Consider the following 126,951-nt stretch of genomic DNA (forward strand, 5'->3'; position numbering starts at 1 on the left):
GAAGTCTGCACTTTAACTGCTTAAAAAACATTTTTGACAGGGTCATAGTAGCAAGGTCACCTGCTGCTTTCACATTCAAATAATTGTGTCAAAGAGGACACATGCTATCATGCTTTCATGATACACTGCAAAATAAATCATTTTTTTCATTTTTTTGGTAATGATTGTTTTGCCTGAGAGCAATCTAAGACATCAGTGGAGGAAACTCAAACTGAAACTTGCTGGGAGTGCAGTCTCAGTACAATATCTTCACATTGTTGTCCAAGGTTGAGGGGTAAGTCAGTAAATACTACAACAGCTGGAGGATCAGCAGTTGTGGTGGATGATGAATAAATGGCTGCAGGGTAGCTTGAAATATGGCTGAGACGCAGTTCTTTTAAACAAAAAAGCAGCATTGGATCCTGTCAACACAAAAACTGGTCTGATGGGGAGAAGCCAGGTCCCGCAGAACACACAGAAACTGAAACTACAACTGCAGTGAAGACCAGCAAACCTCAGGACATGACCAAATATCAGGACCCTGACACAACCTATGACAGAAGAAGTAGGTTGGGTCTGGAAAGTCTCAGGAAGAAGAGAAAACATTGCCTGAAGGTTCCACGTAAGGAACGCTCATACTATCGAGGCATGTAATGCTGTCAGGCTAACTGCTGGATACTTGGCCCCATCCACTAATCTGAGCTATCACCGGGCTAGCAACTGACACTGCTTGAGGTAAACCTACATCACTGGACAAACTGCATTAATCATGGTCACATTACATCAACTTTTCCCCAAATTTTTGACATCTAGAATCCTGAAATATGTACCTAAGTAAACTGGCCACTTGCTGTATAAATCATATCCTTTAACTGTCAACAACAACTAAAACCCAGTGACCACAGTAAATTCTTAAAACCAGTCATTGTTATAGCCCACATCTTTTAAACCCTTTTGCATGGGATTTCCTGAAACGACCCTTCATGATCTCTGCATTCCAGTGTGGCAAACACTGATATACCTGGGTCCTTGAAAGAGTGAGTGAAATGTTTGTTTGCCAGAGGAAACATCTACCTTACCATGACCTCATCCTAATGACAGCAGAAATGTTAAAGATGATGTTAATTATGTTCATTTTGATGATGAAAATGTATTTGACATTTACGGTCCAATTGCTATAACTGAAAAATAAGAGACTACAGATCTGATTGGTGTGTTGCACTGTGGTAAATGTCACCTCTCAGGCCCAGAGCTACATAAAGTCAGATACTGTGTGTGTAACTCTTAGTTATAAAAGCTTATTGTTTACTTGGACAATGTCTCCCCCTTGAGGCTGAAAATGATTTACACTGTGAAAGATTTTCAGCCACACATGTACACAGTAACTGCATCTAGGCCTATATTTAATATGTCCAGTTGTAATGATTTCATTTCACACCAGTTTATTTTGTGTCATGTCTTATGTGGAAGTTTAGTGCCATTTACAGTTTTTCATGGGGGCTTGAACAAGTTGCTTTTGATACATCCACACTCTCATCCATTGATTCTGAATGTTGACAGCCATGTACTGTCTGTACTTACACAGCGTGTACGTCTTTCTGTTTTTGTAGCACAATGGACATTACAATCTCGTAATTTTTATGCTCATCTATATTTCGAAATAGTCTAATTAATCTTTTTCTTTGTCAATTTTCCTGTTCTTTTTTTAAAAAAACTTTGAAGTAGTTTTATGGATGACGATTCCAAAAAAGTGCAAACTAAGAATTTATTTTTTTAATTCTCTTTTTATTGAGATAGATATTCACATATCCACCAAACATTATATTGTCTCATATACAGTTTTTTTAAACATGAAAAATATCCAAAAAAATGAAAGATACTAAAAGGACTGATTTCAAGATACTGTATATACAATGATGCATATATCTATATATACCTATATATAGATCTATCTGTCAATCTATCAATCTATCAATCTATCTATATGTTTATAATACATACACATGCACACACACACATATATGTATGTATACATATATATATGTATATACACACACACACGACAATTAGTTGTTTAAATCAAATAAAGAAAAGAAAAAGAAAAAGCACAGTGAATAATATTCTCAACTCTCTCTCCATGTACCTACATCTACCCTGTACCTTACCCCATACATTACAGTTTTACCTCTGTCAGAGTAGAGAGTCTAAATATGTTATCAGTGTAGCCAGTAAAAGAACCTTTCAAAATCTGTAGCGATGAACCAAGGGGATTTGTGCACTCTCTCCCAAATTCTATTAAATCTGTCCAGTTCCAACCTGGAACTGGAAGAGCATATATATATATATATATATATATATATATATATATGTGTGTGTGTGTGTGTGTGTGTGTGTATGTGTGTATATATATACACACACACACACACACACACACACACACACACACATATACATACATATATATATACACACATATATATATGAACATATGTTTGTCTCCAAATCTTGTAAGTCCTGTGTTTCTTTTCCCCAAGTACAATACCTCAAATGTAAGTGGAAATTCTACCCTCTGTGTTTTCTCCGTACATTTCTTTAGTTCCTGCCAGTAAAGGCGAGGGGAAATCCCAGAAGACATGGAAGTGATCGGCTTTATTTGCTCTGCATAATCTCGAACACCTCGTATCTTGATATTTTTCTGTACCGGTGTTAAATAAAAAACTTTGTAATATTTTTCCATCCGTAATCTCTCCAAGATAAGGAGCAAGTTGTTTTCCACTGTTGCTCATTAATCTCTTCCCATTCATCCACTGATAACACAATATTAGCTTCTTTCCCTCACTTCTCTTAGTGTATCATTTCCTTTTAAATATTCCACTCTTTTATATAATTTTGAGATTAACTTTCAACTCAAATCTGATTCATATGCAGAGGTAAACATTTAAATAATTTCTAACTCCAACCACGTAGATTCTCCCTTCTCATTGTTCGTTCTAAATAATGTCTCAGTTGCAAGTATCTATGAAAGTCATGTTTGGTTAAGCAATATTTATCCTTTAATTCTTGAAAGCTTTTGATTTCCTCCTTTAAGAGCTCCCAATATATCGTAGGTCCCCTTTCCCAAGTTTTAAACACCTCTTGTCTGTTCTATTTGGTATAAACTCTGAGCCATGTGCAATCCATTGTAACACCCTACTCTGTGCTTTCAGGCTATTCTTTGTGATTATTTCAAACCAGATCTTAAGAGATATGCCCAACCATGCATACATTATCACCCCATATAGCCTACATAGGAACGCCATCTGTTGTACTACTTTTGATTTTTTTCCATCCTGCTGAGTTGGAGGGATTGCACAGATTCAACAGAGTTTTTATTAGTACGGCTTGATAATAGCTCTTTAAACAAGGGAGAGCTAACCCTCCCTTAATTTTGGGTAACTGCAAAATTCTGTACCTGTCCTCAGTCTATTTCCTTGCCAAATATATCTCGAAATCATTTTATCACCTTCCATGAAATCTTTGTTACCTCTACTGGCAGAGAGAAAGTACAGTAACCTTGGAAGTATGTTCATTTTAACCACCTCAACTCTCAAGATGATGCTCATAAAAGGAATTAGACTCCATCTTCCAGTATCAGATTTTATTCTGTAGAGAGTAATTTCCAATCAATTCCATATCTCTCTCTGGTGGTTTGGTCTGGCCTATAATTAAAAGTAATAAGCTGTGTTTATTGTACATTTAATAGTAGACCATAGTCTGTAAGAGCTGACATAAGTGCAGGGAGGGAAGTAGTGGGTCTTGATAAGTATACCAGGACATCATCAGCAAATAGCACTATCTCCTGCTATCTTCCCCCCCATGTCTACACCTTTTATAATTTAATTTTGTTTTATCCTTTGGTTCAGAGGTTCCAAAAAAATGGCAAAGAGAGACCCTGTCAACAACTCGTTCTAGTGTGATAGAATTCGAGAGACTCCCATTAATCTTGATCCTCGCCATTGGTTAAATTAATTTAAATTAAGAATTTCATTATACAAAGTGAATCATTTCTCATATGACAGCAAAGCTTTTTGACTTTGACTTGACCCTTTGTTAATTCACTGTGCCTCGGTTTGTGGGTTTGCTTCTACAATCTGTACACTGACTGTAATAAGTATGGGGATGTTCTCATCAGTCTCATTTTATATCTTCTCACAATGAAAAAAGAAAGTTTTCAAATCCTTCACATATTAAGAGCTAGGGTGAATAATTGCTTGATTTTAAGGAAACGTCCTGAGTTCCTAATGCAACATATATAGAGAAGTATTAGCAGGGCTGGATTAACTGCTTGGGTCAAAAATAAACTGCTGGGCCCCATTTAACCCCCTTTACCTCCTACTCCCTGTGCAGGTGTGGTAATTCATTTCATAATGCGCAACATATAAAGACAGAACTGAAATTATGAAGGTCTTAAAAAAAGGTGTTTTACACCAGGAAACTATGTCAGAACTGACTCAAACCTGTCAGGTTAAAGTGCCAATCAATGTTTTATTTGAAATAGACAAACATAATACAAAAGCATAAGATGTGGAACTTTAGTTGCATCAGTAGTGTAGGAAATGTATGAATGAGTGAGGAACATACTGTATATGTGTGTTGAAAGCAGCACTGGCTTGACACACTGTGGTGTGCTGGTGCCATGGGACCCCTGGTGTTCTAATGCTAGGGGCTATTGTCTCATTTTGCCAAATTGGTAATCCAGCCTTCATTATACTCTTTTCACAGCAGACATATCTCTTACATATTATAGCAGGAAAGCACATCTGATAACATAAAAATGGGTTCCTTTGCATTGTGTGTCAGAAAGGCATGTCAGTGAGCCAGTATGCACAATGCCATGGGGCTGGAATACCTGAGTGAAGTGCGGCCATCATTAATCTTATTAATTACCGTGCTTTTAATTTGTCAGCCATGAAAAAGGTCCGTTAATAATGACCACAGACTGTATATAATACTTTACTTTGTAATACTTGAATACTTTATATGCAGTCGATAGTAATGACTGTATATAAATATACAGTCTATGGTAATGATACGTTCAGATGGTGTGGTAACTCATTTATATAGGCTACACAACAACCTCCAGGAAAATGTAGTGGAATAAAAAGAACCATATTTCTGTGAATATGTGAATAAAAGTATAAAGTCATACAAATACAAGTCATACAAATATTCAAGTAAAGTGTCACTACAGTTGAATCTGTTCTCAGCTGCTCTGCGCAGGCTGCGCAACTTCACGCTTGTGAAGTTTGTTGTCGTGCTGGAGTCGGTCCAACTCATCAGAAGAGATACATACATACAGCTAGCTCACCTTGCCCTGTACTGGCCGTGTAGTCGTACAATGAGAGATATTCTGCAAGAGTCGAATAGCAAATAAGTGGCCGGCATATTACTGTGAACACGTAAGTGATACAAAATGGTTACACGACTTTACCACGTAGCTAACGGTTTGCTATATCAGGTAGCTTAATGTCAGTGCTAGCTAACGTTAGCTAAACAAAACCAGCATGATACACTCACCAGGCTCTGAAATAGCCTGCGCCAAACCTGTACTCCTTGGACGTGCTAGGGTGTGGAGGATGCTATCTTTCCAGTTTAGCGTAATGTCTCTGTTTGGTGTAAATTATGTGTTACCTTACAAGCTTGATAATATGTTTTACTAGCTAACCAGACTTGCTAGCTAACGTTAGCTGTAGCGTCTACAACATTGACCTGGTATGTTACCAACTCAGGACAAATATTCTGTCTCTCTCAAGTGTAGCAAATTTATACTTGTCATTCCTTGTTTTGGCAGCCTAGCACGTTGTAGTGAAAGCATATCCGTTTTATTTGTCTCCTTACAGATAAAGTCGTCCAAATGGTGATCATGTCAGGCACAGCCACTGTGCTGCAACAGTTTGTCAGTGGCCTGAAGAGTCGAAATGAAGACACCAGAGCAAAATCTGCCAAAGATCTGCAGCACTATGTGACTACAGAGCTCAGAGAGGTATGAGCAAAAACATACGTGGACATAACATAAATCTGTCGTGAAGTATCATTTCAGTAGGACTGCACTTCCCCACTGGAGCTGGAGAATGATCAGCTGTTTACACTGTGTTTCAGGAGTGGATGTGACTCCAGCTTTCCTTTTGTTGTAAATATTACATAAAGTGCAGGGATAATAAGAAATGTTTTTCTTTTCCCAGATATTCTAGACTTTTTAGATATCCTTTTGTTGCAATCACCAATTTTGGTTTCCTCTCTACTGGTTTTTGTATTACTGGTTTGTTTGTGCCATCCACAGTTAAGCCAAGATGAAGCCACTACATTCTATGATGAGTTAAACCACCACATATTTGAGCTGGTATCCAGCTCTGATGTGAATGAGAAGAAAGGAGGGATTCTCGCCATAGGTAAGCTTAGAATAAGTAAATAAGTTTACTTTTATCTTTTATTTAAGAACTAGTGGTATGAGCTTGAGATAAATTACTGCACTTGGGGAACTGTTTAGCTTTTAAGCATTAAATGGTATATAACAATATACACACAATGAACCTATTACAGTACATACAGTATATACAGTAACTGTGAATTGATTATTTCTTCCAGTGAGTCTGATAGGAGTTGAGGGAGGCAATGCCACCAGGATCAGCCGCTTTGCCAACTACCTGCGCAACCTGCTCCCCTCCAGTGACCCTGTGGTGATGGAGATGGCCTCTAAAGCCATGGGCCACCTGTCTATGGCAGGGGACACCTTCACTGCTGAGTATGTGGAGTTTGAGGTGAAGAGGGCTCTTGAATGGCTGGGAGCAGACAGGAATGAAGGCAGACGCCACGCTGCAGTAAGTGACTAGCAGAAAGCGAGGACTGTGTTGTTTGTTGTTGAAATACCACCACTTCTCAGTGGTGTTTATGTGTGGTGGAGATGAGGGTAGAGGACAGCCTTACTCAGGACTGTCCCTTTGCATTGTTGCTTTTTTTTTTCTTTTTTTCACTTTATAAAGCTGCACTAGGCACGTGACTCATGGCTGGTTTAATTTTCCCTGGATGGAGAACTCATTGCCATTCATGAGACAGTGTTGGATTTTCCTTGTAATACCAGTGTCGTTTGGAGTTGAGGCACTATTACTACTCCCTGTTATTCACTTTTCTCAAGTATTTGTAAAGGCATGATTTTTGTAGAAAGATTTTGTCATACAAACCTTAAAGTTTATAAAAACTTGCTTGAAATGAGCTACTATTCCAGCTAACAAACTCACACTTTTTTCTTTGTTGTAAAAATACTCTCTATTACTTAAAGGTGAAGCAGTGAACACCTGATGTACAGTTGTACACTTTATAAATTCCAAAGGGTTGAACTTTAGAGCACTGTTATGATATGATTACTACACAGAGAGGTCTGAAAAGCATAATGTTAACATTTATTTACACTCTAAGAGAGTAAACATAAGAAATGCAATTAATGACCAGTTACAAAACGATATTCTGTCTGTTCCAGGTGTTGGTGTTGAGGGAGCTGGCTGTGAGTGCGCCCACCTTCTTCTTTCAGCAAGTGCAACCCTTCTTCGACAACATCTTCTATGCAGTATGGGACCCCAAGCAGGCTATCCGAGAGGGGGCTGTGTCTGCCCTTCGAGCCTGTCTCATCCTCACTACACAGAGGGAGACCAAGGAAATGCAGAAACCACAGTGGTACAAAGTATGGCATTTCACTGTATCCTGTCAAATCACATTTTTTGTCCTCAATGAAGTATTTTTCATCAGTATATGTTGTATTTGCCAGGGAGAAACCAATGTCCTTGTAATAGGTGACATGGGTGTTTATTTTTCTGTGACAGCAAACCTTTGAGGAGGCAGAAAAGGGATTTGATGAGACTTTGGCCAAAGAGAAAGGGATGAACCGCGATGACAGGGTCCACGGTGCTCTTCTTATCCTGAACGAGTTGGTTCGCATCAGCAGCATGGAAGGAGAGGTGAGGGTTGACCTCACTGTAGAAACACTCTCACATCCAAAAGCAAAACATCGCACTCACTGTCTTGTCTCTCACTAGCGCATGCGTGAGGAGATGGAGGAGATCACACAGCAGCAGCTCGTCCACGATAAGTACTGCAAGGAGCTGATGGGATTTGGAACCAAGCCCCGCCACATCACACCGTTCACCAGCTTCCAGTCAGTGCAGCCACCGCAGTCCAATGCTCTTCTGGGCCTGCTGGGCTACAGCACACCTCAGGGCTTCCTCAGCTTCGGGGCCACACCAGTGCCTGCCAAGAGCTCGCTGGTGGAGAGCAGATACTGCCGAGAGCTGATGGAGGAGCGATTTGACCAGGTAGATTATACAGCATGGGTCTGGCTGTAATAACTGGTCAATCTGACGGTTATTGTGTTCAGAATTTGATTATTTCGCTCAAGAAAAATGCATATCTTGTGATAGAAACTGAAAGTCTTGTTATTGTTGTGTCACTTCAGTGATAAAGTTAACTCTATACTACTATACTGCAGTGTTCTTTGAATAATGCAGCAATAGTTTAGTTTATAGTGTTCAATTTTTTTGTACTGCAAAGGAGTAAATTGAATTGAACTTCTTACTTTGTAAGGTGGTGATTTGTCCACTTCTTGTTTGCGTGGGGGTTGATTACTGAATGTTTGCTTCAACAGGTGTGGAACAGGCTTTCAAAACTCTCCCTGGCTTTTATTTTTATCGGAAACAGTGCTCTATTTTTGAGTTGCCAATACAGGCTATAAAGTTGTTTATTACCCACTTAATGCAAAAATGATGTGCACTCTCCTGCACAAGATGTTTTTATATACAAGATACTTGCAATAATCCTCAAATTTTTTCATCCCAAATTGGTTCAAGACTTCAGTTCACCCAATAGCCGATGAAGATGGCCAAGAACAAACTAGGTCATGGGACAAACTATAAGTTATTGTACAATAGAGTAGCACGTTTTGAATATAAATATAATTTTCGACTGTCAAGAAATAGAAACTTATATTCAATATCATAAATTAGGCAGAATAGCTCTCATAGTATAACAGAGGGACCATGAAGAGATTTAAGACACAAGGTCAGAGCTGTTTTGAGCACCTAATAAATCATAGTTGACATAATCTTTCATGGTGTGATTTGTTTAGGTGTGTCGGTGGGTGCTGAAATACAAAACCAGTAAGAACCCTCTGATCCAGATGACCATCCTCAACCTGCTCCCTCGCCTTGCTGCCTTCCAGCCACATACCTTTACAGGTGGGACTAGTAAATGTTTGGACGTAATCCAAGATCCAGTTGAATCCATCTTTGATAGAGTAACTTGCAGTCATGCATTATTTCCAATCATTATATCAACTGGGCTATTTTGGTGGTAATGGACAAGAAATGTAAAGAGATCATGAACACTTTTTGGTCTTGTCTGTCCAAATGTCTGTCGGCTTTGCCATAATAAATTGCATATAATATCTCCTAGTCAGTTGATTTATGTGTTGCAGCATGTATGAACCCCTACATATGTGTCTAATCATTTGCACTGTGGTTCTTCCATCCACTGTGCAGACCAATACCTGTCAGACACTATGGGCTACCTGCTGGGCTGTCTGAAGAAGGAGAAGGAAAGGACCGCAGCTTTCCAGGCTCTGGGGCTGCTGGTAGTGGCTGTCAGGGCAGAAATCCAGCCGTACCTCTCCAAGATCCTTGAGATCATCAAGGCTGCCCTGCCACCCAAAGACTTTGCACACAAGTCAGTAATTACAAACATGAAATTGGCTCTAGCTATATGTTGTATCTATATATACTATAAATTGTATTTCTTCAGATTCAGACATACATAGATATGTTTTGATTTGCTTCATATATTTTAAGAATTATTTTAGTTTTGTAGGTTTTGGTTGTGTTACGTTTGAGACCATCCTCAATCTAATTTCAAATCTGTTTATAAAATCTTGAGTCCAATTTTGTATCCAGTTTGGGCCATATTTTGGGAAGTTCTGCTTTATGTATCTACCTGTTTAAAATAATTTTGGGATACAGTCTATGTTATGAAAGGAAACTTAAAATTGCCTAATGCCTGATTTTTCACTTTCCTGTCTTCCATGTGAACAGGAGGCAGAAGACCATGCAGGTAGACGCCACAGTGTTCACCTGTATCAGCATGCTTTCCAGAGCCATGGGTCCCAGCATCCAACCAGACATCAAGGAGCTGCTGGAGCCAATGCTCGCTGTGGGCCTCAGGTAGGACAAAATGCTTCCACCATAACTCAGTCTAATGTATTTTTTTAACTTCTGTCAATTTAAACAAGAAGCAGTATCTAAATATAGAGTTTGATCTACACTATATGCATACTTGTATGTCCTTATTTAAAGATGATGATATTGTGTCTATCCATTGTGTCGGGCCAACATTTTCTAAATGTGTCCCTTTCCGTTCAGTCCTGCATTGACAGCGGTGCTGTATGACCTGAGCCGTCAGATCCCCCAGCTGAAGAAGGACATCCAGGACGGTCTGCTGAAGATGCTTTCCCTGGTGTTGATGCACAAGCCACTGCGTCACCCCGGCATGCCCAAAGGCCTGGCTCACCAGCTGGCCTCGCCAAGCCTCACCAACATTCCAGAAGCCAGCGACGTAGGCAGCATCACACTGGCCCTACGCACGTTGGGAAGCTTTGAATTTGAGGGTAAGAATGTTGAAATACAGCTGAAGAAAATAAAAAATATTGCAGGACTTAATTTATTTCGTAGGAAACACAGGAAGAGAAAACCGACAGAATGAAAAACATGCACAGACCCCCAATTCTGTTCTAATGCACCAAACTCCACTCATTAATTTTACCTTAAAAAGGCCATATTATACCCCTTTTCCACAAGTTAACACAGTTCCCTGGCATTATAATAAAATGTATCTGACATGCTTTGGTCAAAATACGCAAAGGATCAATTATCACAGCAGCCTTCTCATCCTGTCTGACCAGCCCCCTTCAGAATGGCCAGTTTGAGTGTAAATAAACTTAGATTTTGCTGTGATTTCATTGCAATAAAAGGACGCCAAAGTAACTACATGATGATGTCAATTTGTAAAAAGCCTGAATTCATCCTTTGTCAGGTCTGTCCGCATGACAACAAGCAAACAACTCTTAAAATGCTTGTTCTCTGAATGGTGTTTGGATCGATCAGAGCTATGCTAACATTGTAGTTGCTTCATCCGCACTCAAAATAACGTAATCTAAAGGCATAAATACGGCAGCAACGTTATTGTTTATACATATAGATATCTACATACTGTGTAACTTTAAATTATATAAACTCACTGGCATAAAGATGTTTATTACTGATGACAGCAGTTGAAAATTATAATTTTCAAGGATGGATAGTGGCACAACAGCCCTAGAAAATCATAAAACATGAAAAGACATAACTGATATAGGTAATGTGTTGGTGTCTGAATGAAATGTTGTGGTTTTAAATTAAAGGCATAAACCATCAGGCATAAGATTGGAGCCATAGAAGGTGAAGAGAACACGTCCATAATACATGATTAAGTAACTAACAAGAACGGCAGAAGTGTTTGAAGAGGTTGTGGTCATCTGTTCTCTGGACTGGACCTATAGAGTTTTAAACAGCATGCCATTGAATCACAATAATAGATAGCTCAGATACTTGGAGTGAAATGTAGACTTTTGTGCACTCCATGTTACCTTTTCAAATGTTATCAATATTTTCCTTATAATTTAGGAAAGGAATGTTATTGAAGAAGTAATGGTCAAAGGAAATTAAATCATCAGTTCAGTTCAGTCGAACAGAATCTGGGCACAGTGGTTTTAGTATTTCTGTCCACTACAGCAGCTGTCCATATGTAATACGTTAGCAATAATAAGGACAGCAGTGCATCGGGAATTGGGCAGTCCACATTGGAAGAAAAATGTGGAAAAATTAACATCCACTTCTTTGATGTTTTCCAACTGTTGGCTGTAAACAGCAGACCATGGTAAAGTAATTACATCTCAAAGTCTGTTGTCTTCCTGTAGGTGATGGAACGGCTGGCTTTTGTTTTGGGTTATTGGTAATGGCTTATTTATAGTCTTCTTTTAAATATGACTCATTCCTAATTGACTTATAAGTCAAATTGTAGTACAACACTGGACTTATTCAGAATTTAGTTGTGAAATCCAAAAATTGTGTGAAATGAACCAGATGGTCCTCTCTGGATCAAGAGAAAAAAATACAGGAAGAGTCATGAGTCAAGTTCTGTTGGCAGCACAGAGTCCAAAAATGTCCAGACACCTATAAAAGATTATGTGTGCCCTCATTTACCATAAACCACACCTATCTAAACAATTATTTGCCAAATAGTTCAGGAATTATTCTTTTAACTCTCTGTTCTTTCATCAGGACACTCCCTCACCCAGTTTGTGCGCCATTGTGCTGACCACTTCTTGAACAGTGAGCACAAGGAGATCCGGATGGAGGCAGCTCGGACCTGCTCACGCCTCCTCACCCCCTCCATCCACCTGATCAGTGGCCATGTTGTCAGTCAGACAGCAGTGCAGGTTGTTGCGGATGTGCTAAGCAAGCTGCTGGTTGTTGGCATCACTGACCCAGGTAACGCATGAAAGAAGAGGAAAAGGAGGAGGAGAGGGAACACAACTGTTGACAGCTGTGATGACCATGATGATGAGGGTTATACGAGTGATAAGAGTTTTAATATCTGACTCCTCCTTGTCCCTGTTGTCCTGTAGATCCAGACATTCGATACTGTGTGCTGGCGTCTCTTGATGAACGCTTTGATGCTCACCTTGCCCAGGCTGAGAATTTGCAGGCGCTGTTTGTGGCACTGAATGATGAGGTGTTTGAGATCAGAGAGCTGGCCATCTGCACAATCGGACGCCTCAGCAGCATGAACCCTGCCTTTGTCATGCCCTTCCTACGCAAGATGCTCATTCAGGTAGGAGAGGCACACAGATCATCAACATCAGTAGTTTAATGAGTTCTTTAATGGTAGCTTTTTTCCCTTTTTAAAGGGGAGTTTGTTGAATTGTTGAATGAAAAAAATTAATGAATCTGAGCTTAATTCTTTTCAACATTCAATTTGGCGCACTGATATACCTGGAAAGGGCAACAACAAATGTTTACCAGCTGCAGAAAGAGTGACGTATTGTCAGTATTAAGGGTCATGTCGGGATTACAGTCCATCTAGTCAGGTTAGTTGCAGGCGTGATGATGTACCATCATGGGCATGAAGAATAAGGCTGTCTTGGCTAAAACCGGCCAAAATGTTACCAAATTATTATGTAGGATATTTTGAAAGATGCTGTACTAATAAAATATCTTCACACAAGGCCTTAAATGAAACTTTAAATATAGCACTTGTGTTTCTGATGATGCTACTTTTTAGCCTGCCTTGGAAATTAAGTTGAAGAACAAATTTCAAACACATTAGTTACATTTTTAAATTTATAAATTAACATGGTTTTAAGTGTGTATTTTAGATAATTATTGATTATATTCCCTGAGCGGATAACGTCATCATGCACATTTATCATTACATATATTAGATCACTTGTTGTCTGCTATTTCCATTGGATACCTTTAGAGGGCAGCAAAGGCCACAATATCCTGCACCGAGTAAATCTATAACACCTAGTAAATGTTTCTTTTTATGAGACCCTGCTCCCATAACACCACGATGTACATTATAAATTAATCTCATTAAGTTGTCTACTTTGTTATACTTAACTCTGTTTTGAATTTTGTTGCAGATCTTAACAGAGTTGGAGCACAGTGGTGTTGGCAGGAACAAGGAGCAGAGCGCCCGTATGCTTGGTCATCTGGTCTCCAATGCCCCCCGCCTCATACGGCCATATATGGAGCCCATCCTTAAGGTACAACTCTGCTAATTGTCCATTGCGAAGGTGTATAAGTTTATGAATGTAACCAGGGTTTTACCTGAGAGGAGCATGTGTACTCTCTGAAGAAGAAAAGTTAATGTCCATTACAACCTCATTTCCTGAAGCTCTTCAAATATTTTTTTTCCTGACTGTGAAACTAAAGCCAAGACTAATGGAAGCACTTTGATTCAATGGGTTAAGTAACCTCTTTAACTTTTACTTTTGCAGGCTCTCATTCTCAAGCTAAAAGACCCAGACCCCAACCCTGGAGTAGTCATCAGTGTCCTTGCGACCATCGGCGAGTTGGCTCAGGTAAGGGCAGACTTAATGTTTCACTTCCTTAATGTTTTGTGAGGACAGTGTTAGCCTGTGTTTTCCATGTTGATTCATTATTACATTATTTCAACATTTATCAACAATTTTAATGCAAGCATTCTGAGCTTGTCCTTTTCTAAGGTCAAATGTAGAGGGTAGAGCACCACCCATGGATGTGTGCCTTGCTCCAACCTGTTGTCCAGGTGGTTCGATGGTCCCCACTGAAGAGTCAGGGAAGCAGAGTTAGAAGCAGGCAGACCCTGCAGTGCAGACAGAGTGCAGGAGATGCGCAGGTAGATCAAGTGTTCTTGGTTGAATCAGTGCAGGAAGAGGCAGAAGCCCAGCTGTTCAGGAACCAACTCAGGAAGATGCAAGAAAACGTAGGGAATAAATTAAATACATTTAAAATGCTATTAAATGCCATGTCGACTTGCATGTTCTGTAAAAAAAAAAATAAGTATACAAGCCAAAAGCCCCTATGTGTAGTGAAGATTTCTAATTTTGGTCACTCACAGTATCAAAAAAAGACACTATAGTAAACATTGCAGGCAGCAAAGCATCCCCCCTATTTTTCCTCAAACAAACAAAAAAAAGACATCAGAAAAATATGGAAAATGCTTAAAAACAAATGTTCTTCACATAAGGGCTGTGGTTTGATCTTGTCAGTTTGAAACTGATGTGGGATCACCAGTCGTTTTAATGTCAAACTGTGTACCAAGTAATAATTCAGTCCTTTGTAGATTTCAGAACATCCTATTCACAGAAAGTTGGACAGATTATAAGGATTCTTCTGTTTTGATTGTTTCTCCTGTGCCTGTCCTGTCAGGTGAGTGGCCTGGAGATGAGGAAGTGGATGGATGAGCTTTTTCCAATCATTATGGACATGCTGCAGGACTCCTCCTCATTGGCCAAGCGACAGGTATGTGAAGAAAATTAGTGTCTACTTCATCTGGTTCTAATCTTCTTGTCACATCTCTTCCCAGCACTACTTCAAGCTCTGAAAAATATTTGTTTCTCGGGTACAGTAAATACACATCACTTTCAGTAAACATAACAGGACATCAGATCTGGAAACATTTAAAGCCACTCAGAAAGCATTTTGAGACGATTGTGTTTCTGGTATTTCCTGTTTAAACAGGATTTTGTGCCAGGAACTAACACAGGGAGGGTTTATTGAAAAGCATTAACCAATGATGCATCAATATGAAACTGAAAAGCTGTTTGAATCGATGGCAGGGGCAGGCAGGCAGGATTACTGGTTGGGATTTATATTTAAGACTTTTTAATACGGTAGATGAATAACACAATTTACTAACTTTTTAGCGTTGTTTGTTGAATAGGTATTACATGGATGGTTAGCTAACATTGTAAAGAAAAGTGCATCCTAAACATGCTTTATGCTCCAACGGCATTGTTCATGAGAATCTGCCTCTGACTTTCCACCAGGTGGCGTTGTGGACCTTGGGCCAACAGGTGGCTAGTACAGGCTATGTGGTGGAGCCCTACCGCAAGTATCCTTCCCTTCTGGAGGTGCTGCTCAACTTCCTGAAGACAGAGCAAAACCAGGGCATCAGGAGAGAGGTATGCATGGTTGCCTCCATCTCGGGTCCTTACCTTTTGTTTCCCCCACAGTTTTCTTGACAGCAACATGAACACAACTCTATGGCTCAGCGAGTCATAATGAAGCCAGAAACCCTGCCTGTCAACATATACTAAACAACCGAAGGTTTGTTTAGATGTATGGACTTTGACTAGTGAATTATAATCACATGAATACATACAGTACAACTCTATGCACATTTTCCACAATTATGTGGAATTTTTTCCTAAGTCATTTGCTGTGATGTAATTCATATTTTTTTCTTTCCTAGCCTATTACATTATGTGAGGCTCAGAGAGCACATTGTCGCTGTGTATGGTCTATGGCACAAATCCTGGCAGGCCAATTATCCAATGACAGTTGTGTACTTTGTGTGGTTTGACTATTTACTCTATTCTGTGGCATCTATGCTTCTTGAGGGAACTAACTACAAACCTTTTACAGCAACTATTCATATCTAGAAGGGCTGAGTGTTTAGTACTAAAAACATTTATTAGGGGTAGAGTGTATGTTGTAAATTTTTATTAAAGGCATACTTCACCAAAGTCAATTCACCAAATCTGTTTTTTTGAGTATCAAATACTCACCGTCTGTAGTCTTGAAAGGTGGCTCTGCATCCTTTTTACGGAGAGCAGCAGCTGCAGTCAGCTTGGATTTACAGCACTTTCATTGATTCCACCGGGGACCTAGACTCATGGAAAAAAGTATCAAAACATAGAAACTGCTCAAACTACTGATGCAGTGTACTCCACTTCTCTGTTGTTGATGCCCATACTTATGTTTCAAACAATCACTTTGCTCAATATTTTGAAAAAGTCGAAATTTTCTAACTATTCATAAATAGTGGAGTGACAAATTGTTTCCACTTCTTCCACTGAAAGATTGCTAACTGTCCTTGTTGTGTATCTCCAACAGGCCATTCGTGTATTGGGTCTTCTCGGAGCGCTTGACCCCTACAAGCACAAGGTGAACATTGGCATGATTGACCAGTCACGAGACGCCTCCGCCGTCAGCCTCTCTGAATCCAAGTCGAGTCAGGACTCAGGTACGCCTGTGATCACTATTACTAATCCCAGTTTTGGGAGCAATTTTAGTTGTACATTTTCACAAAGAGTCAGCGTACCGATTAGTTAAACTTTTTATTTGTGTTCCTCAAAGTAATAGCAGTATTGAATTCTCAGTACAACAGCTGGAAAGTCTCTAAATCAACACGGACCCCTCTTGAAATCTCACTGTGTGGTCTTCACACACTCTTACACTGGGTCTATCCACTGGGAACCTTGTTGTTGCTGTGATTTCAGTGTGTCTGTGTGAACCTGATGGATAGTATTGTAAGAGGTAGTATTCGTGATGTTTCTTAAATCAGATTGATTTTAAGGGGCAAGCAAACCACAAGGCAGAATTTGCAGTATATTATATTTTCACATTTTTAGCCATTGTAGTTTGTGTTTTGATAGTAATTAAAAATATATATATTTCCACTAGGGCATGGAGGATATACTGTATTAGCAGATCTGAAACCCTTTCAGCATATGGTCAGATGCATCTGGAAACATTTATAGGATGTCTCTATATAAATATAAACATTCAGATCCAACCAGGACGTACAGAAATCTGGCAGCGGGCAGCCTGGACAGTAGAACACTAAGTAAAGGTTGACTGAAGTAACTTATGGACAAAATAATGTTGGTTTTAAAGGTTGCAAAACTTATGAAGGTGCAGTTTGCATTTTAGGAGATGCATGTAAATGTCATTCCGAAAAGGCATCTGAGGTGTAAAATAAAGCATTTTCAGTTGATCAGGAATGGTTTCATCAGTTCGTCTGCAGTGTTTGGATTGATTAAATGTCAGCTTAAGATTGAGTCTCATGCATTTTTTTGTCACACTCATGAATGATTTAATGATGCAAAATAGCTGATGTGAATAGAAAAGGGGGTGATAGTTAATAAAGTTTCATGAGGTACCTGTTCACAGGGATTTGATACATTTTCTGCTTCCCTGAATTGAACAATATTTAATTGTGAAAATAATTGGGAAATTGAATTGAGATATTAAACCATTTGTGCAGGTGTGATCTTTACACATGGTTGCATGTTGAAACATGAATATGCTAACAGAATCTTCTCAGTTAATCAGTGCTATGGAAAGAGCTGTAAGTAAAACACACCTTTCCAGTTTTGCAGCACAGTTTTTCTGGGTCAGAATATAATCACTCTAGAGAGGAACTGATTTCATCTTCAATTATCTGAATTGCTGAATGTGTCTCACATAACTCATTGAAATCCTGTCTGGCCAAAAACACTTAGGATTATCCTTTACAGCTTGGCTGTCTTATATTTCATAAATCTACAGTTCATTAGAAGGAGAACACAGTGAAGTGATATGTCTACACAGTCAAGACAAAACACAATTTTTAGAGGTCTTGCCCCTGAATTTGAAAAGTCAACATCAAATGTGGCTTTGGTTTGCGATTTGCGTGAGCCTTCGATCTTCGGGATCTAATTCCTGGGTTCTGTCTGATCAGGGGGAAATTTGACCGGCACAGCTGCAGTGGGATCTTTTAGAGTGGACATATTTCATTTAAGGTGACCCACTTTGGGCAGATGTCTCTTCAAGCGTCTGTTTAAATGACTAAGAAGTGTAAATGATTTACATTACTATTTTTATGAGAGAGAATTGATTACTGATATGGTCCATAATGTTTAAATGTATTACTGTATCAGCTGAATCATTCATTGTCCTAACACACATTGAAGAGCATTTTTCTATTTCTGTCTTAGTGTATTTTTAGCCATGCTAGTGTATGGCCATAGAGATGGAATGTCGGTCTGTCGGTCTACCACTGTGGTCCAGACCGAAATATCTCAACAACTATTAGATGGATTGCCATGAAATCTTGCACAGACGTTCATGGTCCCCAGAGGATGAGATCTCCTGACTTTGGTGTTGCCTCTAGCAACATCAGGAGGTTGACATTTTGGGATTGAAATATCTCAACAACAGTTGGATGGATTGCCATTAAATGTGGTACACTCAATCATGGTACCCAGAGGATGAGCTTTTGGTGATTCCCTGACTTTTCATCTAGTGGCATCATCAGGTTCAAATAGTTATTGTCCAGTACTTTGGTTAATGACCATATATTTGCGAAACTAATGACATTCCCAACAGCCTTTGCTCTGTGTTAAGGGCTAATTACCAAATGTTAGCGTGCTAACATGCTAAACTAAGATGGTGAACATGGAAAACATTATACATGCTTAACATCAACATGTTAGTGTTGTCATTGTGAGCATGTCAGCATACTGTACTACTGTATAAAACATTAGCATTTAGCTCAAAGCACCGCTGCACCTAAGTACAACCTCTTTTAGCTACTTGCATGACTATAGACTCAGTTTTGTTTCAGTATGTTTGTCATCACAAACTTAGAGAAGCATTTTCATGCCTTGGCAATGTCTGTATATAAAGATAAATATGTGTCAAAATCATACCAGGTTTCACATCTGGGTCATATTATTTTCCACCAATCTCCTTCTCCTCCCGCTGCGCTGACTTTCACCCCCTTGAATTACTGTTAGACAGTAATGGATAAAAACACTGAGGTCAGGTAGTCTTGACTCTTAATGTATGCAAAGGTATCCATAAGAAGTAGTAACAGTCTTAAACTCATCTAAGAGAAATAACCTGATACTGATGACGTGTATGTCATGAGAATTACACTAGAGGAAAGAATACTGTGTCACCAAAACATTAGAATTCATTCTCTGTTGACCATGAAAATTCTCTTTGTAATCTGGTTTTTGACCAGATCTAGATGAGATCAAGCTGTCCCTAAAAAGACACCATCTCCTGGAGATTTTGAAAATTCACAACAATGACAATAAAACTGCACATCTGTATTGAGTCATGTACATTGCATATGGAGAATGTAGGTCTCCACTTGTCTGCTCCAGTCATATGTCTCAGAATATGACCTTGTACAATACTGTAATAGTTTTACCAGTTTGTTCCCCAGCTAAATGGACTGCAACGAGAATTGGAGGCTGTATATCTGTTGGCAGATTTGTCAGGGTCATTGTCTGGCATTGTCTAGCCTTTCTGATGACATTTATTTTGTAATGTGGGAGGTCACTGGTGAGGCCCATCTCCTCACCTGACTTCAAACTAGACCAATCACAGAACTTCAGGGTCATAAAACTGATGAAATAATGCATATTCCTTATTGGTTAGTTGCTTTATTTGCATCTGTTATTATGGCTAGGAAAGTTTTTTTTTCCTGCACAGCTGAAACCTGAATTACTACAGCACTGCTGCCTCACTTAGCTACACTGATGCCTGTTTGTGGGCTGTAAAGATACAGATGTGTAGCCATCTATCACCGTCATTAATCTGGACTTGGTGAAGGCCAGAATACTAAAAGATCCAACAGCAGAGCTACCCTCTTTAGCCTACAGGCTCTGTGCCAGTCTGTTATGTCTACAGTCCAGTCTGAAGGGAGACAACTGGAGCAGCTGAAACTGTACTCCTGCAGAAGGCCAGTGAAACGCTGAATACCAGACGTCTGTATTCTCAGCTCGCCTTTAAAACTCAATAGCTCTTCACAGATATATGCACAGACTGACCCCATATGCATTGCCTGTCACAAAAACATTAATAAAACTACTTGTTTAAAAATAAATATAGCCGCAAGCGGCAATAAACAGGGTCTAGGCTCAAATGGCAGTCTTTGACTTAATATGACCTTCAGAAGAATTTGAAAACATGCCACATGCATAAATTTCCACATGGTTGGCAAGTTTGAATTGGCCGCCTGGAGATTGAAACCCTGGACCTTTGTATACCCAGAAAAGGCGACTTACTGACTGCCACTTGGGAGACATGGTTTCCACACACCTTCTTACAACTTGAGCCAATGACATCACATGTGCCAGACGGGTATTTTTGTCTATTTTGGTAGCATATGAATGAAGACCTGTGGAGATATATATGTTAATTGACTTTTCATATTTTGGAAAATATAGAGTGCTGCACTTCTGAATTGACCATAGGTTGCAGTGAGACAAACTTTTGTCACAGTTCAGTGGATGTGCTGAAAAAAAATCAGATCTGTAGGGTGATTTATTTTAATTTTTTTAAGTTTGGAATGTGAAATGTCTCGAAATGTAGATTTGTTGTAATAAGCCATGCCCACTTTAATTGATCATCACCAGATTTTATGCATTGCCTGAGTCATCACTCTAGACTGTGCAAACCAAATTTTGTACAAATCTCTGCAGCCGATTATGAGGTATAAACTTCTCCCATTTGTGGTGCCCCCAAGTGACAGAATATTGCAGGATCATTTTCAGAGATCTTTTTTTTTTTTTGTCTGAGTAGTGGGTGAGATTTCCAACCTATCTGCCAAGTTTGGGAAATGTAATTTTTATGGTTTCGAGACCCAGATACTTTTAGGGCACAAGGACAAGAAGAAAAATAAATAAATAAATAATCCTAACAAATACAGTTGGGTTCCAGCAGCTTTGCTTGGACCCCTAAATATGGATTATAAATGTTAAAAAGGCCACCACTGTTGCTTGGTTTATTTTAAGAAATACACAAAATTATGTTGTCTAACTCTGGGCATGAATGCTTAAACCCTTCTCAGATTTTTCTGTACTTTTTCTGTACCCACTAAGGTGATTCTGAAAGAGCTTATTACAGATGGCAGCAATTTCTTAAATTTGAGGGTAAAGGTAAGAATTACCAGACATTCAGACCAAAAATAGCACTGTTTAGAAAAAATACAATGAGTTTGAAGGCTTATCAAACACAAAACACACCATAGCAAGTGTAGACTCTTCATGTTCCAACCTTAATCTATCAGGAATGTAAGCGTGGATGTATTTGATTGGCCAAGGGTGACACTTTGGATTGTGCTTTGGCAAAAGTTCAGCTTCTGCTTTTTAGCTGGATGACCAGTTTTTTTCCTAGAGCCATTAACATCACTGACTGTCCCAATGAAGAGGTCTCATTGAATTGAATGAGGGGGGTTTGATTTTTTTTTTTCATGCAGTGTTATTGTTGGACTGAACTCAGCCTCAGTCCTGCAATTCATTGTAAATTTCGTGTAACATAAAATATGTTTGATCATGTGTTACCTCATTTGTAAACATGCAACGCCAATTATATGTACTATAGAATATTATTATTATTATTATAATTTGTGCTCTGCTGTGTGTCTGCCCGAAACTTGTATAACTGTGTGAACCCATATCAACGTGCATTACCTCATAGTGCTAGAACAAGAATGAAAAGTAGCCCAGAAGAGAAACAGTACTGTGTTGATGCTGGCAAACAGAGTTATTTTTCCATGGTTGTTCTTGGGGTCTGAACAAGACTAAACACAAAGGACAAAGCCATCAACTACTGCAATCAAATTTAATCTCATTAAAAAAAAAGAAAAATCCCCATTTGATTTGTTGTGTAACACTATAATATAATACAGATTGGTGCCAGAACTGACAGACAGCCAGCAGCAACAGGCCAACAACATCAGCTCTCCCATCAGCCTCTTAATGTTGTCAATGACATACTCAAACTTGCACACTGGAGAATTGTTGCCTGACTAAGGGTCTTTGAGAGTCATGACAGAAGAGCCCTCTATCATAATCACGAGGTTTGGACTGATGAAGTTATGGTAGGAATTCACTTAATAGTTGTTAAATAAGCTCCAATTTTTTCTATGCAGTGATTAAATTTGGAAAATCCAGAAATAGTTTAAACATTTCCAAATTGCAGGATATTACAGAAAACTGATTCATGTTTTTTATGTTTAGGTTTGTGACCCAAACAAGAATTTACTGAGGGTAAAATGGTTCAAGGTAAATATAGTCACAACTAAGTGAACCCCTCTATTTTCTCTTCCTCTCAGCGGACTACAGCACCAGTGAGATGCTAGTGAACATGGGCAACCTGCCCCTGGATGAGTTTTACCCTGCCGTGGCAATCGTCACTCTGATGCGCATCCTGAGGGACCCTTCACTCTCCAACCACCATACTATGGTGGTCCAGGCCGTCACCTTCATCTTTAAATCTCTGGGCCTCAAGTGTGTCCAGTTCCTGCCCCAGGTCATGCCCACTTTTCTCAACGTCATCCGTGTCTGTGATGCTAGTATCCGAGAGGTAGGTAGCACCACAGAATAAGAGGAAAGAGGCTGTCTGTCAGATTTGTTTGCTTTTACCCTCTGGTTAATAATGTGAGTTACTCACAAAGCAGGTGTAACTGTGTTTCCTGTCTTTCCTCTCTGTGTTCCAGTTCCTCTTCCAGCAGATGGGAATGGTTGTGTGCTTTGTCAAGATCCACATCCGCCCCTACATGGACGACATCTTCACCCTCATCAGAGTGAGTAATCGTGGGTGCTCTCCATTCTGCTAATTATGCTTCCTCCCATCCTCGCTCCTCTGTCCTCCAACCCGTGACTTGGACATTGATCATTGTCTGCCATCATCGAGGATGTTTCAAATCCTTAAATGTGTCTTGGAGGAGATGTGGAGCAAGGAGAGAGGAATCAAAGTTGTATCCCATATGGAAGTTTCTTTACCGGATGGCAACACCCCTTCGCTCAGAATCTTTTTACTGATTGGTCAGCTGGCCTGATGGGACAGCTGTTGTAGACACAACAGCACATTTATATATGAATGCATCATTAAAACACTCTCGCAACACTTGACGTATGAAGAAGAATGCTGCAGTGTGTGTAGATGTCCCATTCGGTAAGTACAATTCTTCCGGCCTCCTGTTTTATTAAGGAATTAAGATGCAAGGAAGAGACGCAAGTGAAGGAAGAAGAGCCATGTTAGCCAAATGGAAAGCACCCTGTGTCAACACCCCCCCCAACCCTTACCTCAATCCCTAAACACCGATCATCCAGTCCCTCTTATTTTCCTGTGAGTCAACCAAACAGCTGCAAACTCTTACTTGTGCTCCGTTGTGCTCTCCACTTTCCTCATTAGGAATAATGTGTTCAGTGCCCCTGGATGAAGTCTGGCCCCATGTCACAGCAGTACACATCATGTGTGGTGTGGTACTTAACGAGACTGTGGGACTGGGAGAATGAGAAAATCACATTATTTATATTTTAATAATATGCTTTTTACTCCCGCTTTTAGTGCGGGTCACTTGTTTAGAATTATACTTCGTAACAGCAGCGCTAGATGCAGTTTACGGCTCTCAGGTTTCCACTCACGTTGTCAAATTCATACCTAGGAGAAAACTGGTGATGACTCATGAAATTTATCCTTATCACATGATGTGGAACAACTGCTAAAGCCATAACCTCTGCACTTGCACAAACACACTTGTCTAGCACATGATTATATAGCAAGACACAAAATATCATATGACTGTCCTTGTATCGGAATCTTGGTAAAACTGTTACCAGCACTTTTGCAATGGCGGGTGACTCCTCCTGGAGAGAAGAAATTGAGAGAGCAGAATCACTGCCCCTCAAGTCCTTCTGAGTTAATAAATGGCAAGTGAAACAAAGAATCTATTCATTTTTTGCTGCAGCTTGGCTCCTGCATCCAGATGAGGGGGCTGGAATAGCCATTCAGGATGTACACTCACTTGCTCTCTAGTCAGCGGCCACAGGCAGGGAAAGCAGGAAGTTGGGGGCTGCTCGAGACCTCTGGTCACTGACAAAACACCTCCGCCAGATCTCACAGCTGAAGCCCATTGACTGATTGACGTATTGCGTGACTGCAAGTCCTCCACCTTGAGTCCAATTGCCATTATCTCTAACGTACACAGTAGCCATGCCCAGATTTTTCAAAATGGTGTCATAAGCCACACAGACACGATGTCAGTCCCAGTTGTCAGGAAACTGTCTCCATTTCTCTCCATCTAGTATCATGATGCTCAGTGTCTGACACGTGAAACCTTTGTACTTCATGAGGGAAATCTGTCCAAACGTCTCTCACACTCAGATCATTAATGGAAACACATTTTGACCCAATTCCTCAGACCCACACAAACCTTCAGCACTATACCAGAGTAAGGCCGTTGAAGTAATGCCCTCTGAATATTGTAAAAAATTTATATTCAGGAATTGGACTGGCATTAATGTAGGCCACTCTTATTTTGGACAAACATTCAACTTACTACGACAGTCACATCTGTCTGTTAGCTTAAGCGTGATTCATTTTATGCATTCTTTTAGATCATATGATACAGTTTGGAAGGATTTTGTCCACAAATTAAGAGCTGATTCTGAGGGAATTCTCTCCATAGTCTGAACTGCTAATGTTATTTAACAATTGTTGTTCAGTGAGATGGTAAACTAATTATCATTACATAATGTTAGAACTGGGAAACTGAATCCTAGCAACATGTGGGAGTGAATAATCATAATATGAAATTCTGTAGTGTACATTTGGCTGATGATATTGCAATGCAATCCCTTTTTAGAGCTATATAGTAGCAGAATGTGTTCTGCTTGTGTGCTGCACAAAATTGAACTTGATCAGGACTCCTCAGTCAAGGTTATTAGTATCAGCACTCCGTATGATGTTATTCTAATCCATGCCAACATATCATTTTCTGTGCTGTAGGAGTACTGGACACCAAACAACCCCATGCAAAACACCATCATCCTTCTGATCGAGCAGATTGTTGTGGCTCTTGGCGGAGAGTTCAAGCTCTACCTTCCTCAGCTCATCCCACACATGTTGCGTGTCTTCATGCACGACAACAGCACTGGACGCAGTGTTACCATCAAGGTGAGTGCAAGTTGATGCAGTTTAGGTGACAAAGACATCAATCCTGGTGTGAGATTGTAGACCCACACCGGGCTGAAGAGGTTTATCTTCCATTCTTCCATGAACTTAAAAGCACGATCTGTGATTGAAGTGTACAACCACTACAAAAAAGTTTGAATCAAACTATGAAGTTTATAAGATGAGATTAAATTTCATCGAGTTGAGTTGAATTTTAGTTATTGCAGCAGGAAAACTTACATAATTATTAAAAAAGGAACATAAACATAAAAATATAATTGAAAAAATAAAAACAATGAAGATATATCAAATGTAGAGGTTAAATAAATTAATTTAGTAAGGCTGGAATTGAAATTATGGTCACAGAGCTGGAAACAGCTAAAAAAAATTGCTTTCAGAACCCCGAGCAGAGGCTTGACAAATAACAAGTCTTGCTTGCAGACAGGTTAATGCCGCCACGAATGCTTACTCGGCAGCTATGTGCACTCTTTAATAATGGACTTCCTGCATATTGCATTATGTGCCAAGTCCCCAAGCAATGCAACATTTTCCATTTTGTACAAATTGCTGTCAATTTCTGTGTCCCCCTTTACATAATTTAAATGTTGGCCTTTATTCAAAAACCTTATTTATAACCCTCTCTTTCTAATTGACTTGGATAGCAATTATTCAGTCCTGTTTATGATGCTCTGCACCCATAGTAGCTTAAGCATCTATATAAAAAGTAAAGAGAGAGACTGTCAGTACATTGCCATGCTCATTTCTTTACAGTTTATGATTTAGGTCCCTTATATCAATTCTTGCTTTATTTGGTGGGTCGTATTTATAATGTATAGCTTTCCTTTTTGACTACAGAGGGCTGTATGTAGTATGAAACTGATAAATCGCACACTTTGCTTAGAAAAACAGACTATGTTTCACCCATGTGTACATCAGTAGTTCAGATAGCATCAGGCTTTTCAGAACCGTTGGTTTAGAACAGGTAAATAACATTTCTAAAATATTTACAAAATCAGCCTTGCAAGGTTTTTATGAGGAAGGAAATCTATTCAAAATGATAGGCCTTGAGGATGATGAGTAACACTGAATATAAACCTCACTTTTTTTGCTTGTTTACAAGAAAACTCAGCAGGGTACCATTAAACACCAATGGAACAAATGAATATTTGAGAATTCTCCAAGCAGGACAAACTTTGTGTAAGCAAAGATGTAGAAGGGAAAGAAAGTTTTAAATACGCTTTTAGTTGTTATCTACAGATGTTACTTGTTGAGAACTTAATAAAATATGAATAACTAAACATGAAATATGTGCTATATATCTTCACACAAATATGGGATAGCTATAATGTAGAGAAAAGCTAAAGTTTGATGTCTGTAATTAATTATAGCAGTGAAACAGTAATTATCATGCAACATGATCTCAAATAACGTGTTATGTAACAGTTTTTTTATGTCAGAGTTGACCGCTTAGCTCATTTTGACATTTGACATCTGCACTGATTAATGGCTTAAACGTGACACATTGTATGTCATAATTCAGGTGGAGAAAGCACACTAACTAGATTTAAGAGATCATGTGTCAGATTTGAGTTGTTATTTGGGTAGATAACTTAACGTTGCTCTGCCAAGAGGAGTGTGTTTAGAAAGTACTATCGTCACTCCACACTCTTTCAGAAAGCACAGGAGCTCAGCCCACAGTTGACTTAATGGAGTGCTGTTTTCTGTTTGTGGTTTTTGTCAAGATCTATCAAGACCCATTCAGGTCTAAGCTATTCACTAGTAATACAGCAGTTCAAAGACAGCATAGACCTGTAGCTGACACACTCTCCTGTTTCAGCAGCTGCTGCCAGTAGTTGTTGGGGTTTTCCCTCAAGCCCTAAATCATGGTTTGGGCACAGACCACAAAGACAGAATCATAAGTAGCATGGTCATCTGCAGTGCTTTCTCCTCTGTGCTGTTTTGTCTCAAAGTCTGTAGTATAAGATAACCCAGCAGCCCACAGTCTGGATAGTCTATAACTCAGGCCTGGGTCTGGAGCCTAATCCAGACTCAGGCCTGAGGATGAGGGTCATGAAATGGGGGAACTGGGAATCGGGTTACCCACTAGTCCACAGGAGAAGAAAAGAAAAACATACTTCCATCATTTCAAGGAGCTGTTAAGTCCAGCCACCACAACCACTCCCCCCCCCCAGTACATGCACGCACACTTACACCTCCACCTCGGCTTCCTGCTGTCTCGCCGTGCGCAATTTAGACGTGGGGGTGGAGGTGCGGGGAGAGAGCACAAGTGGTCATGGTGTGTGTTGGGGGCCGGGCTGGGTTTGTTGGCTGCGACATACGTCATCCTTTAAGACCACCATCCATCCATCCACACCAGTCACACATGCTCCACACAACGTGATTGCGTACCATTACACCAAACTACAAAAATCTCTCTCAAGCAACAGCCACACATTTAATGTTAAAATTGTTATTTAAGACGTGGTGAAGACAGCTGTCTGGCTGTCTGGCTGGCTGGAATTGGCACTGAAAACACCCTGTGAGCCCCGCAAGCCCTGATACTGAATTTAGAACTTTATATTCAGATCATTGCGGCACAACAGCTTCCAAGTGCCTGTGCCACATTCAGATTTAGTGTCTATTAGAAATGGAAACTAGGAGATATATGACTACCTTAGTTGATAGAAATGTTTGTGCTCTCTAATAATGAAACCATTGATTTAGAATCCAATTAACCTCATGATAATACAAGCTTCCATTTGTTTTACATCACAGCTTGCTTGCTACTAATTTTAATCATATTGATGACATGAATAAATTATGCATAATTTTAACTGGCTAGGACTACCTCTTAAATAAGTAATCATGTAATGAATGACTTAGGTTCCTTACACAATGTGAATGAACAGCAATCTTACACGTTCATTGCAGTGTCACACTTTGCAAATTGGGTTTACTGAGACCTTGGTTGTAAAGTGTGTAAAACTGTACGATATCATCATAGTGCTAGGATGTAAATCAGTTTATATGTGCATGTGGTGTACATCTACGTGTGTATATGTACTGTATTGGTGCATATAATGTCAGCATCAATTCATGCTGTATTCCAATTGGTTGGTTTTTAGACATGGGTCGTGGCAGCAGTCATGAGTATCGGGCTGTACGTTTTTGAAACTATCATGGGACCACTACTGTTTTGGATTGACAACCACGCCATGTTTTTTCTTGTGATTGCCAAATTTGGTCTTTGAAAGCCTAAATTCACAGGGTACAGAGGCGTTAATGTAAAACTTTGTGTTCAATATGCTAAAGCTTTGTTGTCTGTCCCTCACAACGTCTTTGAAGTGGATCTCAGAAATTCTGTTTGTTTCAGATAAATGTGACCATATGTGTTTTTTTTCCCTTTATATTTTTAATTTAATTAATTGTTTTAATTTTTACAATTTGTTTGTTTTTTTCATTTTGAAGTCACAGTAGGAATCTACAGTCTAGGTTAAATAATATACATCTTATTATGCTGGCCTCCCAGCAGCCCCACATTCTGTGTCTCTGTGGATTTTTGTACTTGAATGATGTCATATTTGTAGCTCTACTGTACTTTGTATTGTATTTTATGGTCTCTGTGCTGGGAAGTAACATACAAGTAAGATATTCAGTCATTCATTCACTCACTCAAAATAATGCAGAATTTTCCTGGAAGGCCAGCATGTGTGCCAGCACCTTGCTAAAATAAAACACCATCTGGCTTCTTTTTTTTTTTTTTTGAGGATTCCCAAAGAAACCCCTTTAGCCATAAGAAGCTCATTAAAATGTTGTGGTATGTGTGACTGAGCCGTGTGTGCTCTCCTTTGCAGCTACTGAACGCCATCCAGCTGTTTGGTGCCAACCTAGACGACTACCTCCACTTGTTGTTGCCTCCCATTGTCAAACTCTTTGATGCCCCTGATGTGCCCCTGCAGGCCCGCAAGTCAGTACTATACTTGGCTGCCTAGTTAAAATCCATTCTCATTGGATTCCACTATAAACTTTATTGATTTATTTGTTGTATTTCCTGAATCCCACTTCAGTTGTTTATACACTTGCACCAAAGAAATGGAAACATAAAACTACACCAGCCCTATGATACCAGAGAGAAAAGCTAGTATCGCAGGGCTGCTAGAAATTTTAACAGCATAATATTTTTTGGCGCACTTTCTTTGATATAGAAGAATCTGACTGACACATACTTTTTTCACATGTCCTCTTGGCTATCTTAAAAGGTCTGTCAGAGCAGGCCGTGTCTCCTTGTGTCTGTGATCTACTACTGTTCAAGTAAAGCTGTGTTTTGTATTTGTTTTTCTTCTGCCTGGCTCAGGGTTGCCTTGGAGACACTGGACCGTTTGACAGAATCCCTGGACTTCACCGACTATGCTTCACGTATTATCCACCCAATTGTTCGGACACTTGACAGTACGCCTGAGCTGCGCTCCACCTCTATGGACACCCTGTCCTCGCTAGTGTTCCAGCTGGGCAAGAAGGTAGCCGTAGCTGTCCCCCAGGCTCCTTTTAGATGTAGCTATTATTCAGTAGACTGTTTCCAGCCTTCCTGCTGCTGGCTACACATGAACAGCATTTCGGTAACCCCCACCCCCCTCAGTCTTTATTACTTCCTGCCAGACTGCTGATGTCATTTGCCGTTTGGCGGCAGGGGGTGGTGTTTATGAGAGTGGATGAGGTCACATTTACCTCTCCCTGTCCTTCCGAGCCTTCCCCTCCCTTATCCCTCAACCCTCCTATCGTTTTCAGGCCTAACCACCAACCGAAGTAGCAGCAGCTACGTCTGGCAACAATGTGACGGGGAAGCTTTTGATCTGAGACTTAGTGGTTAGATACAAGTGCAGGGTACTCAGTTATTTGGCTTATGGTGAGGGGAAAAAGGTAGCGAGACTAGACCACATAATTAAGCACACACACACCCTTTTATTTACTCTCCTTCCCTTTCCTCTCATTTGCAGTACCAGATCTTCATCCCCATGGTCAATAAAGTGATGCTGAAGCACAGGATCAACCACCAGCGTTATGACATACTTATATGTCGTATTGTTAAGGTATGTCCCCCCCAATAAGTAAAACTTTTCTCAAAAACATATTAAACTATGCACATTTCCAACTTTTCTCTTGAATTAATTGCCCGTTGATTTTGTGGCCAACTTTTCATTATTCATTGTCTCTTGCTCAGTCAGACCCAAACATTAAAACCCGTCATGTTCAGCTGCACATGATCAGGCAATAAATTACATAACCATAAATAAACAGAACTTTTTTTTTTTTTATCTACAGTGCACCATGAGTAAGTCATTACCATGCTGTGTTTATCAACAGTTATCCCTCAGGAAGGAAGTGCACTTGTACATTCATAAAACATGTTTTGTGGCCTGACTCAACAGTTGTGTCTGACTCAACAGTCTGTGTGTGGGCTGTGTGTGTGTGTGTGTGTGTGTGTGTGTGTGTGTGTGTGTGTGTGTGTGTGTGTGTGTGTGTGGGTTCTGTGTATGTGTGTGTGTGTGTGTGTGTGTGTGTGTGTGTGTGTGTGTGTGTGTGTGTGTGTGTGTGTGTGTGTGTGTGTGTGTGTGTGTGTGTGTGTGTGTCTGCGGTTATAACAGGGCTACACTCTGGCAGAGGAGGAAGAGGACCCTCTAATCTTCCAACATCGCCAACTTCGTGGTAACGGCGATGCCCTGGTCAGCGGGCCGGTAGAAGCGGGGCCTATGAAGAAGCTTCATGTCAGCACAACAGCACTTCAGAAGGTTAGAAGGGATCATTTTACTTTTAAAACTTCAATAAAGTAACACTTAACAAATCCAGTGTTTTTTTTTCAGGGGTGTAGTTGTTGACTGAAGGTATTATGATTGTGTACAATAAACAGTTCTGTGTAAAAGCCCATAGTTTACTTGTGGTAATGATATGTTGACCAACAGACCAGTGACAAATTAAAGGAAAAACCTGAATAAATAAATGAAGAAACATAATGAATGCAGATGCTTCCATACAGAGCACAAGGGGTCACTGAATGACTTGATGAGTTGAGTCATGATGATGTGAATCATATGCTATGACTCTCACAGTTCTGAACCCAGTTGAACATCCGTTGTAGATTTTGGACTAACGCACTCTCCAGCACCATCATCAAAATAGCTAATGAGTGACTATCTTTTTGGAAGAATGGTGTTCCATTCTTTGTAATATTTGATGACTATGCACCTGCGTTCACCTCAGCCAGATCTTCCCACACACATCATCAGTGACTGTCAAGTCTGGAGAAACTGTGTTGTTCCCACGTAGTTCTCAGTGACCTCTGAAATGGACGATCCCTCTCTCCTCACAGGCTTGGGGTGCTGCCAGGAAGGTGTCCAAAGATGACTGGCTAGAGTGGCTGAGGCGCCTGAGTGTTGTCCTGCTGAAGGAGTCCTCTTCCCCGGCCTTACGATCGTGCTGGTCACTGGCCCAAACCTATATCCCTCTGGCCAGGTACACCACTCCTGTCATGTTTACTCTAGCTCACTTCCTCCTGCTTCTATTCCTCCTTTATTATTTTTTTTCTTGTCTCAATTCTTTAATGCTCCACATCCATGATAGACCACTACGGCTAAAATTATTTACATAATTCCCCATATTAATACAGATGCAGAACACAATTTGAAGCTTTTTCCTTACTTTTTCCATACTACACCCCCCGGGGGGTTTGGATAGCCACCATTGAGCAAAGCAGTGAAGCATCATTATTATTGTTATTACATAATATATTGTTGTGGAGCTGCTCAATGCAGAGCTGTTCAGTGACCAGCAGTACAAGTCTGGTCGCACTAGCTACTAGTTTCTAGATATGACTATGTGCATCTTTAAATGTGAAGCAGACTGTGACTGAAAAATACTATGAATTGCATTTGTTATGCAATGATACAATGATTAATGTGCTCCACAGGGATCTGTTCAACGCGGCATTTCTGTCTTGTTGGTCCGAGCTGAGTGAGGACCAGCAGGATGAGCTCATCCGCAGCATTGAGTTAGCTCTCACCTCGCAGGACATTGCTGAGGTCACGCAGACTCTGCTCAACTTGGCAGAGTTCATGGAGCACAGTGACAAGGTTAGCATTGAACTGCAGCTACTATATTAAACCACAGAATCACTGACATACATTTTAGACTGAAGTATTGCACACGTCATGTTTTATTATGGTGCTTCTAGGTTAATATCTCAAGTTGCATTTTCTAAACTAGAGTCTTTTCCAGCTTTTGTTATTAGCTATTTTAAAGGGGTGATAAGGGAGCCTCTTCCTGCGTCATAGAATTTACTCTCAAACCGTCTGTCATAAATCTACAAGAGTTTATTCATTACTTCCAGTGACTCAACTTTAGTTTGTTTAAGTTTTGAGATTTTTGGCTTTTTATTTATCCCCTTTGTGAAACAAAAATGACATGCCCACTAGATTAGTATGACATTGCATGCACTGTATGACGGAAATGGGATGTACTTACGTGGGTCTCCAGCTGGCAAAGCTGCAGCATTAAAACCTCATCTGTTTTAATGTTGTGGAAATGATGATGATGGTTCACTAGGCTCAGTTAATTTTATGTGTTCCATTGTCATCAAGGTATCTTCAAACTAAGTTGTGTGTGAAAGCATTCACTGTTTTCAATTTATGCATCTGTCAATCAAGTCAAGCGTCGAACCAGATGCAAAGCAGAGTTTGTGACATTAAATAGCAGAACCTGCTTATAATAAATGTCTTAATCAAAAAGCAGATATCAACAATGTCCCTTCATTTTTCCTGTTACTTTGTGGAGCCACCAATGCCACATTTCCATAAAGTTGGTTTAACTGTCCTGCACTGTGCCATGAACAACTGTGATGTGGACACAGTGCAAGTGGTTTTCCATGTAATAAAAATGACACTATACCTTTTACACAGTATCAGTTGATTGCTAAACTCTGACTTGTCAACACTTTCTACAGCTGCTTCAAAATAAAATCCAGCCGCAGGAAGTATTAACAACGGACTTCAATTGGATAGCAGACCAGAAATCATTGATTATTGATGAAAATATAAACAGGAAACTAGGAGAAAAAACTTGAAACCACAGCACCTCCTACTTTATGCAGGTGCTGCAGGACTACTAAAAGATTGCCAGAGCAACGTGTTTGAAGATTGCACTTTCTCTCCCACTGTTTGACCACATATGTTGAGCTCATTAGTGACAATACTGCAACGTTGAGGGTAGAGATAGTTATAGTTGGCCCATAATATAGCGTGTCGACAGGGTTACCCCTACCTGTGAAGCTGCAGTAGAAACACACAGAGGGTGTCCTATTGCGAGCCAGTGAAAAAAAGAGTGTAAGACGTTTTCTTGTAGACTACCACAGATTGTTTTGCATATTAACTCAGTTACAAAGGCACATTACTAAAATCATGAAAATGCGACATCAAACTACTGTATTTCAGTCCTTCACAGTAATTGAGCTGTAGTGTACGTATAAATGCAGTGAGTGAGACACAAATAATATGTTTTATTGATGGTACAAACCCTACTAATTGCCAATAGAGGACCGTAAAGGTTGCAGATGACTCTTCATTCAAGTTCCATTTTATTTAGGAAAAACATTTTACCACCAGACCCCTGATGGTTGTTTTATACAATTTATTTCCCTTTCTAGGGCCCTTTGCCTCTGAGAGATGATAATGGCATTGTGCTGCTCGGTGAGAGGGCTGCCAAGTGTCGTGCCTATGCCAAGGCTCTGCATTACAAAGAGCTGGAGTTTCAGAAGGGTCCTTCTCCTCTCATCCTGGAGTCTCTTATCAGGTAGGAGGTCTGAACATCAGAAGTTAACAATTTTTAAAATGAAAAACAACTATAGCCTTTATTAACTGTGAGAAGTTGAATTCAGTTTTTCTTTATCACAGTATTTGACTGAGAACAGTTCTTTTTATGAACTAGGTAAATAAGAAGTGACTTTTTCATGGTCCACCTAATTTATTGGTTGCTTGTAATATAACAAAACTCACACAAGCCCCATGAAATGACTCGTTTCACTATCAGATTTTGATCTATTCGGTCCGATAACATTTGGAAAGTCTAGAAGAGCTGCACTATTAAATGATTTCATCCCCATTCAAGTTAGCAGAGGGCAAACCGGAAGTTAGCTGGTTCGGTTGGCGTAAGTGTGGCGCGGACTACCGTAATTACTGGTAATGCAGTAGCAAAAATTTAACAGAGCAAATGGAAGCAGATCAGAAAACAAGGAGGCTTTGTACTAAAATATGAGCAAATATACTTATCAAACAGAGGGAATTATAAATATAGGCTTTCTCTAATATAAGCCTGCTTCCAAGAAAGGCCTGGTACCCTCTGCAGTTGAGGTAAATAAAGGCCCCAGCCAATATTGGAGGAAATACAGTGATTTTGTTTACTTAGTTACTCTTTAGTGTTCTTGATATTCCAAAGTGTAGTCGATTTAATAAAACCCAGAAATGTATTATTTATTAAAGATATGAACTGAAGCGTGGCTCAAAAATCGTGGTCTGAACTGAACTGAACTGAACTGTGGATTTGAACAATCGTTACACCCCTAATATGTCGTGTCATACACAGCTGTATGTATTTTCCTTGAAAATTAGGACTTGCTGATGACAAATAATCACTTGGTAACTTTGAGATCACACCATAATTTAGTGTCAGTGGGAAGTAAATAATAACATTTCTTTATAGTTCTTTTTTCGTCTTCCAGTTGGTGTAAATTAATCATTGTAACAAAAATTAGGTTTGACAAATGTCTCCATGATTAACAAGTTTTGCGTTGCTGGTTAAGACAAACATTAAACTGCTCTCTCAAAGTCAATTTTTAATCTAATAAATACACAAAGAAATGATATACACATCCTCATGTCCCATAACCCTTTGATATCTTCTGTCATCTTTTCCATCCACTTTTCTCATCCTTTTTTATTCCTCTGTCTTGGCATGGCGTGGAGAAATCTGTTTTCCAGGCATCTAATTGGACGCTTGCCCCCTTTTCATCTATGAGTGTCTGGACTCGTGTTTCTCAGGGGCCTGTTTTCAATTTCTTAGGAGCCTTGATGATGATGAATGATGGGAGCCGGCACTCTGGTGTTTTCAATATCCCCATCTGGTTCTCACCTCTCCAGGATTTCCCATAAAAGATCTAGGGGCTGGTGTGCAAAAAACACTATGTAAACCTGGCTCTACAGAGTTTTGGCTGTATTAGAAAAAAATTGCTTTCTTATCTGATTCACGCATTTTGATGACGAGAAGGCATCGTCACTGTTATTTTAGTACCTGATGAGTCATTGTGTTTATAGATGGGTTTGTGAGATTATTGCAGGAATTGTTCTTTATATTCTCTCATATGGATCTTCCGCTACAAGTCAGGGTATTAAGTCGGAATAAGTGAAATAATAGTACAAATTTTATGAGTTGTAGCTGGTATGAATAATGTGTGAGGGATTTTAAGAAAATCAAAAGAATTAGTTTGTGGTTTCAGGCGCCATAGCTTTGGATACAGCCAGGAAATAGGTCACACTTTCCCCATTATCCCCAACAACAGAGGAACACTGTTAATTGAGCTTGAACCTAGGGTGTTATTGGTACATCAAGCAATGTCTGTAAATGGATTTGGATGATAGTCATTTGTTTCTGTTTTATTAATTTTCTCTTGGAAATTCTGTTTCCAAAAGAAAGTACATTTGACACTACCAGGTAGAATTTAATGATGGGGTGAAAGCTATGTTATAGGTATTATGAAGGTCTGTAAAAGTAGAGTGCTCCTTCATTTACAGAGTAACCGTGAATTTGGTGGTTCCATCACCACTGCAACGACTGGAGACGGGTATTGTTGCATCTGGACCATAGACTGTATGATCTGGACCATGTGTTAATAATAAATGTGTAGCCATAATGTTACCAGGCATCCATGGAAATGCTTGGAAATGGAATTTTAAATTAAGTTTAGTATGTTCAGATGTACAGGCGGCTGCAAACTGTTCTCTTATGCGAGCCATCCAGTGTGGCTTTTGTAAATTATTTTATTTCACCTCTCAACTGCTTAAATGGACTAAATGTATGAGTTGAAGGGGGGTGGACACAACTGCAGAAACACTTGTACAGCGTAATGCAATCCAGTAGCCCTGTGATGTACTACCTTTGTTGACCTTGGGACATTCTATTTTTTGGAATGACAGGTGTGGATTTCACCTGTCTGTGAAAAATGACAGATGGAACACCTCACATAGTATTAGTTTTTGTAGCTTAAACATACAAAAATATAAGTAGGTTTATATCAATATAAATAGCAGGGAGACAATATGAAGCAATTCAGTTCAACAACATCACAAACTGTGGCCTCAGACACAGTCCCAAGAAAATTTAAACCCTATAAATTTCTAAAAGGTAGTTTTTATTACAGGGATGTTTGGATTGCATTACAGTTATTATATTTAACAATTATATTACAGGGTCAGGTTGCTTAGGCTTAACATAAAATCTGCACTCCAGGTAAAAATTAGGTGAATATTAGATAAATTAATCACATGGACAAATTTATAAATACATAAGTTTTTGCTTGTGTCAAACCAAGCCCATTAAGGTAATTTGATACCCTTTTACATAGCACAATCTATTTCCACAACATAGTTTCTATGATTCTTTGGGTTTGGTACGGAGCCCAGCAGTCAAGCTGCACGCACCTTCACACATTATCTTCATCAAATATGAACTGTGACTTTTGCCAGCTCTAGTCACTAAAGTTTAATTCCCTTGAAAAATTCCATCTGCAGCATTTGGGTTTTCTAAATTAAGCATGCTAGCAATTAGACCTGTGTTGTACCTTCTATGGAGACAGAAGGGTTTATGTCAGTAGTAACTGACCCCTTATTTTTGCTTACTTACACTGTCCACACTGTTCAAGGTCTGCTTTTGTAGTTGGGGGCAACACGTTTGAATACTTTTAGACCTTAGAATAGAAAGACTTGGTCATTTGTCACCTTCCAAAGGTCTTTTTAAAGTGCCCTTTACTCCACTGTGGTAATTCTTCCAAAGGGAAGAGATAGATGTCCAGCTTTAATTAGATGTTTGCAATGACTGAATGTGTCACCTTGTAAAAGGAAAGGAATCTGACTTAGCCTACCACTGAGCTTGTATAGGCAGTGCTCCCTCTCTTTAGGTATTTGAATGCTCTAAGGAATTCTTTGTTGGTTCAAAGCATAGCAAAATGCTGTTATTGTTTTCAAGGTAGTAAAGCTAGAGGCATTTACTAGCTGGCAGAATAGAGTGTGTGTGGTCTTCATTCCTGCATTTGGCTTAGGTGCCCTTGGACCTTTGGCCAGAATGTCAGGAGATGACCTAAGAGTCAGAGGTCAGTGGCTAATATGTTGCCATTATTGGACATGCATGAAGACCTTGATTTGTGTTTAGATGCCCTTTGAGTTGGTCACATTTATAATGTGCTATTTACCCAGTAAAGTATTGAAAACAATGTATAATTGTCTGTTTGAGACAGATGATGCACATTGTTTCTTTTAAAAAATATGTTTATTTTCTATCACATAAAACAACAAAATTACAGAGCTGTACACATTTTACAAATTAGACATTCCCGTCATCAATGATTAGGGTTTTACAATAAAATGCAGCGTAATTCATAAGAAATACCATTGGTGGTTGGTCCCATTCCAGCAACTCACAAAGATCCTTTTTAATTAGTTCCTACCAGTCCTTAATGACTCATGCCTGCACCAGATTATACCAGTTTGGACTGACTCATAAATGGCTTGTGTTAACTGAAAAATACTTCCTAGTGCTTTCAAGTCAAATGAGAGAAGGAATCAAAATAAAGTTACCCATATGGGACAGTGGTGAAAGAGCGTCTATCAAAGCTTTTGAAAAATAAAATATTTTACTGATAAATACACAAAATTAACTACAATTTACAATCAAACACGGTAAAAACATTACACATTCATTTGACTTAAACTTAACCAGACCATTACAAACAACATTTTCATTCCTTTCCCAGTCAAAACCACAATTTGTTTGAACAGGTATTAATGAGATCTCTCCACATTCACGCATATGATCTTGATCCAGGACACACAGCTGACGCACTTATGGTGCAAAACCCACTGGCCGCACCTTCATCTCCACTTTCTTGAGGGAGTAGTTGGACCCATGCCAGCCATACCAAGTGATCCCATCTGAGTTCTTCGTGTGCTTACCGTAGCGGTAAAAAACGCCATTCAAATTTGAGTCAGTGCAGCAGTTGTACCAGTAACCACCTGTAAGGAGGTGAGAAAAACAAAGTTAGACATACACTTGATAGAAGGCAAATATCTCCCTGTAGCAACTAATGTAAATGACAACATGGATTGCTTTGATAATTTACCTTTGCGCAAAGAAGCACAGTCATCCACACATTTGTCATTGTCCTTGTTGTTGGTGCTGAAGTTGGTGTTGTTGTGGTAGCGCAGGGAGTCTCCAGCATTCCCACTGTAGTTTGCAAGGAAGAGCTTGTAGCTGTTGAGCTCATTACCCACAGTGAAAAAGCCATACTCAGCATAGCGTGTCTCTCCTTCCCAGTCCTGCACAGGAAAACACATATAACATGATATAGAGAGGGACAGTTATAGAGACTGAGAATAATGGCTCTCTTGCTCTGCCTAATGTCTGTAAAAGTTAGTCTGAATTATTATTCATTTTCTTACTCTTACTACCCATAGGAATAAATTGGCTCTGTATTTATGCCTATGTTCACTCTTTTGGCTATTAAATGGTTTATGCACGGTTACGTATTCTTGCTCTTTAGTGTCTAGCGCTGTGTTTGCCAACACGTACCTCCATCTCAATCCTGAGCGTACTGGGCTGCCTTGTTAGACGGAAGATGTGGTCATTGCCTATCCAGAAGTCTCCGCGAATGGATCCAAATCCATTTTTGTACTGCTTCCAGTCTCGGTTGAATGACGTAAGGCCGACCTTGCGCCTTTGGATCACAGTCCAGCCACCTCCGTTTGTCTCCATGTCACAGAACACCTAAAAGCATTTATCAAAGTTCAATATAATGGACTGCAGGGAGAAGAGGGAGGCTAACCACCAAAAAATACACACAAAAAACCCCCATGATACACACAAGACTCATCTATAACTCACATTCAGCTCGGGTGTGCCCAGGAACTCATCTTTTGGCAGTTTGTACTCTCCAGAGATCTTGTAGTTCTTGCTGTAGAGTGATGCACAGTCATATATGGCATCTGGAGAAAAAAAAAAGATCTCTTTAGTTATGCTTAAACCATATGCAGTTTCAATATATGTTTTTTTTTTTTGAATGTCATAAATTCAAACAGCTTTATGGATATGTGAGTGATTGGACAGATGAAAAAATGGCCTTTACCCCAACAAAATGATCAAAACATGGGGGAATATGCACTGCATGGCTCAGATTTTTGTATTGTTCTTTCTTTTACTCCACAGTATGGTGATGCCATTAATAGGGCTTTAAAATCTCCAAGGGCATGAGCCCAATACTTGAAAGAGTCTGTGTAAAACAAAAAAGAGATGGAAACCCTCCACTTCTTCTAATCTTTGCGTGTCTTCCTGCTCTGCTCTCCTGTCTCGAATTTGCTCAAGTCATACAGAGGTCTCTGTGTTCCCTTTGCCAGTGACATAAATGTGGCCCTGTTAGACCACACAGTTAAGGTATTGAAATAATAAACTACGTCATGCCTGGTTAAGCTCTCTGCAGAAGCCAGTGCTGATTAGTGGTGTGCTAATGTTGAGATGAATGGTGGAGATGATTTGGCTTTGATGCAGCTCTTTATTGACAGCCCCGCAGATGGGACTCAACAGTTCCAAATTAATAGTTTTGACTCCTGGAGGGCAGCTCAGAAGAGTGTGTGCGCTGTAATCTCACAGCCTCACAACCATTTCAAAGCAGTTGTCTGGATGCCACAAAGCAACGGATAAGGCTGATTATAGTTCTTCACATCAAATAAATATACAGCATAGTGTTGCATGTACATAATAATTGTCTTATTTCAGAACTGCATTGAAAATGTAGGAACTCAAATTCTTGTGAAATGATGGCTTATGATTCTCTCTGCGTGTTTACTAGAGTTTATAAATTAAACAAAACAAGAAGGCTGTTTTTCATTGAAAACAAAAGTGAGACAAGCTGAGCAGGTTGGTAGACAAATGGTTCATTTCATTCAATGGTTCAACTTTTTCATTTCAAAAAGTTCATTCATATCTTTTTGATTTGTAAAATATGTGTCCATTTGTGAACATAATTGTAACTCCTGGAGCATGAATCTGTAGCTGCTCAACAGTCTAGAGAAAGACAGGAGCAGGTACTTCAGATTTTACCATGTGTTCTTTCACAAATTCTCCATGACTGTTGTGTTTATGTGAATTGCTTTCACATAAATTAAATTGAGCAAAAATAATTGTTGAGCTAAAATTTCTTCCTGCCGTTTTTGAGATGTTATCACCAACCTGCAGCACACAAAACTAGTTATGTCATTTAATTCCTACTCTGTTAACAGCTGTTACAGTTACTGTTAATGCTCACCTGATGTAGTCTGAGTAGCAGATTGCAGGGTTTGAAGCTGCATGATCTCCACACGGTTGTTAATCTCTGAGTACTTGCTCTCTGCCTCCGTGACCCGGGCTTCATGCTGACGGTTCTGCGTGTCCAGCTCCATGATTTGCCTCACAACGTTCATCAAGTCTGTCTCCTGCTTGCGACTCAGCTCCTCGAGGAGACTGGTCAGATTTGCCACCTGAACCTTGAGAGAGCGCACCTCATCGCAGCACTGACCCTTGGGAGGCTTTGGAGGTGCCAGTCTCTTCTTGGGATTCTGGGCCCACGTCTCTGCTAACAGGAGCAGTGTGATCCCCAAAGCCACTACGCTCAAATTTACGTTTGCCATTTTCTATAGAAAAATTCTAGATTTTCACACAATCTCAGGTGTGTCTGCTTGCTTTCAATGCTCGAACGCAGTTGATCCCTATGGATATCTGGAAATCAGACTCAGGCTTTGATTGACCAGTCGAGTTGGAACTCTTCTTTGACAAACAGCTCACCCAGGCTCTGTCTTATTTCCTCTGTGAAGCTTGAGCTCTGCCTGAGCATCTTAAATATTTTTTCATGTGGGTCCTCCCCCTCTCTCCCAGTGCGCACCAGTTACCGCACTGACCCTCTCCAACCTCCTGGGTGGAGGACCTTTCCCATCCCTCCTCCCCCTCCTCCCCCTGCCCCCCTCTACTTCTCCCCCCATCTTACTTTCACTCATTCCATAGAACATGTGCCCACGTTTGTCCTCTCTTTGTCAGGTGTTGAAGGCTTCTCGGCAGTAATGTTTTTTTGGGGGTTTTTTTGCTTCTGTCTGGAGGACAGAGGCAAAAAAAAAAGAGTAGAGGAAACAAAACAAAGTCTCCTGTCTGAAGTCATTGCATTTCCAGTTACGAGTCACTTGTTACTCTGTGGGAATGTCAATACTTATGCTGTATTTCATTTAAAGTTATTTAGCTTAGAATCATTGTTAAAAGATTTAAATACTTGTTTAAGACTTCACAGCAGTTATATGTAATTTCCCTTCCCTGTTTTCACACTTTAATTAGCCTGTTAATGACAGATTTTACTACATCCTTGGGGCTGACCGTTTCTTCTGTCTTCTCATGCCAGGAGATGTGTGAAGTCACTAAGTACCCTTAATTGTAGGTTAAGTGTGCTATTGATGCTACTCTTTTTTTGGGAGATGTTGAGGCAGGCATGTTTTCCGCAGAGCTTTTCGGCATCATGTTTCAAAGGGTGTTGATACAAGGAGAAAGGCTTAGTGAAACCTTCAGGATAAAATTAGACCAAAAAACACGTTTTGCATTAACCAGAAAGAATTTGTCCGGGAGAAGACTGGCAAAGCCTCATTATGCTGTCTACATGAGTAAGGGATTAACATTTTGCCATCACACATGTATTGCATTTTTTAAAATAGGTAAAACGGTATACTGTTACCTACTAGAGAACCACAGGGCAACAAAATGAAGTGATTTTCTTGTGGCTTTTATGAATAGCAGAAGGAAATCAGCTGCTTGTATTTTTTCTTACATCTTACAGAAGGCAACACTGATATCAGCTTTCATGTTGTGTTAGCGCTGCAAAATCTACAGTTTGGGAATTATTTCTTGGAAACAGTAAGCGTTGGCAAGCAAATATACTAACATCTCATTTTCTTTTTATGATATGACTACTAGAGCTGAAATGATGAATCAGTCGGCAGAAGATTAATCAGTAACTGTTTCTTGACCTTACAGTTATTCAGCGAAACTCCTGCTCCAGATTCGCTGCTGATAAACTGAAAAATAATGCATAAATAATCTTTTATATGAATTTCTTTTTGACAGAGGGAAGTGCCGAGAGACAGGAAACTTGGGTAGAGAGATGGGAATGACATGTGACAAAGGACAGAATGTGAAAGACGACATGGCCAGAATCGAACTATGGACATATTAGTTATGTGGCATGTGCCTCAGCCAGCAGGCCACCCCACAAAAGAAAATAAAAAAGTTGTTGGGTAACATCAGATAAATATTCCAGCAGAATAGCGCCACAGGAAAGGACTCCGCATTAGACTCATTCATATGAGACAGCTGTCACAGGTTATTCTCTGGCTGTCGCTGTAAGCAGACTTCTGTCCATACACCTCACTGATTAACCGCAGTAACATCGAGTTTCATCTCTCTTCCTCTGTCCATAGACACACACTCTCGCTCTTTCTGTCTCACTCGCCCACACGTACAATCTTTCTTTCCTTCCTTCCTTCTCTCTCTCTCTCTTTTCAGGGAGTTGACCACATTTTATTTAAACATCTGTATCATTACATTCATTTCCCTGATAGCAACACCAGTTCACCATAGCTGGGCAGTGTATGACTCATGGCCTGTCTGAATGGGGTATTAGGAAGCTTGTACGCTGATCTAAAACATGTTACAATAATAATAGGATTTATTGTGATACTGATGAATTTGTAGGAGTAACATTGTTGAAAGGACACTCTTACAGACACTTAATATGATCATTGCAGTCAGCAGTTGGAGCCAGTTTTTTGACACCTGCATTTATGGAGGATGCAAAGCAGCCTTGGACCAGTCAAAGTAGTGTCCTTGTGGTGTTTGTGGTGGTTTTGAACTACAATCTGCTGCTGATTGTGGTGTATTGGCACAGCTTAATGACAATGTTTTCAGAATTCCTGCTCCTGGACTGTCTTCTCTATTAAAAGGTATAACATGCCAATCACTGGCAGAGGGTGAAAATAATGCCTTTATAATATCAGACATCAGAGAGGCTTTCTTGAATTTCCACTCTGTGGAATTTCTATCTCATCCCAACTTCCCTGAGGACCTGCCAGCCCTGCCAGAAGATGCCTTTGGAGAGCAAGCCAAAGGAGGGGTTTGGGGGTGGGTGAGTGTCAGACAATGCCTCGGACATTGAGACAACAGATCACACATGACGTCTATGATACTTGGTTATGTATGATCATTGCTGAGAAAAATAGATAGAAGTGCCATGATGGAATGCTGTAAATACAGGGAGTTGTGCTAACTGAGACACAGCAGAACCAGGACATTCCTGTCAATTTTTACTTGAATTTTATGGCTTTCCCTTCTCCACATGGACAGGAATGAGCTGTCTGGAAAAGGCAGGGATGGAGGTGTTCATAGAAGATAAATACAGTAGTGGATTTAACAACTTACCGTTAAGCCTGTGCTCTGTTTTTGAAGAGAGAAATGTTTTGATGAGTTGGTCTGTATCTCGTGTTCGTGCATATCAGTGATGCAAGACACATTTCTGCTTAACTAAAAATCTTAAAGTCAGGATATCTCGGGCTCAGCTGCACACAGTTTGATCACTGACCATCCTTTTTTCTTTCCTGTTCATCTTACTTTATGGAAGTGCAACACTATTTCCAATTTGAGACACATGATGATGCCATATGTGTCCATATTTACGCCAAGACTTACTTTTAAATTTCTTGTCTATGAATATACACTTTCATATACTGCACAGGACATGCATTGAGATATTAGTATTACTACATATTAGTATTATTATTCAGTTACATGAGTTTATGTAACCCATGGAAACCCATGGAAAACTGGGAGCAGAGGGGCAGACGGGGTTGAAAGATTATAACAGATGTGCAGCAAAAACAACACTTGACACTTTACCCTCCTCTACCATCTGATTACATAATCTCACATCAACAACGCAGCCTTGTTTTTGAAAAAAACCTCAGGCTCTTTGTGTCTCTCCTGCCAAATGTTTGGCAGGCGTCCCTCACTTAACCTCACTTATTCAGTCAGGCAAATGAGGAAACATTTTCGAATGTCCTGCTCAGCATCATCTTTGTGTCATGGCAACTGCGGTTCAGAGCGCAAATAAAAAGTACGACTTTCCTCCAATTCCAAATTATTACATAACTATAAAACGGTCTGTTACTGCTTTGATGTGTCAAAGTGTCCAAGCTAAATATTTAAATGTGTGTAGTTCTTCCTCTTCCTGGGCATTTCACTCACTGAATGTTACTGGCTACTTTTTACAACAGGTCACCACTTTGCAATTTCCTTTTTATTCATTGCATTGTATTGTTTTGTTGAATGTTGACATGTGCTTTTAGTTTTATGTATTTGTTTGCTTTGTCATACACATATGGGAGTAATAAGCCATTTATTCTCTTTATATAACATAATTGAAAGATATTCTCTTCGTGCTGAGTTTGCTGCAAGGTTTTAATTTTCTGACAAGCCTAAATTTGACCTTCCTCTTGATTTCCCCAGTTTTTCAAACTATTAAACTTAAACAAATTTTCATATTTTTATGGTCAGCCGTAACATTTATATGGCTCAGTCACATATACCTACTGGTGCTTTTAGCATAGAACAGCTACCAAATGTGATGATTGTAACATTCAGTTACCACATAATGTTCTCCTAAATGTTCAGTCTTACCTTTCAATTTTATTTTAAAGTATTAAGATTATATGTACCAGAGAGAAACTATTTTAAGTTTAATTTTTAATTCAATTTCAATTTTATTTTGAACATGTTAAAAGAAAAAAAAGTGTATAAGCAAGAAAACAAGACAAACAAACAAAATCATCAGCAAACATATATATCAAAATCCCATGTTCAGAAACCGTCATCGAGTAAAGTTAAATTCATTTAAGTATCTTTGCTATGATTAAATCAGCTTTCAAAATAATCAGAATGTTTGCCTAAATAATAACTGTACAGTTGGCAGATGTTTAATAATATGATATGTGATGGTGTTTGGTTCTTAATGACCTCCACGTAAATCTTAACCTTAAGTCATTGATGTGCGTCAGTCTTTTTCGGAAAAATACAGATAATTTGCCTTCCTGGATTTTCTCATTGTCCTAACTGCCCTGTGAGTCACATTTCACTCTCCAGCAGTGCATACCAGTGGCATCACTTTCCTCTGTCCCTGGACTCTGTCATTCAGAGCTAGTACAGGAAAGTCCAGCTGGATGCTGTTTTATACGTTAAGCATCACACTGTTTTTCCCTTAGAAACAGCTTCTTTAAACACCGTTTACCCTCTAACTATGTCTCACCAGCCTCTGTGTAAAGAATGCACATCTCCTGTCAACATTAGAGGTATTCACTAAGCTTTAACTAAAGCCCCCTTCTTTATATGACTTCCTCAGGAACCCTACAACAGATTTTTTCCTTTGCCTTTTGAGAAAAGTTGGACACCCTGCTATGCTAATTGCATCTGTCATCTATCTTTGATAAGTGTGAGCTGACAAAGCAAAGTTTTTAGTTAGAACGTACTCACAGACGGATTTTGTGTCCCTAAATACACTGGAAAATGTTTTGTAATCACAACAGTGACCACCGGGGCCAAGCTGTCAGCAGAGAACTCATGGGTTCAATTACAGGAAAGGCAGGAGGTGAAAGCAGGAGCCAGTAGATTCCAGGGCTTCTAGCTAAAAACTTGGAATTACATAATCTTTATTAACAGAAACCTCTTCCACCTGTTCGCTCTTTGTGCACAGAAGATCCTCTGTTTGAACTATACAAATTCTGCTATCAGTTTTAATCAATTTGAAGGCATCTTTTAAGGTGCTTACGCTCAATATTTCCTTCATTAATGTGTTTCGATTAACAAAACATATCAAAGCTTAAGGTAACATTTCATTTTTTTTTATCTTGGATTATCATAGTAGCAATATGGTTTTGATTAGTCTTTGAAGTTTGAAATAATGTAAGGCAGATCTTTGTCATCTAAATGAGATATGAAAAGATATGAAAAATAATGTTGATGCTGTAGGACAGTGGGTTTGATTTTAAACACAGTCTTACATTACTTTTTGTTATTTACGGCACCTGGGGAAAGCAACTGACTTACCATTGATTTAAATTTCAAAATAATACAACAGATAATGATCTGCAACTCAGTTAAACCTGGTCACGTACAGGGGTTAAATAAACTGTTCCATATTTTCCATAATGAGGGAGACGGTATGCACCGGGGTATCCTCCAGCTCTGAGAGTGGCAGACTTCATGCCCTGGCAGACCATCAAGAGGTCTGGTGGCTTAGGCTGGTGATGGCTACCAGGTGGCGTCTGTTGTCATGTAGCCGAAGTAGGCCAGGCATCAGGCGTCTGCTCGCCACCCTACCAACCAGTAGCTGGGACAAATAGTACTGGAGGGAAGGAGGATGGATTAGCCACTATCCCCTTTAGAGTAGTTTCCCCTGCTTCGTGTAAGCACAGTTGGCCATGTGGCACTGCTTCAGAGGGACGTTTCGTGACATCGGGATATAAAAAAGATTGTGTCACAGGACAGAAAACAAAAAACACTTGTGCCAACATTTCGGGATTCCATTGTTTTTCGCTAACCACTAAAGGTATTTAGCTTTGTTGGTATGAAAAATGATCACATGCTTTTAAGTTGGTTTTATTATTAATTTAAGTAAGTGGAAATGCAAAAACTGCCTCTTTGTCTTTATCATATAGCTGTATAAGCTTTAACTAATATCATATCTATCTTCATGCAATTAGAATAGATTCCTCAATGATTTTGAATACAATGTGTAACCAAACAAGTATGAATGCTACAAATATAGATACTTTTGCCTTTTTGACCAATAGCTAGCGTTTCGCTACTTTATGATTCTGATTAAATCTTTTTGTTAAATGAGTCAACTACACTCGTTGTTTGTTTCCATTGTTTAGAAGAAAAATCAATTTTAGCCTGAGTCACTGTCAGTTAAACTAAAAAAAAAAATCAATGTATCAAAGAACTGGCGTCTTTCATTGGAAATATGTAACAGATAATATTACTGAAAATGTAGTCAATATGTTGCCCGCGGAAACTCATGTCCCTCCAAAAACACTGGATACGGATCTCTTTGTTCACATAGCAACAGCAGCATTCCAATGAGGTAACTTTTTTTTTTTTTTTTTTTCTGGACGGCCAGAGATGCTTTGTTCTGTTGGCCTCTTGACCTGAAGGTGAGGAACCCAGGAGACACATTCTGCAGTGGTATCCCAAATGTGGTCATAGTGTGTTGTAAACGTGGGTGGAATGGTTTCTCCGGCTGATGTCTCCGTGGTCCCCTAACATGCCTAACTTACTTCAGGGAGAAGAAAAACAGAAAAATGTCATGTAAAATTATGCAATAGATGAGCAGCCTGTTTTCTCTATATAAATCATTTCAGCAGAGAGGTATTACCTGCAAAACCTCTCTTATAAATACATGGTAATGTCTTATTTTCACTATACCTGTTTACACGACTACATTCCAGAGCACTAAGCTATATAATAAGGTTCTCTGTGAGAGAGGTGGTTTTGGTCATTTCGAAGAAACTGCGTAAAAGTCAAAGGGTGCTAAGTGTTTCCCCATGCAGTGGCATCTGCTTGGTGATGAAACAGCCAACTTTTTGTCTTGACGGTTTTAGAGAAACGAGAGACAATGGGCTAGTCATATGGTGTCTGAGATGAGTTCAGCCCTCCTTTAGCCACATGCATCCCAGGACAATCTGGAAGGAAGTGAGTGACTAACTGAGGGTTACCGCTTCCTATGCCTCCATGCTTGTCTCACACAGTGATGCATTGCTGTCTCTAAAGACACATAGAGGCCAAGGTCTGTGTTTGATAATGACAAGATGTAACTCATCATTTCCATAAGGGTGTGTTCATGCCAAACTTGAAGATGGATGTTGTGTTCCTGTATTACAAGTTCAAGACATGGGTCCATAGTTTTAGATGGTGTTGACTGACGCTGTTCAGATATGGTATAGTTTGTTAGGATGTTATCTAAATGAAAGATAGTGTGTTGGTTATGTCACAACATCTATCAGAGTGCCATATCTCTTCACTTCAATCTATCTGAGATCATTATTTTATTGTATGCCCTTTAAAGTAATTGCTTTTCATAACTAGATTCTTAAAAGCAAGAGGTGAGATGTCAGTATCAAACAGTGGTTTTTAGATAACTAATTTCTACAATGTACTTAAGGTTCTTGTTAGATAATCAGGTGAGATTGCAATGTAACAATTTGCTTCATTCTTCAGTATGCTTCTGGTGAGTTATAGATTACATTTTAAAGTGCAGCTGCTAGTTTATAATTTATTCAAGGGCTAAAGCCCAGAATATATTTCTGATATGCTTGAAGAATGTAAACCCATTACAGTTGGAGTACAGTTTCTGTGTAAAACTACACCGGAACCGCACATTGATTTGTTGAAAGGGGTTATACAAATAAACCTGCCATGCCTTGCCCTGCGTTCATTCATCCTCTGATTCGTGTGTCAACAGTCAGAAGTACAGTATCATTTTCTTTCAAAGCTCAGTCAAGCAGTTAGAAAATATCCAGCTGAAAAAATAGGAATGGTTTGGACCCATTAATGTCAATCATTCTCTAATTGCCCCTGACTGATGTCTGAATGGGATTGTTGATGCAACTTTTTCTGGAGAAAGAAGGAAAACAAAGCTGGTCTTGGTTCTCCATGCTACATTGCTCACTATGATGCAAAATGTGGATATTTTGATATTGTCCATTTAGAAAAAAAGAAGGGTTTTAGAAAAAGTAAAACTCTTATATTTATATTTTAGTTTTTGAAAGACCATCAATCTTCCAATGCTTTCAAGAGCTTCTATTTAATGTAAGTCTCAATTCAGACCAAAGATTCATGATGAGACAAAATTGTTTTAGAGCGTTGCAGGGGGAAGTTGCAGTGGTGTGAACTGGTCTGTCTCGGCTCAACTGAAGCTGGCTGATGATCTCACCTGCGACTCAGCTTGTCAAGTCGCCAGTGGCTAGTTTTAGAACGCAAGGCACATCACCTGTTTCAACAGCCAATCAACCCGTAGCAAAGTCAGCTGATCAAGTCAGCAAACTTTCAGCTGATCGAAATGGAAGAGTTTTGGATGAAAGAAAAGAGAGCCTCAACCTTCCTGTTTTTTTTCCTGTTTTCGCCATTCATGCAACACTACATGCAACTGTAGCAAATAACTCACTATCACTATCTTCATTCATATTTTAAGATGCTACAAACTATATCCTGCTACAAAAAAAAAGCCTGAAAAGCCGTCAGTTAGAATGGAAGTACAGAAAGTCTAGTCGTGTTGGTGTAAACTGGCAGGTTTTGCAGACCGGCACATTGCAAGTAGTTGCAAGTTTCAACTCATGTCGTTGTGAATCTTTGGTCTGAACTGGGCCTAAGGCTTAACCGGTTGTGAATTCTCAGTCTAGAGAAAAAGGCAGATGTTGCTTTAGTTCCAATATTTCATAAACGGTGTTATTTTTAAATTACACAGAGTTTTGCATTTCTTAGAAAATGAATGTCTCCACCTCAATGAAAACAGCAGCTGTTTACCAGTTGTGCCATGTACAGGATTAAAGTGTGTTTTCCTCTTTTATAGCTGCTGTTTTTGTGTGCATATTGTACCACCTGTTAGCCAGGATTAAATAACTGTTGTTTTGTAAAACAGTTTCTCCATTTTAATTTCTCCAAATGCCCTTCTCATGGCCTGTTGCCTGGGGAAGTGTTTGTTTCTTAGACAATGGTTCATTGAAGCAGTGTAGGGACTGTTGTCAAGAAAGTCATAAAGCCCTAATCCCACCCATTCCTCATCTGTAGTCAGCTAGGACAAGGCGTGCGCAATGGAAAGAGCTCCCACAAGGTGCTAGATAGATTGGTTAATTCTGCCTAGGAATCTTGTTGATTGTACTTTGGCTGCCCCACGAATCAACAGTTCTTCAGACACAAAGTCCCGAGATTTGTCAGACAGCCATTGTCATTTTTCCACTCTGCATGTCGTAGAGCAAAATGTAATGGTTAGTGGTGTGAAGGATCTGCCACTTTAATGGACCAGCTAAGCAGTTGCTGTTTCAGTTGGTCTCAATCACATGTAAGGATCCAGCCCAATTTATAGTGTCCATATTCATGCCTCCAACAACCCTCAACCAAACCGTCAACGAAAAATATAAATGTATATCAGCAGCTTTTTCTCTCTTATAAAGTGACTAAACACTTTGCTCAGCCCCATTAGTTGATCAGCTAGAGCTCCAAACTTCCTTCGTGTCCATTTCAACAACTTACTCCTCGCCTACAGCTCTTCCTCATGTTGTCTTCATGCTTGATTTCCTCATATTAATCATCTTCATAAGGTTAAACTCAGTTTTCTAGATTCTTTTCTTTGTTTGTACCTTGACAATAGAACACCCTTGGGTTTGGCAGTTTTCCGAGAACCCCTGCGCTTAAATGATCTGCAGGAATCATAATGCCTCCTTTGAGTGATGAATCATTGTACCTCTTTTGTAGGCCTGTTCATAACGTCTGCCAATATTATATAAGATGTTTTTAAGAAATATCCAAACTTACAAATATATTTCCAGCATTAAAAGTGAGAAAGAGAATGCATTAACTGGACCTTGAGTCAGCCTTTCCTTGAACAGTGTTTAGATAGCCATTCCCATTTTGAAGTTATTATGTTCAACATTAAGAATGGAGCCAGCATTTGGCAAGCAAAAGGCCCTAAAAATCAGCAAGGATCAAGTAGATATCTTCCTAATTAGATTAGATTAGGTCCAGTAGTGAGGCCCGATTTTTCCTCTGTCTGAGCTTTACATGCATCTTACCCGCGGTGGGGGGAAATATCTCCAATTTCCTCAGGGATCAGCTCTCTCCTCTCAATGAAAAGCCAAGCCACTTTAGAATAGCTAAGATGGGGATTGAGAATTATTTTATTGGACTGGAGGGGATTTTCTTTCTATCCTGCATTTTTAGTTCTCATTTGTGATCAAGAGCGTAACATTTGAAAAGAAAATGTATATCTCTACTAGGTTCTTTCTGACCCAAACTAATCGTGTCTAAATGTATTATATGAATCAAAATTTTGTGTATTCTGGTTTAAAGTTTGCAATGTTATAAATCATTTATGTTGCACTCTGGAGACATTCGAGTAAAAAGTGATTTGTTTCTGACTGTGTTAATAATTTAACAGCATGACACTACCATGGCCCTAAATGAAAGATTCATTCTACTTTTGGATTAAGCCAAATACAAGATATTAGTTTATTTACGGTAATAAATTATTTTTGATTTTAACCTACTGTACATAGTGAGTTTTTTTTCTCCCCTAGTCATAGATACTTCAACAGCAATGGTGGAGCAGAGTTCTGTTTTTGCAATAGAAGGGCAATAAAAATTCCCAGTCATAAAGTAAGCTGAACGGCAAAACTATTTATTCTGTATGTGGGAACTGCAGGATATGGCCAATGTAGGTATATGATCTGAATTTGTCCTGTAAAATATGTTATTTCATTCCAGCTCAGGTATTTGTGTTTTGTTTTCATCATAAAGTCTACAGACTGGCCCCAAACATTTAAAAGTAGTATCAAGGATTTTCCCTTCTGAACTTGTGTGGGAAAGAGTTGCATGCAAATCTCATTCAGGGTCTAGAATTCAACATCAAAGAAATCTGATTCAGGATACACGGCGCATTTTTTAAAATTTCATGGCAACATACAATAAATCATGTTGTTTTACAGTTGACATAACCTAAGCTCGAGCTCTTTTCAGTGACTTCCCAATTTTTCAAAGGAACAAATCAGAGAAAAGTTCTAGGTAGGAAGTGATGCTTGTGGCCCTGAACAAGAAAGAGGCTTGACAGTGGTCTCAAGAAGTTTTCTGCTTGCTAATAGTATGATGGAATTTTTACTTTAGGAGAACAGTACGTGAGCCTTGTCATCTGGATGTGTTTAGACTGCATGTGCTCGGAGCTGGCAGCCAGATGGCTTCAGCTGAGGGACAATGAAATCTCCAGGGTAAGCAGAGAGAAGGCTCCTATTCTGATTTGTCTCCTCAGATGAAACCACATCTGGGCAGCTTTAGCATACCTCAGCAGCTTGTGTGTGGTGGGACATGGAGGCCTTGCAGTGCTATGTTCATTTGATGCTTGATAGTTGATTATTTGACAACAAGTGGTAATTTGTAGGTCCAATCTAAATGAACAAATATACACAACATACCTGTGTGATATTGTCAGGGTTAGTCAGAGTACTGGATGATAGTTGTATTTGTTGAAGACTGTGAGATAGTCATTTAATTCTTTGCTGAAACAGTGCATGGCACTCTGTCAAGCCCCGTGAGAGTTTCAGACAAATGCTTATTCACTAAAATGAGCTCACTTTCTCATGTTATGCAATCACACCGTCTGGTTCGATTTCTGTCTTTCTGTCACGTTCTTAAGTCTTGCACCCCGTCATGTGTTAACACCAGCCTCTTTTGAAAAATCACCTCATATGCACAAGTGTGTGAAAGGACATAATCGATTATCACGAGACATCAAAATATGTTAAGGCCTGTTTTGTTTAATTTGTGATAAATCTTAGAATTTGTTTTTCACTTCTTATCTTGTTCTAACATAAGAGTTAAACCAGTTAAACAACACTATAATTGGTCAAAACCTTTAATTTAATAAAACAATAATCCATGTGTTATGCACATAAGTCAGTTTAAAAATGGTTTATAAGACATTGGGCTTCGCCGTTATGACACTCAATTCTGTCTTGATGGTCTGGACAACCTTTTTAGGGTTAGTACCAAACATGAACCTATCTGTAAACATTGTTTATCATTAAAAGTGTCCCACTTATGGAATGTTGGTGTATGAACGCTTGTAGGCAAAAAATTATATATTGTTACACATAGGGGAGTATTTTTGACACTTTTAGGTTTTTCAGAATATTTACATACATCAAACAATAGATCTTCCTACCCATTCTGCCCCAAAACAAAAAAATACAACAAAAAAAATAAAAACAAATGAAAAGCCAGACAGCAGTCAAATAAACACTTTTGCCTATGATATTCACAGTCAGAACAAGTACAGAATACGGTGAGATACAGGAATGACTATTGGATCAGGACTTGTTGTCAGTCAGAATTTAGGTGTCAGTATCAGGAGACAAAAAGTGTAATCAGAATTGTAAGTTGCGTTAAGTCTTCCTTGAAGACAGGACACTGCAAAAATGTGAAGCCTATCACACAAATCTTACTTTATTGGCACATGATTAGCAACTCAGTTCATTGAGTCCCTAAAATCAGGGAGAGGAAGGATATTTACAGTGGTCAGATTGTCTTCTGTTTCCAATTATGTACAAGATAGCTCCTGATGTGAATATTTGTTATTTTATCTGTCAAGTATTCAGGTCTGTACAAGCAGCTTCTTGTGCTTTGTGGTGACCACTTGCTGTGTCATTTCATCACATTTTTTGGCCTTTACCCTGTGTCAAACCAGGTTTCTGACATATATGCTCAAGTATCCTTCATCAACTTTTGCCTGCTGTCCTCAGGAACTCCACTGCATACCAGCACTCTTCAAACGCTACATTTTACAGATGTATTGGCCGTGGCTGCATGGGTTTTGCAGTTGAGGAAATATAATAGACTTGCGTTTCACAGGAGTGTTTCCAGATGTGGTGGCGGTGCGGGTGAGTGGAGGGTGTACAAACGGGAATTGTGGTGTCTTGAGGCATCATTTTTCAAACAACTGTGACAAATGTCAATAGGTGCATTTACTTTTCACAATAAACACGTGTGATGAAAGAGGAAACATTCATTTTACATTGCCAAAAATGCATTTAAGCATGTTTCTTACTTGACTAGTAATGATAAGAGTGCCTCATTGACGGATAAATGACTTTTCGGAAAGCACATAGAAGATGTAGGGGCCAATTTCTTACCCACCACAAGAGAAACACAGGGTTCAATGTCAATTAGTGGTTCTTCTGGCTTGATTGTGCATTCTTATCATCTTAGTTTGCAGTGTTTGTGGGTTTGAAGCTGGTGAGGGATCACCACCTTGTCTCCTTGCCCCACTGGGTCCTATTGGTGGGCTGAGGTGCCTGCACCCAGAGGAGTAGGATTTGGGAGGGATATCCTAAACCTCCTGGTGAAGCTGGCATGTGAAATGAAGCGCCTGATGTCTCGCATGTAGCACATGTCTGTCTTTACCTCCCCAGGTCAACGGCAGAGTTAGCAGTGTGTGCATTACAGGGCATTACAAATTGTTCTTGGAAATAATGTTAGCTTTAGCTATGTCAAGACGGTAAAGGTGTCAAAGTTTCTTCCTAGAAACCACAAGGAGGATATACAGTTCCAGTTTCAGTTCCAGAAAGAGAGCTAACATAAACTCGGGGTCAGTTACCGCGGTTACTGACTCTGTGAACCTAACCAGTTCGCTGGCAGGTTTTCTTCAACAAACCCTGTGTTTCTCTCTGTCTCCTCCCTCTGACAGAGTCAGACACACTGTTTAATTTCCTCATTCATTCAGTCGGTATCACAGCGCGTATCGAAGAACATTCATTAGTGGAGGTTTACAGTCTGTCAGAATCAATTAGTTTAGTTACTCAGGACTTTCTAAAGTTACCGCTTTTATGTGCATCAGTTATTTCTTTGAATGGTGGTTTTTGCCTTCACATTCAAATATTACACAGCATGAATTGATCCCCAGCTCAGAATAAAACCTCTGCATGTTCTTCTGTTTTAACACTGTGACTGTGTCAGTTTGTTAGAGCAGCTCCTGCTGAAATGTTTATTGCACATAATGTGTCATCTCAGTATAAATCTAAAATAAATTGGTATGAAGCTTTAGACATGTGGGATCAATGAATAATTATCTCTATCACTCATGATGTGATTGGTCACACTTACGGAACATTATTCTTATAATATTGGTGATCATATGTTAATATTTCTGAGTTATTGAAAAGCATCACTGAATGCTGTTGAGCCAAGATACAAATATGTCTGTATTACTCTACTGTATTTTAACCTTGACACCTTTTCAAGTGCAAATCACCAAACACATTATTACCGGATCAGACTGTGTCATGTCTCTATGTCTTTGATCTATATAATTTTAAATCTTAAACTATATTTTATTTTATTTTATTTATTTATTTATCTTTTATTTATATTTTGTCCCCCGTCAGATTAAAGCTGAACAAATATATTTAAAATATAAAAAAAGAAAAATGAAGGCTACAGCCTGATACACAGCCTGATTCCACTTTATCATCATTAAGGAAATGGACAACACTGAAGAAAACCTTATTGTGTTAACTTACTGACACTTTATCCTGCTCTGACTCAGGCTCTTCTTTTTAAAGATAAATGTACACCGTCCACATACACATGCATTAATATCTTTATGTCCACTGGATTAAAAACGGAGGCTCTGCCTTTTATTTACCTGTTGCCATGGTGAATCATTAGTATTAGAGCGCCATTGATGATGGCTTTTTTCATTCATCAAGCACGCGCTTAACTCAGAATTGATTGAACTGACTCTGATCAGCCGTTCTGGAACCAAAAAGAGTTTCCCATCTCGCGGTTCATCAACTCAGAGTTCAGTGTTCAGGCTCAGAGTTTGTTAAGCCTGCTTTCTGAAACAGCCTCCTGAACTTATTGTTCTGTTTATTTCCCTCACACACATATCTTAACTTTCCAAATGGTTTCTCTTTGCTTTAACAGTGGGCTGTCAGTTTTGATGACATTATTAACTGCATGTACATATTGTCCACATATTGAATCACAAATCTCTCTGAGTGTAGTTTGCCCCTGGTTTTGTGTTCAGAATGGCCTAAAAGCTCAGCTTTGTTTTGTCATTTCTTGCAGTATCAACAATAAATTGCAGCAGCCAGAAGCCGCATCTGGAGTGCTGGAGTACGCCATGAAACATTTTGGTGAGCTGGTGAGTACTTTTTTTTTTTTCTCGGGTAATTTTTTTTATCTCCAAATAAAAAGTGCAACTTTTCTTAGGCTGCATTCATTTCGGCAATAGCACTGGAAAAGAAAACTGCAGCCTCCTCTTTCCTTCCAATGCTACCATTGCGTTTGCACAGCAAGGGCGCTGCTGAACAGGGCTGGGGGGTTTTTCATAAAAAATATTTAAACTGGCTCAATTGTTGCAGCAGGCCAACATCACCCAGGACTGCATTACATTGGCCAATAAAATACATGCAAGTGCACATTCCAGTTACAGTACCTTGTAACATGTTCTCTATGTGCAACATTGTGTTAATTCTACTGTTTACTTGGCAATTAGAGGAGAAAATGACTGATGTAATAACTTTCTAAAGTTGTAAAATCATGCATCATACAAGAACAAACTACATTTCAGTGTCTTTGCATCTGGTACTTCTTCACACTCTTCCTGGATTTTCAAACTGGACTTATTGGTTTGTATTTCATGTTCTCACCAGTACCTGTAGTAACAGCCCACACCAAGGCAGAGGTTTGCATTTTTGGTGCGTTCTCAGTTGAAATACAGCCTTTAGTGGACTGAATTATACGCTTTTTCCTGGGGTATCCTTCACCCACACATAGAGTTTAACATGGGGATGAGGGTCATTTAAGACACCTACCCCCAGAACACCCTGTTCTTAATGTGCAGCACGTGGAAAAACCATCTGCTCCTCTGAACAATTGTTAAGAGCACGCAGCAAAAATAGACTTTCTCATCCAATTCACAGGATGTCTGAATTTACTTGTGACTACTTTGTGTTCTTTTCCAGTGGTAAAAGAATGTAATGTTTCATACCAAAAAATACAAATGGTGATTATTTGTTAACAGTGAGTTTTTTTTAGGGGGCCTAAATGGCTTCATTTACTGTAATTCCCCTACGTGACTTCTGACGGGCCAAGTTGAAAGCCACAAAATACGTCACTCCTGTATGTCAGTATTAATATTTATATTGAGCCAATGCTTGAATTAGCCTGTATTAATTATGTTAGTTACATTGAAAAACTTTATATTTTGTATTTTCTTTCTGTCATTATGGAACTATATATTTATCTCTGGATTGTTTTTTTCTGTTTGTGTAAAGGAGTGTTGCTCCCTGTGTTTCATGTTCTTTGTAGATGGACCAGATCCAGATATAAAATAACTTTTAAAATTTGGACTTGCATTAGACACCATCACAGATTTTCTTCATCAATTACCTAAGAGGAAAATACATGTTTTTGTTCTAAACCTTCGCCTTCCCTGTTAACAAAATTGCACAATTTAGTTACTGTGGTTTTTGTTTGTTTGTTGTATGGATGTACTTTTTTCCATTATCCACAGCTGCCACAGATCCAAATTCAAGGTTTCAGCTGGTGTTGATGACATACTTAATTAATGCGGTCAGTGTAGCAATAAAGCAGTACTTTGTTTTAGAGATAGCCTAAACATAGTATTTCTATGTGGTTAATTTAAGCCCAAAGCCAAAGTGTTTTCTCACTCCCATGGAAAAGGTCTTTCCTTCTGCCTTTGTGAACTGCGTTTATGTTTCCCTTTAAAAGCACAGTAAAAGTGAAAAGACTTGGTAAAAAAACGGTTTAACTGTGCACTCCCTTGTTTATGAGGTGACCATTTGGAAAGCTTAACTGTGGGAGGATGCAAGGTTTCCCTGTTTTGTGTACTAGTAAGCAATCATCGCTTAAACAAAGGTTGAAAGAAATCTATGTACTTTATCAATGGTTGATGTCACCAGAGAGAAGTGTATACCTACATAGAAGTCACTTTGTTGCATCTTTGCAAAGACTTGAACTTCTCACAGACTGGTAATTCTGATGCTGCACTCATTGAGGCTAACCTTAAGAAGGTTATGTCTGAATTCCATCAACATATTGAAGGCACCACAAGGGGAATAAACACTCTGGATCATTGCTACATGCCATTCAAAAATGGCCACAGAGCAGAATGCTACCTGCGTTCGGGAAGAGCGACCATGCGGCCATCTTGCTGAGGTCAAAGTATGTAAAGTGACGTGAGGTTTACATTTGATCCCCACTATCCAGTACACTGGACCCACTACAGTTTGCCTAGCATCCAAACTGATCAACGGAAGATGCCATAGCACACATCCTCTACACCACCCTATCTTACCTGGACAAGAAAGGGAGTTATGTGAGATTACTGTTCATTGACTGCAGTTCAGAGTTTAACCCCATAGTTTCCTCCAGGCTCATCAGAGCTCAAGGTCCTGGAATTAAACACCTCACTGTGCATGTGGATCCTTGACTTCCTGATGGGAGATCCCAGGTGGTTAGGGTAGGTAGACACACCTCTTCTACCCTCATACTTAACACCAGAGCACCCCAGGGCTGCGTTTTGAGCCCCCTGCTGTACTCCCTGTACACACACGACTGTGTAGCCACTTTTGACTCCGACAGCATCATCAAGTTTTCTGATGACACAGCTGTAGTGGGCCTGATCACAGATAACAATGAAAAGGCCTACGTGAAGGAAGTAGAGGACCTGACCCACAGTTGTCAGGACAACAACCTAAAGGCAAGGAAGAAACTGTTTCACCTCAGATGCCCGGATATCCCCTCAAATACTGAGGAATTTCTACTGCTGTACCTTTGAGTGTCCTGACAGAGAACATCACTTCCTGGTATGGAATCAGTGCCCAACAGGACTGCAAGTCCCTGCAAAGAGTAGTTTATTCAGCTGAACTTAAAATAGGTGGTGCTCTACCTTTCCCAAAGGATATTTACACCAGGCGCTGCAAGAATAATAGTCTTTGCACACCAAGTCCGTTTTCTTTGTATGCGTTTTTTTAATCTGTTATCCGACAAAAATGGTTACGCACAGAAACCTTGCTCACTGAGTCTGATGTGTTTTATTACTATATTCTTCGAGAAAATTTGCAATACGAGGCACAATGGAGTCGTCAAGCAGTGAGGATCATTTTGGGGTCCTCTAAATTCTTGAAAGAAAAAGAAAGAACCACACAGTAAAGAGGACCACCAATTTCCAGGATCCAATTGATCCTGAACAGCGGCTGGCAGCACACACACACACCTGATCACAGATGATCACAGGTGTGTGATCCTTTTGACTGGATCCACAGATATTTAGAGCACAGCCTCAAAACGCTGCAACATACAGACAAGATCATGGTCAATAGTTGTCCTGTGATCAGTCTGTGTATAACTTCTCTGCTGGAGCTGATAGTATCAGTGTTTCGAGGCTGTGTTGTTTGTGTGTACGGTGGCTCTGAGTGGTCAAACAACTCTGTAAAGGCTTTTGACGGATGCAAAAATCAGGTCATATTATACCAGCTGTACCAAGCCTCAGACAGACAACGTCTTTAAGCCTTCTGCTTAAAATCGAACCTGCTCCGGAAACTTTAATGACAGATGAAACTTTCGGAGTTGATGTATAAACATTATTGACACAACGTGGCATCATATTTATTTTTTAACGTGCGACAATTTCGAACAAAAAAAACAGACTTGGTGTGCAAAGACCTTAAGGATCCCAACCACCCGGATATCGACCTTTTTTCTCTGCTGTGGTCTGGAAGAAGGTACCGGATACACCAGGCTAGCACTGAGAGGCCCTGGAAGAGTTTCTACCCTCTGGTGACTAGGATCCTCAATGACGTCACTGCCAAAGACTTTCCCCCCATCATACACATATATTTATTACTATTCCTATTCTATTAAAACTCTTTTGAATGCACAAATTGAAGGGACTGGCAGGATTACATTTCACTGTGATTGTACCTTATGTGATTACATGTGACAAATAAACTTCATTGACTGATGATTGACAGGAGGTAAACATTAAGGTGGGAATCTCCAATGATCCATATGATATTATAATGAAAGTTAGTTGTGGAAGTCTTTGTCTGACTGTAAATGGACAAGGAGCTTAGTTTCAAAACTATTTGCTTAAACTAAAAAACTATCTATAAAAATTTTCAATTTGTCAAGGCCACGTGATGAAACAAAGTATTCATGGCAGAGAAATAGTTCAAGTTAAATGTGTGGATTTTATAGTTACATAGTTGAAGTTTTTCTGTGACTCTCTTCAACTCTCTATTTTATTATTATTTTTTTTTTTTTAGGAAATTCAAGCCACCTGGTACGAGAAGCTGCATGAGTGGGAAGATGCCCTGGTGGCATATGACAAGAAGATTGACATGAACAAAGAGGATCCAGAGCTCATCCTCGGCAGAATGCGCTGCTTAGAGGCCTTGGGAGAATGGTATGTCATTAGTCATATCTGTTGTGAGTTCGGTAGGTGCTGCTACAGTTTGTTCAAATTATCTCAGATTCATAAATACTTATATATTCATATATAAACCTTTACAGTAGAGTCCGTTTTTGTAATATTTGCTGACTGTATTTCTTTTACCATAACTTTGTTTTTTGAACACACAGCCCTGGTCTTCTTGGTATAGATGTATTGTGTGATTCACTGAAGTGATAAAATAAAGGGTGCATTGGGTTCTTCAATTTTCCACTTTAGCTTTAATGGATAAAGACAGCGTCTGAGGTAGTAGTTTTACTGTGAGTGCTTTAATCTCCAACTTTGTATTTGCTCACTGTGCGTAGGAAGCCCATTCCTAATGAGTCCTGACATTAGACCTTTGATGACTGGTTGAAAAGAGAGAGAAAACAGGTCTTACCAGTTGACCAGAGTATTTTTTACCGGTAAATGCATGAACAGACATCCAACGCCACTTAGAGGTGCCGCCAATCCAATGAAACTTCACCACAGCCGAGGCTTAACTTCATAACGACCGCCCACTTTCTAAGAGCATTTTTAGGGAAAAAGAAAGTCACAAGATGTCAGAGGGATCCAACTATGTGGATCGTCACAGAACTCATGACACTAAGCAGATGTTAATTTGCTTATGTAACCTGCCATCCTTGTGCCATTGTTGTATACACTGTTATTCATTTCTCAAGAGAATGATTCAATCAATTTTACAAGAACATTACTCAGCTGAAGTGAAGCTTCTGGTTTATATTTGTGTATTTGTGGATTGGTTAGGCTTGGAGATGATATAACAGTTGACTGGATCATTAGTCAAATGAGATCAGACTTATAAGAACGTGTTTTTCTCTGTCGAGGTAAGGGGTATTGTATATGTCTTGTCTAATCCAAAACTGGTGAGAGAGAGATTGTTAAGGTGCAGTTAATGTTTTTGTCTGTCAAACTGAGGCCTTATGTTGGACACTTTTTAAGGAAACTTTAACACTAGAATGTCCATCTTAAGGTTTTTAAGTATAACATTAAGGCGATTGACAAAAAAATTTAAATATTTCATGAAAAGGGACTCAGGAAGAACTAAATTAATGCTGCAGCCATTGTTGGTCATATTAGGCTCCATGCCAGTTTGAGGTATGAATCCACACCCTTAATTATGTATCTGTCCAGCATACTGTGTACAGTACATGTTGCTTACTTTCAATTATGACTGCTAAACCTCTCTGTCAGCAGCGTTTGTCGGTATATGGTAATTATTATTTTGAGATATTTATATTCTGACATAAGAAATAATTGTGATATTTAAAATGTTTTGCATATGTGTTCTCAGCTCAGATGATTTGACCTGTTGGTCCTGTTAAATTTTATTTATTTATTTATTTATTTTATTTACAGGTTTTGCACTCTACTTTATTCACACATACTTTAAAGTGTATTTTGCCACGTAATTGAATTAGCATAGTTAACAGTATTTCAAGATTGGAATTTTGAGAAGCCAAAGGCACACGGACTCACATGCATAGATGCAAAAAACAGTGGGATGATTCAGGTATTTTTTCTGGGAAGAGGGATTAGATTTTACAAAGAATTTACCACAAAATACCGGGATGTCATATTCCTGGTGTTCAGCCCTAGTAGTGTTCTGTTATAGTATGATGCTAACGTGTTGCTTTGTGCCCTGCACACCTATGTAGGTGTTTTCACATATTTTGGCTAATTAGGCCTCTGTTTAGGTATTAATGGGTACAACAAAACTAACGAGAGTGAGGGAGATATCAATCAAACACCCACACTGTCCTGAGGGGTCTGAGCAAATGACAATGCCTGTTAGTGTGGGTGGACCAAATGTACCGTGGAGCCTTAAAATAAATAAACAAACAGAAATCATGTTTAACTACGGTTAGCCCGGGAGACAAAACTGTTTTTAAAGTTTTCTATTACTAGATTAAGGGCTCTTTTTTAGCTGACAGTGTTTATTTTAGGGTTTATTTTTGAAATTCTGAAGATGGGAACGATGATCTGCTGAGTCAAACTATAACTCAAGGTCTCCCTTCCGGACTTTTTGTTTGTTGTAGACACACATACACCCAGTGTACCGGAGCTTTTCCTACTTGTTGCTTTCATGTTATACAATAGCCAGGCAGCTGGAGAACGGCTTCACTTCAGTGACCCCCATCCAAACCTGTCTCTCTTTTTTTCTCTGGCGGTTCCTCCCTCTGTTTCTCTTCTCATCCAAGCTTGCATGCGGTCGGTTTGATCTCATGCTGGACAATGCAGAACTGATTATTGTTAATGAGGAATTAGTCTTGGGTAGATGCACCTGACCCCAACGGGAACATTCATCTTTCAGTTTGGAACATTCAGTTTGCTGGGATACTTGATATTATCAGACTGTTGTGGGACAGACAGTACACCGTGTTCATCTTTGAGAACAAATGAAGAAATAAATAATGGCAGATGTAGTAGGAACCAAAGCTCACCTTACCTTCAGTTTCTTTCTCATCGTTGGCCAAAAGTGCTGGGCTGTTCTGGTAAATTATTTTTTCAATTGTTGTTTGGCACAGGAAAATGGAAATAATAAAATATAGTGTCTTAACATTATTTGTAATATCATAATGACTTGGATTTTAGTAGAGCCTTTTTTCCATTGAGGATAACAGTCATTGTCATTTTTTGTTTTTTTAACAGTATTATTAAGGCCCTTGTAAACATGTTATAAAAGTTATTTTTAAGTCAGAACACGCTATGTTGTAGGGTTGCTTTGGTCTGTGAAGCACAATGACACAATTAATGTGTGTCAAGAATGAGCACTTCAGTCCAACTTCACGTTCTACAGAGTAAAATCCTACCATTTACTGTATGTATGTTCTTCATTTAGCTGCAAAATCACATAGCTCTGAGACACCAGGTAATATGCAAATCATTTCATATGCATCACTCAATGACACACCGTAATTCTGGGTCGTTGAAAACCCTTTTTTGCTCTTTTTTATATCCAGTGTCTTGTTGGCAGTCCATGTCACTATACTGCAATGCATATAATAATACTCTGCACCTGATTTTCTGATCAACTAGGTAGCCAGATGATGGCACAGATCAATTTCTGGATCTTAGCTGCAAACTGCATCACTGTGAACATGCAGTAGAATTTAACTAATGTCAACACTCATAACATGGGACTGAACAGTATCTGGATTTGTTTTTTCTACCATCTGAAGCCTGTGGTTCATGTTTTCTAGGGGCCAGTTGCACCAGCAGTGCTGTGAGGAGTGGACATTGGTCAGTGAGGAAACCCAGGCCAAGATGGCTCGTATGGCTGCCGCTGCCGCCTGGGGTCTAGGTAACCACTCAGATACTTCATATCTTATATGCTGAAAAAGATAAATTAGCAAAAAGATTCAAGATATTTATTGTCACTTCGGTTGTACAGTTACACTTGTGTGAAATTAATATAAATCAGTAATCATCATTAATACAAATATAACCATCATTCATCATTAATATAAAATATTAATGATGAACAATATAATAGCAGTCAGTGAAACCTGAAGCCTGACTCAACAATGCAATCGAACCGAGCAGCAATGAAATCAGCAACAGTTCTTGCCAAGCCCCCCTCTTATAACCAGATGGGAATGGCATCCAGTCATAACATTGACATATCGTAACGTGCAATGATGGGGAAAAGCAGGGACCAGAGTGCAGAAGCAACGCCTAAGGTTTGCGGTCTGTGGCTTTGACTTTCCAAAGTCAGTCGTAAACTCTGAGACGATACACAACCAGCTGGCCCTTCTATCTGAAAAGTCAGACAATCTTTTATTGGTGCCGTTGGGAAGCAAAATACTGGGTTGCAATTTTATATTTATAATATAAATTTAATATAAATTTTCATTTATATCATAGCAAGCAGAGGTGGAGTGTGGTTCAAAGCGGCAGTGATAGGCTTCTGAACTTCAATCGGCTCCAGTCTTCAGTTGTTAGGTTATAAGACGTCCATGATTAAATGTTGCACTCTTTTTCAAACACTTCCTGCTTAGGGCTGCCTTTGTGAATTTCTTCACTTGATTTGGTTTTTTCTGCAGGGCACTGGGACAGCATGGAGGAGTACACGTGTATGATCCCAAGAGACACACATGATGGTGCTTTCTATAGAGCAGTGCTAGCGCTGCATCAGGACCTCTTCTCATTGGCCCAGCAGGTGGGATACATCATTACTCAAAAAAACACCCGATGGAGTAGACCCTCCCCCCTCTATTCAGTATACAGTAAAGTAGACCCTCCCCCCTCTATTCAGTATACAGTAAAGTAGACCCTCCCCCCTCTATTCAGTATACAGTAAAGTCTATATTTTTAGGAAACATCTCATAAAGACATACCACATGGGAATTTGCCTAGTCTCATGGCTTCTGGAATTTTCATTAGTTTTTATAGCAAGATATGAAAAGCTAAAACACTGGAAACAAACACTGTAAAAAACATGAAAATGTCTTTACGGCTATTCCAGACAGGATCGAATTCCCCCATCAACTCGGGCTTTTCATTAAATGTAATAAAATGTGTAAGGTTTTTCTTTTTCTCTTTTCTTTTACAATGTTGTACATCCTCGGTGTGGAAACGTTATGTAACTCTTGAAATTGTAAATCATCACAACATTCAGCTTCAAACAAATAAGAAGCCCTTTACCCCTCCTGTCTGCCTGTCAGCAGGGTCTGGTGGAGGTCAGGGTGGTATTTCCCTTGTTTGATGAAGGTTGGGGATAGTAGATGAGCTCATGTTCCCTAGAGATGGATTTGTTCAAGCTGGATGCCAGCACGACTAACGAACACAAGCTCCAGCACTGAGACCAATAAACACCTGTTCCTCTAATTTCCCTGAACTCATCCTCCAAGTTCCCTTTTTACCACAAAGCCTTTGAGACTTGCTCTCCGTGCCCCCGTCTTCTAATTCTGAGATTAGGTCCAGGTGTGGCCTCTAGGATTCTGCATCAGCTGAATAGGGAAAGCAGACTTTTGACTCTTACTGACAATGAGGCCACTCACAATGAATGATGAAGAATGAGAAGCAGCTGGAGCAAGGGTGAAAGCTTAAATGTCAACATGAGCTCAGGCTAGTCTTCCGGATGTGGTTGGTAATCCTTGCACTTAAGTCCTTTTGATTCCATAGGGCTGGGTCTTTCCTCTCTCTATACCTCCAATAACCAGACATGTGCTCCACGAGTCTCCGCGTGCATCTGTGCGAAAGGTTTCAGGTTGCTTTGTAAATCTCTGCATTTGGTTTGTTCCAACAATGATGTGTAGACACACGCAGTCATGTTCCCCTCCAGAAAAGTAGTCTCATGGAACCAGTTTCATGATATATGATACCCAGTCCACTGTGTGTCTGATTTGTAAATTGTCTCTTGGTTTTTACAGCAAGAGCCATCTTTTTGACTTCGATAAGACAGACTTCTCAGTCATGTTTGGGTCTTATTTTGAGTTTGTGTTGATTTGGCCCAAACCATTCAGATAGCGGCTTACATACCACACTCTAATGATAAAGTAGTATCACTGGACTTGTAAGCCTGTGTAAGTGCATATAGGTGTAACCTTTATATAAGAGAATGAAAAATTGGGTCACGGTTTGTTTGTGCTGCCAGAAGCCAGACACTGCATTTATCAGGAGGCGTCTGGACTGCACATTTACAGTGAGGCCCCACCGCAGTAATTCAGGAGTAAACAGAACCATAACTGAGTTGAGGCTGTAAAGAAGCAGCCTCACTGTCACCTCATCCCAACCACTGTCCCACAATCCCTCCTCTTGTTGTGCGTGCCTGAAGAGGTCTTTTGGCATGCCATTCCTCCTTTCCCTCCCCGCGAAAAAAATAATTGGTAGGAATCGGTCTGAAACAGCTGTGTGTCCTAGCCTCAGAGAACTTCCTTAGTCATCCTCCCTCATTTTACCCTCCCATTAATAACAGTTGTCAAAAACATTGGCTGTAGTAGCCCGAGAAATCAGCAGGCTTTCAACCGCAATACATGTGTCCTTGTTTGTCCCTTTTGCTGCTCTGGATCAGGTCTTTCTCTCAGTTGCTATCTTTCCATCGCTCAGTATTCTCACTGGTGATGAAATACATGCAGTATCCTTGAATATAGAGATGTGTAGTCTGGTGAGGAAAAGTCAGGAAACTTTTACAATAGTAAAAGTCAGTAACATACATTAATACACCCAGACAACAGGAAACTAGGCATGAATGTGCTCTGAAAGTTTATGAACATCATGAAAGAAAGGTTTCAAAATTTGCAACATGGTCATGACTGACAGCCCTTATTTTGAATCCTTCTTTATCACCTTTCAATTCTTCCCCTTTTCGCTGAATGTGCATGGAAATTTAGGCTGTTTTTTGGTGATACTTTTGATATCCACAACATTGGTTACATAACTTTCACACTCTTACTCTTAACAGCTCATTAACCTCTCCTCATAAAACACTTGGCACTCAGCAGTGCATCAAACCATTTTACTATACAAGCAGGCTTACTAGTCCTAGTCGCATTAATATGTCACTGTTGGCAGGAATTAAGGAGGTAAGAAGGGTGTAAGCAGTAAGCAATAACATGCATTCTCTCATTTGTACAAAGTGTTTTTATAGTCTGGGTTTAGTCCAATATAAGCTGGTCCTGATGTAAGGAGCTTTTAGGAGAGTGTGATATTATGTTATTGTACATTCTGTGGTCATGCTAACATTACATTATTGAGGAAATGCCATTATCGCCATTATTAGTCATGGATTAAACCAGTGTTTGCAATGTTGAGGATTTACAGTGAATTGAGAAGCCAACTTATAATTGCACATCGGTGCACTATTCAGGCAGACCTTTCAATAAAATCTGTAGTTTCAACTGTACATTTTAAGAAAAAATGTAATAGACTAAGGAAAAAAAGGGGCAAATGTATGTTGGCGAGTGAGAGAATGATTGTCATCGTAATCTTTATGTATAATAATGCATCTACAGTTAAAATGTCAGATCTCACTGTAAATGTTTTTTTATGTAGTGTATTGACAAAGCAAGAGACCTCCTGGATGCTGAGCTGACAGCCATGGCTGGAGAGAGCTACAGTCGAGCCTACGGGGTAAGTGTTCCTCTGAGACAGCCAAAATATTCAGCGCCTGGCCTCGGTCGAACCATCTCATTTTTCATAGCATTCATGTGCAGAAGGATAATGCCACTGCAACAAAATTTTATTGAAGCAATGATTTGTAAAGTGTAAGTCTCTGATCTACGTTCTTTAGAAGTCAAATGATTCATGTTTACTGTTTCTCCGCAGCTGGAGGAACTGCTGTTATTTTACTGTCTATATAAGTGGAATTATCTGGTCAACATTTCAAATCAGTTGTTGAAACCTGAAAACAGCCGTGTTTCTCTCATACCGATGTTGTCAGGTAACATTATCTTGAAAGCCATTTGATCCTAGTTGATTTAGATGTGCGTACTGTAGCTGTTCACTATGAAGACTGACAGCAGACAAAAAGCAGGCATATCAGTTCTGAATGTTGTTGCAAACGGCAGATGTAAACAAATCTTTTCTGACAGATGCCACACAAGAAGGTTCACACAGAAGGAGCTTTTACCCTATCTGTGCAATATACATTTGCAACTATAATGCTGAGTTTGTGGATAAGAATGAATGTGTGTATGTGCTTGTTTGTTTCCCAGGCCATGGTCTCTTGCCAGATGCTGTCAGAGCTGGAGGAGGTGATCCAGTACAAGCTGGTGCCAGAGAGGAGGGACATCATCAGGGAAACATGGTGGGAGAGGCTTCAGGTGACTACTGCACATGATATATGGAAACACACACACACTCACGTGTGCAACTAAAAATGCAAGATAAAGCAGATGTTTGAAAGGCTACTGTTACTAATGGGAAACATTACCAGCCAGACACCAAACGTGCAAACAAAGACCCACACTAATACCTCAGTGACTAAGGCTTTACTATTTTGTAGATATGATTTTAAAAAAAAGTAGAATCATTTTGTGCTCTCTTAAGTAAAATTTATGTTCTTTGCAACCAGCTTGATGGTCAGTAAAAATAAAATACATTAATTCCATATGTAGCCATATATTTTAGAATTTATCTAGACTAGTCCATTGGTCTACAGAAATTCAGTCACAACCATAGAACTGCATCAACAAAAAAATATATCCATCACAGTCTGAAAGCAGGAAAATCTAGTTTCTTTTATAAATCTGATGTTTTTTGCTTACTGTCCACTCAGTGCAGCTTTACCATCGTACTTCTCTTTGGTATTGTTATTTCAAAGGGTGTATGAAATAATACTGGAGGTGGTTTTTTCATGTTGCTCACTGAATGCCATAAGCAGGACCAAGTAATCTAGCCTTTCACCTTTGGTCTTGGTTATAGGTGAGTGAACATAAAGTATATTGATTTGGAAACCATGAGCTTAAACTTGTTGCCACTCTGGTTAATAGTTTGATCCTTACAAACACACATTTATACATTTAAAAAGAAAATAAGATAATTGGTGCCCTTGCTTGCCATTCCCAGCATGCAATGACCCTTGTTGTTGACAACTAGGAATATTCAGGAAAAAAAGAGTAGCTCATTTCGCATAACTCACACTGTAACTGATCCAAACTCTTCCTCCTTCCTGAAACTGATTATTATTACTATTATTATCATTACTAATCATGAGTTACAGAGTTGTACATGCTGTTAAATGAGACAGGAAGACGTGTGGAAGAACCACAAATCCACAAGTGGTTTGGAAAAATTCAGCCACCTGCCAGTTCTTCAGAATTTGAGACAAATGCCATCCGATGTAAGACGATACTATTCAAGTTCATCTTTTCCATGTCTGCCATTTTTACAGCTGAATCAAATGAACTTATTTGAAAGGCTTCTGCCTTGTATGTGCATGTCGAGAGAAGTCAGTCAGGCAGCCAAACTGATAAGCCGTTGTGTGATGTACCATTCCTGACCCTTGATACCATTGCATCCAAGCTGCTCAGTTTAATGCGGCATGTATAATACTGCTTACTCTCAGTCCCTGTTGGCATACCTGTCACTCTTCTCCTGCTCAAGTGTTACTGACATTTTGGAAAATCCTCTTCACCAAAGAAACAAAAACCCCCTTCATCCTGTACCCTGACTGCAGCCCAGCAAGATTGTATTTGTCTGAAGGCTGCATGTGCCTGCCCAGAGGGCTCTGGTGTACTTTTTTCAAAACCAGATTTGACGTATTCTAAAATGCTGTCAATAACGTCGCTGCGTGCGGAGACTTATTGCGTCCAGAAGTCTGTTCTTCCACAGCCAAAGGTCACTGTGAAAGAGTTTTTGCTGGATATAATCCAAAACAAACACAACATGCATTTTGACTGCACAAACATTTCATTTAATAATACAGGGCCATTATTTAGAACTGGCCCTCGCTCAATTGTACAGCCTCAGAAAAACAGGTAATGAGATGGTACGAAATTGCAGTTTTCTAGAAGAGGCGATGAGTATGAATGTGGATGTGAATTTATGTCAGCCAATGTGATGATCGTGAGAAATTGGTGACTGTCCATCATGTGCAGCAAGCAGTTAATTACATTGAAAAGACATCAGTCACAAAATAATTGGGTGGCAGTGAAAGAGACTTCGCAAAAATTGTGTGAAAGTTTAACCATTAGCATTATAGTCTTACAATGTACATTTTTGTGCTTAGCTTTAGATAAAGGCACCAAGAACATGTCAAAGACAAAAAATACTCTTTGTTTCCATCCAAACAAAAAAAATGTATTACTTATCTCTTAGAATTGCACCTAACTAATTTCCTTGTGACTTTTCAAAGGTTTCTATAAAATTAGCTTGACAGTTGAATGGAAACAGTTACACACTCAAACCCATGTGTAGTAAAATGAAGATACTCTTGATCATCTTGACTTTTTCCATTCATAAAAGATGAAGGCTGCTTGGAGGTGGTATTTGGGTTCAGGAGGGGTCTTCTGTTGAGCAAACAGACAAGGTCCATAATGCCAGCGCCAGACCTGGGGCTGCGATGCCTGACAGGTTTCTTCTCTCAATAGTGATTTATTTGAGGCTGACCTCCCACATCTGTCAAGGAGTCACTGTCCCAGGCCTTTACACTTTCTTTTTTCCTCTATCAGTCTCTCCCTCATCAAAGGATTAGAGGTACAGCTGAGGTTGTATGAAAACACCTCTCACCGGTTATGTGTAAATGTATCAGTGAGTTCTTGCACTTCTGTCCTTGTGAGAACCAGTCTGAATATTGAACTCTTTGCCCTGGATTGCAGTTGGAAAGTATTGATCTTCTTTTGATCCCAGCTCTTTCTGCTGTCTCAGCATCGCTAATGAAGATCATGTGACATTTTTTTTCACTTTCCTCTCAGAAATAGTTGAGAATATCTCCTTCTATTTTTCTCTCACTAATGTTTTCTGCTCTCCTCTACACACATGGTCTCATTTTAAAATATTTCACCATATGCCTAAGCCATATATTAACCATTCCCTTTTGACAATATAACAGTCAAATTCATTTTGGCTAATTTACACTTTATGGGTTCAAGCTTTATGGGTCCAAGCTTTTTGTTGTTTAGTTGTGCTTTAAATTATAGACAGCTAGCTGTTCATCATCCTCTAAAAAGGGGGGAAAAGAAAATGGTACTCACACTCAAAAATCAATGAAAAAACGATGGAAACTTATTTAAATGTTAAATATTTGTTAAAGAGAGAACCCACATCGACTTCCTCGTTTCATAGACTTCTAATTCACACCGCATTATGCTGAATCAAAGCCTGACTTATGCCTTCATCAGTGGCCAAACACCATTAGTCGGATTGCAAACCACTTACTGGTAATATTCATTTTCAAACATCACACAACTGTTACTTGTAGACGAAGGCAGTGGGTTTGGTGTATTTGTGGTTTCCCTCACCGGGGTGAGAGGTGGGGAAGAACATGCAACAAGGTCCGCTATTGGAATCAAACCACTAACACTGCTGTTATGTGGCATTGGTCTTAACCAGTAGGCTACCGGGCGTGCCAAAATTTCTTTTCACTTCCACTGTGACGCACATAAGTTTACAGTGAGGCCCCAGCGCAGTAATTCAGGAGTAAACAGAACCATAACTAATGCACTCAGTTGCTTACAGTTGTACATTTGTTTTTTTTCAGTCCAGTTGAATAAATTGAGTAAATTGAGCCTTCCTAATGATTTCAGTAATTTTTTGCTGTTAAATCCAGACTAAACTGTAGTAGTCACTGTAATCACTGAGCATAGCTGCTGCCATTCAACCTGCACTCGGCCCCTCATCCCATCATGTTAAGCCTGCTTCAGAAACGTAGGTGTAGTATTTAATTCTAGCCTTATCGTTCAACAGCTTACTAAAAGCCTTGTACAGACCTGCTCTTGCCATCTAAGGAATACAGTAAAAAATGGGTTGGACGAGAAAAGGTCAACTATTCATTGAAAAGGACTTTGACTATTAAGGAACTAAATAACTGTTTCAGACATAAAGAAGGATTGTATTATCTTTGAAACTTGTTATGTTGCTTCATTTGTTGCTGCCATGCAGTCAAATAGGACCCCTTCTTGTAGCAATGTTTGTAATTACATATCACATTCCTTTTTCATGAAATGATTATATTATTTTGTCTAGCTCATGTAGATGTGTGTGTGTGTGTATGTGTGTGTTTTCTCCTGGCACGTGAACCTGCACGTGTAGGGGTGTTGAAGACAGGGACCACTGGTAGTAATAGTGGCCCCCAGGGGTTTTAAACGTACCCCCCCTCTCACATGTGTTCATTCTCTTGATTGTAACGAGTAGGTGCCTCTCTTTGAAAGGAGTAACTGAATGGTAATACGTCTGTCCCTTGTTATTTTTGCGTTTTTCCCTCCAGGGTTGTCAGCGTATCGTAGAAGACTGGCAAAGGATCCTGATGGTCAGATCCCTGGTGATCAGCCCACACGAGGACATGAGGACTTGGTTGAAGTACGCCAGCCTCTGTGGCAAGAGTGGACGCCTGGTCAGTACATTCAATGAAAGCAGCCCTTTTAATTAATAAATAATCCACATATCATGGACATCATTGGTTCATCAAATTGGGTGTTTAATTCATTATGTATAAAACGAAAGGATTGTGTGTATAAATGAATAATAATGATATTGAGTTAACCAATAAGAAATGGGCTAACAGATGAGTTCATGCATATTTTTTGACTTAAAGAATTGGAAAACCTACTTTGACAAATCTAGATCTGTTATGCAGATGTAAGCCTTGTACTGTAGATACTCTACCCCTCCCCAAGTGCATACATAGTTGAAATGTCAGAATTTACACAATGATTTGGCCACTAATTTAAAGCCCCTATGTGTTCGATTTGGAAATTTCTGACTTCGCCGACTCCCGTTGGTGGTGTATAAAAGAAGATACTGTGGCAATTTCTACAAAGCTCTCTCAGTATTCTCTGACCCCGGATCATGCATAATTAATTATAGTCCTATAACATTCAGGAGGAATAAATCAGAATTGATTTAATCAGTCTTGTCAAACGGAAAAGGGAAGTCAGGCTTCGACAGAGTTAAGTGCAACCATGAACCCCAGCCATGAAATTAAACTGCATTTCAACCTGTTTTAAGTTGGCGCTGATGAAAGTTGCAAAGAACTCTCAATCACACTGTTTAGAAACCTGAAACCACATATCTGCTCAATTAAAGTGCTGCAATTTTCCACCCTTTACCTCACTGTTATTCTAATTGATTGCAAGGGGTGGCAGACAATGGGCCAATTTTTCTGTCTACACACACTATTCAAGTGCCCACGTACACACACAACGCCAGAAACTTCAACTATGATGTTATCGAAAAAAAAGAGATGTGATTGACTAATGGCAAACATGACAGGAAATGTGATTATGAAGTGTTGGAAAAAATGACCCCTCTAAGACTTTTACCTCATGGAGTGGTGTGGTTTAAGTTTGTTGCACCTCTCTTTGTGTCTCTCTTTGTCTTTTAAATATTTCTTTATTTATATAATCTTAATTACTTACTTGTGCTCAGACCAGTTTGTTTGTTTTTTCCTTTTTCCTCTGTTGCCCTCTTCATCCCTCCAGGCATTGGCCCATAAGACTCTGGTGCTGCTTCTGGGTGTTGACCCCTCCAAGCAACTCGATCACCCACTGCCCACAGCCCACCCACACGTCACCTACGCTTATATGAAGTACATGTGGAAGAGTGCCCGCAAGGTAAGCGCAAACAACTTTGTTGTGTTAAGGTGATGGTTTGCAAATTGCAGTTTGTAAATGTTTGCTTCCTATCAGACATCATACTTCTTTTAGGCCAAATGGAAAAGGGAAACATTTCGACCTGGTTACGATCTTCATATGCAAGCTTTTAAAGCAACACCAGGCAACAATCTGTTTCAAAAAGGCCAGATAGGCAGCCTAAGAAACACTTTATCAACAAACTACATCTCCAAGAAGGAAATTGAAGTCATAACTTGCTCGATAGGATGACTTAATAGGTCAATTTCTTCACTTATAAACATCTGAGTAGATCAGTAAAACCGACTGCCACTGCCACTGATGTCATTAGTCCATTATATCCATGGCAACGGTGAATGAAGTAAGCCCCGCTTTGTAGATAACCATCAAATGTCAGAATTTGTTCAGAAAGATGTATACTTTGAGGCTGAACATCCCGCACAGGAAAACCCACCAGACCTCCAACTATCAGCAGTAGTGACTAAACATTATACAATACCGTACATTTCATACTACATGTCATCATCACCATCAGCATGGGACTGCACTGCTCTATCCTGTGCTATTTGTCTACTGCACACACACATACATGCATTCACATATTGTATATGTACCCCCAAGCACACATAAACACACCCACATTTATTGCCAGGTGTTGAATAGTGTTTGAGGTTACAGAGTGCAGGTCTCATTAGAGGGCTTAGGTAAGTGTGAGCGTAAGCCTTGCTGTTGCCAGGGCCAGCTGCACTGCTAACCAGACATCTCACAATATAAAAATACACACACACACACACACACACACAGCTGGAAAGGATCTGTTCCCTGTCTTCAATGTTTTGTAACAGTAGGGAACATCAGCTCAGACTGTCACTCATCAGACTTGTCACGACTTGGGTGTTACTGAGTAAAAACCACGTAAGAGAGGGTCATCTACCAGGGATAGCCGCTCAGTAGTAAATGCAAATCACATGTGGAGCCTTAACTTTAATGAACAGGGTCTGATTCAGTCGAATTCTTCTGTCATTTTTTTGGAAGTCATTTCGACATAAATGGTTTTAAAATTCATGTGAACTTTTCTAGAAGTTCCCATGTAAAAGATACAAAACCAGGCCATAGTAAATATTACAGTCTGGATTGCATCTCATACTTTCAGTATATCTGTCCCCCCATTTTCTGCAGTGTGGTCAACATCTCATCTCGCGGTGGAAGCTGCAGGGTGTGTAGTACGAGGCTGCCACACTATGTCACAGGGGTCTGAACTAAAATTTAAGTTCATGTAACAAAAACAGTGTATCCATGACAGCAGATGTGGCCTTTACAGATGGAGTAGTGGGATTGTCCCAATGGGACAATGAGAAGTCCAGCAACACTGATATGAATAGAAAAGAATGTTTTTGACAGTCCTGCAAATGACTGGTCAGTTGGCTCTGTAAATGCAGTGAGATGATGACAACAGGTAGCATGCCAAATATGTAAAAAAATGATAAATAAATAAATAAAATTGTGAACACAGTTGTTAATTTAGCGCCGTCTGTTCTCTGTTTATCACAAATCACATGTTTATGTATACAGTAATTTAGAATGATGTCAGAAAGGTCTAAAGCCCCCAAACAAACACATTTCTCTCACGCAGTCTTAAACTAAACGTGTGTATTTGTTTTCTCTCTCTCCAGATCGATGCCTTCCAGCATATGCAGCATTTTGTGCAAGGAATGCAACAGCAAGCCCAGCACGCCATCGCTGCCGAGGACCAACAGCACAAGCAGGAGCTCCACAAACTGATGGCCAGGTTTGTTGCTATATTGTGGTGCAGTAGCAGCAGCTCACCACCTAATACTGGATATTAAGTGCATACATACAGCACCCTTCCAGGCCTTTTCAGTTTTATTGCTGGAGGGTCTGAAATTCAGACATTAATCCAGAAAATGCTCGCAATCATTTCATTAAAATAAGCAGCAAAGTAAGAGCAAGTACCTTAGTTTTGACATAACAATTTCTGAGTTATTTTAACGATTGCACATCTTTATCCAGGCAAGCCAGACACTGATCAGAACAATCTGCACATCCTTGTGCTCAAATACTCACAGGCACAGTGAAATTTCTAAATGATGTTGCTATAAAGTAAAATTATTGGACTTGCTTAGTTCAGAAGCAGCGTGTATAAAGGGAGTAAGTGAATGTAGACAAATAATAGAGAAACAACATGATCCTCTTGAGAGTTGTAGTAGTTTATGAGATTGTGAACAGTGTTCAGCACCTGCCGCTTCCAATTGTTAATATCACATAGAAATTTCAGCAGTGAAAGGAAGGTTTTAATAGTTACATCACTATACAGTTCCAGCAAATTACAATAATTTGAGTGTGGAAGGAAGTTTATAATTGCCATTAAGTGCAGTTTATTTTTCAACAGCAAAAATGAAGTGCTGAAACTCAAGTGATGTACAGTAGATTTACATGTAAATTTTTGGTTCCACATTGCATGTAACTATTAATCAAGCTCATAATTTCATTGATGAGCCTATGCCAAGATAGCATAGGTGCACTCGGGTACCTGAGTTTGTTACATATCTTAGTGCTTTGAAGAAAACTCCCATTTTATTCCTTCAGATAGAAGCACAGATATGCTTGACTAAATGGCTTTGGTTTTTTGGCACATATCACAAGCTGAAACTCCTGTGGGAAAGTTAAAGTAATTCACAGTTAGTCAAAATCACCAGAATTAATGCCAATGTGTCATTATCATTTAGATGTGATTCAGTATTTTTAAACGTCGTGCCAGCCTCCGTACACCCACAATGGAGAAAGCACAAAGCAAGCTGCTGAAGCAAGGAAAAAGTAGCCTCATGTATTTTCTGCCCTAACGTTGTAAACACAAAGGGTCATGTACAGTGTGTTCTGCCTCTTTTCCATGTGCATAACCCAATCTGGCATGGCACCTTTTACAAGTCCATTGGCATCCTGTGGTCCTTTTCAAGACTGGCCAGATTCAATGAATGTTTCACCTCAAACTTCTAAATAAAGTTATCCCCTTCGGCAGTTTGTCCCAGACAGCTACTTATCACAAACCAAACATGGCACCATGCTGATAGATACTGTATCACAGACCAGGTGTGTCTCCTCCAAGCTTTTCCTATTGGTTGCTGGGCTCCTCATCTGATTATTCTGGCACAGCCTTAGCACCTTTCCACTGTCATCACCTCACCTCACTGTGGGAAGAGAAGCAGTAAGGAGTCGGTTTCAAACAGCTGTCAACACAACACCAGATATTTGAAAACCTGACATTCAAATAACTATCATATGTTCTCAGACACTGATTTTGGAGATTCGAAAATGGAAAGTTTTGCATATCCAATAATTGTTGGGAATGACTTCAAAGCCTTAAAGAAGTTGTTTGTATTCTCTGCAGGCTCATCAAAATATTTTTGAATTATATCTAAAACTCTCTCATTACGGGAATTTGACCGCACTGCATTGTGTGTCTGGTTGGTCAAACAACTCAAAACAAGCAAGAGGTGCAACCTGAGAGTAGACAGGTATAATCCTGCATACAGTAAATCATACAGTAGTCTCATCTGGCCTCGTGCACAAACACACAACAGTCATATGTCCCTTCCCATCTCATAAATCACACATGACAACACAGAAGCGTGACAACAGGCAAAAGGGGCTTTTTTCATTTTTGCATCTTCCAGACAGTGACTCTGGCTGTCTGAGGAATGCATGTTAGGGGGGAAAAACACCTGTATAGCGTCAGTCTGGACGGGTTTTCTCCAGACGTGCTGACACACTTTCATGAATGCAGGTCGGCTGTGTGGTATGGAGCACACCTGGACTGCTCAGTCAGAGCACACAATCACATGGACGTCACTGCTGTTTTACTTAAGATCAGTAACTCTGGCGTCTCCTGTCTAAATAAACACGTTGTTCCAACGTTGCCAAACACCTCGTCCTCCTCCTGCTTCTTTCCCAAAAGTCCAACCTGTTAACAGTTCCCCGCAGTTTAAGGAAACTGTTCAACACGCGTTGTACCCAAACTGTACAGTCACATGGAAAAGCACTCACAAGAAATTACGTAATCCCAAAGACAATTTATGGGAGGTGCTCTGCATGTAGTCTTCAGACCGCTGATGGATGGGTCAACAATACAGTGCTTGTCAGTTTCTCAGTTTAGTTGTTCTGTATGTGAATTATATGTCTTGGCTCTGCCAAACAAAACTAGATCGACTATTTGCCTGTAAGCATCTGTGCTTCTGAGGGTGATGGATGAAGCTGAGTCCCCGTCAGGCACACCACAGAGCTCACTGTCAGGTTACATTATAGGAAAAGTGGTTTGGATAATTAAAAACCTCCAGATGTGATCCCAGAACCTTTCAGCAGATAAATGCACTGCTGCCTTAAGTAGTGATACTTTAAATGTCTTATATCATTATCAAGCTATTTTATAATAAACTGCTCTTGGGTATATTGACTGTCATTACCAGCTCTTTATAAGCAATGACAACATAAGCATGTTCAAAGACTTCTTTGTGACTTGTCCCAGCAGTGGATTTAATTCCTTGTTGCTAATGCAGTCATGGAATTATTTAAATTGTCACTGTAGAGCTTCAACAACAATATTGACCTCTGACATCAGTGGCTTTTATGGTCTCAAAAAAGTTTAGATGATGTTTTTATCTGCTGAATGGTATAAAATATCAGTTATTGAATTTATTATTTGCAGAAAAAAATTCAAGGGCTTTTCATAAGAGCCTGATTGGTCAGATACCACTTCATTATCAGTGGCTAGTATTAATGTTTATGGACACAACAGAATTGCACCAGGTTGGTTAGGGTTTCTGTAAATAAAGTAGAATGTACAAGTTTTGATGAAAAGATTAGATGAAATATCCCCCTCTGTCTTTTTGTCTCTCTCTTTCCTCTATGTAGATGTTTCCTGAAGCTGGGTGAGTGGCAGCTCAGTCTGCAGGGCATCAACGAAAGCACCATCCCCAAGGTTCTGCAGTATTACAGCCATTCCACGGAACATGACCGAAACTGGTACAAGGTCAGTCCCTTCCTTTCAACTCTAACCTTTCACTTTTGACCTCTCTCTGTCCGCAGTAAATTCCCAGCTGTCTTGGCAGGAGGTTGCCCTGACACCGATGTGTCACAAGGAAAACTTTAGACCCCATTTTATCACCCTTTAGCCAAAAATGTCACAGCATCGTTGTTTGTTTAGGTTTTCTGTTGGTGTAAAGCTCATTTGTTCTGCTTATTCGTGCCTCTTCTGAAGCATCAAAGATTTAAGGAGATGGAAGAGCTCAGAACATCTCTGCTTTTTCTTGTTCATGCATGTGCTGCAGGCTACAAAAATGTCACTATACAGTACTCACATACCCAACTCCCCATCCATCCTCACCAACTCCTTTCAGCTTTCAACCTTTTAATAGCTGGTTGCATAACCCAGCAACCATCAAACACATATGTTTGGATCACAAAAAATAAAGCCCCCTGGGAGATATCTGTCCTCAATAAACTGGAAAATTACACCATGAACAAACATGAAAGTCATTTCCAGTAATAAGCTCTTAGAAACCCAGTCTCATCCAGTTTGTACCATCTTTGGACAGGCCTGGCATGCCTGGGCCGTGATGAATTTCGAGGCGGTGCTGCACTACAAACACCAGAACCAGGGACGCGATGAGAAGAAGAAACTGCGACATGCCAGTGGTGCCAGTGCTAACAGTGAAGCCAGCAACAGTGACAGCGAGGTTGACAGCACTGACCACAGTCCTGTGCCCTCACCTGGCCAGAAAAAGGTTAATGAGGTGAGAGTCACAGAAACAGACATGTCCAAAATTACAGTAAGCCTTTTTTACACTTGTCCACATCAGACATTCAGTGCTCTCCTCTTCTGTCAAACCAAGGCAAACATCTTTAGTTAAGATACTCATAACTGCACTGTCTGAATTGTCCATGCAGTGTTTCAGCTGGTCACATTTCTGTCACGCCATTTTTGAGATATGACACAGTCCCTGCGTCTTGTACAGTTTAAAACAACACAACTTGAAAACACAAATTTAGAATTAATTTTTACCTGACAAGATATTACTACGGTAATGCTCCTCTCTTGTGACTGTTCATAGAAAGAGCTTTGAAACTTTCATTTCACTTTAATAAATGCTGTCCCTAGTAATGATAAAATAATACATTTTCTTTAGATTATAGTGACTCTTCAGAGCTTGACATCTCCAGTCAGCACCTACAGCATGTTCTTCAGTGTAGCTTGTTTCTTCTTGTCATGCATGAAAAAGCATCTGTTGTGTGTTCCCCCTTCATAGGACCTCTCGAAGACGTTGCTCCTGTACACAGTTCCTGCTGTTCAAGGTTTCTTCCGCTCCATTTCCCTGTCCAGAGGCAATAACCTGCAGGACACACTCAGGTGAGTGAAATGACTATAACTCACGCTGCTCAAGTGGTCCAAGCAAACAAACAGCACCCATATTCATGGATAACCAGCAGACGTGTTAATGTGGGGATAGGACGACCTCTAGTGGTTGGTTGCAATCACACTGTCATCATGATCCTTTATAATCAGGCAAAAAATAATCTGTTTTCAATGTTTTCTTTTATTGTTTGTACTCTTCAGGGTTCTGACACTGTGGTTTGACTATGGTCACTGGCCTGAAGTGAATGAAGCTCTGGTGGAGGGCATCAAGACCATTCAAATAGACACCTGGCTACAGGTAATATATGCATACTTACACAAATACACATATGAAATGGAGGTAGACTTGAGATAAAGAAGTGTGATAAATTAATTGCCATGAATGTGAGAAGGTTTTGGCAGGGAAAAAGCGTTATGCTGGTCTATAAGAAAGTTCCATTAGGCATTGCACCCTAATCCATATAAAACACATATTAAAAATTCTGTACTGTCCGTTCATGCTGAGTTGAGCACACATTGTGTCTGTGCTGTATTTTTTGTTTTGCATTTAAATCCTGTTTACTGAGTTATTATTCCCTTTTCCATTTTCCTGTGCAGGTGATCCCTCAGCTCATAGCTCGAATCGACACCCCTCGAGCCTTGGTGGGTCGCCTCATCCACCAGCTGCTAACAGACATTGGACGCTATCATCCCCAAGTAAGTCTGCAAACACTACGACTGAATTTGTTTCACAAATTAAAACAGAACCAAGAACACATTTCCTGTGGTAATCAGTGACCAGTAATTAATTGCTGAACTCTGTTCTTTGTTCACCTCCAGGCTTTGATCTACCCACTGACTGTGGCGTCCAAGTCCACCACCACCGCCCGCCACAATGCTGCTAACAAAATCCTCAAGAACATGTGTGAACACTGCAACACTCTGGTTCAGCAGGCCATCATGGTACAGAAATTTAATGCTAGTGAAAAAAAAATCATCTTCATCCTTTAAAGAAAATTGTAGCAAAATTGTAAACTTCTCTTTTGTCATCTGCTGTAGGAAACTAATCTAAAATGTAAATATTATGAAAGACCAGACATCTGATGTCTTATACCTCTGAGTTATTAGAGGTAACGTGAGAGAAAAGTCCAACCTTTTCAACTTCATTTTCCTTCATTCAGGTGAGCGAGGAGCTTATCCGAGTAGCCATCTTGTGGCATGAGATGTGGCACGAAGGCCTTGAAGAGGCTTCACGTCTTTACTTTGGTGAGCGCAACGTCAAGGGCATGTTTGCTGTGCTGGAGCCTCTACATGCTATGATGGAAAGGGGACCACAGACCCTCAAAGAGACCTCTTTTAATCAGGTGTGTGTCGTCTCAGATTGGGGTTGAATTCAGATTGAAGCTGTTGTTGTTGTTGACAGTCAGTGGAAACTCAAATACAAATGCACATACAGAAGATTTAGTGGTTTAGTTTCTATATAATGTGCTTTATATTTGTATTTAAATCAGATCAGTTTGTAGGGATTTGTTTTCACTTTGACGTCAGTTGTTAATGTTGATTTGTGTCAAAAAAGCTTCATTAATCCATTGTAATTAAAAGTTGTAAAACAATACAACATAAAAAAGTTTAAGAGGGGGTGAATATTTGTCCATAGACATTGTAAAATTGACATATATTTCACCACCACAGAATAAATGCAAGGTTATTTACCACATAGCCATAAGTTATACAAGTGACCCAGACTCTCTGCACAAGCATCATCAGATGGTTCCATTCAGCCTGTTTTTGCAGATGTGCACTATTAAAAACAACATACTTGTTAAAGTCCTGGATTATCCAAGTTGGAATTTTGAGTTTTATAGTCCCCATTTTGGTAATCCATGTTCATTTAACTGAATGAGTCATCGTACAAGGATTGAGTATGTCTGTCTTATTTCATTTGACAGGCTTATGGCAGGGACTTGATGGAGGCTCAAGACTGGTGCAGGAAGTACATGCGCTCTGGAAACGTAAAAGACTTGACTCAGGCCTGGGACCTCTACTACCACGTGTTTAGACGCATCTCCAAACAGTTACCACAGGTGAGTAAAACTATGGAGTCTCTGCACTAACTCTGCTGTACTAGTGTTCCCTATAAAACACCTTCTAATGATTACTGCAGTCTGCCTCAGGTGACAATATGTACATACATGTAAATGTAGTTTTTCTAAGCATTTTTGTAAGTATAGGAAAAACTAAGCATGCTTTATTAGCAAAGAACAAAGAGGCTCCAACCTGTACCCAACTACACAAAATCATGTAAATCATAGAAATGTGGTTTCAAAAAGTGAAACAACAACTATAAGGCTCCCTGGAAAATTAGAGCTGACATTCCAACACTTCTGCATTCCTCTCTCTCATCAGGTATGATGAGATATATTTTTCCTTCCTAATTCTTTGATCTCATGGCACATAAATTCAATATATTGTATCTTTGTCATGTTAAGTGGTATCAAGAAGGAGAGAGATTCCACAGAGATGGAAACTTTGTTTTTGGCAGGAAGATAACAAAAGACGCACAAGGGACTTCTTTCATTCTTCCTTTTCTAGGTGTAGTCACTGAATAAGATGCCAAAACAGTGTTGAAAGATGTTGAAATATGGCGGGACATGATGAGACTGAGGGTTGATAGAGGTCAGGGAAGGTATTTTAATATACACTCAGCAGCCAGTTTATTCAGTAAATTATAAGGGAAAATTAAATAATACAAAGTTAAATGTTTTGTGACATTGATTGTTCAAGTTATTACAAATTTTCCTCTGGGCGTTTGCGGTAATGATTTTTACTTATCTTTATTTTCCGGCACAGCTATTAGCCCTCACAAGTTGTACTATTATCCTTCAGCCTTTTTTATTCATTGTGACCACAGCGCCTAGAACCTAATTTAACAGCCCAAACAAAGGGCAGCTGTTCTCTTAATAAAACAGAACTGCCTGTTCCTTCACCAATGATTACAATATACTCAGTTAGTAATTATATCTTATTTACGTATGCTTCTATTTTTTTACACCTTCCCATTCCCTTGAATGAGAAAGTGTGTCCAAACGTTTGACTGGTACTGTACTAAATCCTGCATATGATCACATTTAAATTCCCATAATGTTCTGTCTCAAGTATTCTGTTTATGAGCTCGCACATGTAAACACTACATCCCACAAGCACAATAAGCTATTTTGGTTATGATGAACCTGTGTTAAGGTACAGTAAGTGATGCAGATACATGCAGGCTGTTTGCTATTTGCTTTGGTAACTTAACCCAAACTCAGTTTTCTACAGCGACATGGTTTTATGGCTTAAACTTTACTAACACCAGGTCCTGTCGCTCCTGGAGTGAATATGAAGTTGAACTGATAGATGTCATTTCTTGCGGCTATCATCATGTTGTTGAAGAATGACATTAAATATAGTTCTGTCAGGAGCACTCTCTCCACTTTGCAAATGGAGACAGCAATACTATTTGACATTGTGGCATGCTCCCCCTCTTGGGGATGCTCCCTGCTGCAACATTACAGTAAGCAGCATGAAATACACAGCAACATAATAACATGCGGAGAGCATTGCAAATATTCTCCCACAGGGCATTAACATAGAAATAAACCCCACTTCAGGGTGCATCCGAACAGCAGAGCCAAAGCAGTTTGAGGCTGTGATGAAATAACCTTACATCAGCATTCAAAATTGTACCGTAAAAGCCTCTAAATAGGCTGCGAAAGTCATTGCACAGAGATGTGATGCCATTTAAACCACTGATGGTTGAATGTAGACAAGTAAAGAACACATTTATTGATGGGCACGTAGAACGTGAAATATTTCATAGCATGTGTATAAACAACTTACCTCGCGAGGCAGCTGGATTCGCAAGATCACAACATCACAAGGTCATATGAGAACCCATCTTGTCAGGCTTCAAGTTAGGCGCTTGTGTCTGAACCATCAGTGGTTTCGGACCAATTAGCGTCCTATGAGGATTCTCGCATGATCTTGCAAATCCAGATGCCTCACAAGGTAAGACAGTGATAGACAGATGGTTCATCCAATCACCTGCCAGGTATTTTTTTTGAAAGTGCCTGCCCTTTTCGAAACAGTTTCCAAGGACAACTTCTCAGATGAATCTGTAACCAACCATCTGGTGCATAAACAACCTTTTACAGATAAGACATTAACTTGGATATGATCCAGTGTCTGTAAAACTGTGCATGTTAGTTTAGGCACTGTTGGCAGGAGCTGTTTTGTCACTGCAGTTTTTTTACACAACAGACTAAAAACTAATTGTTTTTTCCTGTGCTCCTCATCAACTCTCCACACAGCTGACCTCCTTGGAGCTGCAATATGTGTCTCCAAAGCTGCTGATGTGCCGGGACCTGGAGCTGGCTGTACCAGGCACTTATGACCCCAACCAAGCTATCATCCGCATCCAGTCCATCGCCCCCTCCCTGCAGGTCATCACCTCCAAGCAGCGCCCACGCAAACTCACCATCATGGGTAAGATAAGGCGAAAATTGCACAGGCCTTGTGCCTCTGAACTCGTTATATTAGGAAAACAGATTACGCAATATTTCTAGTCGGCATCATATGCTTTCAGTAGGTGTGGGCCATTGCGTCAGTGAAAATTCAATATTAATTGAATCTTTACCCAAACAACAAACAGCTGCAAGGCCACAATTTATTTTGAATTCATAAGTCACGGCAAAGTTCTGTGTGTGGATAATACACCCGAGTAAAAATTGTCTTTACAAACAGAAACAAGATCAAACTACTGATGAACTTAAACACCATTTTCATTTTCTGTTCCAGGAGAAATGGTGCATGCAGGCACAAATCAATTTGTCAGGAATCCTCCTAACACTGTTCATTGGCATTAATTTGAATACAGAAATAAATAATACTGACACCTCATCCCCTACTCTGCTCTGTGATATGAAAAACGACACTGAAATGCTTCTAAAATGGCACAGCACTATAAAGTCACCTTGTCTTGAGGCCAAATCCTATGACTATCAATCACAAATGGTTCACTTTACTTAACACTCTTTCCACTGGACAATGTGATACCTTGTTCTGATGTATCCCATCAGTGTTACACATCATACTCTGCAAAAGATGATAGCCAGTAAATCAACTGACCTCTGGAGCAAGACTTCAGTTTAAGACCTATCACCCACTACAGGTCACATAGATCTACTGTCAGTGCTCTGTCCCCCTAGCGACAGACAACACATTGCTTACTGGGATTGTCATTAGGAGTAAACTCAGGGTAGACAAAGGACTATATAGATCCAGTGTCTTACTCATTTCACTGGGAGTCTCAGATAACTCCATTAAAGGTAGTCGGACAATTACGGTGTTGGTGAAGTCATTGTTATGTGGTCTGTTGAGAATACTGTGGACACTAAAAGAAACAGTTACATAACTGACATCTGCACCTAAGTTAAAAACTACTACTACTACATTTTCCTCTCTGTCATGCAGCAGACTTCACTGTCCTTGAGAGGATTGAGTTAATGCCACAGTTCAAGCAGTACGTAGGTACATTTTTCCACAAGAGTTGGGAAAAATCGTAACTGACACTTTCAAGAAACTTAAAGGAACAGTGTGGCAATTTAGTGGCATCTAGCAGAGCGGACTTGGCAGAAATATAATATTCATAAGTATGTTTTAATTGATGTATAATCCCATGAAAATAAGAATGGTTGTGTTTTCATTACCTTAGAATGAGTCCTTTATATCTACATAGGGAGTAAGTCCTCTTCCACAGAGCCCGCCATGTTGCACCACCATGTTTCTACAGTAGTCCAGAACAGAAATCCAAACACTGGCTCTAGAGAGGACCTTTCACATTTTTCACCAGGTTCACGACCACCGTAGGTTCTCCTACATGCTTGGAAGGGGAGGGTGAGGGGAGGTATTCAGTTGGTTGCAGTCTGCAGTTTCACCACTAGATGTCACTAAGTCCTACACACTGCACCTTTAAAATTAACTTTGAAAGGTACTTGCATTTTATTGTGAAGGTCTGTTAGTTCTGCTGTCAGCTTTTTATGGTTTTTACAAATCACAAGTGCGGTTCCTTTCCAGAGCAGCGTTAATTTACCACGACCCCTCATGTACTTGCGATCTTTTTAGAGCGCCACTCTAAACTGAGGGTGACCTCAAAGCGAGGGATTACTGAGTAAAAAGCCCACTGAATGAGTGATGTGGTTCATATGAAATCATTTATTGCCATCACTAGACATTGCTTCAGGCGAAGGTAATGGCAATGCAGCTGCTGGAGAAAACAGCCAGTACTGCCAAAAACCATGTAATAATTCTTACATAATACTTTCGTTTCCTTTTGAGCAGTGCATCACTGTTGTGTTTTGTGGCTCCCTCTGCAGGCAGTAATGGCCATGAGTTCATGTTCCTGTTGAAGGGCCACGAGGACCTGAGGCAAGATGAGAGAGTCATGCAGCTGTTTGGTCTGGTCAACACACTGCTGGCCAATGACCCCGCGTCCTTGCGCAAGAACCTCAGGTAGACAAACACACACACACACACACACACACACACACAGAGCAGTCTTTGGTACAGTGCAGTTCATAAAGATGGCTTGAGCACACACACTTGCAAAGTCTCACAGCTATGGACATAAAAAACTAGAAATCCTGAAAATGAGTTGTTTGTATGTTTGTGTTTCTCCCTGCGTGTTCATCAGCATCCAGCGCTATGCGGTAATCCCGCTGTCCACCAACTCAGGCCTGATTGGCTGGGTGCCCCACTGTGACACCCTGCATGCTCTCATCAGAGACTACAGAGAGAAGAAAAAGATTTTACTCAACATTGAACATCGCATCATGCTCAGGGTGAGGAACCACTAACGTCATTATTATTAGGCGTCTGACTGAAAACAACATGAGCATATGTTTCCTGCCTAGATGCTGTATCTGATTGTTAGACACTGTTAGAGTGCTGTTTTCTCTGTTTCAGTCAGTTAACTTACAACCACATTCCCATGATGCACTTGCTATCTTATTAAATACAAGATGATATGTAAATGAGCATATGTGCCTGCATGGTATTCACTGTTCTGTGACAACTGTTGGTCCCATTCATGAACCGTTTGTAAATGTTTAGTTTTAATATAAAAACATTCATACTAAATACTAAATAGATTCATAAAAGCTGAGGAAGCATCTGTTTTCAGTGATTATGTCAATGAATACCAATCACTCTCTAATGGAAACACATTCACAGGACCTTAATTGTCACAAATTAACTAAATATCCCTGCCTCAGATTAGGCAAAAGAGAATACACACACACACACACACACAAACATGCATAATCTTCCTCACTAAAATGTCACTGCAGAAAGTGAAAGTGCTACTGATAAAAACAAAAAGGCTAAGATGATATACGTGTGGGGGAAGAGACCACAGAGCAGGTTAAGACTAGGGCTCGACTGATATAACGGCTTATTACAGATGCACCTGTATCTGTGTATATGTTGGCTTTGAGGAAATTAAGACACAGTGTTACCATGACGTGGTTTGTCCATCAGAGAGAACTGACAAGCTAATTCTTCAACTGTAAAATGTCTTGCTCAGTGTCTGTCACCGTTCTTTAATCAAATAAAATCTAGTGAATCCAGTATCTTTCATGTTGTATTTAAGAACGTGACTTGATTGAAAACTGTACACTGAAAAGACATCACACCCAAGCAAAGGAACATCAAGGCCAGAGAAAAAGGGCAGGGCTGTTCAAATTTCATTAGTTCACGGTAAGATGAGGACATCATGTCCAACCATGATGTTATTCACTGGGCAACAGTATAAAAAAACAGACCTTGTCAGACTGTGAGTAGACAAGCAGGAAACGTCTCTCTTCTCTCTCTCCCAGTTGTCCTTTAATCACAAAATAACAGGTTTGTGTTATAAAAAATTGGCATTTTTGCAAAGAAGCCTTATTAATAGTTTAATCTGCAACAGTGAAAACTGATACAAAACATGAACTGTAGAGCCAGCACAGTTCACACATACAGAGTCTAATTTCATCCAGATTTGAGAATAAACTGAGGCAAATAAACATTCGATGGAAATTACCTTGTGCACAAATTTTCCTCTGTTGACATTCTTTGAATAAAACTGTGGTGTTTTACATTTGCTAATGATGTTTGAGTTGCTAATGATGTATTCTGTTTAAGCCTCCAAAATGGCAACATATTAAGCTGACCAGTCAATCAGTCAAGCTATTAATCAATTTTAGATAAAATATGAGGGAGATGAGAGGGTGACAAAATGATAGATTATAGTATTTTGGAGTGTGTGTCACGGTGTTTCTTTCTAAAGCCAAACCTTCAAAGTTAATTAAAGGTAAAGCATCATTCTGGTTATTTTCAGTGTGCAGGGAGCTCTGCTATCCAATACACACCTGTAGGGCAAACATAGTCTGTAATAATTGAACACCGACAACTATTAAAGCATTTTCTTTCAAATCAATTAACCCCCCTACTGTAATGGGACCTGCTTACACCCAGTTTCTGATTTACCATGACCTTAAAAACAGTTTAATATTTCAGTATTAACACAACACAACCTTCTAATTGTAATTACATAAACAACAACATAACATTAATCATATTAATTTGATTTCACTTGATTTCAGTAGATGGTTGTACAGATAGGTATAATCTAAAATAGACAGTAAACATTAATTATAAGGAAGTCCATCAACATAATTAATCCAATATTCATTAAATAAAACATTAACCTCCAAATGGCACATTATACAGTGGCTGCTGTAGTTAATTAGAGGCTAAAAGCAGCAGAAACTCAGCAGCCAGCAGAATGAAGGCAGACATGTATCAGCGACGTTAAAAAAGTATTTTAATAACCTTTTGGAAATTGTGTTTGCCCTGTAGCTGTGTATTGCACAGCAGCACTCCTGGTAATTGAAATTCTTTGAAACATCAAACTCTGCAATGAAGTAAGTGATGACATTTTCACACAATCAGTTGTCATGGCGGTGGAGACGAGGAAATTGAGGCCTGTGTTGAAAATTAGAATTATTATCCTTTTTAAATACATTACATCAGCTCTTCTATTCACTTTTAGGTCTTTAAATATTGCTGTTTTTCAGTTCTCAGGCTGCTTGACAAATAAATGTCTAAATATGAAGTAGTAATAGTTTGAAATTCAATCTCATTCTTTTGTAACTGGTTTTAAATATGTTTAACGAGCCTTGAATTTAACTTTTTCTAGGTGTGCAACATAGCATTTATATTCATATCAAAGTGTGCTTTAGTAACGTAATGGGCTTTGTATATTTCAGATGGCCCCGGACTACGACCACCTGACGCTGATGGAGAAGGTGGAGGTGTTTGAGCACGCTGTCAACAACACAGCCGGAGACGACCTGGCTAAGCTCTTGTGGCTCAAGAGCCCCAGCTCTGAGGTGAGATGCTCTGCTTCTTTACAATCTACAGCGCTGCTTGAGTGTACTTGATCTTTTCAACATCCGTCCTCACATTTTAACGGTTCAGGGGTAAAATGTCAAGAGCACGCCGTTACAGAAAAGATAACATACAGATGAATTTTTCTGTTTTTTTTTTTCAAGAAGCTGGTGTTTCACTGACAGACTGGCGGTTATTTTGGAAAGAAAAAAGGGAACACAGTAGGGAGGGAGAAACTTTCTGTTTGTAGTGTATCTAACGTCTCAATCCAGTCTCTCACTTTTCTAATAATTGAGAGAAAAACAGTAGTAGTGAAATAAAAGAGTTGTTTTCCCTGAAGAATCAGTTTTCTGGGTTGTGTGTCCTACTTTCAAACCACTGACTTAGCAGGACTTCACAAACAAACCTTCAAACTGAATCCATTTTTAGGACCATTAGTACCTTGTGTACATGATGTTCTGCAAAGATGTATCAAGCCAGTGATTTCTGTGCCATTTTCTGCTCTATACACTAACTCAGTGAAGCAGTAGAGCTTTCATAATCCAGATGTTATTTCTCCTCCAGGTGTGGTTTGACAGGAGGACCAATTACACGCGCTCCCTGGCTGTGATGTCAATGGTGGGCTACATCCTCGGATTGGGTGACAGGTGACAGCTGAAAATCTTGAAGTCTTGCATTACTTCAAACAGACTCTTAGAATAATGACAACATTGTAAGACATTAATGAGGAGATGATTCATTTTTTTCAGGCATCCTTCCAACTTGATGTTAGACCGTTTGAGCGGCAAGATCCTCCACATTGACTTTGGAGACTGTTTTGAGGTGAGAGAGAGTTATTCTGTCAATATATCATCCACAGATTATTCTCTTAATTTATCTGAGATTGAACTTCATTACAATCTTCCAACAGGTCGCCATGACCAGAGAGAAGTTCCCTGAAAAGATCCCGTTCAGACTGACGAGGATGCTGACCAACGCCATGGAGGTAACTCTGCAGCACCTCATGCTGTGATAAAGACGTGTGTGTTGGTTAGCTCAAAGCAGCCAGAAGGCTGTTTGGTTTAGTCTGTAAAGTCAGAAATTCTGTTGGAGAAAAATCCTTTCAATAGCTTCTGACTTTTCAAGAGTTAGTCTCCAACCTTAAACCCTACAGGTACTCCTTTACTGACATTAAACTAAACCCTTTCTGACCAGCTTCTCCTGTGTCTTTATTTTAGTCAAAAATAATTAATCTTTTCCTAGTCTGCAGTGTTTTATCCAAAGTTCTGACTCACTGTGACATTTATTTAATGAGAAAAGAAGAAAAGGGATTAAAGATGAAAGCATTAAGAATAAAGTTAGATATTTTGAAGAGGTAAAGTTGTATCATCTCCTAAATTAGTAGAAAAGTTTGTTAAAGTTAGAAATCTGTTCAAAAAGCTTTTAAAAGCACAATTCAAGGAGCACTACTACCAAACTTCAAAACACCAGATTGGAACCGGCTGTTAAATACCAAACTGATTGAACTCTTTTACAAACATAAGATAAAAACTACAACCAAGTCATTATCTTGTGATGCTGGGAAAGGGTTTGGTTCCATCAGTAAAGTTTGTGTCTGATTGTCTGCCAGGTGACGGGCTTGGACGGAAACTACCGCATCACCTGCCACACAGTGATGGAGGTGCTGAGGGAGCACAGAGACAGCGTCATGGCTGTGCTGGAGGCCTTCGTCTACGACCCGTTGCTCAACTGGAGGCTCATGGACAGTAAGAGATCATCAGCTGTTCACATTCAGGACATTTTAGCACAATAATTAACCATGACACCATTAAATGACAGTAACAATGAACTTGGATCTGGACAAGTTCAGCCCAGTGAAATCATTTTGTGAAGGTCAGCGCAGATTACTCCACTTACAGTAGAAACTCCTTTTCTGAGGAGGTTGAGAGTGTGAAGCATTAAATTTAATCAGATCAGGCTGACAAAGTAAAGTGTTGTCCCAGTCGTATAATGGAAATCTATTTGGGAGAAATGACCTTATGGTTAAATAAGTGGTTTAGACATCTAAAGGTTGTATAAAGGTTAAATTTAGGTGAACAAAGTGAATGAATTTCTCTGCTACTCTCTCAACTAATAGGGTTCAGTATTGACAGTAAGCAAGCACATTTAATCCCTGACAGTAGAAGAACCTGCTTTTACAAATGAGAGTCATTATTTTAAAAATGTAAAAATAATTCAGGAACTTGTAGGTGTTTATATTGATTATTAAAATGTTTTTAAAACATTGACTAAAAAAATATTACAGAGGAATCTGCATGAAAATTGGATCTTAATAATAAAATTTGCAGCACAAACAGGAAGTTATTAAATTATTTCTGATTATGATTTCTGATTTACTTACAGGGACTGCAGAGTGCTTTAGTTAGATTTTCATTGGTATTTTCTCCACATTTTTTCCTCACTTTGTATCACTGCAACCTTTTTCTGGATTGTCAATGTCACAGGAGGACCTTATGTAATGTTCAATGTGTTGAACATTTTCTTCTTGCAGCAGGAAACAACTTCTGGGTGCATGGAGACATAAAATCTGGGAGAGGATCAGTGAAAGCAGAACCTTAACTATGTGTAATGGTTAAAAAATAGCTTCATTTTCTGCATTTAAAAGGTCGAATAATGCTGCAGCTCTCTCTGTTGTATCAAAAATAGAATTTAGAGTACTTTATTGAAAAAATAAGAGTAGCAATGGTGATGTCAGTAAGAAAAACTCTTCTCACACACCTTACCTTTGTCCCCTACAGCAAACACCAAAGGCAACAAGCGTTCCCGTACCAGGACTGACTCGTACACCGCTGGACAGTCAGTGGGTGAGTCTACAAACTGCAGCTATAAATGCTTCCAATTTTCTATTTAATGATGTAGCAAAGTACTCAAGTCTGTGACTGTGTGTTTTCCTCTGCAGAGGCTCTTGAGGGAATAGACCTTGGAGAGACCACACACAAGAAACCAGGGACCACAGTGCCTGAATCCATTCACTCTTTCAGTGAGTTGCCAGTCCTCTCTGTCATTTCATGGATTAGTTGTTGTTGTACAGCCCTTTAGTTTTTCTGTGCTTCTTCTACCACAACAATACCAAGCTCTCTGGCTGTCATAAATGATTGGTGCAACCGCTGTGCTATTGTAAGGCAGCACTTTAGTCCATTTTGATTTCCTTCAGCTGCAAAGAGGTTTGGTGCAGAGAGCACTTGAATTTGTGTCTTCATAAGTTGTTAGTAGTTGTTGATGCAGGGATTGTTTTGTTTCTTTTAGTTGGAGATGGCTTGGTACAGCCTGAGGCACTCAACAAGAAAGCTATTCAGATTATTAACAGAGTGCGAGACAAGCTTACAGGTAAGTTCTGCACTACCAACCTTTATATCAAAAAAGGGTCAAAACTGTTTTATTTATGCAGGAATCAGATATCTTCTTAGAATTGTTAAAATCACATACATGACATATTTCTACTTCACATTTTACTCTCTACAATAAAGAAAAATGTATTCACATGTGTGTATATATACATTATTTCAGTTGCTCAAAAACCAATGCTTTAGTGCAGACGTCCTTTATAGAAAATGTCAGGTGGTCAGATGTTTGCTTCTTCAGCCACATTATCATACTGTTATGCTAACCCACCACATTTTCTGTAGAGCAAAGGTCGATCTTAAACAATTCTAAAAGGTCACTGGTTAAAGTCCTTGAAATCAGAAGAAAGTTAAGCCTTACCAGATTAAATTTTTCCAGTCAAAGGTCACATGTTTTGATGAGAGTTTGTTGCTTCCAGGTCGAGACTTCTCTCATGATGAGACTCTGGATGTGCCAACACAAGTAGAGCTGCTCATCAAGCAAGCCACGTCACATGAGAACCTGTGCCAGTGCTACATTGGATGGTCAGTATTGCTGTCTGGTGTTTGTACCTGATGTTTGCATTTGACATCGTCTATTTAGACCAGTGATGTAGCGCAGCAGAAATCCACCTAAAAACTCTTTGCACTGACTTAAATCGACTGTACGTCACATGTAGCAGTGTGAAGTTGCCTTTTTTTGAACGTGTATTTGGTTGGTGTTTATATGGTGGTTGTTGCAGATAATGCTGTAGTTTGTCCACATTTTTATAGGATTACTACATCACTGGTATAGATGTAGCACAATGAGAAGGTTATCAAGCCTTTGCATGACTTTGGTGAATAATTAATTTTTCTATCTTTAGGTGTCCATTTTGGTGAAGGACGGTCTTTGGCAGCCAAGGTTACGCTTGACATTCTTTCTCACTGATAAACCAAGAAGAAGCACTCGATTCAAACAGCTGTCCACTGAACAATGTACTTAATTCACAGTGCACAGCGTTTGAGAATATTTTTTTTTCTTGTTTTAGAATTATCTGACTTTTCAGTGGCATGTTTTAAATTTATGAGAAAGTTCCTTAAGAGCTCTATTTTTACCTGATTATCATAACTTAAGTCAACAAGCATTCATTTCTTAAAATGACTCTCCACAACTTGAACATTATAATATCCTGCTAAAAGCTTTCTACAGTGGCCATATTGTAATAAGTTATGATATTTCTTACTCCACACACTATATGCTTCATAGAAACCCACCAGTCAGTTGTATCATTGTTTATTAATGTGACAAATTTCAACAATATGGTATGCCTTTTAATAAATTAAACATTCTTTAAATGTTACCCATGACAAGGTATAAGTGAAATTTGATCTGAGATGATTATAATATACTGTATGGGCATTTGTGTGCCATTAAACCTTGTACAGATACCACTGTGACTCTGCTGTTTTCATTTAATAGGTCGTTCATTTGGCTGAACATGTCACACCCACTGTAATTAAAATAAGGGGCAAAACTAAGGCATAAAAATGAAAAATCTTACATTTTGGCAGCAGGCAGATTTTGTGCCTGTCTTCACTTGTTTTTCATTTAGTGCCCACAGAGGGCACTCTGACTCCTAATAAGACTAATCTTCTCAGGAAACACTTTGGAAGAGGATGCACTCATCAGGCCAGAGATGATAAGACCAGACTATATTCTCATCTAAAACCAGAACAAAAAAACAGAAATATTTGTATTTTGAACATTTGCTCTTGAATTGAAATGAGACTGCTTGCTCTAACAGCAGCTACTCTATATTTATCTTCATCTTAAGACCACAGTGAGACGCAGTCATTTATAGCGAATGCAGTCCCTGAAAGAAATAAAACTGAATCAGATGCAAATTGCAGAGGCAGCGGTGAAGACAACTATTAATTTGGTTTCCTGTGCTGTTATCTGTAATGCAAGGTAGCTTCTGTTTTACTTGTGCTCATTGTTATTCCTTCTCTTATTTCTCCATTTATTTCTTCCCTGCATTCTCCTCTGAAGGTTAATTACTTATAGATAGTTAAGGATTACAGATCAACAAAAAGCAGCCCATTGATCTCTTCCCTGCCGTGGCCACCTCTGCAATGTCACACTCTTTACACATTGGGACAGAGCCCTGGTGATTATCTGTTCATATCGATCGATTCCTCCTCTGTTTTCCCTCGCTTTTCCCCCCTCCCCTGCTTCCCTTACCTCCACTCTGTCACTTTCTTCCCTCCTGCCGCCAAAAGCTCATTATTGAAAATGTGACTTTTCATAGTCTGCACCACCATTTCTGTTGTTCTTTCTCACTCGTCTAATTTGTATTTTTTCAGCCTCTCAAGTCTGTTGAGGGGCAGGTGAGTCAATAGCTCAAGTTAAATAGGCTCCATTGATTGGGAGAGGGATTTAGCTGTTTACCAACTGTGGAAATGGGCTAGGGCCACAGAAAAACAGCACGGGTGTCTGCATGGAGCAAGTCAATGGTGACAAATGATACTCATTGGGAGACAATACCCCTAAATGACGGAGGGTGAAGGGCTTGGCGGCAAAGGCTGTGGATGTATCAGGCCACGCTCCATCAGGCTTTAAGGTTGTCACATGAAGCCGTCCAGGCCCGGCACCTTGAGCCAAAACATGAGGAATGATGGAATACAGCAAGACATTCACAAGTGTGCGTTCCCTGCTGGGAACCAAGCCTGGTTTTTGCCTGTTTGCATTTCCTCCATCCCTGAGTTTGTATTCCTCCACAAGAGCTTCCCTCTGGATGTTATTCCACTTCCTTGCACCCTCTTAAGCTCTTCATGACCTCTAGAGATTTCATAAGTGCTGTACTCAATGCTTGCCATGTTTGGAGTGTATTCACACAAACTAAAACTCTCCTGATGGAGGAGATTCTAATTTTCTTGTAAAAGCAGCCAATCTCATGAAAATTTTCAATGATTAACAAAGAACAATGAGAGTCCATCAGTTTACTTTCAACAGTAACATCCTTGAAGACTTAGACAGTCTCTATAAGATAAATGTACACTTGTACACGTAGCCTATAATGTTTCTCAATGCCAACCAAGGCCTGAAAGAAAGAACCATGACTGAATCTGTAAAAAAGCTACTCATTCCCTTCCTTTCCACGAAGGCAGCAGTGATGTTCATGTAAAAGATCATTTTACTGAATTCATAAAGTTAGGGAACTCCTAGGAGACAAATTTTATCGTTAAAAATGAAGCTGCAGAGGTCAAGATATCTTGACTTTCAGTGCCCGGCTCATCCACAAAGCAACAAGAGGAAATGATTTTGCACTATAATTTGAGGTAGTTCTTGGTGCAAGTCTGGTAAAGTAGTGGATACGTGCACTTGCAGTCATTAACCGAACAATAAGTCAATTTGGTTAAATCAAACGATGTATTTCTACCATCCAGTCCTGTCTTAGGACTGACATCAAACCATTTATATCTCTTTTGAGGAACAGGTTATATAAGGGTTATATAAATTCCTCCATTTTAGACTCTCAAGTTCTGTCCTACCACTTGCAATAGCGAACTGGAATTAAACCGGAGCAGTCATTCACAATCGCATAGAATAGCAGCAGGACAGGGAGGACTGAACAGTGTGGACATTTTTAGACTGCAGAGGTTACAGCTAAAACGTTGAAAAATTACATTTGAAGAGAGTTTTGGTGGGAATCACTGATATGGGAGAAATCACATCATGATTGAGTGATGAAGTAGTGCTAATTTGTCATAGAATATACTGTAGGTAGTAAACTGCAGGAACATGCTTATTTTTTTCAGAAAGGCTGATGAAAGAAACCACATGAGCTAGCCAGGGTAGCTGGTAAGCTAGCCTGGTGATGGCACCAGGACTTCGGCTCTCTGTTGGACAAATTTACAAAGTTGAACCCCAAGAACCCCAAAGCATTGCGTAAATGTTCTTCACCTAAGCAAGAGGATTCACTGATTGCTGTGATTCTATTGTAAAGAATAAGTCTGAGATTTCTGTTATAAACGCTGCTGTTAGCGGTTCAAGTGATGGGACATTAGTTATTCTCTCAAGCTTGATATAAAGCTCTTCCAGAGCCATAGAGGACATTAGTCTAGACATGCCGAGGAGTACTCTTCGAAACTAGCAAATAGATGTGTAAAATTAGTGAAGTTTGTTGTTTTCCTTCAAGTCTGAGGGCTTGAGGAAGATAATAGAAGGATTAAAGTACGAACAGCGAGTGCAAACTCTGAATAAAGGGCACAAATCATCTTCCCTTCGGGGATCAGAGGCGATGTGGGATGGAGCATAGGTCTTTGCTTCAGCTTGACGGCTGCACACCGGATCTAATTAAGGTGTCACGAAAATGTATAGCTCTTGTAGATCAGGTGTGAAGAAGTCGGGGCTGGAGGAGAAACTTGCAGTATTTAAGTTCAGTTGGAAAGAGTCAAGCACAAGTGAAGTAAATGTGCAGAATGCTAGCTGGGTGCTCTCTCCTTGACTTATCCACCAAGAATCTTTCTGAGGCTCACATTCTTCAGCTTCCCGTTGGTTACGAGAACACTTTGTTTCTGATACCACACAACCCCCCTCCAACTCTTTCTCTCTGGCATGGCTAACAGCTGTGAAGAGAAAGACAGAGACAGAGGCGATATTGACAGCCAACCAGAGGCGTTCGATAGCAGGCTCTGGAGTTGTTTAAAGCAGGAGCCTGCAGCCAGGACTCGGGCTGTCTTTGTGCACTGTGGCGTATAGCCGGTATCGATGAACTTGACAGCAGTTTAGCCCGCACGAGTTCTGCTGCCCTCTGAGGACACTTGAAACACATTCTCCCGCCAGCTTTTTTGATTACGTAATCGGCCTTTTTTAAAATTTCAGCAGCAAAGTAGAGAGATAATTTAAGTTATATACAATGACTTAAACCTCCAGCTTAAAAAAAAAAGTTATCTTCATGGGGAAAAAAGTGCAACTGTGCTGTAAACACAAATAGAAGCAGGCCAAGCAAGGACAAGACAAAAAACTGGGTCAGTTTCAACTGAAAGCAGCACTGTGCATCTTGCATGTTGGCGCCTCCAAATGGCACCAAGTGTTTGTTAGCTGTTTGAAAAATTACAAGTTTAATACCCAGTGACATCAGCAAATGGCACACAGTATGCTCATGTTTGCGCCGAGTGACTCCGCTAGTCTTATAACTTTCCACGAAAAAATACAAAAGGACAAGACAAGAAGCAGATCGAACGGGTGAGTACAGTTTTGTGTTTTACTTCACCATTTACACCTGCACTCACCTGACAACAGAATTAAATTTGACTAAATAGCATGCTAAATCTGACAACTGTATGTGAGAGGACACTCTACTGCCTTACTTTGTGTTTTTATGCAGAAAGATAGTTTTACTAGCTGTAAATACAGCGGAGGTGAAGGGAATTTTATTTGTGGTGCTCACAGCATTAAAAGAATTGATTTGACTCAACAGTAGTGTCTATGTCACAGTTAGTCTGGATAATCCACAGACCTCAGGGTCACCTTTTTTATTTGTTCTATTTCTTTGTTAAAAATAGTCCCAATGGAAACTGTTGGCATTCAGCTTAGGGACACTGACCTGTTTATGCTTTATGCCATTACTGTGTTTTCTTATTTAATGCTTTCGAAAGAGCATTTCAAAGTGTTGTGTTTTCATAACCGTGCTACAATATGGTTGTACTTAATATCATTTCTGTTATTCTGGTTAAAGCCTCCTTGTCTAGTTTTGAACATTTCTGACTTTGGCATGAAATAAATACAAAACAAACAAAATACATGAACTGCTGGAACTGTTCATGTATTTTGTTTGTTTAATGTGTTTATTTTTTTGATAATAATAGAGTTCATTGACAAAGTTGCTATTTTATTTCAGAATGCATCTACACAGAGAATGCTCATCAGTAGGTCAAGTTTGTTGGGTTTAATCTTTTGTTGGATTTCTTACTAATAATAAAAAGATAACACCAAACATATCCTTGAAATACTACTGCACATTTAAGCTTTTTTCATAAGTGATGAACAAAACACATTCCACAGTCTTTAGGTATGTGTACAGAAACAGACTGAAAATTCAAGCAAGACTCTACTATAATATGATTTACAGTTAAAAACTTCTTATTTATCTTATACTGACTTTCAGGGAGCGTTTTTTACATACATTCTCAAGTTTTGGACCTTTGACCATGTTTAACATAGACATCCGACATCATAACAGAAAGTCATAAATAGCATGATATGACCCCTTTAAAGCTATCTCTGCATTGGTTCCAGTGTTTGGCCATGCTGGTGGAAACTTGGTGACAGCCAACATTTGCTCCCACCAGCATGTGTTACCACTGTGCAGACTAAACTCTCAGTGATGTGAGGCAGGTCATGGGGAGGTAAAGGTCTCCATTAGCCGAGAGCCTGGACAGTTGAGTCATCCGTGTATTCAACACTGTGGTAACAAAGCGTACGGCAGAGACACAAACAGAGGCTGTGTTATTGTTTAGCAGTCAAAGGACAGCACTGTGAGGCTGATAATATTATTCCACACTTGATGCAGTTATTGGGCTGTCTGACCAAAAGCGACCTTACCATTGTATTTGCTTCAGCTGAGCTGCTCGGTGGCTCGCAGTACAGCGTGAGTGGCTGTCTGCAGTTGTATGTGACAGCTCCCAGGTGTGAGTGTATGGGACTGTATGAATGTGCTCAAAGAGGCTGCACGCTCAGCGAAATCCTTCCCTGGATAAATAAAGATTGTTAAAACGTTGTTTGTCTCAGTGCTTACTGTAGATTCAGTTGCAGCACCGCTCGCAGTGACTGACGCTATTCAATTTGACATTTCTATTGCATTTCGGCTTTATTGGATTGCAGAGAGAGATAGGAGACAGACAGATGCCTTAACTGACTCTTTTCAAACACATTTTCACACACAGCCTAAAAAGCAAAAAATCAGCAGCCAAGACAAAGATTAGATTGGAAAGCTCTGTGGCAGCATTTCAGCCACTCACTGCATTTATACATACAGTACAACGCATTCACAGCTTAACTAATTATTGACTTTAACTGTGATGCTCTTAATCATGTGCCTGCTTGTATTTATGTGTGTGCAGGTGGGTCCAATCTCCGTAATTTTCTTAATTTTCAGGTACAAGGAGCAGAATCATCAAGCAGAGACACAACAAACTTGAATTCAAGCCGACCTTGAATTCAGGTTTTGAAACCATAATATTTAAGCTGAAATATAAATACTGTATATCTTAGATAGAGCGTGTTTAGTATGACATGAAGTCTGAAAAACGTCGTTACTGCAGATTGTTCTCGTTTCAGCTCATTCCAGTGGTGCCTCTATGAGGTTGGTGTCAGGAGATGTGCAGGTCAACAGACTGGACAAAAGTTATTCTTTCTGTTTCACAACCATCCTGAGTGGATAAATGCTGCCTGACCAGTTATCCTGCTGGAACTGTTCATTTAAGAATGAACTTGGTGGACACCAAGTGAAGCACCTGATCAGCGGCGAGGTTTAGGTGCACTGTGGCATTCCAATGACGCTATTATGGACATCATGTGTGCCAAGAATGCACCGTCCACACCATTACACTCTGTTTACCAGCCTCTACCTCTGACACTGAGCCATCTGCTTGCTGCAATACAAATTTAGATTTCTCGGGCCAGGCAAAACATTTTATTTTTCATTTTTTAACATACTTTTATGAGGTATTTAATAGTTTCACTGAGACAAAGGCTCCTTTTCCCCACTGAGCAGCACCAGGAACAGCAGGGTGTTGAGTGCATTGCTCAGGGACACCTCACTGGCCGTAAAGAAGAAGGGACAAGCTCTGCTTTTGTTCTCCTCATGCACATTTATCCTGCCAGTTCAGAGAATTCAACCAGCAACACCAGAGTGTGGCACAGTTAAATTAATTCAGGCATTCTTGCAAAACAAGTGATGTTAAGCACTTGTGATGCCGTGGCTAATTTTGGTTGTAGCTTGATTTGTGTGTAGCAAAATGGATACACACAGGAAAATCCATTTATATCAAATTGAATAGTGAGAAACAGGTAATATAATTCAGGAGAGAGAACCAAGAGAAAGAGCTGAAAGGTCGGCACTGTCAGAACAGTTCGCAGTTGGTCAACAGCGCGGATTCACATGTCAAACTACAGCAAAGTTGAACTCTTAAGTGACAGAATTGCACAAATGTATTTTTGCCTCAGCAAAGGAAACGGCACTCTCATCTTCTTGTTCCTTAGCTGGTTGGTCTTCTGCTGCTGTTGCTGAACGGTTTGACAAGTTTATTATTTACAGATATCCTCTTGCTGATCACCATTGTAATGAGCTGTTTGTAACAGGCCCTCATGTTGGCTTGAACAAGTTTGTGTCCATCCTCTGACCTGTCTCATTGATAAGGTGTTTTCTCCTGCACAGCTGCCGGTGTATGTGCCTTTTTGTTCACACCGTTTTGTGAGAATGTGTGAAAATCTCTGGAGGATGACCAACAATACCAGCTGGCACGCACGCGATTCGATCTCGTGTTTTGTCCACGTGTAGTCAAATACCTCTGAATGCTCTACTGTGTGTATTAGAGTTGCGGTCACGTGATTGGCTGTGTGGAAGCTGCTTGCAGTGCGGAGGTTTACCTGATAAACTGAGACCTGAGTGCAGATTAGTAGACGGCCACTCTGCAGTATTAAAACGTTGGACATTGTTGTCACTTTAAGAACTGAAAGCTTAGATTGGATGCCAGTGATCTCAGAAACAGCCTTCACGTCTGATTGTTGAATTGCCTGAAGCCCTTCAGAGCCATGTACCCAATCATTCAGCCTAAGTAACTTGTTGACGTGGGACTGTCCTCCAGCTGTCTGGGCGGCCCATCCTCTTGTCTCCCTGCTCAGATTTACTCACCAGGGGGAATAGCTATTACATCTCCTGTTATTATTTGCCATAAAAATGCGCTGAATGGCGACCAACTCTGAGGTGCTATAAAAAGCAGCGGGGTGTGAGATGGCGTCTGCGCGTCATCAATCAGACACAGTGGTGAAACATTGGGCCTCTCCACTGGGTAGTGGAAATTGATTTTTCTGTAAGTCTCAACGATTAGGGTGTGAAAGAAGGAGCGAGGGGGGATGGGAATGGGAGGAGAGGAGCTGGGAGGAATGGGATGAGATGGGACGGGGTACTGTGAGAAAATGGAGGAAAAGCTAATGGTTTCAACTGGGTTCATAACTGTTGGTCTGCCCCTTGCTCTGTTTCTCTTAAATGTTAAATCAAGGTCGACTTGCTCCAGGGGGTTTTTGCAGCCTGTCCCAATCACTGTTTCTCAAAAGCAGGACTCAAAAGCTTGAAACGTGAACTAAAACATTCAATACCCAAGATCGAAGTCAATGAAAAGACCTTTCTCACAGCAGACACTTTTACGTTCTAGCAGGAAAAGCACAGGTGTAATTAATAACCTCAATAAAAGCTGCATTTCAGGTAGGTTTTTCATTTCCAGGGCCTTGGTATTGTGCAAGCTGGATTACTGACATGACTTTACTTCACTAGAACTAGTTACACCTGCGATTTTGCTGCTATGACAAGTCAGAGTGTCTGCTGCCATTACAAAGATCTATCATTGCCTTCAGAGCAGCATCCTACAAGAAATGTCTTTTAGTGCTGAATCATTTTTTTTGATTGACAAAAACTTAATCGCCTAAAGATTTGATAATTATGTAATTTAAAGAATAAGGCTGTTGATATTATATATTTATCTTAATTTCAATGAAAAAACAAAACCAATGATGAATTGATCCTGCTAACAAGTGTTGTCTGTGTAGCTAAAGCATAAGATATATATCTTATTGCTCTCTTCCATGGACTTCCATTTTTGTCCAAAAACTATTAAAAGACAAGTTAGCAACACAGTTTCACTGAGTCACCATGAACACTCCCACTGTAGTTTATTTTGTCTGCTTTTGTATTCATCCGAGGCTTAAAGTAGTCCCCAACAAATGCAGTATTTGCGAAAAACTGCAGTGCCCAGCTTTCTAGGGAAATTACTGAGCCTTTTATGAAATAAAACTACATTATAACCTGTTTTTAAAGATGTACATCTTCAGTAGGAACCTATGGGCTTTGGTCTGAGTGCTACAGACTAGTAGGGAAGTCAGAGAATACTGAGAGGTGGACTAACACATCGTAGATTTTCGGCTGTGTCTGAAATCACACCATTGTGCACATATTCACTATTCCCTCAACAACAAACACGAAACAGTTTGCTCTTCTGAGCAGTAAATTGAGATATCGGACACTCATGAATCATCATCATTTCGTGTCATCACTGACAGGTGTGGTGTCACATAAGTGTAATTATCACATCTATCAAACTGTGTTTGGTAGTGCATTAAAAATGTAGTGTACATGCCGTGTACACAACCTTTTTCATTGCACTGTGGGATTTTTTAGGGCACAATATAGTTTATAAATTCCACACTGTGAATTCTATCATTTAATAAAACAGCAAACAGGGAGATATAGAACAGATTGTAAGCACAGCCTCTCTTTGCTGACAGCAAGAGAAATAGAGAACAATGCCATCCTCATCCTTTAAAAGCATTTATGAAGCAAAACTTAGCCAAAAATGTGAAAATCCTCATATTTCTCAAATGTTTCTCTGTCTGTTTCTTATGTGAGTTGAGTATCTTTGGGTTTTGGATTGTTGGGTGGACAAAAAAAAAAAGCTATGTGAAGATATGACTTTGTGCTCTGGGAACTGGTAATGGGTATTTTTCATTCACATATCTGACATTTCATAGACCAATTGTAGTAGCATTAGCATCTTTTTGACTCCCTCATCCTTATCCGTTCACATTTAACCAGAAAGCTTTGGAAACATTTTTGACTGTGCACTATTTTACTCCAGAAGACATTAAATCTTAAACAGGAGAAATGAGGAGCGGAAGAAAATAAAGGAAACCTAAACCCCTCTTATGTGTAATTCAGCCTTCCGAGGATCCTTGAGCCTTGGAAATTGTGATTCACAAGCCGAATGGATCCACGCACACATACACACATACACACACACACACACACACACACGCCCCGCGTCGTTGAGAAGTGTAGCTGTGTCCACACCATCCAGCTCCCTGGCCTTATCTTCAATTCATTCACCATGCATCATCCATACACATAACTGCACTGTAAGCTATGATTCAGTGCACTATTCTTATCATAACCCAGGCACGGTGATGTTCTGAGGCATGCTGGTGCAGTGACCCCCCCTCGCCTGTGTCTCCAATAAGCATAACCATATCTGACAAGGCCAGAGCTATTGAAGGAGGGGGAATTCTCGCCTCCTTTAGATAGCTTTCCACCCTTCTGTTCTCTTGGCTTATTTCCACCGGCGCTCTACGGCCTAAACCTTCCTTCTTCTTCTCCTCCTCCTTGAAATGTAGCTGATTTCTTTTTCCATATTGTTTGCTCAACCGTTTCTTTTTGCATCCCTGGGCATTTAGCATCAACAGGCAGATGAGTAAACAATAACTCCTCCAGTAGCTTCAGACAAGAGGAGACTGGATCCAGCAGAGATGAGTAGAGATATGGAGTCGTAGTGTGAAGCAATTGGATGCATGTTACAGGATATAAGCCCACCAATCATTCCCTACAGTCCTGTGAGAATACTTAAGAATGATAGGAGGGTTGGATACAGGAGCCACACACACATACACACGAATGAATTTCATTTACTACCCACACACTGCCTTTTTTTTTTTTTTTTAAGTTGATCTTGTGTCTACAGAAATAATGTGCATGCGCCCATTATCTCAAGAAGAGGCCGCCAGAGCGTGAGGGGCATCTTTCGCCTGACTGACTTTCATTTACAAAGTGGCGATGTTACTTTTGTGTGGGGAAATGAGATAGCACTGCAGCAGACAGTAGGCTACATTATCCCAAGCCATGCGCACATCCTGCTCTTTCTTTTTTTCCCCCTTTATCAGCGGCTTTTTCTCACATTGTTCATCAGCCCCCCTGTCCCCGAGACACAAAAAAGCCTGTCTCCCAGGATCAATTAGTCACTTCCAGGGAGTTGTGGAGCAGAGAGGGAGCTGAGGAGACAAAAGCCACGGCCATGTTGGCGTATCAGTGAGGTGATAAAGTGACATGGTCTTCCTTCCAGGCCATTAACGTGACAAGTAGTCCTTGTCCAGTGAAGGTGGACCTGACAGCGGAGTGGTGCCCCGCCAGGTCATGAAGAGAGCTCTCAAAAGAGCAGCCTCTTCCTTTGACACCCTCCCAGCCCCCTGCATCTTTACTCCTCTCTCTCTCTTCCTCTTTCTCTCTCCAGCTGTTTTCAGTTTGCCTGCTCTCTCTCTCTCTCTCTCTCTCTCTCTCTCTCTCTCTCTGTCTTTTTTTCAAACTCCATCTCTGTCCTCCCCCTGGAGCTTTTTTCCCCTCTCAGACTCTCCCTCCATCCCCCTCACTTTCTTAAAAGCTGTCTCTTTCTAAAGCTCCAAAGTCCTCTCCTCGCCCCTCAAAATTTCTCCCCTTTTATCTTTGACTCCACTGCAGCCTCCCTCTAGCTTTTCCTTTCTTACCTCTTTTCTATTTTGAATATCACCCATCTCAAGTCTTTGTTCCGTGTCCACCTTTTCTTCTCCAGTAACTACTCGTCTGCCCGCTCTACTCTTAAGGCTATCGAAGTTGACACTGGCAATGCAAAACAGTGAGCTGGCACAGAGAGTCACAGCAGGACACAGGCCCAACAAAACACAGGAGGGTAAACAAGGATTATTTTTAGGATGCTGTCGCCCATCCTTAAGAAGCCAAAAGCAGCGTGGCCTCTGTGTACGACTGTTAAATCAAGGACCAGATTTGTTATGCTGGGGTTGTTAATGAGACATAGAATGGATAAGATGCAAGCTTTTTCTGCTGGGAGCCAATTTTCACAATGTATAATGATATGTCAGGTGGTGTTATGACCAGCAATGTAACTCCACATAAGAAAGAAGGTAAACTAGCCCCCAGCCACTGACTGAATTAATTCGAATGAAGGAACCGATTTACTTTAAACCTCAATACTTTACATTTAGTGTCGGGCAACTTTCCTGAAAAATGTGATCATTACTTATCACTCATTTAAAATATAGTAACATTACTAGTTTCCATGTTTCAGAACTTTATGTATTTTGTTTGTTGTTTCAGGCATCCACTCATTTCCATACAGTACGATATGAAAATGTATTATTTCTCATATTATGTAATCCATCACAGTAAATATAAAGCCTGCATCCATCTGTGTCCAATTTTCATTGTTTTGAAGTAATGCAGTGCAGACTTTTACAATTAATCTCTCCTTAAACTGCATTACCACTCACCTATAATGAAATATGACAAAAAGAAAAAAGTCCAGACTTGAAGTTCAAATCCACATTTGCATAACAGGAACACCTTTCAAACTGTGGCTTGTTGGACCCACAGTCATTAGTTTTACCCTCTGTGTGTTTCTAGTTTGAGCTGCTAAAATTGTGCGGATACAATGTGATGTCTACGCATCACTCTGTGAGTTTGGCCACTGATACATCTTTTAAATCTTTTCTTCTTGGCTGTCATTTGCTCCTTATAGTAAATAAGGGGTATCCACCCTTTACAATGTGCTGTAAGTGTGTTGCATCAATCAGTGTGAAATGTCTAAGGATGTGAAGAATGTGTGTATGCATGGACAGGCTTTATTTGCGATGGTCCATCACACTCTTATTCCCAATTGGAGAAATTGGTTGAACAGGGAACAAATCTTGCATCTCGTTAATTCTGCTCGGCGTGTTCACCTCTGTGAATAAAAACTCTGTTATTTCTGCTTTTATGGGATTTATTCGGCGCGTAACTATGCTTCGCCCGCGGCGTTGGTCTTCACAATGTGTGAAGCGAGGGGAAGGAAGAAGGAATGACACACAAACGCTGCCCCCACCCTCTCTGTCTCCTCCTATCAGCCTCGCTTCCTGGACGGTTCCACCACTGAGTTTGACCCTGCCGCGCTTCCTCCTCTAAACAAGCCTGTGGCATGACCTGCTAAAGGTACAGTACATCACTGCTGCTGTGAGCTCTTTCTGGGAATATGGATGGAGGCTTGCAGTGTTTTTTTTTTTCTTGGGTTTGTTTTGTGTGTGCTGTGGTTGATTTAGTCTCAGATGTGACTTAATTAACTTCATTAATCGCAGACCAAGGCCAGAGATATACAATTTTCATACAACATTTCACTTTCAATTCAAAGTGGACCATTTAAAGCAGATAGTTCACCCAAATTACTAAAGAACATTTCCTCACTTACCAAAAATGATTAGTGAGAATATCACTTATCTCTTCTGGACAGTTTTCAACTACCTTTTACCCAAAAAATAGTAAAAGCCTGTTCTGTGGATTATTTAGAGTAACTGGGACACTGCTGCTGGTTTATTGTTTTTTCAATTCTGTTTTCCCATTTCATTTTTTTCCCCACATTGTCTCTGAGAAATCATGTTTTGTCCATCAGCTTGGCATCGCAGGACAGGTGTAAATAGTACAATACCCATGAGCCTCGGCCTCCATTGCTATGGAGAATAAGCAGGCAAAACAATTTTGTGCCGTAGTTGCTGAATTCATCCAAAAATGGACCCAAAATCTGAAAGTGAATTGATTTCAGCTGCAGATTGTATTGTCAGTACACTTTAGTTTAGTGCTGTTTAGCATGCTAATGCTAAAGAAAATTTCCAAAGCTGTGAGCACCACAAACAAAATTCCATTCACCTCCATGGTATAGGGATGGAGGCAGACATCAGAGACAGATATCTCAGAACTTGGGTAAATAAAATTCAAACTATCCATATAATAATGTGTCACAATGTTTAAGTGAGAAAATATTTTTTTGCCATTTGGACGAACTCACCCTTTAATGAGCAGCTCAACTCAGCCATATGAAGCTTTGAGTCTCGAGGCGCTGATGTCAAGCTGTTCAGCTGCAGTAGAAATGAACACAGAGTGTAGATGCCGACAATTTCTGACACTTTTTCTCCAAACTACTCCACAGGGCAACCCAAGCGTCTGTAAGCTGCTTACATTTGTAGCTGTTAAAAAAAAAAAAAAAAAAAAAAAAAAATCACATTTCATTGTTGGTAATGTCAAACTCATGAGATGGAATGTCACACTTTTTACTGGCAGCAAATTCAAAGCTAAAGGTGGTCATCACACCGGCACACTACTGCATACAACAATACTGACGGCAAATTCCTCTGCTAACTTCTTTTCACCATTCCCCAATACAGTATACACACACACACACACACATATACACACTGTCTCCTCCGCCCCTTTTACGCTGCCGTGACAGCTTTGTCACAAAGATGAATTCATCGTCAGCACTGCAGCCAAAACAAGTAATTTGATTGCCCCGACCACAAATTAAGTTAGTGTGATTCAATTTTCGATTTGGGCTTCTCCTGCAGCCATACATCAAGGGAGACATATTTCATTACACAGCGAAACCACAGGCGAGCAGGCAGCGGTGGCCCACTCCCTCCATAGGAAGACATCATGGGAGCATTATGGCATTTGCTCGATACTGCTGCAAGTCCAGTGAGGCTGGTGGTGGCATTGGTGCCATTGGTGGGCTTGTTATCCACAGGGCAACACAGCCGCGAACTCTACAGCCAACAACATTTAGCTTGTTTGGATCGCTGAAAGCCAAGCTGTGACAACGTACTGGCAAGGCCTGGCTGCACGAGAAATCACAGGACACTGGTGCAGAGTTTGAGATTTTCATTTCGCCGGAAGACTGATGTCACCAAGAAGCTCCTCAACCTCCTGAAGTAGGTATGCTAATGAGTGCAATCACCTGGTTGAATGAAGACCTACAGCTTTGAAGGAAGTGCGTGCTCTCATCCTCTCCCTTTTTAGGATTCTGATACAATCACACAATCTCCCACTTTCTCACCCTCCTCCGCCTTTCCTTCGCCTCCTCCTTAAGGTTTCTTCCTGGGTTCGCGTCTACTAAATGGGTTTGAAGACAGAGTGCTCAATCAGTGACTGTTACCACCACCTCCTCCTCGTCCTCCTCCTCCTCCTCCTCTTTCCTCCCCCCCCTTCACAATGGAGCCAAGAGATTTCTAATTAAACTGCAGGCAGTTCTTCTGGGTAACCAGAGTTTGAAAGCTGTGAAGTGAATATGCACCACTTGGCCATTAATTCAAATGAATATCACTGATGTGGTGCTGAAACGTGCCCCTGCTTTAGCTTCTTTCTTTTTTTTTTAAATGATATCGACAGCAGACTTTGTCCTTGTGTAGATTGTTGTGGTACTTTACAAATTACCTTGCTGTTATATTCATGAACTACAAGAGAAAAATGTCTTTGAAGTAATGGGCCGTGATCAAACGCTCAGCCAGATTAAAACTGAAAGCATTTGATGATTGTGGTATTGTCCGATACAAGAGTTTGCTCAGTAAGAAGTTGTGATGCAAGAGAAAGTTTCTTGGCACATAACTTTGCCGTGTGAAGCTCTGCCTCTTCTAATTTAATTTGCAGCTGTAAAAAGAAAAGAGTGACTGATTTTTGTTTTTCTGTTCTGTTGCAGCAATGTGACAAGCCAGTCAGAACCTGACATGAAACAAAACAGTATACAGAAGATTGTCAATGATTGTGGAACTTGTTGCAGCTGCACATGCAGTGTTGTAAGGCCTGTTTATGTGTTCTTTTGTGATTCATCAAAAAACTACAAGTTTTAAGGCCTACATGTTCACAGATGACACTGATGGATTGTGATGTAACCCAGTCCATCTGAAGTTTATAGAATTTCAAGATGCTGCTGAAGATTGGAAAGCATCCAGATTGTTGACCTCTGGATTGAATCTCTTTGTTTTTTGCTGATGGTGGACTTCCTCTGACCTCATCAAGTTGTGACCTGGTCAGCACCTCAAACTTGGTTCACTGTCACTGAAAAATGCGGATAACCCTCCTCAAGGTTTTAAGCTAATTGTTGCCCCAGGTGAAGGATTTAAAGTATCTCGAGGTCTTGCTTGCAGGGGAGGCTACAAGAGACCATGAGAAGGGAGCTACGCCTGAAGACAAATTTCTCGATTAACCAGTCTACCAGTCTACATTCAAAACTTATGTTGACCATACATTTTATATTGCAGCTTTAGACTCTCAAAACGTGTTTCCATCACAGGGTGGGTGTCTGGACACAAGCTGCTGGGATGTGTTTCAGCTGTTTTTCTGTTGTTCATCTCACCATTATTTTAAGGAACAGATACACTTCAGCTCTAATCTAGTATTTTATAATCTTTCGAGCCTTTTCAACTGTGATGATTGTGCACTGGGCTCTAAGCAGTGCCAAAACGTGACTGACCACATGACAGTACTGTAGCTGAACGGGTCCAGTATAGACACCTATGCAATACAGAAGCTGCTGCTAATGTGCTAGATAGAGATAGAGAGATAGAGACACATGTAAAAGACATTCAAAGGAGCCCAGATAACAATCGAGATTTCAGAGTAGAATTGCTGCTCCTTCATGTTGAAAGGAGCTGAGATGAGTTAGGCATCTGCAGGTGCTCCATGGGAACCCTCCCGTTAGAGGTATTCTAGGAATATCCTACTGGGAGGGGAGCCCAGGTGCAAGCAGAACTCACTTGAGGAATCCATATATTCTGTCTGACCTGGAAACCCTTCACGATGCCCCCTGGAGGACCTACTTAAAAATGTATGGATGGATAATTTTGGCGGAGTGCACGTAAATGTCATCGGCTGAGAGAGTTCATTAGCCAATTAAATTTGTAAATACCTGTACAGTAGATGGACTTTATCTCTTTTGGGTTGTGCAGCGCTCTTCTGGGAAATTAAATAGAAGAAAAAATTTCCACTGTGGTCTCTGCCTTTCTCAGCCTTGTGGTCTTTTCCCACAGGGATGCTGCTACAGAGTGTGGACCCCATGGAAACTGCTCTCCTGGGGCCCTGAAACAGCGCCTATCTATAATCCCTGGAAACCCCATTCACATGTAGGGCCCCTTTAAATGGATAAAAATATTCCCCGGAGAAGCTTTGTGTGGTGGATTTGAAGATGTTGCCTATTGTTACTTTAAAGGAAATCCAAAACAGCGCTGCAGTTTGGAAGGGGATTGACATGCCCTAAAAGAAAAGTGTCCTTCCTTTTGTCTGCTCAGTCTATCAATTCACATTTTCCTTTTTGCCCTCCACAATTGAAATGATCCCTCACGGCGGTGTGTCTTCAAGGCTGGCTGCTCAGGTATAGTGGAGATATGGTGCCTGTCTTGTGACGCAAGTTTCATTTGTGCACGGTGCAGGATGGAGAGGCACTCCAGAGACACAGAAGGAGCAGAGAGGGAGGAGGGAGAGGGAAGCGTCCACCAAGCATAGACTGTTTCTGGCAAATGAGAATCTGTTGTGCTTCCCTCTTCATCCAGATGCCAGGGCTGTGGGATTCCAAATTACGGCTGTAAATTTTGCACAACTGCCTCATGCTTGATTACCCCTGATCTGAGTTTTCGCTCTCCCTTTTTCATTGCTTCTCTTTGTGCCTCCTTTCATTTTGTCTGTTTTATTTTTTTTCTCTCTATCTCTTCTGGCTGCTCTTTCACATTCTTTGCCTGTGCATGTATGTCCTTGTTTTCAGCCTTTCTCATTTTCTAGCTACTTTTATTTGTTTGGTCTTTCAGTTTTTTTCGAAATTATGTGATTATTTTTTGCACTGCTATGTAGCATCTCGCTTCCATGAACCACCAAAGCTGTTTCTTCACTTTCTGGAGTTTTATATATCGCCTCCGATGTGGGAGGAGGGCCAGACATTTCTCGCAATGTCACCAACACACCAGTCTAGACACTGGTGAGATTTTGTGGCTTACTTCCTCATCTTTTCTTAATGCTTTAATATTTCATGCAGTTCAAGGCCTTCTTTGTAATCTGCAGGCACAGCACTTTTCTGGACAGTATTTGAATTATGTGCCCGCCGGCCATTCTCTGATTCAAGCAGGAGGCAGTCGTTTCCATGAAAAGAAATAGGGGTCACTTGTCATAATGGTGGAACACTTCTTTGCTAAATGGATGCTAAGATTAGCTCTTCTGTAAGAGGATGAGTCATTATAATCACTATGCAAAGTAAAGGGAGCTGCCATTCGACATTTAAGTGGACCGTGCTGTGAATTCAGTAACAATAGAGCAGAAGCTCATGAGGGAGGTGAAATGAACATGAATGGCAAAAATGAGGGCGGTGAAAATTTCCACCGCAAATTCCAATAATTTGTTTTTTGTTTTTTTTTTTGGTAGACACATTGACTGCTCCTCCATAAAATGTTAATGTGCACCGCTGAGAGCTAGACAACATGATGGGAAGCTGCAGAGACAGGACTGCTGTTCCAGGACTGTAGAGTCACTTGGCCTCCGACTGCTTGACAAGCAAACACAAACTTCCTGCTGTGGTTGTGCATCTGCAGCTGGCTGCCACACTACAGTTTAGCCGCATGACTGAAAATAAACAAAATAATTACAGTGGGCAAGAAGTGCTCTTTTGGAGAACAATGTTTTGCTTTAGAAACACAACCTTCACATATCTGGCTGTGTAAAAAAAGGGTAGGTCTTCCCAAATAATGAACAAAATTAGATTTTCTCACTTACCCTTTGTGGTTAAGTTGACACAGTATAGTCATGCACATAGTTTGAGCTTTATTTGCTTGGGCTTTGACATAGATGTCTCTGAAAATTATGCCTCCATCCCAATACAATTTGAATGTACAATTATAATGCAATCAAGTGAATATAATTACCAAACATTTAAACACTTAAACACTAACATGCTCACAATGACAATGCTAACATGCAGATGTCTCCCAGATATAATGTTTACCATCTTCACCATTTAGCAAATTTGCATGCTAACATTTGTTAAATAAACACTAAATTACACTTATGGGAATGTCATTAGTTGATGATAATAATAAACCAAAGTACTGGTCAAATAAAAACTTTGAGAACATGAAAAGTCAGGATCACCAGAGTATTAAGCTTTAACCATGAATGTCTGCACAAACTTTCATGGCAGTCCATCCAGTAGTTGTTGGGATATATTTCAGTCAGGACCAACCAACAGATCAACATTGCCCTGTAGAGCCACAGAGCAAGCATGGCTAAAAATTCAACAAAATTCAACCTGCAAGCAGAGAGTCCTGTGACTGATGAGAGCAGCTGAGGTAGCAGGTAACTACTGTTAGTGAGTTTGTATGTTTACTGCCAGCTGACCACAAGCTGTTGTTTGGAAGACCACTCTGGCTGTGGCTTTGACAACGTTGTTTTTACAACGTTTTTATTTAAAAAATTGATACATTTGAGTTGGAACTGAAATAGCTGAAAATTATGTTTGTTGTCTTTTTACTATAATGGCATCAAGCTGTTTCCTCTTATTTATTATTATTCATTTATGTCTCCAACCAGAAATTCTGAACAGAGTTAGTAGAAATCTGGAATACCTCGAATAATCAAACCAAAACTACATACCACTGACATATAAGTGAGAGAATATGTTTTTTGTGGTTAACTGACCCTTTGTGGTTACATTGACATGTTCGACTGCAACTGTACTTGTGTGAAATGTTCAAATGTCTTCCTCCACAGTTTTTAGCACAAAGTGAAATGTTGCTGATCAGAGGTACTGATTGTAGTGCTGCAGGGTGTTGAACAGCACTGTGCAGATTCACTCACTCTCATTTTATGATATTAATATTTGACTACAACAAACTAGAGTAGTGAGTTTGGCAGATTTGATTCAATTCATGTCAACCCAAGAAAGATGACACATGAGACATCTCGTTCTATAGTTCTCTCTGTCTCCCTCTCCGTCATTCTCAAAGTGCAATTTCAGGAGCGCAGATTAAATTACTGCCTATCATTTCAACAGCTCCTACATAGACAGATAGCTTTTAAATTGCTGTAGAAAATCAGAAAGATCATCAAAAACGTTCCTTGTAATTCACACTTTAACTGAAGAAATGATTCAGTGTAGCCAATAAATTTGACTTGTTATAAGAAGTCTGAGGGAGAGAGAGTTTACCTGCTGACTGCTCCTGCTGTGGAGGAAATATGGACTTGTCTTTGGCTGAAGGATATTAAAATTGAATTTCTGTGTGACAGAGGCGACTTTAGCATACTGAGTGACTTGTGGAGCAGTGATCACAGAAGTATTGTGATGATGACATTTTTGCTCATGACAAGGATAATTCTGGTTTATTACATCGTGCAACGTGAAAGTTCATTCTTGACTTTGGAAATAGACAAAATAATCTAAATTCAAGGTCCACTTATTGGCTTTTTCTTATTCAGATGAAACAATGCAGGAGATGTTAGAGGAGAAATGAACTTAGATAAGCTGCCCATAACTCATCGACATATTAAACCTGTTCAACCTGATGACGGATCGCAAGTGTAAAAACTTTTTTGCAATATCAATTTAAAAAATTTGAATTTTTGGTGTTTCCATTCAGGGTTTTTAATATGCAAATTTAAAATGTGAATAAAAACAGGTGGATGGAAATTCACTTACTGCTTCATTTTTAGGTGTCATTGGCCAAAAACGTTGGGAACCAATAATCTGGATGAACTATTGGCTATTTACGACTTTTACGGTGTCTGTAAAAGTCTTTTAGTGTCTTTTGCCATCTGGCTGCTCATGTTTCTTGTCCCATTGAACTTTGTTGTAGCGAGGTCACTGTGTTCCCAGAACTCAGCAATTACTTGATGAACTTGGTGAGCACAGTATTATTATGATAGAAATGATGGCCAAAGCTACAAGAATAAGACCCAAGAAGTTGTAATAAACCAGATTTATCCAATAATATTCTGACAGTTCACATTATGTTCACAGTCATGCAAATACCTCCTGTTTAAAGACGTCATAACTTCTAAATCCTCTGCAGAGAAAGTTCATTGATAGCTTTTGCAGCCGCAACTTAACCACCCAAGCTTCTTTTCCCGCCTGCCCTACATTCTGAAGCCATATTGTTTGCATTCAAAGGCTGTGCCCACACAGCTGGAGGATAAGCCAAGTCTCACGGCAGATAAAGTATGGCGCCATTGGCTGCTGCACCCTCTTTTCATTTCCCTCTGTCTGCTTGGGTGTCAGAGGCTCCTGGCCACAGCTGGAAGATGAATAGTGCTGCACTACTCCACTTTGTCATGGTGTCCAAGAAGGCTCTAAATGGCATTGAGAGACTCTGAGGCTCTCACAAATGGGATCTCTGCAGCCCTGCGTAACCTTGTATGTACAGAACAGCCTGAATCTTTAAAGTTGTCTGATACAAACATTCCCAAGAGATTTAAAATCTCTTGTGGGTACTGTTGCTTGCCTGGAATACAGACATATTGAAGCCACATTTGTTTGTAACACGCCAGACTCAATTCTTCTTTTTTTTCATTTGACTTCTAAAACCATTTAGAGAAGGATATGATAATTCAGCGCAAATAATCTACATCAACACTATCCAGAACACAGCCTTGACATGCATTGTCATATTTTTCAGAGTGTGTATGCGTGTGATGGGATACATGTGTGCTGTGTTTATCTGTACATGTTCAAGGCCACATGTGTGTAGAAATGAAGCCTCGCTTTATGCCTCACTGTGCTTGGGCTGGAGAGACACAGATAACAAAAATCTTCTAGCACTGCATCCTCCCTGCTCAGTTTGGTTGTTTCTACACCAGGGGCAACAACACCTACCTGTTCTGTCTCGCTGTTCTCATGGAAACGCATCAAAGGAGCTGAAAGATAGACAGAAACTGGGAGAGAGGGGGAAAAAAACAAGCCTGAGATACTTTGTTACTGTACTGCTGCACTTTTGATTGTCCCTGTTGCTTCTCTCGGCAGTGACAGTAAGCCCTGTCACAAATCACTTTCCCCTTCTGTTGGAGGTGAAGACCAAAGTGGAGCACAGCGGGTAGGTGCTGTTGCGCTGTGTTGAAATCCAAAGGCACCCGAGTCACCCACTCAACCAACATAAACTGCACACATTTGTCAGTTTCAGGGTACGCCTATACATATTTCAGTGGTTTGAAGGTATTCCTCCATATTCAGTTTTCCCCGTGTGATGAAAGCGGGGCTGACACAGAAGAGAGCCCGGGGCTTGAGGAGTTTGGAACCAAGATTAAACCAGAGACGCCCGTAGGCCTACAGGCAGTGATTACAACAGCTCCCATTAAAAGCAGCCTTGATGGAAATCCAAAGCGGCGTGTCTCTATGGAGAAGAGACGGGCAGAGGATGCGTTCACAGCCGCCTTGTAGACATGAGGCAAGAAATGTTCTAGGCTTGAGCATTAGTGATTGCGGGGCATATTGTATGCAGTTTGTAGGATGAAGCGTTAAAGTGTAAATTATAGTCACTTTCTCGGTTGACGTTGTTCAGTCTATCTTGCAAATTTCAAGTAAACCTGCTGTTTCCAACATTTGCAAGAAAAATGTTGATGTGATGATACTTTGCCCCAGTGATATGACATTAAACTAAGTGTCCTCTGTCTTTATGAGCATGGCTTATTTTGTTACCTTAGAATAAGCCCTTTATATCTATATAGGGAGTGGGTCCTCTTCCACAGAGCCCGCCATATTGCACTGCCATGTTTCTATAGTAGCCCAGAAAGGACAAACCAAACACTGGCAAGTTTCGCAGCCTCACTAATAGATTCCACTAAATCCTACACACTGGTTCTTCAACTGTAAAACATATATTTCTTATTTATGATGTTATGAACTCTCAAAAAAGCGTTTGCTCCAGCAGTGATACCTTAGGGTGCTTTGGGTCCTCTAGTCAGTCAGTATTGATTTCATCAACATGGTTTCTAAAGCTGCATCAGCTCTCCAACACTGCGGCAATGGCAGCAACTCACAATTGGAAATGTAATTTAACCCAACATGAAGCAAAATCTACTCAAGATGCAAGGCTAAACTGCATCTTACTAAACTGTAGAGTAACAGTTTAGGAAAACTCACACCTGAAAAGAAATCAAGAAAAACATCAGAAGAAATGTGTGGTCTCATGCCGTCTCTCAGCATTAGTTCCACACTATCACACTATACAGAGGTTACTAATCCACTGTTATAGAAAGTCAATGTGAACATTTTGAGTGGTGAACCTGAAGCTTTGCATAATAGGCTATACAAAGTTAACTGGCAAGCATTAATTGTGGCTGTGTTAGACTATAGTGAATCACTATTGGGCTTGTTGCAGATGAAATGCCTTTAAAGCGGACAAGATCAGTGATAATTATGATGGTATTCTGTAACCTCTTCTACCCAAACCACTGCACACCAGGCTTCTCCGATCACACCCTGAAGCTTTTGTTCTGAACTGAACGTAAAAGCTTGATAGAGAAACAGACTGAAGTTGCTCAAGGCAGTCAGAACCCACCCAGAATGTTGCAGCGATATGAATACTGATGATCACTTACTTACTGAGGCATCTTTGAATGGTGATGAGATTGCTTAGCTTTAACAAAAATAAGCAAACTACATAGTCAGGAAATAGAACTTTTGAACTGAAATGAACAAAACGATTTGAATCAGCAAGGTGATTTATAATTTACACCTCTGTTGACCACTGTCGCAGGTCACGGCTCTTTTTCTGACTTGTTATTGGTGGACAGCTAAAATCCTCAAGGGAAAATGACGTGTCGATTGTCAAATGGCAAACGCTCTTTACTCCTGACACATGGTACTTGTTGCTCATTTTATTCTGTTCTTTTCAGTTATTTCTGACATCTGAAATTTTACATAAACTTTGTTGCTGTTGGGCATCACAATGACAAGATTATTTGATCACTGATTAAGAGTCAACACTAAATGTCCGACAAGAAGTGATGAATGAAATGTAGCCAAGCATATGTGGCAAACGCTAACCTACATGTAGCTTGGCTGATGAAGCATGATGCTAATGATCAGTCATCTGTAATAATGTGTTCAACAGTCTTGGAGCTAAAGGTGGGCACAAAAATGATAAGATTATCATGAAGTAATGAGGGATTACTTAGCAATTTGTCAGTATAATGAACCATTTTACTTGAGGTTGCACAAAAATATTAGCTAATGTCTAAGAAATTAGTAATGAATGAGTTGTTACTAGGGCTGTCACTTTTTATTCGAAATTCAAACTTAAAATTCACTGTCAGCTTAACCTATCGCAGCTCTTTGTTCTATCCGTAAACTAAGCTAATAAATAAAAATAGAGAAGGACAGTAATGTGCAAAGCCAAGCTAATTGGATGATCATGACACCAAAGCATCTGAGAAGCAGTGTGAGGAAGTATTTTGGGGGCTACACTGTAGACGTCAAAATTACCAACAAAGATAAGGCTGTTTCCCAACTTTGTAAAAAGCAGCTGCCTTACTCTACAACGACAAACAATCTGAGGACTCACCAGCTAGTTTACCACAGACATGAGTCAGTGGAGGTATCAGATGAGAGGAATAATGTCAGCTCTACAACCTTGTCTGACACATAGTGCAGTTATATGACACCACACAGGAAAATGTAAAGACTATTCTGAATGGAAAGACGCTCTCTCTGACTGCTGATGGTTAGACATCGCTGGCCATATAGTATATGCTTATTACAATTACTGTAAATTGTATCTCCGATACATTGCGATATGGCTTGTGTTCAAATTAATTTGAACAAATTACTTGTTAGTTCGGATCAGTTGTCAGGTTGTTACTGATTCGTTCCTTTCTTCTCCTGTACTTAAGTTAATACTCGCACTTTTGTATTACCGTATTGTATACCAAATTAAGTGTCACCAACTTTTCAGCATTCATTCTTTGAACTTGAAGTATGAGCCTTTGTGGACCGGTTAATGTAACCTGCCAAGTCGGAGGCGTTTAGTGTGTGAGGGCGCTTGGTCACGAGGGGATAAAATGTGCTATATGAGACAGGAATTCTAAACTAACTTGTTTCCAGGGATTCAAATGTCAGTTGACAGCTGTTGACATTGACAATTTATGCAAACAATGTTCAGGATCTGCTGCTTTACACTGTATAACAGAGATAGATAATGGTTGATATGCACAGTAAAACCCTAGGGGCCTAGGGCTGTGCCACTGTGAAATTAGTCGGTGTTTGTTGGCCTTTTTGAGCCCTTATTCATGTTTTCTGTAAATTTGCAACTCTGCAGACTTTTGCTCAAGGAAGTAACCCAAAATGCATAGTGGTGTGACAGTACAATGGTAAGTCTGCAATGTACACATATACTAACCCCTATTATGTATGTGTACTTGACTGTGACAGATATCTTGATATGGTCCAACAGTTCTGTTTTTCATATAAACAGGGAACAAACAACACTCCAATTAAACAAGTAACAATCAAACTGCATACAGTCTGTAATTTCAGCCTCACACTCTACTATCCACAGAAATTCGTTTGTCACAGAAATGTGATTTTACAAAGTGCTGTCCCATTCCTCAGACAGAGTTTGAAGCCCTCACACCCTCCTACATTCAGACACTAACAGAGATGTCACACGGGACGTCAATTAAAGTCTGTGAGGGTTCAGCGCTTAGGGCCATAGGAGGGTAATCGGAACATTGCTTTGGATTCAGCCTCGCTCTCAGTCTGGGCACCTACTGATGATGTCTTTAAGGAACCGACTCAACAGAATCTTTGGAAATGAAAGGAAATTCAATGTACCATTATTCTGTAATTGCCACTGGTGGACAATAGAGGCAGTTCCAAGAAAACCTCCAATCTATGTTCAGCAAAACATACTGTAAACAGAGAGATTATCCTGAATTACATTTTTTTCTATTACAAACATTTAGAAAAGGATTGTGTTGTAAAAATGGAATACTTTATGTCTAAATCCAACAAAATATGAGAAAAATTCAGCATCCCTTAGATACCGTACCTCTCCACATATTTACTCAGACAGAGGAGCTTTGACTCTTGGAAATAAGCGAGACAAAATGAACGAGCACAGAAAAATGAAGAGGGGAGGGAAAATGACCCAGGGAAAAATTCCTTTTATTGCTTGCCATAGTTGATGCTGTTGTGTCACAGCAGCAAGGCAAATTGACGTTGGGAGCCACTAGGTGCAAAAAAAACAAAAAACAAAAAAACCCCCCTGTTCATCACTGACATTTCCGGGAGCATTAATTCTGACACAAAAACTTTGCACACACCCCCATGTGAATCCTCTCCTTCCAGTGCTGGTGAGAGAGCTTAAGCCCGGAGGCCCAGTACGGGAACAATAGGCCGTTGGCAGCATGCCTAGTTCAGCCTTTGAAAGTCTTTAACTGAACGGTTCCTCTCAGCGCTAACGATATGGTGCATAAGGATGTGAAGGCTATCATTTGATCCGAACTATAGAGGAAAGTGGTCCATCAAGAGGAGGTCCTTCAGCTTGTTTGGCAGCGACTTCATTAATTCCAGTTAGTATCAAGAGAGAGAGGATCTGTGCAGCCTTGACTGCAAAAAGAGGCAGAAAATACTTTTCTAGCATTTATTTCTCCATGTTGTGTTCAACACAGAAAACAAACATAAACAGACAAAGGTTTTGACATGACATCAATATTTGTCTGAGATCTTTTGCTCCACAGGGCTACAATTCGAGCCGTGTTCCTCGATAGGAAGTCTTGGCAGCAGTGTGAAAGGTGTACTGTATATCTGAGGTAGATTAGATGTGTATGGCTGAATGATATAAAAAAAAACAGGGGCCAAAACAACATAACTTTCCAGTTCTATCAGCAGCGGCAACACAAACAACTATTAAGAAAATGAAGCTACAAGGAAATGCAGAAACATGTTTTTCACAGTCGCTGTTATTTTTAGGCATACTATCACTATAAGTGGTACTTAGTAAAATACTGGCAAAGTTTCTTGTGGGATTGAAAGTCCCACCTAGGAGGATTTAATTAGTGCTTTGAATAAATAACATTTCACCCATTTCTCTCTCTGTCCTTGGTAATCAGTTCTGGACCATTAATGAGAGGATGACTATCGACTGGCAGAGCAGGCTGCTGATAATTGAATGTGTAGAGGCCATTAAACATTCCTAATCAAGAACAAACACTCCAAAGCCACCGTTCCTGCAGAACAATAAGATGCAGCAACAGTGAGAGCGTGTTTGTTGAAAACTTAAAAAGGAGCTCAGTATCTATCCTGGTCTTAAGGGTAACTCTTTTTGTTTGGGCTATCAGCACCAACAGTTCAGAATTTGACAGGCCAGAAAATAGGCTGAAATATCTCAGGGCATGGTGCCTTATTGAATTTCCCAAGTTAGTGTTTTGATCCAAACAGCTGAGAGGGGACAGACAAGAAAAACACTTTGTAATTGAAACATTCTCAGAGGTTCCATTCCACATGCAAACAGGCCAATAAATCACTAATGGTGACTTTGGAGTGGTGTTGAAAATCACTGGCCCACCATTGACTCGGCACTATTGATCAGACTTCAGTATCTCTACAACTCATATGAAGTTGATAGGTCAATATCAGTTAACAAAACCAACCCTGTATGGCCTCTGCTTGTAGACTGATGTTGTAATAAGCAGTGGTGGAAAGTAACTAAGTACATTTAATCAAGTACTGTACTTAAGTACCATTCTGATGTACTTGTACTTTACTTGAGTATTTCCATTTGATGCTACTTTATACTTCCACTCCACTACATTTAAGAGGGACATATTGTACTTTCTACTCCACTACATTAATTTGACAGCTTTAGTTACTTTTCAGATGAAGATTTAACACAGTGGATAATATAACAAGCTTTTAAAATACAACACATTGTTAAAGATGAAACCAGTGGTTTCCAACCTTTTGGGCTTTTGACGTCTTACAAAAAGCAGTGCGTAGTCGGGGTCACATTTCAGATGTTTATGAGTTGTTAACAGCTCCACCAAAACCTCTCACATGGTTTCATTTCAATAAATGTTCAAATGATCCAATATTTCACCAAAAATCAAAGATTAGAGAAGAAGTCCAAAAACTGAAAACAGATTTGTGTATCTGAACTTTGTTTTTTCTTCTTTCCTCTCCCATTAATCATCTCATGACCCCTCAGATTTATCTGGTGTCCCTTTGGACCCTCCAAAGGGACACCAGATAAATCTGACCCCTAGGTTGGGAACCACTGGACTAAACTAGCTAACTGTACATAAAGTAGATCAAATTAGCTCCACCTCCAGCAGCTACAACAGTAACATGCTGCTCTAACACTGATGCTGCAGTATTAATAATCTAATGATGTCATATATAATAATATATCAGTCTGGGACCAAACCACTACTTTTACTGAAATACTTTAACTACATCAAACTCATAATACTTATCTACTTTTACTTAAGTAGGATTTTTCATGCAGGACTTTTACTTGTAATGGAGTATTTTTACATTGATGTATAGGTACTTTTACTTAAGTAAATTATCTGAATACTTCTTCCACTACTGGTAATAACATAGTTTATGTGACGTTGAAATTAAATCAGTTGGTCAAATTAAATGTGCATGATCAAGTCATAATCCTCAAAGATATTCAAATCACAAGATTTTAACTGTTCTTTACTGTTGTGTTTATCACCTGTCAATCAAGCTGTTTGGATATTGTTACATTATTTTGTTGATGAGCTGAGAGTCTCAGTAGTTGTCAGACAGCTGTTACATGATTTTATGTTGTTAACCATCATATCTGATTGACTCATCACGTGTGCATGTATAATTAATGAGCCAGTGTGCATTATTTTTTTATTCCCACATTACTCATGCCACAATAAATATTTTAATACATGCAAATGTTATTATATGCAAATCTACGGAGACCTATTAGGCTTTTTTATGGTGTGCTGAAAAGATTACTGGCCCTGGGTGTTTGGAACAGGAAATGTGAACGCCCTCACAAACTGGCTATGCTGAATCATTGTGCTCTATGTATCAGCATTTGAGAACAGCAAAGTAGACATATATTTATGCAAAAATACCAATGTTAATTTAGCCTTATTTCATTATGTACAGACATGTGAGTGCTGCTGCAGATTGCTGTTCTCTTGTGATGATCTGTAACAAGAAGCTATAAAGAAGGAAACATTTTTTAGTCTAAATCATTATGAGCAGCACGTTGCATCTCCAGTAATTGCGTAAGGGACCTTGCTGTTGCACTCGAATTTGTTTGTGTTGTTCTTTCAAGGTCCGCTGCGCCTCAAAAGGACAGACGCTCCTTTGCTTTTCTGCAGCGGCTTGTCAACATGACTCTCTGTCCAGCAGAGCAGAAAAAGGGGTCCTGTCCGTATCCCATTTGACTGGCATGTCGCTCACATTGTCCGGCTGAAGGGAGCGAGAAGGGAGTTACGCTTGTTAAAACCAAGCAGACATCAGTGTGGAACATGGAGAGTTATTTCAGGAGGCAGAGCCAGCAGCTGCCGTGACCGTCTGCAGATCAGGTATAATACTGCTGGGTCCTGAGGGCTCACCTGCTCTGCAACTTTTGATCATCTTGGGATGTGGAAAGCTCAGCTGGACACTATGAGCACTGCAAAAGGGGACAGCCTTGACGCTGAATTTAGTCAGTATCCTGGTTTCCTCAGTCATATTTGACCTAAAGTAGCCTGGGCCAAGGATAGAAAATATGGTCTTTTGCCCAAATTACCATAATTTTGCAGAGTTTCATGCAGAAGTTTTCTTCAAAATCATGCTGTTGTGATAATGTTAAATTTTCATTTTAAATTTGCTTTAAAATCACCAAAAACATTCACCTCCTCTAAATGTCTTCAAATCATTACTACACTCTCGTCTATCTTTATGTTCAGTACTTTCCAAATACTCAGATTTTTACTAAAATGTTACAAAATACAGTTTTTTTTTTTAGGTGAAGCCAGTGAACAGGATTGGGTCTGCATGGCTATGGCCTGTCTTTGATAGAGACTAAGAAATCACATTTCCAGGGCGTCTGCGTATCCAAATGTTCGTGCTCATAAATTTTGGGTTTCCTAATCTCCCTCCCCCCGGTGATTTAACAAATGTTGCAAATTAACTGTTACAAATTCTCCACCTGTTCCAGTAAAACCATATCAATGTGAAAACCTGTGAACATAAATGATTAACGAGACAAAAAGAAAATAGCTGCAATATGCAGTGGTAGGTTTGGGAAAGTGAAAATATGAATGCTTGATATCTCTGTTCTCATCAGCTTAAAGACCTACCTCCTCTGAGAGCAGTCACTCATGTATTATCACTTCTCTCTCTATATCCATCTCTACTTCTCTCTCTCTCTCTCTCTCTCTGTCTTAAAAAAACCAAGAAAGAAATATCATTGACTATACATGTATGTTACTGCAATGTTGTGGCACTGGTGTGAGATGGCAGCACTTAACCTTGAAGGCCTCTCTATGATCTATTGTAGTTTGGATTGTTGTACTTCGCTTTGGACAAAAGTATCTGCCAAATGAATAAATGTAAATGTAATCAGGTTACAGAGACACTTAATCAACTATTGCTCCTGTTGTTGTTGTTTCTTTTGATTCACCTTCCAAGGTTTTTAGTCTCTTGTTGTCACACAAGAACTACTTCTGCACTGACGTCAGCAAACTTCAGTCTTTATTGTTCCAGCTGGAAGTGCTGCAACCTGAGCCTCTGCCTCATTTTGCTGAATTTATGTAGAAATCTGCTTTCTCCAAAATTTAAAAGCATTGACAGATATTTCAAAATGGCATCCTGGACAGGGATTTGATTTGATGTCAAAATTATTGGCACAACAGATACTATAATCAAACAAAATTATACATAATATAACTAAATTGCATAATAGTCACAAATGGACCTGCAAACAAACAGACTGTCATAAAAGCAAGACGGATAAATAAGCAACTGCACATCTGATAAATTGAACAAGCAAGTCACCAAATGTGTTCTTGTGAAATTTAAAGCTTCAACAACTGCACAGGCAGCTCATCCTACAAGCCAAAGAGCCCTGTGCACAACTCAAGAATAAAAGATCATTAGACAGAAAGAAAGATCCTTTACTAAAAGCAGCTATAATCGATATTTTTTATTACAACAATGTATCAAATGACCATGTAATGTGACAGGTGTCATTCATTGTGATGAACTTACAGAGAATTATCACCCGACTCTTCACTGTTGCCGCTCTCATAGTGTCATTATCAGATGCTGTAGGCAGCTGTTTTCAGCATAAAAAAAAGCTCTAAACCCCCACTGTACACTACCTGCTCAGCACCCAACAGCAAACAGACACAGTTAGCTGTAGACTAGCTGGGGAACATAGTGGAGCATTTAACAGCTAAAGAGCCAGATATTTCCCTCAGGAGTTGATAGAGAGCAAAAACAGAGCTAAAAGAGAGAATATTGGACTTACATTCACCAGGTGGACAGAAACACGACTGCAAATTAATAATTATGTTGCTTCATAACTGCTGGATGTGGAAATAAGCAACTGTTTGCTAACAAGTTCACCATACCATCTTAAAAGGTGATGATATGTCACTGTTGTGTTCACAACTTGTTTCTGCTGCCCCCAAGTGGCCAAAAATCAGTTAATGCAGGTTTAAGTAAAAATAGTAATACCTCAGTGTAAAATACTGCATTACAGGTAAACGTCCTACATTCATAATGTTACTTAAACTTGCATTAATTGATGTCTTGGCAGATTGGATCAATAGAAACAAGCTGTGAACAGAACATTGACATATTATTACCTTTTGTTAATATGTTAGCAAAGTTACACAACAAGCAAATATGGAGCAGCATTAGCATTCATTTGGAGTCATGTTTTTGACCACTTGGCAAATATAAGCCCTATATTCACTCTCCTTTTAGCTGTGTTTTAGACTCTAGCGAATCCCGAGGAAGCTGCTAAATGCTCAACTATCCAGCTAGCTGCTAACTTTTTCTGTCTGCTGTTTGCTTGGCAAGTAGTGTACAGCCCAAACCTGAACAATGAGCTGAAAGACACTCAAAAGCTCATGTTTCATCATGTGATCCAATGTTAATATCAAAATATTGATTGTAGCTGCTTTAAGTACAAGTACAGAAGTATTAGCAGCAAAATATACATGAAGTAGCAAAAAATAAAAGTGCTCATTATGCAGCAGAATGGCCCCTGTCAAAGTGATATATCGTAGCATTTCTGTTACTGATGTAAGCAACATTTTAATGTTGTAGCTGGTCAAGATGGGGCAAGATTTAAATACTTCATATACTGTAGGGGAGTTTTATCTATATCAATGTGTCATATTTTTATCATTGGTAACATTTATATATGTTTTGTATGTAAAAACTTGTTCTTCAA

At 39.8% G+C, this 126,951-nt stretch overlaps 2 protein-coding genes across 4 annotated transcripts; one reads left to right on the forward strand and one right to left on the reverse strand.

Annotated features, from left to right (window-relative positions):
- Nucleotides 1-5,246: 5,246 nt before the first annotated feature.
- mtor (mechanistic target of rapamycin kinase) lies at nucleotides 5,247-95,096 on the forward strand. 3 transcript variants are annotated; one of them, XM_044350780.1, is made up of 59 exons: nucleotides 5,247-5,417; nucleotides 5,859-6,001; nucleotides 6,299-6,407; nucleotides 6,604-6,836; nucleotides 7,493-7,693; nucleotides 7,833-7,967; nucleotides 8,046-8,321; nucleotides 9,131-9,239; nucleotides 9,543-9,726; nucleotides 10,089-10,217; nucleotides 10,416-10,660; nucleotides 12,372-12,581; nucleotides 12,719-12,924; nucleotides 13,739-13,861; nucleotides 14,096-14,179; nucleotides 14,386-14,562; nucleotides 15,009-15,101; nucleotides 15,629-15,763; nucleotides 16,698-16,827; nucleotides 22,696-22,946; nucleotides 23,080-23,166; nucleotides 25,374-25,541; nucleotides 29,393-29,505; nucleotides 29,893-30,055; nucleotides 30,533-30,625; nucleotides 31,181-31,324; nucleotides 31,903-32,045; nucleotides 32,500-32,662; nucleotides 34,231-34,376; nucleotides 56,793-56,868; nucleotides 61,019-61,158; nucleotides 64,407-64,507; nucleotides 65,250-65,365; nucleotides 68,200-68,277; nucleotides 68,862-68,969; nucleotides 73,073-73,198; nucleotides 74,286-74,417; nucleotides 76,109-76,224; nucleotides 79,362-79,479; nucleotides 80,045-80,242; nucleotides 80,756-80,856; nucleotides 81,064-81,160; nucleotides 81,460-81,558; nucleotides 81,682-81,804; nucleotides 82,023-82,205; nucleotides 82,791-82,925; nucleotides 85,191-85,365; nucleotides 87,255-87,390; nucleotides 87,572-87,719; nucleotides 90,186-90,308; nucleotides 90,871-90,953; nucleotides 91,056-91,128; nucleotides 91,217-91,291; nucleotides 91,916-92,051; nucleotides 93,084-93,149; nucleotides 93,245-93,325; nucleotides 93,592-93,672; nucleotides 94,106-94,211; nucleotides 94,532-95,096. In XM_044350780.1, the coding sequence occupies exons 2-59, from the start codon at nucleotides 5,873-5,875 to the stop codon at nucleotides 94,545-94,547; spliced, it is 7,725 nt and encodes a 2,574-aa protein (XP_044206715.1). In that variant the 5' UTR covers nucleotides 5,247-5,417; nucleotides 5,859-5,872; the 3' UTR covers nucleotides 94,548-95,096. The 3 variants fall into 3 exon arrangements, with proteins under 3 accessions (XP_044206715.1, XP_044206717.1, XP_044206716.1); XM_044350781.1 differs by lacking the exon at nucleotides 5,247-5,417 and adding an exon at nucleotides 5,511-5,730; XM_044350782.1 differs by lacking the exon at nucleotides 14,386-14,562.
- On the reverse strand, nucleotides 38,102-41,697 carry angptl7 (angiopoietin-like 7). The gene is made up of 5 exons (XM_044350783.1): nucleotides 41,149-41,697; nucleotides 39,732-39,832; nucleotides 39,420-39,614; nucleotides 38,971-39,166; nucleotides 38,102-38,863 (listed from the first exon to the last, which is right to left on the reverse strand). The coding sequence occupies exons 1-5, from the start codon at nucleotides 41,507-41,509 to the stop codon at nucleotides 38,694-38,696; spliced, it is 1,023 nt and encodes a 340-aa protein (XP_044206718.1). The 5' UTR covers nucleotides 41,510-41,697; the 3' UTR covers nucleotides 38,102-38,693.
- Nucleotides 95,097-126,951: the final 31,855 nt, after the last annotated feature.

The sequence above is a fragment of the Thunnus albacares genome, chromosome 5 (assembly GCF_914725855.1).
Source record: "Thunnus albacares chromosome 5, fThuAlb1.1, whole genome shotgun sequence".
Classification (NCBI taxonomy): Eukaryota; Metazoa; Chordata; class Actinopteri; order Scombriformes; family Scombridae; genus Thunnus; species Thunnus albacares.

Coding starts and splice junctions, on each gene's coding strand:
- mtor (XM_044350780.1), top strand. CDS start 5,873: ATGGTGATCATGTCAGGCACAGCCACTGTGCTGCAACAGTTTGTCAGT. Junction 12,925..13,738: donor TACGCAAGATGCTCATTCAG/GTAGGAGAGGCA, acceptor ATTTTGTTGCAG/ATCTTAACAGAGTTGGAGCA. Junction 15,102..15,628: donor CCTCATTGGCCAAGCGACAG/GTATGTGAAGAA, acceptor ACTTTCCACCAG/GTGGCGTTGTGGACCTTGGG.
- angptl7 (XM_044350783.1), bottom strand. CDS start 41,509: ATGGCAAACGTAAATTTGAGCGTAGTGGCTTTGGGGATCACACTGCTC. Junction 39,833..41,148: donor TGCTACTCAGACTACATCAG/GTGAGCATTAAC, acceptor TTTTTTCTCCAG/ATGCCATATATGACTGTGCA. Junction 39,167..39,419: donor CGCTCAGGATTGAGATGGAG/GTACGTGTTGGC, acceptor TTTCCTGTGCAG/GACTGGGAAGGAGAGACACG.